General features: G+C 38.4%; 4 protein-coding genes and 1 long non-coding RNA gene across 8 annotated transcripts in view; 3 read left to right on the top strand and 2 right to left on the bottom strand.

The window, feature by feature from the left end:
- Positions 1-23,203: 23,203 nt before the first annotated feature.
- On the bottom strand, positions 23,204-47,038 carry LOC122020673 (truncated transcription factor CAULIFLOWER A-like). Its single transcript, XM_042578681.1, has 8 exons — positions 46,854-47,038; positions 25,576-25,654; positions 24,334-24,398; positions 24,122-24,221; positions 23,985-24,026; positions 23,804-23,845; positions 23,576-23,694; positions 23,204-23,454 (listed from the first exon to the last, which is right to left on the bottom strand). Exons 1-8 carry the CDS (start codon positions 47,036-47,038, stop codon positions 23,343-23,345), a joined length of 744 nt encoding a protein of 247 aa, XP_042434615.1. The 3' UTR covers positions 23,204-23,342.
- Positions 47,039-65,126: 18,088 nt separating this feature from the next.
- Positions 65,127-66,889, top strand: LOC122018631. The gene is made up of 3 exons (XM_042576001.1): positions 65,127-65,671; positions 65,759-66,097; positions 66,293-66,889. Exons 1-3 carry the CDS (start codon positions 65,345-65,347, stop codon positions 66,809-66,811), a joined length of 1,185 nt encoding a protein of 394 aa, XP_042431935.1. The 5' UTR covers positions 65,127-65,344; the 3' UTR covers positions 66,812-66,889.
- Positions 66,890-68,762: 1,873 nt separating this feature from the next.
- On the top strand, positions 68,763-69,844 carry LOC122019142 (expansin-A3-like). The gene is made up of 2 exons (XM_042576641.1): positions 68,763-68,898; positions 69,216-69,844. The coding sequence occupies exons 1-2, from the start codon at positions 68,763-68,765 to the stop codon at positions 69,842-69,844; spliced, it is 765 nt and encodes a 254-aa protein (XP_042432575.1).
- A 17,642-nt stretch (positions 69,845-87,486) lies between these two features.
- On the bottom strand, positions 87,487-91,334 carry LOC122020199. 3 transcript variants are annotated; one of them, XR_006122152.1, is made up of 6 exons: positions 90,810-91,334; positions 89,478-90,701; positions 89,138-89,207; positions 88,957-89,064; positions 88,762-88,864; positions 87,487-87,722 (listed from the first exon to the last, which is right to left on the bottom strand). It is a non-coding gene; the product is annotated as an uncharacterized LOC122020199 (long non-coding RNA). The 3 variants fall into 3 exon arrangements; XR_006122151.1 differs by having other exon boundaries at positions 88,778-88,864; XR_006122153.1 differs by having other exon boundaries at positions 88,782-88,864.
- A 51,265-nt stretch (positions 91,335-142,599) lies between these two features.
- The window catches only part of LOC122020761 (SNAP25 homologous protein SNAP33-like), a 4,551-nt gene continuing 2,971 nt past the window's right edge, over positions 142,600-144,179 (top strand). The window contains exon 1 of one of the 2 annotated variants that reach the window (XM_042578783.1): positions 142,600-142,839. The gene's annotated coding sequence lies outside the window, so the exon portion shown is untranslated. Of the gene's footprint in view, positions 142,911-144,179 lie in introns of both variants that reach the window. The other variant, XM_042578784.1, reaches the window with a different exon arrangement.

The raw sequence follows: 144,179 nt of genomic DNA, 5'->3' as shown, positions 1-144,179 counted from the left end.
CGACAACAATGACAAGGCCGATGGAACTCCAGAAGGCAAGACGTGAAGGATGGGGAGGCATCCGAGGGACGCAAGGCTGATGGAGGAGGCTAGAAGGCTAGGTCTAGGTTGGTCGGGCGAGAATGAGTGTTGAGTGAATGTACCCGAGGTAAAATCCTAGAATTAGGGTTTACTGTAGCGTTACTGTAGCAGTACTGTAGCAGTCGATTGGTGACTGTAGCAGTCAACTGGTGCACTGTAGATAGCCGTTGAGAGAGCCGTTGGGCTGACACCAGTCGACTGGTGCAAGGACCAGTCGACTGGTAACGGGCAAATCAGCTTACTGATTTGTTCCAAGCTCTATAAGAAGGAGCTTGGGATGACCGGCCAAGGTGACGAAATTAGACTTGGTTAAAGCCTAATTTGTAGTCACCAAAGTGCTCAAGGATCTCTCATGTCCAAGTGATCTTGGTTGGAGTTGTGGTGAGGTTTCTCCACCCACAAGGAGGTTGAGCTAGCCGAAGTTTGCCGAGGACTAATCCACCTACGGATTGAGGGATCGTCCACCTTACGGACACGCCGTGGAGTAGGAGCAAGTTATCTCCGAACCACGTAAACACCTTGTGTTAGGGTTTGTGTTTGGTTTGTTGTCTTCTTCTTTCTTGTTTTAGGTTAACTTTCGTATTTGTTAGTTTGTTTTTGTATTCTGCTGTGCACTAACATTATAGGAAGTAAAGTTTTGGGTGAGACGCTATTCACCCCCCCCTCTAGCGGACGTCAAGGTCCTAACAAGTGGTATCAGAGTGAGGTCGCTTTTCTACGGACTAACCGCCAAGAGAGCAAGAAGCTAGAGGAAGAAGAAGATGGAGTCCGAAGGACCGCTCGGATGGGATATCCGAATTCCACCTCCGTATGACAAAGAAAACTTCAATTATTGGAGGAAGCGGTTGGAGACATGGTTCCAAATGGATTGGAATCAATGGGTTGTCTTGAGTGACCCATTTGAAGCTCCTACGGACAAGAAGGGTAAACACCTCCGACCTCGGCATTGGACCGAAGAGCAACGAGAGCAATCGGAGGCGGACAAGGAGGTAACGAGAATTTTGCATAATTTACTACCTTCTAATATCATTGTGAGTGTAGGTGAATGCACAAGTGCATGTGATCTTTGAAAAAAGATCATTGCCTATCATGAAGACCCGTCACAATTCCAAGGAGTAGAGGAGTCCAAGGAGAAGGGTTCATTGGTCCAAGAAGAGAATGACCAATCCGATGTTGACATAAGGTCAACATCCGAGGAGGAGAAGGAAGATGAGGAGGTATCATCCACATCTTCAAGGGAGGAAGAAGTGGAATCATCGACATCTTCAAGTGAAGAGGAAGAAGAGCAATCCAAGGAAGAGGAGATCTTGGAAGCTCAACCCTCCACCTCAACTACCAAGAAGAGCACAAAGGACCACATCAAATGCTTTGAGTGTGGTAAGATGGGGCACTACAAGAGTAGGTGTCCTTCACTCAAGAAGGTAAAGGAGGTAAACCCTAAACTCACTAAAGTTAATTTAGAAACTAATGTGAGTTGTAGGAAGAAGAAGAAGGAGGAGAAGAAGCACATTAGGTGCTTTACATGTGGTGAGTGGGGTCACTACCACACGAAGTGCCCAAGGAGAGGAGAGCTCAAGAAATTGGTGCACTTGAAGAAGTGGGAGAAGAAGAGAGCTTCAAGGGTAAGGGAGGTAAACCCTAACTTGAATGCTAGTTCAAATTTAAATCGTTATAATGCTATTTATCATGAAAATAGAATGCATGATAAATCTAAGGATAAATATATCCCTCCTCATGCTAGATTTATCACACCTAAGGCTAGGAAGGTAAATAATAATTTAGGCAATAACTCTAAGGATTATAGATATATGCCTAGATATAGAAATACTCATAGGGGTCAAGAAAAATCCAAGTCTATGGATTCAATGACGGAAAACCAAGTCTTGAGGTCAAGACTTGATAATTTAGAAAGAACCCTAGCAAGAATGGAAAATATTCTTAGGGGTCAAAATGAGCATAACCTAGGAAAAGCTAGACAAGAGCCATCCAATGGCTATATAGGTTTGGGATACAAACCTAAAGCCAAGAAGGATGTGACTTCCTTTCATAGGGTTCCATATAGTTATGGGACCAACCCTAGGTTTAGTGGTCAAGCTAAAAGTACAAGGGAAGTTGTCCCTAAGAGTACTTTTGCAAAGACCAATGTGACTAAGACTTCTAAGAAGTCTAATAATGTCACAAAGAAGGTCACAAGGGAGGTCATCCCTAGAGTTGACTTAGTAAAGGTGACTAAGGCTCCAAAAAGGCTAAACAAAGTCACAAATAAGGTTACAAGGGGAGTTAGCCCTAGAAGTTTCCTAGTGGAAGTGACCAAGGTTTCTAAGAAGCCTAAAAAGGTCCTTAGGAAGGTATCTATGGAAGTCATCCCTAGTGAGTACCTAGAGTATCCAAGGAGCACCAATAGGTTTTGGGTTCCTAGGAGCATATTATCTACACCCTAGATAGGTTAGAGAGTGTCAACTCCAATTGGAAAGGTAGTTAACCCAACCTTTGTAAAGTTGACACTTGAGAGCATTTTCAAGGTTATTGTTAACCTTTGAAAAAGAAAAAGGTTATTGGGTTACTCTTTGAAAGAGTAATATATGTGTCAAAATTTGAGGAGTTAAATATAATTTAAATTGACACACTAGAGAGAAGCAAAAGTAATGCCAAATTTGGAATTCGACATTTTCTTATGGAATTAAGGGAAATGCAAACCTTAATCCAAATTGTCACTCTTGGAAAGAGTAACATGTGCCAAATCTTAAGGAATTATGTTTGAATTAAATTGGCACAATGTGGAAAAACATAAGAAATACCAAATTGGGGGTTTGGTATCTTCTTAGGGTAATTAAAGGAAAATCTAGGTCCTAATGTAAGATGTTTACTCTTTGGAAGAGTAAAATGTGTCAAACTTTGAGGTTTTGAACTTAATTTAAATTGACACATTTAGAAAAGGATAAGAAATGCCAAGTTGGAGTTTTGACATTTTCTTAGAAGGTTAAAGGCGAATCTAAGTTTTAATTTGATTTCATTTACTCTTGGAAAGAGTAAAATATGCCATACTTTGAGGAATTTGTTTAACTTAAAATGGCACAAATTTAGAAAGAAATTAAAGAAATGTCAAGTTGGGGTTTGACATTTTCTTGATAAAATTAGGCAATCTAGGGTTAAATTTTGAGTTAGCTAGGGTTAAGAATACTTAGATAGGTAATCTAGGTAAATTTTATTTATGCTAACTTGCCATGATTGTTTGCCCATCATATGTAATGACATCATATTTAGCATTCACATTTTATTATGAAAAATATAAAAATATCATGTCATGTCATACATACATCATGTAGCTATAACATGCTTTGCTTTTGAAAATTGTTTATTTTGATGTATGTCATTAATCATCATGCAGTATGTCAATTTCCTTGTGATTAAGGACAAAAGGCATTTATTATGTATGGAAGTGTTCCAACAAGAGGGATCATATCAAGTGACATCCTAGATGGATGATCATGATTTTTACAATGCCTAGATAGAGATGCATGATCCCTTAGTTTAGGGCAAGACCAAATATACATCTCACAAAGAACTATAAGGTAACTTGTATGTGTTTTAATACACGTTAGATACATGTGAGATGTTAAGATGGTGAACAAAACTCAAGATATTGATCTAGTGCATCTTGTTGAGTTTTAGGTTCATCAAAACACATAGTTATGTGTCTTCCAATCATTGGGAAAGCTAATGTACAAGTTATGTGCATTGAGCCCAAAGAACGTGGTTGGATATTGGTTTTGAAAATGATTTCAAAATACTTTTGAAAAACCTTTGTGAAGACTATCTTTTGATAGTAATCATCATTGAAAAGTTAGACACAAATTAGGAGAAAACATTGAAGTTTTCAAGAGTTTTCAAATTTGTGTCAATCTTTGAAAATAGAAAGTATTTTCATAGAAAACTATTTTTCCCTGATAAAGTATACCCTAAATAATGTCTACATGAGTTTTCATGATGAAAACAAGTATGAATTGGTTAAGAAAAACTAGAGTGAAGTTTCGGTTGAAGTTTAGTTTCATTATTGAACTTTGAACCTCAAAACTTCAAGTTTTGGTTTTCCTAATTATTTAAGAACCCCAAGTCATTGTTGGTGCAATGATAGAAGTTTGACCATATTTTTAGAGGGAGTTACTATTTGAAAACATAAAATTTTTTTCCAAGACCAAAAGGAGGTCAAGTGTTAAGGTAGCACATGACATTGGTAGGAGAGGTGTTACCAAGGATAAGGGAGAGTCATCCAAGGTCAATAAAAAGGAATATGCTAGGGTAGCATATAATTATAACAAGGATGAGGTGTCCAAGATTAAGGACAAGAAGAAATTAATCAAAGACTGTTAGGACCAAAAGTAGCTAGAGGGGGGGGGGGTGAATAGCTCGTCGCGTGCTCGTTGCTCGGCGTTGCTTGTTTCTTCAAAGATACGCAGAGGAAAATACAGAAACAAATCACACAACGCTAACACGGTTGGTTTACTTGGTATCCACCTCACAAGAGGTGACTAGTCCAAGGATCCACACCACGCACGCACCCTCCACTATGAAAACACTCCTTTTCGGTAACTACCGAGGGCGGAGAAGCCCTACAAGACTCTCAGTACAAGAAGAAAGGAAAGGGAAACAAAATACAAGCTTACAAGCTTACAATGAGTACAAAACCCTAACCCTAGCTTCTCTTCTTGCCTTTGATCCGCCTCTTGACTTGGAAAGCTTCCAAGATCCTTCAAGAACTGGCGATTTGATCTTTGAGAGCGCTGTGGGAGAGTTGGCGAGAGCTCTGGAGTGAATCGGAGAAGTTGTTTCGCAGCCATCGAACGCCTGCAGCTATAAACGACGCCAACGGTCGGATCCCGATCGATTCGAATGTTCCCAATCGATCGGGGAGGCTTTGGATCGATCCACGGATCGATCCAGAGCGCCTGTATAAGCGCTGGATCGATCCACGGATCGATCCGGCCATTCGAAGCCGCGTCCCAATCGATCCACCGATCGATTGGGACCTCTGGATCGATCCGAGCTTCTCATTCGATTCAGATCGATCTCGATCGATCGACAACTGCCGGATCGATCCATCGATCGATCCAAGCACTTGGTTTTGTCCAAAACCAAGTCCTAAACCTCCCAAACCAACATCCGGTCAACCTTGACTGTTGGTATGTCATGCCTAGCATCTAGTCACTCCCTTGACTGCTAGGACTCCCTTACCAAGTGTCCGGTCAATCCTTTGACCCACTTGGACTTTTCTATGCAAGTATCCGGTCAATCCCTTTGACCTACTTGGACTTTCTTTCATGCCAAGTATCCAACAATCCTTTGACCTACTTGGACTTCCCAACACCGGATGTCCGATCATCCTTGATCCATCTGGTTTTTCCTGCCCGGCTTCACTCACGGGACTTTCACCTAGCTTCACTCACTAGGGTTTTCCATCCGCCAGCTTCACTCACTAGGACTTTCACCGGCTTCACTCACCGGGTTTTCCATCCGCCTAGCTTCACTCACTAGGACTTTCACCCCTTCACTCACCGGGTTTTCCATCCGCCTAGCTTCACTCACTAGGACTTTCACCTGGCTTCACTCACCAGGATTTTCACCTGGCTTCACTCACCAGGATTTCCATCTGCCTAGCTTCACTCACTAGGACTTCCATCTGCCTAGCTTCACTCACTAGGACTTTCACTTTGCCTAACATCCCAGTTAGGACTTCCCAGTCAAGTATCCAGTCAACCTTGACCTACTTGACTTTTCTTCAATCAATATCTTATTGTCAAACATCTAAACCCAAACCAAGACTCAGCTTGGTTACCCAGGTCAACCTTGACCTGAGGGATATTGCACCAACAATCTCCCCCTTTTTGATGTTTGACAATACCACAATAACACTTACAATCCCATATGTAAGTTAGGCTAATCCCATAGCCTCCTTCTTCATGCCACTAGGTAATGAAAGCATAAATTAAGCTCTTCATTCTCCTCCTAAGAGGGCAAACTCCCTCTAGGTAATGAAAGCCTAACTTACTCCCTTTCATGAGTCCTTTCATTCTCCCCCTATGACCTTCCCATAGGTAATGAAGGACTAAGCTTAACCATACATTCTCCCCCTATTGGCACACATCAACCCATCGTTGGACACACATCAACGTATGCTCCAATTCTGGGCACACTTCAACAAATCCATTTGTTGAAGACTCTCCCCCTGAAGAGTTGCTCATCGTTGTTCACAACATCACTCGTTGTGATCAACACGATAATGAAGGTCCCATACCCTTCATTTATCCTTAACGTCTCCCTCAATGTAGACAACTACCCAACCTTGAGCATTATCTACCACTTGAGTGTCCACTTGAAATAATGAGGATATCCACTCCCCATTTCTCCCCATTTCAAGTTTAAATGCTCAACCTTGAGCAAGTTCACAACAGAAGGTTAACCACCTTCCAAGGTTCATGAAAAATAATTTTCATGTCTTTAAAGAGTCCCTCCCCCTAAAGACATGGTGGTAACTTCTGTCATTGCACCAACAATGACTTGGAATCCCTAAAACATTAGGAAACCCAAATTTGGAAGTTTTGAGGTTCAAATATTCAAAATTTGAAACAATCTCAACCTAAACTTCTACTTAGTCTTCGTTAACCAATCCATCCTTGTTTTCAACATGAAAACACCCTTTGTATGTATACAAATGTATTTAAGGGGTTTGGAATGGTTACCTAGACTCGAAGAGGTTCAAAGATGCTGAAATCAGGCCTTCCCAGCCAAAATCAGCAACTTGGATCGATTGAAGTTGGGTTCCAATCGATTGAACCTTTCTGAATCGATCCACGGATCGATTCAGACTCCCTGGATCGATCGGCTGATCGATCCAGCGAGCTTCTGCTCGCGGGAATTACCGTTTGAATCGATCCATGAATCGATTCATGGAACTCCAGTCGATCCATGGATCGATCGGAGCTCTGATAGTTGCTGAAATTCCATTTCAGTCAACTTCAGGAACCCCTAGAAAATTCTACAAAAATTCAAAAATTATGAAATTTCGTGTAGACATTATTTAGGGCATACTTAATCATGGAAAAATAGTTTTCTATGAAAATACATCATATTTTCAAAGATTGATACAAACTTAAAAACTTGCAAAAACTTTAGTGTTTTTCTTCAAGTTTGTGTCTAACTATTCAATGGTGATTACTATCAAAAGATAGCCTTCACCAAGGTTTTCCAAAACCATTTTAAAAACATTTTCAAAACCAATATCCCATCATGTTCCTTGGGCATAATGCACATGACTTGTACATTAGCTTTCCCAATGATGGGAAAACACATAACTATGTGTTTTGATGAACTTAAAACTCAAAAGAATGCACTAAAACAACATCTTGAGTTTTGTTCATCATCCTAACATCTCACTTGTATCTAATGTGCACTGAAACACATACAAGTCATCTTATAGGTCTTTGTGAGATGTAAGATTTTGGTTTTGCCCTATTCTAGGGATCATGCATATCTATCTAGGCATTTTGAGAGGTAGACATCCACAAAGGATGTTACTTGTTGATTTACTTGTTAAACAAATGTCACTTGTTTATTCCACTTGTTGTAAACAAATGCCACTTGTTTAACTAATGCCATATGTCCTTAATTTTTAAGGAAATAAACATAATGCATGATAATGTTATGGCATACATCAAAATAAAATGGCTTTCAAAAGAAAGATTCCTATAACTACATGATGTATGTATGGCATGACATGGTATTTTTGTATTTTTCATGATAAGTCATGAATGCAAAATACAAATAAGATAAAATATGATGTCATGGCATATTATGAGCAAGCAATCATGGCATGGTTTAGCATAAATAAAATATACCTAGATTACCTATCTAAGTATCATTAATCTTAGCTAATCCTAAAACTTAAACCCTAGATTGCCCAAAATGCTTCAAGAAAGTGCCAAAACCTAAGTTTGCATTTCTTATTCCCTTGATTAATTTATGCCAATTAAAATAAACATGTCCTCAAATGTTGGCATATTTCATTTTTCCTCAAGAGTAGCACTTTTAAATTTAAGGCCCGGATTGCCTTAAATTGCCTAAGAACATACCAAAAACCCAACTTGATAGTTCTTATGAATTTTCCAATATGTGCCATTTAAGATTAAAATCAATTCTTCCACCATTAGGCACATTTTACTTTTTCAAGGAGTAATCAATAATTCCATTTCATTTTCACAAGGTTAACAAAAACCTTGAAAATGCTCCTTGAGTGTCAATTTCCTCAAAGTTGGGTTAACTACCCTTCTAATCGGAGTTGACACTCTCTAACCCATCTATGGGGTAGAGAAGATGCTCCTAGGAACCCAACACCTATTGGTGCTCCTTGGATGCTCTAGGTACTCACTAGGGATAACTTCCCTAGATACCTTCCTAGTGACCTTGTTGGGCTTCTTAGAAGCCTTGGACACATTTTCTAGGTCAAACCTAGGGATAGCCTCCCTTGTGACCTTGTTTGTGACTTTCTTAGACTTCTTAGAAGTCTTAGTCACATTTGTTGCAAAAATACTCTTAGGGATGACTTCCCTAGTATTTTTGGCTTGACCACTAGACCTAGGGTTTGTTCCATAACTATATGGAACTCTATGGTAAGAGGGCACATCCTTCTTAGCCTTTGGTTTGTATCCCAAACCTCTATGGCCATTGGATGGCTTTTGTACCCCTAAACCTAGGTTATGCTCATTTTGCCCTAATAGGATATTTTCCATCTTTTTTAGGGTCTTTTCCATTTTATCAAGCCTTGATCTCAAGACTTGATTTTCTATCACTAAGTCCTTAGTTTTTGGTTTTTCATTTGATCCATGAGCATTTTTGTTTCTAGGCTTGTATCTTACATCCTTAGGGTTATTGCCTAGGTTTTTACCTACATTCCTAGCCTTAGGGATAGTAGTTTTGGCATGTAGGGCCACATGCTTTTCCTTAAAGCCCTCATGCTTCCTATTCTTATGGTAAATCGCATTAAAATGATAAAAATTTGACCTAGCATGCTTTTTACCATTTTGCAAGGAAATAGGCTCAACGAAAGTTACCTTCCTTTTTACCTTGGAGGCTCCCCCTTGACTAGTGCCTCCTTGAGCCTTGACCACTTTCTTCCCCTTGGGGCATTGACTTCGATAATGCCCTTTTTGTTGACACAAGAAGCACACAATGTGCTCCTTGCTCTTCTTTGTCCCGGGGGTGGTCACCTTGGGCTTCTCCTTGCCCTTTTGTGCCACTTGGCCCTTCTTCTTGGCCAAGTTGGGACACTTGCTCTTATAGTGCCCATGTTCCCTACACTCAAAACATATTATATGATTTTTATTATTAATTGAAATATTTATACCTTTGCTTGTAGGGGTGGCATCTTTTTCTTTGGATCCGGAGGTAGAAGCTTCCTCTTGATCGGACCTTGATTCTCCTCCATTTGATTTTTCTTGACTTGTGGAGGTAGAAGCTTCTTCCTCCTCTTCTTCTCTTGACCCGGATGTAGAAGCTTCTTCTTCTTCTTGATCCGGTGTCACCAAGGATTGCTCCCCCTCAATCCTAGAGGTGGAGGCTTCATCATCTTGAATATGAAACAAGGAGTATGCTCCCTCCTTGTTCCCTTCGTTGCATTCCCTTGAGGATGAAGCTTCTTGGATTTCTTCTTCGGAGGTTGAGCATCTCTCAACCTCGGAGTCCTCCTCTTGGTCTTGCTCCAAAGAGTCACCCTCTCTGGATTCTTCATGATCTTGTACAGTGGAGGGGATCTCTTCATGAAGCTTGGCCAATTTGCTCCATAGCTCCTTTGCATCTTCAAACTCTCCAATTTTGCAAAGGATGGTGCTTGGCAATAAATTGACCAAAAGCTTGGTCACTTTGTCATTTGCCTCGCACCTTTGGACTTGCTCCGGGCTCCATTTGCTTTTCTTTAGAACTTTGCCCTTTGAATTTCTTGGAGCCTTGAAGCCTTCCATTAGAGCAAACCATTGCTCTATCTCCATCATAAGAAAATTTTCGATTCTTGATTTCCAAGAATCGAAGCTTGTGGATGTGTACAGTGGAGCCACCCTTGTGTCAAATCCAAGCCCATCTTGGAATTGCATCTTGAAGTTGAGCTTGATAGAGTCTTGAACTTGAAGAATTTGCTCCAACTTCTTCACCCTCTAGCTTTTCTTGATATGCTTGACCCTTCCGGCGATGATTCCGGTGAAGAGCGGCCTCGCTCTGATACCACTTGTTAGGACCAAAAGTAGCTAGAGGGGGGGTGAATAGCTCGTCGCTCGCTCGTTGCTCGACGTTGCTTGTTTCTTCTAAGATGTGCAGCGGAAAATACAGAAACAAATCATACAACGCTAACACGGTTGGTTTACTTGGTATCCACCTCACAAGAGGTGACTAGTCCAAGGATCCACACCACGCACACACCCTCCACTATGATAACACTCCTTTTCGGTAACTACCGAGGGCAGAGAAGCCCTACAAGACTCTCAGTACAAGAAGAAAGGAAAGGGAAACAAAATATAAGCACAAAGCTTACAATGAGTACAGAAAACCCTAACCCTAGCTTCTCTTCTTGCCTTTGATCCGCCTCTTGACTTGGAAAGCTTCCAAGATCCTTCAAGAACTGGCGATCTGATCTTTGAGAGCGCTGTGGGAGAGTTGGCGAGAGCTCTGGAGTGAATCGGAGAAGTTGTTTCGCAGCCATCGAACGCCTGCAGCTATAAACGACGCCAACGGTCGGATCCCGATCGATTCGAATGTTCCCAATCGATCGGGGAGGCTTTGGATCGATCCACGGATCGATCCAGAGCGCCTCTGTGCTCTGGAAACGCACCTGGATCGATCCACGGATCGATCCAGCGCTTATCGCGCGAAGCAGCCGCGTCCCAATCGATCCACTGATCGATTGGGACCTCTGGATCGATCCACGGATTGATCCAGAAGCTCTCTGTTCACTGGGACAGGTCTGGATCGATCCACTGATCGATCTAGAGCCTGGATCGATCCACTGATCGATCCAGCACTTGGTTTTTGTCCAAAACCAAGTCCTAAACCTCCCAAACCAACATCCGGTCAACCTTGACCTGTTGGTATGTCATGCCTAGCATCTAGTCACTCCCTTGACCTGCTAGGACTCCCTTACCAAGTGTCCGGTCAATCCCTTTGACCCACTTGGACTTTTCTATGTGCCAAGTATCCGGTCAATCCCTTTGACCTACTTGGACTTTTCTTTCATGCCAAGTATCCAGTCAATCCTTTGACCTACTTGGACTTCCCAACACCAGATGTCCGATCATCCTTGATCCATCTGGATTTTCCCTTGCCTGGCTTCACTCACCAGGACTTTCACCTAGCTTCACTCACTAGGGTTTTCCATCTGCCTAGCTTCACTCACTAGGACTTTCACCTGGCTTCACTCACCAGGGTTTTCCATCTGCCTAGCTTCACTCACTAGGACTTTCACCTGACTTCACTCACCAGGGTTTTCCATCTGCCTAGCTTCACTCACTAGGACTTTCACCTGGCTTCACTCACCAGGATTTTCACCTGGCTTCACTCACCAGGATTTTCATCTGCCTAGCTTCACTCACTAGGACTTCCATCTGCCTAGCTTCACTCACTAGGACTTTCACTTTGCCTAACATCCCAGTTAGGACTTCCCAGTCAAGTATCCAGTCAACCTTGACCTACTTGACTTTTCTTCAATCAATATCTTATTGTCAAACATCTAAACCCAAACCAAGACTCAGCTTGGTTACCCAGGTCAACCTTGACCTGAGGGATATTGCACCAACAAAGACAAGGTGTCTAAGGTTAAGAATGTGAGTTTAGTAGTCCAAGTGTCATTCGAGGTGCATCGAAGTGGCCTAGCCATAGTGGATGAGTCACCAAGGGAGGTGACTAAGGTTAAGATTCCTAAGGATAGGAAGAGCTTTTGGGACCCATGATATATGGGTTATCAAATGTGCCAAGTGGTTAGGAGACAGACTTAAGTCTCTAACCTAGTGGGTTGGCACAATTGGGATGTGTTTCATGCATGAAAATATGACATTAGGGGTCATATTGCATAAAAATTAGTTTTTGATGTATAGATGTCATATAAACCCATGCTAGGGAAGTATTGTGATTTAGTATGGGCAGATACATCAAGAGGAAGCCAAAATTAGGACTTTAGGTCAATGTTCAATTGAACTATTTAGCTAGTTTTGAATTTTGTGTCAATCTTGGGATCTGTAATAAATATATTTTTATATATATTTTTCCCAAGTAGACAAGGGTACAATAGACCTCTCCACAAAATTTGGGGATTTTTGGAGGTCTAGGGAATTTCTGGTGCATTTCTGAATTTGGCCTGAAAAGGCTAATTTTTGCAGAAATAGGGTGTCAGTCGACTGGTAACAGTGTTTTTGAGCACAGAATGTCTCTGTAAGCTCATTTTTTTGATACCAGTCGACTGGTGATGATACCAGTCGACTGGTAACAATAGATTTCGACCACAGAATGCTTCTGTAAGGTTCTGTCGAAGGGGGTAGTCGACTGGTACCTAGTTCAGTCGACTGATACCAGCCTAAAAATGTTTTTTAACGTTGTTCTTGACCGTGTCTAACTCGTTTAAATGTATGAGATCCATGGGGATAAATACATGAGTTTAGGGTCAATTTGGATGACATGTTTTCAACAATTGGGATATTGTTGGAGCTCTTTTTGATGTATGGCAAAGGGGGAGAAGTCTAGGTTTAAGTGGGAAACCTATACACCTTTGCAAGAAATCCTAACTCGAGGGAGAGCTTAGGTGAAGGGGGAGCGATTGTTTAGGCAAAGGGGGAGAAGTTTACCTTTGCGGGAAATCCTAGCTCAAGGGGGAGCTTAGGTGAAGGGGGAGCCTAGAGATTTAAGTTCCATTATTTATGCATGACTTGATTTGCATATTTATTTGCATATGTATTGCATTTATGTTTCCCTAACTTAAACAGGTTGCCAAACATCAAAAAGGGGGAGATTGTTGGAGCAATCTAGGTGCCCTAAGTTTTGATGTTTGGGCAAAGGTTTAAGTTAGGTTTATTGTTGTATTTGATATGCATTGTGAGTGTGCAGGATACAGGTACAACAAGGAAAGTCCAAGGGTGAGTCTTGGCGGTGAAAGTCCAAGCATGTAGTCTTGGCAACGTAAGTTCAAGTGTGATCTTGGCAAAGGAGGAAAGTCCAAGGATGCGTCTTGGCGGTGTAAGTCCAAGCATGTAGTCTTGGCAACGTAAGTCCAAGTGTGACTTGGCAATGGATGAAGTCCCGGAGGCGCGATCTCTTGGCAAAGGAAGACCCGACAACAATGACAAGGCCGATGGAAGCTCCATAAGGCAAGACGTGAAGGATGGGGAGACATCCGAGGGACGCAAGGCTGATGGAGGAGGCTAGAAGGCTAGGTCTAGGTTGGTCGGGCGAGAACGAGTGTTAAGTGAATGTACCCGAGGTAAAATCCTAGAATTAGGGTTTACTGTAGCAGTACTGTAGTGTTACTATTGCGTTACTGTAGCGGTACTGTAGCGTCACTCGACTGGTGCAAGGACCAGTCGACTGGTAACGGGCAAATCAGCTTACTGATTTGTTCCAAGCTCTATAAGAAGGAGCTTGGGATGGCCGGCCAAGGTGACGAAATTAGACTTGGTTAAAGCCTAATTAGTAGTCACCAAAGTGCTCAAGGATCTCTCGTGTCCAAGTGATCTTGGTTGGAGTTGTGGTGAGGTTTCTCCACCCACAAGGAGGTTGAGCTAGCCGAAGTTTGCCGAGGACTAATCCACCTACGGATTGAGGGATCGTCCACCTTACGGACACGCCGTGGAGTAGGAGCAAGTTATCTCCGAACTACGTAAACACCTTGTGTTAGGGTTTGTGTTTGGTTTGTTGTCTTCTTCTTTCTTGTTTTAGGTTAACTTTCGTATTTGTTAGTTTGTTTTTGTATTCTGCTGTGCACTAACATTATAGGAAGTAAAGTTTTGGGTGAGACGCTATTCACCCCCCTCTAGCGGACGTCAAGGTCCTAACATTATTGAATCCAGAAGCGTCCGGGCGGCTCATCAAATGGACGACGGAGTTAAGTGAATTTGACATCCAATACCAGCCCCGCTCGGTAATCAAAGCGCAATCCTTGGCCGATTTTGTGACTGAGGTGCAGAGGCCGGAGCCGGAAGCTATGTGGAGAGTATATGTGGATGGGTCGTCCACTCGGCTCGGAAGCGGGATTGGAATATTGCTCTCCCCTCGAGAAGAAAAGATGCACGTATCCGTCCGGCTGGATTATAAAGCTACCAACAATGAAGCAGACAATGAGGCCCTCATAGACGGCTTGCAGGCAGCTCGGCATGTTGGCGCCGGTCGAGTAATACTTCATTCGGATTCGCAGTTGGCCGCGCAGCAGCTCTCTGGCACTTTTGAAATTAACAGCGCCCGGCTCAAGCTCTATGCTGAAGCGTTTGAGAAACTTAAAGCCAATTTTAGAGAAGTTATTGTCCAGAAGATACCCAGAGCAGAAAATCAAGCAGCCGATGAGTTAGCCAAACTCGCGAGCTCAATAACGCCGGTCGCCATTCAGCAGCCAATTGAAAAAGTACTGTTGGTGGCGGGCCTCACGTTTCCAAGCGACTGGCGGACACCCATCATAGAGTTCCTCCGCTCGGGCGCCACACCATCCAATGAGAATGAAGCCCAGCTGCTAAGGAGGAGAGTCGGTCGGTTCACACTCATCGAAGATCAACTTTACAAAAAGGCTTTCTCACGCCCGCTGTTGAAATGCGTGAGCTCGGAGAACTCGACTTACATCCTCCAAGAAGTACATCAAGGATCGTGCGGAGGGCATCCGGGCGGACGATCACTAGCTAAGAAGATCCTGTTAGCTGGATACTTTTGGCCGACTTTACAAGCGGACGCCGCTCGGACCGTGTCGACATGCCTTTCGTGCCAGAAGTACCATAACTTCTACCACCGACCGGCAGAGGAAATGAAGGCCGCCACTGTGTCTTGCCCGTTCGACCAATGGGGAATGGATATTGTGGGTCCGTTTCCTATGACAACCGGACAACGAAAATTTCTATTAGTGGCAGTTGATTATTTTTCCAAGTGGGTGGAGGCCGAGCCGCTAGCCAAGATCACCGAGCAGATGGTCAAGAAATTTATTTGGCAGAACATCATCTGTCGGTTCGGCATCCCCCGTCGACTTATCTCCGATAATGGGCGGCAATTCACAGGAAAGTTGCTCGAAGATTGGTGCCAAAGCTATGACATCGAGCAACACTTCACGTCCGTGGCCTATCCCCAAAGTAACGGTCAAGCCGAGGTAGCCAATCGGGAAATTCTTCGCATTCTGCGCGCTCGGCTCGATCACTTGGGAGGAAGTTGGGTAGATGAAGTGCCGAGCATCTTATGGGCCATCCGAACGACTCCAAAGGAAGGGACGGGCGTCACGCCTTTTCACTTGGTGTATGGCGGCGAAGCGGTCATTCCTGTTGAAGTCGGCGTCGAGTCCGCTCGGATCCAAAATTACTATGAGGACAACGCCGGGCGGAGGAACATGGAGCTGGATTTGGTCCAAGAAGAAATAGCCAAGGCGTCCGTTCGGCTGATGGCGTACCGGCAGCGGATGAAGCAAAACTACAACCGCCGCGTAATCCCCAGATCATTCCAGGTCGGCGATCTTGTCTGGAAGAAAGTCAAGCCGGTCGGCGACGTTGGCAAGCTAGAGGCACCGTGGGCGGGCCCCTTCAAGGTTATTGAAAAGCTTCGCTCGGGCGCTTATTATTTGGAGGATGAAGACGGACGTCAACTGGACCGGCCGTGGAGCGCGAATCATCTCCAGCCTTATCGGGCTGGGTGAAAGGTGCACTAATGTAACTTATTTTTGCATATATGTTGGTCGCCCGTACCCTTGTAATGCATGAAGCAAAATTAATTCAAAGGATGGCCAATGGGTTTGCCGAGCGGCTGTATTGAAGTTAGCCTTAAAAAAGGCCGTCGAGCTCCGACGTTAAATATCAAGAGACGAGCCGGCGTCTATAAACGTCCGAGCGGAAGACCGTCGAGCTCCGACGTTAAATATCGAGGCGCAAGCGTCCGAGAAGTCCGCCGCCAAGACCGTCGACCGACTCTACGTTAAATATGCACGAATGTAACTCATTTTTGTGTATATGCTAGTCGCCCGTGTCCTTGTAATGCAGGAAGCGAAATTAATTCAAAGGATGGCCAAGGGTTCCGCCGATCGGCAGTATCGAAGTTAGCCATAAAGACCGTCGAGCTCCGACGTTAAATATCGAGAGACGAGCCGGCGTCTATAAACGTCCGAGCGGAAGACCGTCGAGCTCCGACGTTAAATATCGAGAGACGAGCCGGCGTCTATAAACGTCCGGGCGGAAGACCGTCGAGCTCCGACGGTAAATACCGAGAGACGAGCCGGCGTCTATAAACGTCCGAGCGGAAGACCGTCGAGCTCCGACGTTAAATATCGAGAGACGAGCCGGCGTTTATAAACCCTCCGAGCGGAAGACCGTCGAGCTCCGACGTTAAATATCGAGAGACGAGCCGGCGTCTATAAACGTCCGAGCGGAAGACCGTCGAGCTCCGACGTTAAATATCGAGAGACGAGCCGGCGTCTATAAACGTCCGAGCGACGGCTCGCTTAACGAAAATATGTGAAAAACCCTATGAGGTAAGGTGCAAAGCAATAGATGGTTAATAGGAATTAAAGATGTGAGCACATGAATGAGTGACGTTCGCGCGCCGAGCGGCTGCGCAGTTGCATGGCGAAAGACTTTTTGAAGACAATCGGCTTGAGTCCATGTTAAAGTATGAAGCTGAGCGAAGGAGTTTTAAAGAACACTTTAGACATGATGAGAGGAAAATTTCTTGCCAAAACAAAAGTTGAAGGAACGGAAAAGATAATCTATTTATGCCGAGCACTGGGCAAACCAAAAAAGTTACAGCAAAAAATAAGTTTGGCCGAACGGCAAGGGTACAAAAAAGTTGATGAAAAACACTCCTTACGCGTCAAAATCAAAAAGGGCATCAGGGATAGCGCCCATCACGGTAGCCAGATCCTCTGGGGGGATGGTCAGCTCGGCGGGAAGGTGGCCTTTGGTCTTCAGGTGATCCACAGCCGCCTTGATCGCCTCTTCAAAGGTGAGGGAGATCTTGTCAGTAAATTTCTCCCCAAAGGCATCCGAGCGGATGAATGTCTTCCTCACTTCCTCAGAGCGAGCCGACTCCCCCTCCTGATACTCTTTGAGCGCGGCCTGGGAAGCATCGTTGGCAGCATGGAGAGCCTTTAAGTCTTCATCAAATTTCAACAGATCGGCCGAGCGGCCCTCCTTCTCGGTGGTCAGAAGGGCATCCAGATCCTTGATACGTTGCTCTAGCCCTCTGATCTCCACCTTCATTCGGTCCATGTCGTCGATGGCCTTGCGCTTCCGAGTAGTCGCCGTCTGGATTTCTTTATCCCGTTTTTTGACCACAGCTTCAAGCCGAGCAACCTCGGCCACCAGATCGGAAGCGCGTTTCCGTTCGGCTTCTAAGAGCTTTTTGCTCTTCTCTAGAGCAGCCGTGGATTGCCCTTGGTTCACCTCCGAGAGCTTGAGTTTTTTCATTTCTTCCTCCAACTCGGCCAGTCGATTGCTGACCGCAATCTGCTCTACCCAACTCTGCGAACGAAGGCAGTTAAGCTAAAAGCTAAAAACTAAAACAAAAAATATCAGTAAAGCAGAAAGGCATACCCCGGTCGCCTGCTGCAGGTTACTGTCCCCTAGCTGACTGGGGGACATAAGCGCGACGCGTACGCGCGCGTCCTCCCAAACTTTGGCGAGCGGACCGGTGAGGGTGATCTGGTGTTCGGGAGCCGATGGCCGATCGGCGGCCAGTAGATATTCCTCCGATGGAAATCTTAGTACGGTTTTAATCACCCTCGGGCCGCTCGAATCATCTTGAGATGCAGCAGCCGGGCCAGAAGACTCGCCGATCGGACCCGGGTGGTCGCCCAGTCGCCTAAGTCGACGTAAAGTTCGAGAGGTGGAAGGTTGAGCCTCAACGATGGTCGGCGGCAAGTTAAGTTGAGTTGGAGTATGCTCTGAGGAAACCGCCTCAAAAATCGCAGGAGCATCAGCACTCCGTTCGGAAAGCTGCTCCCTTTGTGAAGGCTGTGGAGCAGCTTGCTCTAGCCGACGGCGCTTTCGAGTCACCAAAGGTGTCTCGTCGGCCGAACGGCCTTCCTCCTCGCCCTGGGCGGATGTTGTGATATTGATCGCGACCTCGTCAGTGAAGGCACGGGCAGCCGATGCCTCGGGAGCAACTTGAGTTCCCTCGCTCCCTTCAGTTGCAGAGCCGGTCGGAACCAAACCCCGTTCGGCAACCTCTTTGTCCTTTACCGCCTCAATATTGGCGGCTTTCAACTTGAGCTTTTCGGTTGCCTTAGCACGCCACATAACTTCAGCTGCAGAAACAGAGAACAAATCAGTTAGCACAAAAGAAAAAGGGGGGATAAGAATTGCTTACTCATGCTACAAGGCAGGTCGGCTTGGATGGGAGACAAGCCAAATATGTACATTAATCCAGGAAGGAGTAACTTGTCGATATCGTAACGTTGGCCGACCAGCTGGTTCGCCGCATGAAGATACGCTGGATGGCTCTTGAATTTGCCGAGTCCCGGTTGAGTCGGCACCGCCGTCTACCACTTCGTTCGGAAGGCCGGCCGCTCGGGTAGACGCATAAAAAAGAAATGCTCCTTCCAATGCTTATTGGAGCTCGGCATGTTCGTAAATAGGACGAAACCCGACCTAGATTGAAATATGAAGGTCCCCCACTCGGATTGTTTTGGGTAGAAGAAATAGTGGAAGATTTGGGGGTCCAAGGGGATATCATTCAACTTGAAAAGGACTATCACCCCGCTCAGCAACCTAATTGAGTTCGGGACTAATTTGTCGAGCGGGACGCGAAAGTGGTTGCATATTTTGATGATGAATGGATGTGGAGGAAAGCGCAGCCCGGCCAAAAATTGATCACGGAAGAAGCAAATGGTGCCAGGCGGCGGATCATTGGGCCGATCGGAAGGAGTGGCTACAACTATTTCGTGGTCGGCTGGAATTTCGTATGTTCGAATGAGACGCAGTGCGTCTTCTTCATCGAATCGGCTCTCCATAGTCGTGTACCAGAGACCAGGAGCGCCGATGGTAGGCGTAGAGGTACTCGCCATGGTCGAAACAGAAACGATAATCGACAGAAAAACTAAAAGAAAATGCCGACAGAATGCAAAAGGAAGCAATACAAGAGGCGGGTAGCTGGAAAGGAAGGCTTACGGGTACAAGGAAGATCGAGGAAAGGAGGAAGATGGCGAGCGCACCAAACAGGCGGTGAATAAGGATCGCCGGAGCAGAAAGAGCAGCGTGAAGACGAAGGAGGATGAAGCAACAGTGCGGCGGAAAATGAGTCGGGGGCTTTATATTGCCGCCCGGGAGCAACCTCCACCGTCCGATCCAGGTCGTAAAAAATGAGGCCATCATCCAGTTGTCCATTTCAAACGGCGGCTGTCCCATCGGAAGTGACGCCACCGCCATACGCTGACAAACGCACGATCGCCACGTGTCAGCAGAATACTGGTTGCATTTAATGAGCGCCCCTTACCTTACGCAGCACATGTGAGGGGCAGTAGGGGAGAGAATTGGGCATGGATTCCAAAAGAATACAAGGCACGGACAAGATACCGCCGAACGGAGGAGCATTCCTAAACCTGGCCGAGCGGACTGATGTGGCGGTCGGTACTCAGTCAGATCGGCAGTCCAGTCAGTCGGACTTTGCCTCCTTCGACTAGACTTGAAGGGGAGGCAAGTGATCCGGCGGTTAGAACAGGGGACCCCCATTCTGTGGGGTCAATGCCACGCTGGAGTCAAAAGACCAAGTGGTCGACCGGAGAAGGAGGGGCCAGCCTCCCGACCGACCCCTGCAGACCGACCGGTGAATAGCCAAGGCAATAGGTGCCCCCACTGAAGTCGTAGTTCCGACGCTCAATGGAACAGTAGCAGGGAGCCGAGCGGAAGCCCTAAGAGAAGGTGACATACTGCTAACAGTCCCTGCATAGTACCCTACCGAAAATATCCCCACCAGATCGATGCATACGGCAGACCGGCGAGAGGGGAATTCCGTCCGGCTGGCGCATAAAATGAGGGCCGTCCGGACGTCACTCCTCGTCCGGACGGACGTACCGGCCTGTGGGGTAGGGAAGGGCAAGGACATCTTCTGACAGCTGTCAAGTCCTATGGCTAGGCCATACTCTAAGTCTGACAGCTAAGTGTTCTATTGTCCCATCGAAGACGTGCTTGGACTGTAGCAGTATGGCGTCAAGTAAGTTTTCTGACAAACACATACCGAGGTATGAGCTGCAGACACGTAGGCGCCTCAGTGGATGTGCAGGAGCTCTTTCACCGCTCTATATAAAGAGCCTCATACTTCGCCGAAAGTACGCGTTCAAGACCTTTGGAGCTACTTTTTCCACCACCTGCTTACCTGACTTGAGCGTCGGAGGGTCGCCGCCGGGAACCCCTTCCCGGCCCAACTTCTGTGCAGGTCCGCCGGAGCATCGTGCCACCAGTCGAAGATCCACGTCAGCAGTCGGAGAGCGCCCCGTGCCCAGCATCCGTTGATTCAGCATTCAGATAGGATCAACCACCATGAGATATGGAGGTCAAATCTTGACTAGTAGCTGAGTATCTGCTCTTCCTCATGCACTATATATTCAGCTTCGTGTTGACTTGGGGATGAACTGGGAGAGGTTGGGGGACGAACGAATCATCTTTTGCCACTATCTATATTTAAATAAATTTTCTCCTATTTTATCATTAGTAATCAAGTCTTATTTGATCTCTAATCCTTGATTAATAGTTACATTTGTTATAGTTTTATATCACCTATTTAAAATATTTATTAATCGTGTAAGTATATATTTATACCTTTTTAAATTTGACCCTCATATTTTTTTTAATAAATGTAATTCTAACTTTCTCTAATATTAATATTTCTTATTATCATATTCATCCTCCTCGTATATGTATATATCCACATTAGCATTCTCTTTTTATAACTTTTATCCTTCGTTGGTCTACTTCATGAGTCATAGCGCAACGACATTCAGTATAATTTACACACGAATAGAAGTTATAAATAGAAACAACTTTAACAAGAAGGGGATTTTATTATTTATTTATTTATTTATTATTATTATTTTTAATGATGGTGCAATTAAAAGTGGGGTTGGGGGCCGGGTGAACGTGCATGCCATGAAATTGTGGTTAGATGTATATATTTAGCGTTTTATAACTGCACGTCTAAAGGTTTAATTTAATTTTAGCCTTAATTTTGTGGGTACAGCTTGCAGTATCAGACCCCACGAATTGGAATATGAACATCGATCAATAATAAAAATATAAAAATTGTAGTGCATTATTGGGACAAAAAAAAACAAAATAAATTCATGGTGGATGAATCATCACTTGTTGTCGTGCATATTTGAAGACGAATAAATGACACTTTTTATTAAGAGAATTAACACAATGCTCCAAATAACTAGCACATTATATTGTCGGCAAACAAAATGGTCATGTTCTTGTTGACAAATGAACACTTAGCTAGACACTTGATTGAACTTATCGAGATTAGTAGAGTGCTCGTAACTAGATGACTATTCATTTAGTCAAATAAGCTAATTATTCAAAATTTTCGTTAGCTATGTTTTGCCTACTTGTCCTTCTTAATTAAAGGGCTCTCTATGTATCACTCATATTACTTGTCAATCAAAAGAATTTATTTTAAAATAAAATAATAGAGGAATAAATGCTTAAAAGTCAATTTGAGGATTTGTCATCATCCAAAAAGTTCTTCTCTTATGCTTGACTTAAAATGAGGAGTGCTGTCACCGCTACTTGCCCATGTTCTGTTTCCTCGCATTTTTTTTCCCTAATTCGGATTTATTTATGGTTTTCTTAGACAATGATAATTTAATCGTAGATATTGGAGCAATTGGGTGAGTATGGAATTTGGTATAATAACACGCGATACATTTATAGAAAACTTTTAGCCCAAGATCCATGGTACAGTGGTAAGATGGTAAGATGCTTGGTGGATACTCAAATGCACATACCCTATTTTGAAAGAAATATGGTGGCAAGTGACATGAAGTATGATACCCAAGTGAGGTCAGGTGGCCTCCACCTAGTGGAGCGATCGTGTTTGCGGCTCACGGTTGTAGTACCCAAGTAGAGTATGATGGCCTACAACGATGGGTTGAGTGTGGAGGTCGACTGTCGGTGGTCTTCAATGCAATCATTTATCGGATTTATTCTGATAGCTAGTGGAAAATTTTCGTGAGATTGAATCAATGTCTTTTAAAATTAATCAATTCGAACTATTAAAAACCTGGATTATTAGGAAATTATTTTTTACCCCCAAACACATGTAACAGAGTAATTTGATCTATAGAAAATATCGTTATAATAAAAGTTATAATAGTTAAGGAATCATTATAGCACAGTATAGTAGGGAGGTCATAAGCATCTATGTCATAAAATTGATTTCCGATGGAATGACAAAGTAGGTAACCTAAAACTAAAAAAATCCCTTTGAAAATCGTATATGATACGATTCAAGTAAAAACACAAATGTTAATTTCAACCGACACGGAATAAAAGTTCAAAACTTCTTAGCTTAACCATTTGATTTACTCCAACCCAAAGATACTAAGAGGGATGCTTGTGCATGTGGAAGCTTAGATTATGATATTCTAACAAGAGAAATATGGGAAAATACAAAATAATTTTATTTAGTGAAACGCATTCACTGAAAAAAAAATTGATAGAGACTACAATTTTATTTTAAACAAATACAATCTAGAGTTAGGGAACCGAAGAATCCCTTGCCACCCTACTTATACACAATTCAAACTACTAACACATGGCTCATATCCATGGAAGTCAAGAAAAGGATTTGAGAATGCATATCTGATTATATGATTGCAACATTATTCATTACAGATACACTGGTACAACAGCAACAACTAATCCAAAATTTACTTATAGGATCTAGACTTGCATGAAGAGAACATGGATGGAAGTTGCTCTTTTGTCGTTGTTGCCGTAGCCGTTGCCCTTTCCCCGTTGCCATCGTCATAATATATATCACAGTATTTCCTCAAGGATGATTTGGAGCTAGCTATTCAAATGGTTGAGCATCCAGGGAGGCAATATGCTGCCATTGATCCGAGCCTGGACCTCTACAGCTTCTACCTCCCCTCCTATGGTTGCCCTTCCTTGGTAGCACCTGCCTCATCAAACAAAATTATGAAAATGATCATGGTCCGACACAGTATATCTTCCTATTTTAATTCCATGAGTATTGTAAATAATAACAATGTAAAGTTCATATAGTTGAAGATGCATACCCAATATTCAAGGTATGGTTAGCATCAGCCAACAAAAAGGGTGGAGAGGAGGAACTTGTTTGGGCTTGTTCCCAGTGTGCCTGTTGGGTGAGAGCCTTGGCCTTCTGCTTCTCTAGGATCTTGTTTAAATTAAATAAGATTTAATCTCCATGGTGTTCATAATCTATTAATGTTGTTTAAGGAGTAGAAGAATTGCATTCACTTGGGCAAAAAGGGTCACAAACTCACTTGCTTCTCCAAACTCTTGTTTTGCTCCTGTAGTGCCTTCTCCTGTAAATAAAAAAGCGATGGTTATGCACATGCATGAAGTATTATTATTAACCTAAATTTAAGCATTTTAGGCTCTTGAAGGTTCATGACAATCTTCTATTTATATATACATATATATATTGATAAAAGAATTTTTTACCTTCCTCTGAAGCTCAGTGATAGAGCCAAACACCACTTGGTTCTGCACCATATAAAGAAAATCATGGTCGATACAACTTCAGAATGTCTTGCTTAACCAACCTTTGTTTTAGCACGGGAAAAGGTCGTGTGGTTAACCTTTCTTGACCGGATATGTTTCAAAGAATTGTCTAGCTGATTTTCTAGCTGTTGGAGTTCTTTATGGCTCAAGGAATCGAGTTGCTCCCCCATTAGATGCCTGAAGCAATTATTGTTAGCAGGGTATCACTAGGTATGCCAAATTATGGAAAAACCTTAGCTCCGATCATATGTTCTGATGAAAAATCTAGATGTAACTATAACGGATCTACCTTTGGCTTTTACTTAAAACCTCAATCTTGGCCTTAAGTTTGCCATATTCTTGATGCCAGTTTCCCTGTATGGTCCTCATGAGAACATTAGCATATGAATGATTCAGACTTCCATGCTGAATATTTCACATAGAAGAACAAATATAGGAATTTCATGTAAACTAACACCATCGAGAACTTCAAACAGACATGATCATAGCAACAACAAATAATAACAACCAAGTCTTATCCTACTAGGTGAGAGACAAGATCATAGTAGAAAAGTAATCATAGGTAGTATTTTTATCTCCAATAATCAAATTATGATTTGAAAGGAAAATAAAAATCACATCAAATAGAAGAGACTTTTTTCCATTCGAGGAAATATATTTGTGATTTGGAAGACTTCATGTAACCATGGCCTGTCCTCATCAATGATAATATGTTTGGGAAAATTAGGATTTTATGAAGAAAAGGCTCGGATCACTTTAGGTTTAAGGGTTATATTTGAGGAAAAAACTTTTCTTTATATTTTTTTTTAACAATAAAGAAACTCGTGTGAAGTAGTTAGGCATGCAACTGTGTAAGTTCATTACAAGAGTTTTAAGGTTTCTGATCTATTATTATCAAAGAGATTGTTATTGTTTTGAGATGACTTCAATATATCATCAATTCATATCTTTGTTTTGTCTGCCCAAGTGATTTTTTCCTCTGGTGAGAGGATTCCCCAAGGCCTTTTTGTCCTTAGCTTTTTAGGAGAAAAATCTAAGCAACTACTTTTTTCCTAGTTACTTGTGAGGTAAGGGTGTTTGACTCATTGGAGTTTTCGATCTCTAGTAAGAAGCAATGATGAGGTGAGACCAGCCAAAGAGCATGAACCTCTTTAACTTAATAGGAGTGAAAAAGGCTTCAACAAAGTATCAAGTGTTTTCACTCAACTAAACTTTAACATGCCCACTGTAATGTCTGTGAGAAGTATAATGGAGAGAAACTAGGCAGAGGAGCATCACTGATTCAGATACTGAAGCCAATTTATGATCTAAAATATAAGCTTAAAATTGTTGCTTAATGTGGGAATTTGGAGAATGACAAAAGATCAGTATTCTGTGAAATTGCGTAGCATGAATTTAATCTAGTAAGATATAGTTGGGGTCCTAAATTCAAGATTAAAGAAAGACAGTAAATTCATGTATATGTATATAAGAACAGTTGCAAGTGTACCAAATTCTATATGATGAATGGGAAACAAGTGTTCTTACTGACCTGGCATTCAAGTTCGGATGACGTGAGTGCCTTTTCTGCATAGCAGTATTGTTCATAACGTTCAAGAATCTTTTCCATACTGCACAAGATAAGAAAAAAGAAAAAAAAAATTAGCAAATCATAACAGAATTAGCACTTATGTAATTAGGTTGTCCAAATTATAGGAGTGTGTTTCAAATTCCTAGAACTTATTCAAAATAAGATTTTCAAATTATCATTTCAATTAATCACCGGTAAAATTGACAAACAAATAACGGGAGATGTGCATTCTTCCTCATAAAATAATAAAATTATACAACAACAATAATAACAAGTCTTTATGTCACTAAGTGGAGTATGCTATATAGACTCTCATACGTCATTATGCTCGATTTCCTACTATATCCTCATCTATATTTAAATAAATTTTATCCTTCTTTATCATTGTGAATCAAGTCTTTTTTAGTCTCCCTCTTCCTCTATTAATGTGTATATTTGTCAAGATTTCACATCGTATAACTAGGAAATTTATTGGATACCTAGCACATGTTCATACAATCTTAAATATGTCTCTGATTTTTCTCAATAGGTGCAACCTTGATTTTTTCTCCAATGTTCTCATTTTTATCTTGTCCATCCTCTTATATTCATGCATCCACCTTAACATACTACTCTCATTTTTTACTCATGTACTCGCTTCATAGTCTAACATTCATATAACGTAGTAAGTCTAGTCACAATTTTATAAAACTTCTATTTAAACTTTAAAGGTACCTTACGATAACAAACTACACGCAACTCTCCTCCATTTTGACCATCTTACTTATATCCTATATAATACATCTCTATCAACTCCTCCATCCTTCTACAAAAACTCCTAGATACTTAAAGCTCTCTGATACCGTCGGTACCAACCCATACCAAGTCAGTAGGATGCACCTGCGTAGCTCAATCCCGAGCTAATCACGTCAGCATGCTTAGCCAATCTGCTGAATTGTCGAAGGGGTTGCGGTCGATTGCCCGAGCACAAAAGACCTAGCACCCGAATACTCGAGCACCTGAGCACCTAAGACTTAGATGCCGAAATGCCTTAGTTGTCGAGTGTCTGAGTGGTCACATGCCTAAGCATCCGAGTGGTCGTGCGCTCGAGTGGCCGAGTGAGTTAGGTTCTTGAGCACCCTAGTAGGTTGCTTTCCTGAGTGCTTGAGTGGGTTGTGTTCCCAAGCGCCAGAGTGGGTTGCGTTTTCGAGTGCACAAGTGGGTTGTGTTTTCGAGTGCTCGAATGGGTTGCGTTTTGGAACGCCCGAGTGAATTGTACTCTTGAGCATGCCTGAACACTGAGAACCTAAGGGTCTTTACAAAGGCCTTAGATTGTATGGTTAGGTGATAGTTGCATCTATTATGCAACAATTGCGTCAATTACAAAGGGATGAGCCCTTCAGTACAAATGAAAGAGGTGAATCCTTTGAAAAAAGGTGGGATAATTTGTTACTGTTCTCCCTCCTATATAAGGTAATGATGTCAACATTGAGAGGTACATTATTCCCGCTCTCTCGCCTATTAGTTACTCTCTTTTATGAAGTTTGACTTGAACGTTGGAGGAATTTTACCGAGGTCCACCTTGGCCCTCTTCTAACTCTCTTTTTTTGAGTGCAGGACAACAACAACCCGATAGTTACCTCTTTCTCGCTAACAACTCGTGGTTCTACAAGTGTCGTTGACCTATCCAAACTCTATGCCCATCATCAACCTATCCCAATCCTAGTCGGATCATTTCGACACAATCTGTGGGAAGTCTGAGCTAAGACGCCAAGATGGGAGATAGCTAAAGAAGCCATAAAGGAAGAGGATCTGTTGTCGAAAGAAGGGGTCCCATTTCATTATCAGAATCGGCCGCCCCTTCATAATAGATTGCCTGAATCGGCTAGTGTCAGCCATTGTAAAAGAGATCCTCTGATGGCAGTTTTTTCATGGTTCCTTCATTCTTAGGAGAATCAAGAGGGACTTCGGTTCATTAAGAGGAGTAGTCTAGGGAATCAATAGCTTGGGAACTATTTCGGGAGATTTTTGGGAGAAAACAAGCCGAGTGCTCATATATAAAAAGGAAAAATCAATCCATCGGGATACTCCTTTTACTAAAGACATCATAACAAAGGAACTATCGAGTCAATTCAACCTCTACAAATTGCAGATCCTCATTGGTGTCTTTTCTCAGGGGTTTGTAGAGGGGGAATTCTTCAGGTCCCTAGTAAAGAAATCTCCTCTTGATTATGATGATATGTTCAGGCGAGCTGAGAAGTACATCTACTTGGAAGAAGCGTAAAGAGCGAGAAGAGCTAATGTCACTACACCATCTAGAGAAAGTAAAGTGCTCACCCCACCATCTCATCAGAGGCTACCTAAATGACTTTCCAACTATGCCTTGCTTAGGACTAGGAAAAAGATCATCTAGATGCTAGAGGAAAGCCAATGAGTAATGTAGGTTGCAAGGAATGCTCGTAGAGTGGCATTATGACCTTTTTGTACCTTGCACCAAGCGTATGACTATTGTATAGAGATGTGTCATGGCTGACTGAGAAGATCCACTGAATCCTTCGAAAAAACTTGCAGGACCCCTCCTAGAGTTAGTAAGCCAACCTTAAAGCAAGAGGCCATGTCCCATGGATAATAAAGGCAAGATACTAACTCGAGATGGTGATGTGGATAGGTTTGGTCATAAGATAGGAGAGCCCGAGCAGGGAAGATTGAGAACTTACAAACAATCTGGATGGATCGATCCTCCCCACCAAAGGGCTATAAATATGATCTCGAGAGGAATGATAGATGGGGACTCCAATCGGGCTTGGAAAACTCATGCCAGAAGGCTAGACAGTTATGAGACAGTTTTTGGGCGAGCTCGAGCAAAAGAGCTTACCATCAATTTTGGACTAGCTAGTCTAGAAGGGGTCGCAATGCCTTGATGATGCACTAGTGGTTTGAACTGTCATAGCCAACTATGATGTAGCTCAGGTATTCATGGATTTAGGAAGTTCCATAAATATCCTCTTTAAGGATGTCGTTGATCGCATGCAGATGAGCTGCATCCCATATCGACATCTCTGTTTGGTTTCGCAGGGTATAAAGTTAAGCCAATGGGACAGATAAGCTTGACTCTCTCCTTGTGTGAAGAGCCATTAAGGAAGACTTGGATGACTATGTTCACTATAATGGAGGCAATCTCGTGTACAATGTGACGATAAGTGCCTTTAAAGCGGTCATCTCTCCATCCATCAAAATATCAAGTTTCCAATAGGGGAGTAGGTTGGGGAAGTATGAGGGGACTAGTCAACGACAAGAAGATGTTATGTGGAGATGGTATGCTTGGGAGTGAAAAAAGTTGGGGCGGCAAAAGGTTCCAAAGTGTAGATTTTACAAGAGGCTCCTTTAGCACAAGCAATGACCGAGTAGCAAGAGGTGCCAATTGTCCCAGGTCAATCGAAGAAGACCACTCTTGTGGCGGTTGACCTTCCGAAGGGAGTGAAGCAAGAGTTGAAAAGTTATCTTACTCAAAACTGATATATTTTTGCTTGGTAGACTTGAGAGGTAAAGGGAGTATCACAACATATCATGGAACACAAACTTAATATCCTCCTCGGAACTAAGCTTGTGAAACAGAAGAAGAGAACATTACTTTCCGCTATATCATCGATTTTATTACTCTTTTTTTTCTCTCTGAGTTAGAATAAAACATCAGAGGGGCATCGTCGGGTAACTTTTGGCTAGCCCTCTGATGCATATCAACATATGTAGGTCTAATTGTATCACGAAACAAACTTCATCAGCAACCTTAAATGAGGCGATGGATTTCTACCACATCACTCTTAGTTATAAGTAACTCGGTATCTCCTAGTTTAATAAATATTTTACTATATATAATATTGTTAAACTTAAATTTCATTATTCTATATTTAAAATCATAATTTAGAAAAATAAATAACCTTTACAAATAAGAATATTTATTTTTTCATGGAACAAGATTGTACACCTATAAATGTAAATTTGAAGTTAGTTTTATAAGAGAAAACTAAGCATGTGGGGATGCCATATTAAAGTGGAGAAATTATTTGGTTTATTGGTCTTGTAGGCCCCTCCTATCTTCAAATAAATGGTTATTTCTACATTTACATCTTTTATATCTGTATATTTGTGTCAAATTCTAATTACAATTTAGCACTCAACAAAAGAATTAATGAAATTCAATTTTGAATATTATATATTCTCAATACTCCAAATAAAGTTCTAATTACCATTTATAAATTAATTTCATAATGTTTTGAAAACAATTATAGGGTTTATTTTCATCATTTATGAAGCACTAAAAATGAAAGGGAAGACAATAATAAAATTATTACTAGGTGACCTAGTGGTTAAGAGTTTGAGTCCCGCAAATAATCTCTTGTAATACAGGGTAAGATACAATAAATGAGTTCCCAGAACCCTGTATTAGCAAGAATTTTGTGCATAGTGTTGCCCTTAATAAACACTAAAAATATTTAAATGAATAAACTATATCTTTGATTTACATTGGTACTTGAGTAGCTATGTATAATTAGGTCACTATAAGAAAACTAGTTAATAGCAACGGTATTAGCGTCACTAAATTAGTTACTGAACATTATTTCAGTTGCTAATTAGTTATAGAATTATAATTTTATCACTAATTAGCAATTAGAATAATTTTTGGTTGTTAATTCAATGACACGATTATAATTCTGTTGCTATTAACGAAAATAATAATTAACTTATTTATTTAGCAATGGAAATCAATGATGAAAATTAATTCTATCTCTAAATCAAGGATGAAAATGAATTCCATTGCTAAATCAACGACGAAATTAAATATCTATCGCTAAATCAGTGAAAGAATTAAATTTGTGTCGTTAATTTAGCGACGAATATTTAATTATGTCTCTAATTTAACAATATAAATTAATTTCATCACTAGAATAATGATGAAATTAAATATTAGTGGTAGAAATTACTAATTTAGAATCATATTAGGGTTTCTCGATTTTTTCTCTCTTCTCACTCTCTCGATCCTCTCCCTCTGATCAATCACCAATCTCCAGCGTCCAACGCAATCTCTTCTCCGATATGCGAGTAAACATCTCTCCTCTCCTCTGCATGTTGTGGTTCCAAGGCCAACTGCAACCTCACATTATACTCGCTAGGTGGGCCAGGCCCTCGCCCTGTGCTCACGACGCCAGCTGCAAGCTCAACCCTAACCTCTCACCCTTGGTCGGCTGCAAGCTAAGCCCTGATCGTGCGATTGAGAAGGCGTGGACGACCGGACAGTCATGGACGGTCGGACAACCGTGGGCAGTTAGACAGCCATGGGTAGCCGGACAATCGTGGGTAGCTGGACAGCCATGAATGGTTGGGCAGCTGTGGGTAGAAGCTACCTTTAGCTTCATACTACAAGGAAACAAATTACTTGCTTATTAATTTAATGACAAACAATTGTAGTATTCAGATACAATCTAATATTTTTATTCTATTGGTGGTGGATCACAATCAGGATTGCTTCTTATCTTGTGCTTAAGGATGTTTGGTAGAATGACTATGGACTACGGAATGCTTCCAAGTCAAGTAAACTTTAGCTACCAAAAATCTAAGAAAAGTGTCAGATGATACAAACTCTTGCTAAAGTCTTCAAGGACAATTCTTTATCTCTTCATTAGGATCTCATTTTAATTTGATGTATTATTAACTTTGACTTGATGAACACTTGTGCTGAAAAGAGTTAAGGTGTTAAGAATTCTGTGAGGGTGATTATGAAATGTATCTGTGGAGATGAGTGGAAACTGAGTAGTAGCTTTCTCACATGGAAAACAATTCAGTGATGGTCCTAAAGCTTGAGAAATTGGATAAAGTGGCATAGGAATTTCATTCATGAAAAACTTTTGTACCTGTCCCTGGGTTTTCACTTGTACTGATTGAACAAGTAAATGATGAAGGCATCTTTTAGGAAAGCAATAAATAATTTTTAATTAAAGATAGTGAAGGATATCTTCTATTCTGAGTGAGTTCTGAGATCATGGCTCGGTGTGAACTTTATGATGTGCATATAATCTATAATTACCCATATGAATTTTAGAGGAACTCCTAGGCTTGCTTCTAAAGTAATTGGTAGAATTTGTTATTGAGTTGCTTCATGGAACAACTCCAATATCAAAAGCATTGTATCAGATGCAACTAAGAGAGTTAGAAAAACTGAAGGTTCAACTATAGAAATCACTTGATAAAAGTTTTATCCATCTTAGTGTTTCTCAAATATATAGCTGTGTTGATCCTTTTGGTTAAAAAGAAGGATACAATTTTGAGGCTTTATATTGGCTATGTTGGTGTAGGAAGTACCAGACGATCAAACCTAAGTTTTGATTATGTCAAAGGGTTCAAAAGTTAAGATGTCTTGTTATCTAACAAATATGAATGAGTTTGTAGGAAAGTCTTAAGTGTTCTTAGGCAAAAGTCCTAATGGATTCTAGGCAAGTGGAAAATCCTAGGGGGAGGTAACCCTAGGTTCTAGAGGGTGGTAACCCTAGGTTATGGAAAGTCCTAGCTGCGGTTAGGCAATGAAGTCCTGGTCTGGATGATTGGGCGAAGTCTTGGTGGATCAAACACTTTGGGCGAAATCCTAGAGTAGGCGACTCTAGGTGAAAATCCTTATCGTCGCAAATCAGGTGGAAGTCTGGACGGATCGTGGAGCGGACGTTCAGAATGAAGTCCTAGAGTCTCAGACACTGAGCAAATGTCCGGACGGTTTGGAGGACCGGTCTGGCAAAAGGTAATTTCTCCTGAGAGGAGTTGGTGAAGACGCGTTCCCTGATGTGGGAACTGTAAGCGTCGGTTCGACCTAGGATTTTCGAGAAATCCGAAAGGACTGAATAGTCCGGAGATTATCAAAAGTTAAATTTCATATTATTTGCTATTATTCTAACTCTATTTTGCAGGACGACTAACATTTTTGCAAGGTCATATTTGGCCTTGTTCGGTCAACCGAACGTCCAAGTCAGTCGATCGAACAGTGGATAGGCTCTGAATCAGTTAGACTGGGTTGATTAGACCAGATAAGGTAGCGAGGAAAGTGGGATTGGTCGACCGAATGGTGGGATTAGTCAACCAAACGAAGACTTATCCAAGCAACAACATCTGGACAGGAAACCGGGCATGTTCAGTAGGTTCGGTCGACTGAACACATGGATCGATCGATCGATTAGTGTCGAGTCAAAGGCTGATCCCGAGATCAGTGGATTTGGATCAGGTCTAGCTCGACTATAAAATGGGGCTCGACTAGTAGCTTCGACACATTTATTCACAACGAATTCAAAGGCTGCTTCGACAATCGACGATCAACTACTTATTCTTTGCTGTCGGTAAATCTTGTTTTAATTATTATACTTGTACTAGTTTTTGTAAAGTGTTTCTGAACTGATAGTGGATTGCCTAACGAAAGTGATCGACGATCGCGGGTCTTGGAGTATGAGTCGTCACAGGCTTCGAACTAAGTAATTCAAAGTGTTAGCTTTGTTTGCTTTTAGTTTCTGTCTTTATTCCGCTGTGTTTTATCTGAGATTATTTTAAATGAACATAAAAACCCACGAGTGCTATTCACCCCCCTCTAGTACGCATCGATCCTATAATTGGTATCAGATCGGGGCCACTCTGAATTAGTACAACTACAATTCGAGCATTTCTTCATTGCTTTTTTGTCCGTTTTTTCAAAAAATATATTCTTACGCCTTTTTTCCGTTTTTAAATTTTTATTATAAGTTATAATTGGTCTAATAATCTCTCCTGACAAATTTTTTGATTCGTCAAATTTTTTCTCAAAATTGGTGCAACACCATTCAAGCCAGTTTTTTGCTTTATTTTCCTACTGCACTACTAATTCAAGACTAAGTCTTGGAATAAGTGTCATTGTTTTGGTCTTTGCAAGATCCTTTTTTTTATAGCTCACCAAAAAGGCCATAGCACCTCTCGTCAACCTCTTTTCTCCGGTGAAGACTTTGGATACTAGAAAAGCCAGATGGAGTACCACCTCAAAACACAAGTGGAAATGTGGATAATCATCCAGACGGGATTTACATATCCCACCGAAGATGGAGCCATCTTCTCCTACGACAAATGGGACGTACCAAACCCGCAAGAAGATTGAAGTTGATGTAAAGGCAACACAAACTCTTCAATGTGGCCTAACTAAAGAAGAGTTGAATCGGGTCGACCCCTTCAACAATACAAAGGAGTTGTAGGAAAAATTGATCGAGTTGCACGAGGGCACTTCCAACACTAAGGCAAGTAAACGAGACTTAATTTTAAATAAATTATACAATATTAAAATGCAGGATGGTGAGTTGGCAAGCCAACTCCACGCTCGGATCCAAGACCTATTCAACAGTCTCTACGTAATTGGTCAGAAGGTGGAAAATCACTATATCATAAGGTATGCCCTTAACGCATTTCCAAGGAACACTTTGTGGGCATCCATGGTGAATGTTTACAAAGTTTCTAAGAATCTGTCTCAAATTAGGTAAGATGAATTATTTTTAAAATTTGAATTGCATGAACAGACTAATGCACTTCTGCCCGAGAAAAGTATTACATTGATTGTAAGTACAAGCAAGACAAAGGAGACTAGGAAGAAGTACCAGATTGAACCCAAGTTCAAAGACAAATCGGACTCAGAAGAAGACAACGAAATTACCGCCGAATTGTCAACCTAGTTTGAAAACTATACAAAAAGAAGAAGGGATTCACTAAAAGAGATATCAAAAAGGTGATCCAGTCAAAAACAACACAACTAAACCCAAAGACCAAGCTTGACGTAACCTGCTATGGCTGCAGCAAAAAGGGACACATCAAAGCAAACTATCCAAATCAGAAGGAAACAAAGAAGCAAAGGAAGAAGAAATCACTACAAGTGATGTAGGATGAATCTTCATCAAAAGACTCCGACAATGATCTCGAACAAACAAACTTCCTCGCTCTTCTGTCCCGAGAGCAAGTCGTTGAGTCCGAAACCAAGAGCGAAATGAAATCGAGTTTGAGAGAAGCCACGAATCCATATTCATTTTTGAAGGACTTAACCACATTGTAAGTTCTTCTCAAATAGATAAGTTACATAACCTAGTAAATTATCTAATGCGTAAGCTAGCTAAATCCAACGTTCGGGTCAAGTCACTCCAAAAGGAGGTAACAATCCTTAAGGAAATGACTAACCCAAGCTCCGTGACTGAATCTGTTCAGATTGAAACTTCAACTCAAGTCCAACAACTTGAGGAAGAAAGTTCTAGCCTGAAAAGTCTAGTCAATGAACTTAGGGACTTGTTGGAATGATTCACTTTGGGTTCCAAGAACCTTGACCTAATTCTTGGAAAACAAAGAGTCATATACAATTGATTCGGACTTGAACATAAGGCTAAATATAAATTCAAATCTTATTTGTCTCCTGTTAATCGAACAAATAGCAAAATGGTCCAAGCATTGGTCCCCAAGACTAACTTGGTTAAGGATATGATCTAGGGGAAGCCAATAGAAAGATCATCTTTATTATTAAATAAATTTGTTTGATATTTGATTTACTGCTTTCCTTATACGTGCTTAGATTATGATAGAAAAGGACCTATGCTTGATCGACACTTAGCTTGTTTAGTTAGACTAAAGATTCTCATAAAGAAAGTTAAATATTTACTTTTTAAAAAGACTTTGTCTAGAAGTGGTTGTTGTTCCAATATCCAAGAAGGTCTAGTGTCTCGCCACAGTCTCGAAATCAATTATTAAAATGAATATTTAATCGACTAACTATTAAACTTTGATCTAACTCAAATGTAAATCAATCCTTAAATATTAATCTAAATTAAAGATTAAAATTAACTATCTCACAAAACCCATAAGATTCCCTGATTGATAATATAGAAAAGTGTGAGATGAATTTAGATTAAAATAAAAAATTAGTAAAATCAAAACTAACTAAATTAAATCTAACCTAAATCAAAATTAAATCTAACTTAAATTAAATTTAAACTAAACTAAATTAAATCTAACCTAAATCAAAATTAAATCTAACTTATATTAAATCTAACTCAAATCCAACGTAAATTAAATCTAACCTAAATCAAAATTAAATCTAACTTAAATTAAATCTAAACTAAACTAAGGTGGCGTTTCATTTAGAGGTTTGGGAATGAGGGAATGGATTCATTCCCGAACCTTGTATTTGGTTAATGGGAATGGAATCAAGATTTTGGAATGAAATCCAAAAACTTGGGTATGGATGAAACTCACCCCCTCCCTTGGGTTTTGATGGAATTAGAATAAGAATTAAGTTTTGGACGAAAATACCCTTAATATATTTATTCAAATTTTCTTTCATTTCACTCTCTCTTCTTGTTCTCTCTTATCATACTTTCTCTCTCCTCATTCTATCATCACATTTTCTCTCTCAACATACTTTCTCTCTCCTCATTCTCTCTCATCACACACTCTCTTTCATTATTTTCTCTCTCTTCATTCTCTCTTCATTTTTTCATCATACTTTCTCTCTCATCATTTTTTTTTCTCTTCAATCTCTCTTACCATACTCTCTTTCCATATTTGATCTCATCACACTCTTTCTCTTCATTCTCTTCCATCACACTCTCTCCTCATTCTCTCTCATCACACATTCTCTACCATTTTCTCTCTGTATTCTCTCTCATCACACACTCTCTCTCCTTATTTTCTCTCTCTTCATTCTCTCCTCATTTTTTTCATCATACTTTCTCTCTCATCATACTTTCTCTCTCGTTAATCTCTCTTACCATACTCTCTCTCCATATTTTCTCTCATCGTACTTTCTCTCTCTTCATTGTCTTCCATCACACACTCTCTCCTCATTTTCTCTCACCATACTTTCCCTCTCTTCATTTTTTCCCATCACACTTTCTCTCTCATCACATTTTCTCATCATACTTTCTCTCCTCAATCTCTCATTTTCTCTCATCACAATTTCTCTCTCTTCATTTTTCCATCACTCTTTCTCTCTCAACACACTTTCTCTCTCATCATATTTTTTCTCTTCTCAATCTCTCCTATCACACTCTCTCTCCTCATTTTTTCTCATCATACTTTCCCTCTCTTCTTTTTTCCCATCATATTTTTTCTCTCATCATATTTTCTCTCTTATTATATGTTTCTCTCACATTCAACTTTCTCTTCCATCTAATTTTTTTTTTATTTTCCTCTAAGGGTAAAAAAAAATTTATGTTCATTCAGATTGAAAATATTCAACTAATCAAACATTATTTTTAAGAATGATACCCAAGCTCATACCCATTCTCATTCCGCAATACTATGATACTCATTCCCATTCCGATTCCTAGGAGAGAAACAAATGTCACCTAAACTAAATTAAATCAAATCGAATTAACATTAAAACTTAAATTTAATCAATCTAATTAAACACAATTAACTATCTCATAATCACCCATAGGTATAATATGATTGATAACCTAGACTGAGTGAGATGAAAAATTAAGGGATTGAATCCAATCAATCTATCTGATAATCTGTGAAAAATGGATCCAAATCAAATACTTGATGTGTAGGAACATAATGATTTGGACCAATGAATGTTAGATAGTGGATGCTCTAGACACATAATTGGAGACCGATTGAAGTTCACCAAGCTAAAATTCAAAAACCTAGGGTCAGTTGCATTCGATAATGATGGAAAATTTAAGGTAATCGGAACAGATAATATCGAACTGAGTTCCGATTTTGTTATTCGAAAAGTTCTATTAATTGATAAGTTTAATTTTAACTTACTTAACATAAGTCAACTGTGTGATTCTGGATACTTATTAACGTTTTCTAACTCTGAGTGCTTAATTAAAAATATCAAAAATCCTGAAATTATACTTAGGAAAATTAGGAAAAATAATATTTACACAATTAACCTACCAACCTCCTCACTCAAGTATTTTTTGACACAACATGAGGGAACTAAATTATGATACAGAAGATTGTGTCACACTTATATTAGACTCATTTAAAAAAGGAGTCTACCTAAATTAAAAAATTTAGAAAATATAATTTGTAATGCTTGCCAACAAGGTAAACAAACTAAGTCAACCCATAAACTAACAAACCTAAATCGAACCAATTTCAATACTTGATCTCCTACACTTAGACCTATTTGATTCATACGGAGCCAAATCACTAAGTAGAAACTAATACTGTTTAGTTATAATTGATGATTACTCAAGATTTGTTTGGGTAAAATTTCTAAAATCCAAAGAAGAAACTTATGAAACCTTTAATAATTTTTGTAAATTAATAGAAAATGAAAAAGATACCAAAATTAAAAGAATTAGAAGTGACCATGGAGGGGAATTCAAAAATCATAAGTTTACTAAATTTTGTAAAACTAATGGATATAATCATGAGTTTTCATGCACTAAAACTTCTCAACAAAATGGACTAGTAGAATGAAAAAATAAAACGCTACAAGAAGCTGCTAGAACCATGTTAAATGAATATAGTCTAAGTAACCAATTTTGGGCTGAAGCAATAAACACAACATGTTATATTTAAAATAGAATGTTAATTAATAAATTTTACAATAAACCCCCTTATGAAATATATTGCAATAAAATACTCAATCTAAATTATCTAAAAGTTTTTTGATGTAAAGTACACATATTAAACACCAAAGATTATTTAGGTAAATTTACATCTAAATCTTTAACTGACATCTTCTTAGGGTATTTAACAACGAGTAGAGCTTATAGAGTTTATAACAAAATTACCCTAAAAGTTGAAAAAACAACCAATGTGATTTTTGATGAAGAAAACAACCTACCTGACTTAATCAAAGAAAATAATTAAATTTTAAGAAATACAGAAGATGATGAAATTAGACTTGAACCAAGTGAATCACAAGAACCAATTGTTAACCCTAACATAAGACTTTTAGAATAAGTTCCAATCACCCATCTGATCAAATTTTGGATGATCCAACCTTAGAAGTTCAAACTTGATCATCATATAGAAACCTAAGTCAAATAGTTCTAATTTCTAAAATTAAACCCAGAACTATGGAAGAAGCCCTATATGACCCAGACTAGATAATTGCAATGTAAAAGGAACTAGCTCAATTTGAAAGAAACCAAGTCTAGAAACTTATACCTAAACTCATAAGTAAATCCATAATTGACACTATGTGGGTATTTAGAAATAAACTAGATGATAAAGGTGAAATAGTAAGAAATAAGGCTAGACTAGTAGCAAAGACGTTTGGCCAAGTAGAAGGGTTAGATTATGATGAAACTTATGCACCCGTAGTCAGACTTGAATCCATTAGGATGCTGCTAGCCTAAATAACACATAAAGGATTCAAGTTATATCAAATGGATGTGAAGTCCGTATTTCTAAATGGGTTCATCAAAGAAGAAGTCTATGTAAATCAACCCTCAGGATTTGAAGACTTAGACCACCTAAACCATGTTTTTAGATTAAAGAAAGCTTTATATAGACTAAAACAAGCACCTAGGGCCTGGTATGAATACCTATCAACACACATAATATCTAAGGGGTTTAACCAAGGCCAAATATACCAAACCTTATTCGTCAACATCTTAGAAGAAGATATTTTTATCGTTCAAATTTATGTAGATGACATAATATTTGGTTCAACAAATACAAAATTTTTAAAAGAATTTATCAAATTAATGGAAAATAAATTTGAAATGAGCCTAGTAGGAGAACTTAACTTTTTTTTAGGTTTACAAATAAAATAAACAAAAGAAGGAATTCATATTTTTCAAACCAAATATGCTAAGGAATTAATTAAAAAATTTGGAATGAAAAATTCTAAAAATGTTAATACTCTTATGGCAACTAATGTTAAAATTGATTCTGACTCAGATGACAAATCAATAGACTTAAAATATTATAGAAGTGTAATAGGAAATGTACTTTACTTAACTGCAAGTCGACTTTATATTTTATTTACAGTAGGTATGTGTGCTAGGTACCAATCCTCTGCAAAAGAATTACACTTAACAAATATAAAAAGAATACTTAGATACATTAAAGGAACCCTAAGTATAGGACTTTGGTACTCTAGGACTAGCATATTTGACTTAGTTGGATACTCTGAGTCGGACTATGCTGGGTGTAAACTAGATAGAAAAAGTACAAGTGAAAGCTGTCAACTTCTAGGTCAGTGCCTAGTGAGCTGGTTCAATAGAAAGTAACATTGTGTTGCCTTATCTACTACTGAACCAGAGTACATAGCTATGGGGAATGTGCATCTAAACTATTATGGATAATGCACACTTTAAGAGATTATCAATTAGAATACAAAAATACAAAAATGTTAATTGATAACATAAGCTCAATCAATTTAACCCAAAATCCAATACACCATTCAAGGACTGAACACATAGAGGTTAAGCATCACTTTGTAAGGAACCGTGTAGCTAGGGGAGATATTGTACTTGACTATATTGAGTCCAAGTCCAACCTAGCAGGTATTTTCATAAAACCATTACTTGAACTTGAGTTCAGTACACTTAGAAGACAATTAGATATGTACTTAGTAGAATATATTCTAAAACTGCCAAAATCATTTCTTTTATAGTGGTACTTTTTCAAAAGTTATGATTTTTTTAAAATTATGTTCTCTTTTCAAAATCAGCTTGGTTTTAAAATTCTAAGATAAATTATTTTATTTTCATAAAAATTCCCAATTTTACTAGTATTTTCAAAAGACTGGGCTTAGCCTAGATCTTTACCCCCTAGAAAGCATGCACCTATAGGTTTCAGCTAGAGTATCTCACAAGCACACTAGGAATACCTTGCTTGTGTATGAAAAATACTTAGAATGGAGTGAGATGCATAGGATGCTGTCTGGACTTCAAAATGCTTATATTTGTGCATCAACATAAGTCTGGGCTATAAACACAAACTCAAATTGATCAAGTTAAGTTATCCTTTTTAGCCAATTAACTGGATTAAAAGTCACTTTCTTCCCTTCGGTTATACTCAAATTTTGCTTCAGGAAGGATTACGCTTCACCTTGGAGGACGATAACTTCAACGTCTAAGATGACCTAGACGAATTCGAAGATGATTTGGAGGAGGAATTTGACCTAGAAGAATTTGATGAGTATGTCTTAGAAGAAGAGGATGATGACAATGAAGAATCCAATTTTGAAAGTGGCGAGTTTGTTGAACCATTGTTGATACTTTTATGTAGGATATGGATCTTAGTGAGATACACATTTAATGAAGATGAACTATGTTCTCGTGGAGCTTTAACATCTAATTTCTGCCCTCAGAGCGTAGTATAGACGGTGAACGCATGATATCTCTGGCGTAATGGTCAGAGGTCTATTTTCAAGAATTGACGACCTGCGGTTTATCCCACCATGCGTCTGACGCCTGTGTACCTGCATGTACCTCCCTCCATATCTGTGGGGCTGGCACCAGGGAGACTATTAATGTAGCGGATCTACATTTTAACATCTGATTTCTCTAACTATGAGGTTGATGCAACTAGTTTAAACTGCACAAATTCACTTTCTTGTCTTTTTTTGAGTATGCCAATCTGAGATGGCTAAAATCAATATTCAAGATCAAGATTCTGATGAACATTTTGAGGAACCTTTAGATGATTTTACTCCTTCTGTTTGACAGACACTCCTTACCAAACCTTCTATGAGAAGCTACCTAACCAGGTAAATGATAAGATAGCAACAAAAGAGGCTAATGTCAAGCATCCTGTTTTTCTATCAAATTCTGTCGATGGTTCATGTAAGGGTTGCAATGGGGCTCATCACCTCTCCTGATAAAAGGATTCCTAAAAAAAATTATAGATCCACTATATTAACGACCTTCTTAGTACCAGTCTCACGGATATAGAGAGAGGTATATGTAAGTATACAGGCATCAGACGTATGGTGGGATAAATCCCAAGTCGTCAATTTCTGAGAATCGACTCCTGACTATTATGCCAGAGATGTCATGCGCCCACTGTCTATGCTACGCCTTGAGGACGATAAAAACATTCCTAAATCTCCTAAAGGAATAAGACGCCATCTGGAATTGAAATAATTAATGTGATAAACTCTGAAGGCCATTACAAGCTTTTGTGTCCTCAAGTTTAATTGAGGGGCCATTCTCAAGAACCTCAGATCCTTGAAACTTGCGAAATTGGTGGAGACCATAATAATGAACATTTGTCTTGTTTGTGTTTCTTTCATGCGGGTGTGAATGCAAAAGAAAATAATAGTTTAATAGCCCTTCCAAATCATTCAACTTATCATAATGCAAGATCCTGCAGCTCACAACGCTTACCTGTTAGAATGCCAATTGCTGAGGATCTTGAACTTGATAATGTTATATACATCAAGCTTGTAGTGAGGGAGTCTCATTGGATCCAGCTGATTTACTAGTAGAAGTATAGCCATTGTTAGTAGATTTTAATGATTTGGTACAAGATGATTTTTCTCCTAGGCTACCATCTGACACTACTCTAAACTCGAGGATAAATATTTTTTCAACCTAGGAGCAGGAGAATCCGAGCATATTTTTACTATTTTTAGTAATTTTTAAATTTTTTATATTTAAGGTATTTTTGATAATTTTCATTTAATTTTGTTTTGATATTTAGAGTATTTTTAATAATTTTATTGTTTATATTTTTAGATTTTGAGCCTATTTAAGATTTTTAATATATTGAGTTCGTTAATAATTTTTTTTTGTCATAATTTTTTTCCTTTCTTTATGTATTAGGGTTCGAAGTTAATATAAACAATTATCTGGGTTGATGTAAAAGAAGGTTTTGATTAATAATATGTTTTGGTAGTGACGTTATTTTTCTATTTTTAGGTATTTCTCTTCGAATCAATAGGTTATAGAAGATTGCTTCTGGTATTCATGTGTGAATCAAAAAATTCAATAGCCCGCAAAATAATTACTATTCCGTCCAGCGTTAAATGACTAGCTTTATTAATTGTATATTAGATAATAATATTTTTTTTACATAGGATGATATGATTGATCGAGTTGTACATGCGTCTTAGCCTGCTATAAAGGGAGACGAGTTACAGACTCTATGCTATAAATGATATATATTATAAGTTTGTCGGTGGAAAGAAAAATAACTCCCTCTATGACCTTGACTCTTAGGCAAAGTTGTATATGATCATGTAATAACTCTTAGGCTCAGGGTCGTTCCAACTCTTCAACTACTCAAGTGCAAATGTTAATACTAGAAAATCAAGAATTGAGGAATCAGATCACAACATTAGAGAAGTCTTGAATTAATGAGCAATCAATTAAAGATCGGGGTCAATATAATAGTAGAGTGACAAATGTAAGAATTAGTATCTCGGTTTCCATTAATGAGTTCTACTATTTTTCCAACGTCTCATGATTTTGACTCATAGGAGACTTAAGACCTGAACATTATTGATAAATAGCTTATAATAACAACATTTCTTCTGAGGTGTGTAGACTTTCAACTTTGTTTTTTTATTTGTCACTCATAAAACATGTAAAATGGTTATGTTAATTTTGATACCATATACATCTTTCTAATTGTATTACATCTTTTTAGGAATAATATAGAAATGCCAACACTTGAAAACCTGGATTCTATCACACCATCAGTAGATATACAAACTCTCATTAAGATATATTTTTTTAAAATATGTTAAACTTGTATTTATCAATTTGTATATTTTTTTGATAAGTAGTTTTAGCCTTGTGTAATCCATGTTATCCAACTAATATGTAGGTTAGTGTTAAACCTATCGCATTGTTTTTGTTTAACTGAATTTGAATCATGCATGTGCTTGTTTTTGTTATATTTATCCTATTAAACTTGTTGCAAGATGGAATGGTGAGAAGAAAGAAGTCAAAGAAGTGATCAGTGTATTTGTTTTTTAACCGAATATGATGTAATGAGACTAGAATCATTTTATTTTTTTTATGGATAAGTGTATTTGAATGTTATTTTTTGTTGAATGCAAGTTGAATATTGTGGATGCTGAATGTTGCAGATGTTGGATGTTAGTTTGCTTTGTTGAATGTTGAATGAATGTGCTTGTGATAAATAATATTGAATGTTGTGATTAATATATTATATGATTTGAATTAATTTGAAGGTGATTTATGCTAAAATTTTTGTTAAAATTAACGATGAAAATTCGTCGCTAATTTAGCGACGGCATTTTGAGTTCCGTTGTTAAATTTACTAACAAAAATTTATTTGCCTCTAAATTAGTGATATAAATTTATTTCTGTAGTTAATTTAGCGAATTAATTTCCGTCTCTCAATCAACGAATGGAGTTTTATTTCCTTTGCTAACTTTAGTGATAATATTTTAATTTTCGTCGCTAAATTTAGCAATGTAATTCAAAATAGTGACATTGAAACCGACCGATTGATTGATTAGCTAACATTGACTATCATCGAAGCATGAGTTGGTGATCCACTGGTACACAGTTGCATTTTGTTATATGTATGCACTGACATCACTAGTGGATTAGGGCGAGTTGCATCATGTTCGAGCTGAGTGGTATAAGATGCTGTTGTATTTAGTTGATGAACAACTTTACAATGCGCATTATATATCATGATTAATATATTCCTATTCAGTTTTTCCTATTAATTTTCTTGCTTTGTTTCCTGCTTCAAGCAAAGTTTTACAGGTCAATCTATTTATAATTCGAACAAGATCATGGCTAACTCAAACTCATCGACCTTTGTGGCAAGATGTCTTGTGAAATATAAACATATAGTGTTGATTTTTATAGGCCGTACGCTAAACATCGAGTATACATAAGACAAGAATATTAATATATCCACGTTCCTCTCTCAAGTTTACCTATTATCTTACCAAATACTTATCATTCTAGAGAAATAAAAAACGTAGCGGTGAAGTAACAAATGTGTACGGAATCCATTTGTGCTTTAATTCTCTGTGCACTTGTTACGGGAAATTATACTGTATAGTGCCTATGTTAACAGCTACTAACTACTGTGCCTCTTGTATTCAATAGCTGTAAAGCTTTGAATTTGGGATGAAATAATATGTTATAACCAAGTACCTTTCATAACTTTGATTAATCTAATGGTAATTAAAATTTGGAATTTAAAGCTTGAGATGTTCATCCCTTCAAAGGACTACTTTCTAAATGTCCACGATCGACGTACTAATTATCCCACAGTAAATTGTGAACTACATATAGGCTACTTAGCTTCAATAATAATGATATATTTTCTTAGGCCTCATAACTACAACTCTATCTATTCACCCTGACTTCAGAAGTAGACTAGTGTTTTGTTTCTACAGATGTCATATGATTGTTATTAAGAAGATAATTGTTATTATATCTGAATTATTTGTCTAATGATTAAATTGCTTGCAAATATTGCATTGAAAATTTTCCCTTTTCTAAATGTTACATGAACTTTTTTAGTGAAAAGACCACTCATGTTGCTTTCTTTTTAGCGTTATGGCTTTGTTGTCACTCAAACATTATTTAGTTCACCGTACTAGAGAAATTTATATTTTATTTTAGTAAGTAAAGTTATTTAGGAATTAATTAATTATATGTAAAATTAGAAGATTTGAGTCATAGTTAGACCTTTAAAAAGGACATCAATTGAATCATCTTTTGCTTAGTAATAATATTTTAATCTTTGAGTTCCTTTCTTGTTTAATTATCTTTTACATAGAAATATTTTAATTTTGGAATCATGAGATTTACTGTCTGTGAGAGATTATTCACTCTGGTGGTGCATCATTATAGTGTTGTCCAATTCTTGTGATATGCTTTATGCTTATCTTGTTATGTTAGGCTCTAACTATGTAGCATATTTGTTTTAAATGACAATTTCATTGGATATATATCTCTTTGATGAAGTGATAATCAATCTCTATATTTTGGTTTTCTCATGGAATACTAGATTGGAGGTTATAATTAAGCATGGTAATTCTAATTTATTTCCTAATAATCTTCTCTACCTATATATATTATTAATAAATATAAATATACCAAGTAGGCTACAAATGTTAACAAAAGCTACAATTCATCAGAATCATTGTTATAATGTTTTTGTGTCTGACAATTATTTCAAGTTGCCCATTTTAAAAGTTAAATTTATGATCAAGCTTACCAACCTAAGCTAAAAACAGATAACAAAGCCAACAAACCTGAATTGTCCTAAGAACAACCATAAAATGAATCTAATATTAATTATTAAGAACTCTTGAATTATGAACTAATATTGATTAGTCGTTGTAAAAGATTATATAAACAAGAGAAATCTCAGACTAAGGTCAACGAGGTTGCAGATACTAAATCAGAGAATTATGTAAGGAGAGAACAAAGGATTAAAGACAGATTCTAAATTAATATTTCTTTGACAAAAGACAAATGAGAAAGACACTAGGCCCGTTGCGACTTTTATAGTACGATATTGAGTAAAGACGATGCCTTCCTTTTGAGAATTAAAGATTGCTTATTGATAATAATAATAAATAATCAAAGTACTTATAATTCAGAGGAAAACATTTAGATTATAAAATTGAGAGTATTTAGCAAATGAGATAATGATATTATTTGAAAGCTTCGCTGATCATTTCAGCGAGAAACGCAATCTTGAAGTCGAATGGATTATAAACTTCAGGTACTAAGTTTGTTGAACCCAGCTCATCTAATGCAGGATGAATAAAGAGAAAAAACAAATTAAGATGATTAGATTATCATCCAGGAAAAGGAGAAACATGGAACGATTTGCTTCCGACGCCGTAAGGTGAAGAAGAAGTGTCAAAATGAACGGGAAAGATCGGCGAGAAGCAATTTCAAATTTTGTGGTTGCTTGCACCTTGGAAATGGTTAACTTTCACATCTGCAAATTAATTAACCTAAAAAGTGAAATTCATGAAAGCCACTAAAACCCTAGATTTAACTCGATGACAAAGAACCTTTTCTTGTCTGGTATCAATATGCATTCTTAACTACATCCCTGATCATGCATCTCCTTTTGGCTAGAAGTTAAAACTCCGAATAGGAGAAGCATCCAGCCCCCAGATCAGGGAAAAAAAACTCTTTTGGTATTTCAAACATAAAGAAGCGGCAGGAAAAAGCCAGCCGGAAAGCTCAATTTTTATTTCGTAGATGAAACAGCACAAATGAGAGTGAAATAACAAGTCAAAACGAAAGAAACCGAAGCAGCGAATGGAGGAACACGACGCGACGCACCTGGAGTCGGTGGAGTATTCGTAGAGCCTGCCTTTGGAGGAGAAGACGATGACCGCGACCTCCGCGTCGCAGAGGACGGAGATCTCGTGCGCCTTCTTGAGCAGCCCGGAGCGTCGCTTGGAGAAGGTCACTTGCCGGCTGATCTTATTCTCGATCCGCTTCAGCTGCACCCTTCCCCTTCCCATCCCGTCCCCCTCCCCTCGTCTCTCCTTCCTTTCTTCTACTCGGCCACCGCGGAAGTCGATCAGGAGCCAGAAGAAGAGCGGAGCGACCGACGGCGGCGTCGTCGAGTGGAGGAGAGGGAGAGGCATCGGTGGTTTTATAGAAACCAGGGCGGTAATGGATTCGAGGACGACCGCGTTGTCGAGCGGTGATTGGTGGGGACCGGAGGAGACATCGTACGGGTCGAACGAGGTTTTTGAAGATTTATTTAAATGGGCACGCTAATCACTTTCTGCTGTCGCTGTCTCGTCTCATTAAATTAATTAATATTACTTTTTTTTAACAAATATTATTTATTTATTCATACGCCATTCGGGTTTACGGTTAATTCGATCCTACCTGTACAGGCATTGCCCCAACCTCTCACAATGAGGTGGTGGGGCTCACACTTAAGTAGTGGGTCCCACCACCTCATTGTGAGAGGTTGGGACAGTGCCTGTATAGGTAGGGTGAAATTTACCCGGGTTTACCTACGCTTCTCTCCCCCGTGGGCCGTGGGGGAATTTCTATTTATCACCCTGTAATTTAGGTTATTACTCCTTAGTGAGCTCGACATTGAATTACTTTACAATTAACTGCTTTAATTGTGGTAAAAAATAATAGTTTTGTTAACAAGTGTAACATGCATGTTGAAGAAAGTACAAAGCCTTGAAGCACTTCTGAATTCGTTATGTTTTTATAAGCATCATCCTTTGTGTGGACATGAGCTATAGACCCGCCTTTAGCTCCAAATCGCGATAAAAATAAATGTCTTTACATGTGAAACAACTCACGAGTTGCGCGGTAGACAAATAGATTTTTGATAAAAGTTTGATAGATATTATTGTTCTTCTACATGATTGTATTAATTTCTTACTTTATCGCATCAAGAAGTGTTAGTTCAAATATGGTAAGCCAACAAGGAAGGGATAAATAGAAAAATGATAGTCTAAACTATCAAGTTGTAAAAAAATAGCTAGCTAAAAAAATGACACGATGAAATATAAATTGATTCAGCTCGTAATTGAGACCCCTCAATATTATTGAAGTGTTTTCTATCAAATTTTGAGTTGATTCACTAATTACTACTTAGTGAAGTGACTACATTAACTCTATTAGTTATGAATCATTGAGAAATAGAAAATTTGTTTGTTTTAAGATGTGAATCTACGCACACACCGCTAAATAAATCTAACTCACAAGTTGACCCCATAATAGTGGAGGATAGATTTTTAATTTCTTTTTCATGATATGTAATTTTTGCATGATTATAACTAGTTAATGATGTATTAATTATCATTACTTTGCCAATCTCTCTCTCTCTCTCCCTCTCTCATGTTTGAACTTAAATATGCAAGCATGAAAGGATGGAAAGGTGAGATGATGAAATGTGTAGGGGAAGAACAAGATTTGGATAAGATTGGTTGTCCATAAATATATTCTCATTGTGGAACTGATCATGTTTTTATGGCCCTCGTAGCTCGATTCCGTCTAAAAGCACGGCATGGACAAAACACAATTCTGACACTTCAGTATTCGCTGTTGCAACTTGTGTTTAATTATGTTTTTTTGCATATAACCTATAGGGAAGCAGATTCTCAGAGGAAAACTCTCTCTCAGTGTATCTTCTCCTACCATAAGATCAGAAGCAATTGTAAGGCATTCACTGTTTGAATCTCAATTAGGATCGATGTAGTGTAGGATATTTCCTTTCAATGAGATAAAAATCTAGGACGTTGACAGCCGGGTAGATAGCCATTTGCATTTCTGAATTTACCTTAATGGCATATGAAAAACTTCCGTGGACTGACCAGTCGATTAATTGATTGTAAAAATTGGATACTTAGATTTAAAAAAAAAATAAAAATTTGTCAAATGATCATTGAAAAAAATTGAGTAACGAAGCTCCAGTAAAATGTTTAGGCATTAGGTTTGATTGCTAAATTCTAGCTCTAGGTAGAATCGAGTCCAAAAAGTTGAGCTAAAGACTGATACATGGAATCAAGCCCACATATCACCCTCTCATCCAATAGGTTGGAGCTCCCGTAAGTCCAGTGAGCTCACAGTTGAAGGCCAAGTTCATTCTGCATGTAGCAAACTAAGTTTCCTTTGGTTTGATGGTCAATGGCGGAGCTCGTCCGAGTAATTTATCCGGGTTAATCCCTCACAGTGGCCTATCAACGTCGACATTGACACCATCGCCCTCGGACTGCATTTTCATTTTTTTTTCTTTTTCCATGATAAATTTGATCGTATCTTTTTCTAAACTCCCTCGGGCCCTCTGGCCCTCAGGCTACCGTCAAGGTAGGTTTGAATGTGGCTTTGACATTGTTGATGGTCCTCTTTTTTGCACTTGGACCTCTCCTCCCCTTCCTTCCTTATTGCTCGTTCGGCTGCCTCCCGATAAAACCTACAACCCTGCATGTAACGTTAGCGGCTCTAGCGTGACTCTGACAGTCAAGTCAACATTGAGCTATAAATCTGATCAAATCCAATTAGCTTGCTGGAAATCTGATCCTTCTATTTGAGTGTTCGGTAGACCGATCCAGACGTTCAGTAGACCGATCAAGGCCGAATCTAACCTTGCAAAAAGTGTTAGTTTCCTACAAAACAGAGTTAGACAAATAACAAATAATAGTAAAGCAATACATGACTTTTGATAGCCTTCGGATTGTCTGACACTTTGAGTTCTGCTGAAACTCTAGGTCGAACCAATGCCTACTGTTTCCTCAAGGAGAACGTGACATCACCTACTCCTCTCAGGAGAAGTTACCTATTGTCAGACCGGTCTTCCAGACCGACTGGACTTTTGCTTAGTGTCCGAGACTTCAGGTCTTCATGTTGGACATCCGCTCCACGACTCATCCATACTTTCACCTGGTTCGCGACCACCAAGATTTTCACTTAGAGTTCCCGACTCTAGGATTTCCTCCAAAGTGCTCGACCCTCCAAGACTTTGCCTTGCCTAACCGCAGTTAGGACTTTCTATCACCTAGGATTACCACCCCTCAGACCTAGGGTTACCTCCCCCTAGGGGTTTCCACCTGCCTAGAATCCACTAGGACTTTTGTTTAAGAACACTTAAGACTTTCCTACAAGCTTATTCAGACTTGTTAGATAACAATACATCTTAACTTTGTGTCAGAGTGTATACTAAAAGTCTAGCTTTTGTAAACATTTATTTATTGAAATAAAAGAATCACATTGGTCAATATCTGCATTTATTTGTTAAATGTAATTGTTCAATTAATTTATATAGTAGATAACATGGAGTGTGGTGTTACACTCAGAAGATCATGTTATCGGTTCTCTATAAATTATAAACAAGTTGCTCACGATTAAGATGGAAAGGAACAAACCATCAGAATAGTCGTAGTGTAATTAAGTATTAGTTTATCTTAACTAATAAATTACACTGATACACTTTAAGTGTATTGAGTAGGACCATTTAGGTAAGTTCTTTTTTACTGACTTAGTAAAAGAACTAAACCTTAGTTATTATGGAAGTACGTGCTCTTAATCCTAATATAATAACAAGCACATATATTTAATATTTATTTCTTTTGATTTATCAAAGGGTGAGGTTTACCTCGATAAATCAATATGGCCGATAAGTTGGGAAATGATATTACTTATAGTGTGTGTTGTTGATTATAGAAGGAATCTGTGTCCTAGTTATCTAGGTTGAGAATGTCCCCAAAAGGATCTCATAAGGATTGTCATGTTAAACACTGCAGGTGGACCTAGTCCGACATGACAATAAAGTTGAGTGACACTACTCTTGGAGCTAGATATTAATTAAGTGAGTTGTCAGTAACTTACTTAATTAGTGGGCATTCATAATCTTAAACACAGGGAGACTAACACACTCATAATAAGAAGGAGCCCATAATGTAATTTGGGATTGGTGCGGTAGTGCGGTAATAACTCTCTAGTGAAATGAGTTATTATCGATGAACTTGAGTTGTGTGTTCAAGGCGAGCACGGGATACTCAAGCTAATCAGAAGGCCAAAATCAATTTCTTTTCTAGGTCCCTGTCGTAGCCTCATTATAGCCTCAAGTCCATCCAAATGTAAGGTTCTTCTTGGTGTCCAAGAAGGGGGCCGGACCATTGCTTGGTGACCAAGCTTGTAGGGGCTGGCCAAGATTAATTCAAATAGGAGGGGTGTTTTGAATTTTTTAAATCTTCTCTTTGTAGAAAACTATAAGTTTTAAAAGAGAGATTTTAATTTTTAAAACTTTTCTTATTTGAATTAGGTCACATGTTTTAATAGAGAGTTTTAAAAGTTTTAAAACTTTCCTTTTTTAACCATCCTCATGGTTTAAGAAAAAAAGGGAGATAAGTTTTAAAATTAAAATTTTCTATCATCATGTTAAAAAAGGAAATTTTATAAGAGAGTTTTTAAATTTTAAAACATGGTTTTAATTTTTAGAAACTTTCCTTTTTTAACTCCTACTTTAGGAAAGAGAGCTTGTAAAATTTTATAAGAATTTTTCTTGTAAAATTTTATATAAAAATTATTTATTTCTTTCTCTTGTGGGGGCCGACCAACCTTGCTTGGTGCCCAAGCAAGGTGGCTGGCCATATTAAAATAATAAAATCATCATCCAATTAATTTTGGTGATTGATTCAATCAAGAGGAAAGAAAAGGAAAAATAAAAGGGAAAAGGAAAAACTCTTGGATGATTTTATTTTTTGTAAAAAGTTTTTCCTTATTTGCCTTGGGCAAGTAATATAAAAGAAGGGGTAAGGGAGCTTCATGAGATACAACTTTTATTCTTTTGCTTGGGTGATCTCTTGGTTGTCGGTCCTCTCCTTTCTCCCTTTCCCTTTGCTCTCTTTTTCTTGGTGGTGGTGCTGGCTGAATTCTAGAGGAAGAGGAAGGACTCTTTTGGGTGGTGTTAATCTTGGAGGATCGTCGCCCACACGACGTCCAAGGCGAGGCGAGGAATACGGCAGAAGATCTTGAGGTCATTAGCTTACAAAGAGAAGGTATAATTAGCAATTGTTTTCCGCATAATGCTAGTTTTTCTCTTTATAAGAATTCTAAATACAAGAGGCAATTAGATCTAGTTTATCAAATTTGTTTTTTGATTTTGTGTTTTCTTCTTTTTCGAATTTGTGATTCAATTGTTCTTTTCGGTTAACCTAGAGTTATTTAAGGAAATAAATATTAGCTTTCCTTAAAAGGCTTTGCCTAGGTGGTGATGGTTGCTCCCATATCCAAGAAGGCCATGTACCTCGCCATGCAGTCCTGGAAGCCAATTTTGGAAATTAATATTTATGGAATTAATAATCTAGGTAGATTTGAATCAATAGTGTTAAGTTCCGCTTGCGATTCAAATCTAAACCATTAAGAACAGATAAGTTAAATTTGGAATCAATGATGTTAAGTTCCGTCTGCGATTCCTAATTTAACTTCTAAAGAACACAATAGGTTATTTAAGGAAAGGTTTGACACTTATACAAAAAATTTTGTACAGTGGAACCGATACGTTTTCTTAAGATTAACCAACACTTTGAACATTTTTTCATAATAAAAACTTAAGTTTAATCGTCTGGTGCTTCCTGCACCAACAATCACATCAAATCACAACAATTATTTGTCACATCGAATATTCTTCTATGCAAGCATGCGACACGTGTTAGTGTACTACAGGACACATTAATGAGGGATGAGAGGCAATAAGCAAGCTTATGATGAAAAGTTGTCCTTGACATGCTTTATTAATGGTTGGTGATTTGCTCGATTTCCAAGGAGTCAAGATGATGCCAACTTAATCCAAGTAAATTTTATCAGTGAATGTCCAACCGGAGGTATTTCATCAGACTAAGTCGCTTGATGATGCTGGATTAACCGACCGGACATCAGGGATATCATAGGTAAGAATGGTTAAGTATAATATTTGTTCTAGCGATCGGGGGTACAACACAAAAATGCTCGATCAGAGGATAAGAGGCTCAGACAGATATCAGGGTATAGTCAATCGGACTGACAACCTCCTTCGACTAGACTTGAAGGGGAGGCTTGTGATACGGTGTTTAAGGTGGGCCCCTTTGAGGGGGTTAAAATCTAGGAGGCCGGTTAGCGTGGAAATCAAAGTCAAAATCAAGGGGTGGTCAACATCATTTAGAACAAGAGAAGGTCTAGACGGACCTCCAGGTCGAACGAACCGTGAGTGTTAAACCAAAGGCTCACTTGAGCGAGCCCTCCGGTCGGGTTGAACTCCAAATTTGATATCGCAATCAACAATGAAGTACGATGGAGTATGAAGTCAACTATCAATTATCCTGACCAAGTGCCCCAGCCGATCAGACGTATGGCTCGATCGAACATATTAGACATCTGGTTATGAATAGTTCAAGTAAAGAAGCCGAGTCGCGAGCTGCACTCAAACATTGATCGGGTATTCACTACAAGAAAACAATAAAATAGCGACGAAATATTAGTGATGAAATAGTCGTTTGTAGCAAAAATAGACTATTAGCGGCGGAACACAATTTTGTCGCAAATAATAATATTAAAAAATTATATTTTTTTTGCAAGGTCATTATATTTGCGACGAATTTAGCATTCTCGCCGCTAAAATTTTAGTATTAGCAGCGAATTATGTTAAGCGTCGTTAATATGTAATTATGTGGATTCGTTAATAAATAAGGATTAGCGACGAATCAGAAATTTCGTCGCTAAAGCTTTATATTAGCGACGAAATTCTATAATTCGTCGTTAATTTGTATTATTAGCGGCAAAATCTCAAATCGGAATATTCGTTGTTAATATATTAATGGCGGATTTTCTATTTTCGTCGCTAATATTAAGAATTAGCAGCAAATCATATAGTTTCGTCGCTAATCCTGCCCTTATTTCCCCCCGAATTGGCATTTCCCCAAATTCGCCACGATCTCTTCTTCTCCTCCGCGTCGCGATCCTCTTCTTCTACTCTGCGCGCTCTCTTCTCCTCCGTGCTCTCTTCTTCTCCGTCCGCTCGCTGCTTCTTCTCCGTGTGCGCTCTCTTCTTCTCCTCCGATGCTGCCACGATAAGGTTTTAGGGTTTGGGTGTGCGATCTCTTCTTCTCCTCCGACGTCGCCGTGAATCTTCTTTGTTTGATGAATCCTCCTTCTTTCCTGCTCCGGCTCCGATGACTTCTGTTCTGACCCAGCTCAGGTTTTCCTCCTCTGCTTCTTTCCCGCTCTGAGAAAAGGTACTGCCAAAATATCAATTTTTTGTCTCCATTTAATTGCATTTATATGATCTTGTTAGCAGTTATATGATCTTGTTATTCATTTTACCGAAATTATCTTGCTCTTAAATTTTGAATCAAAGATAATGAATATCTCTTAAGTACTTATAATAAATGCTATAAGAGTACATATCAAGCATCAAAATAACTTCAACATGCTATAAGAGTACATATCAAGCATTTTATAAAATTTCATTTTAGCTATAGGTGCATGCTGCAATGTGCAAGGATTAGTAATTCTCTTCATATTTATTGTTTCATTTTTATTGTTTGTGTTATTAATGATAATTTCAACATGATCTCTCATACTCTCCCTCAAAACTCTCCACTAAAGTAAACTGAGTCTCAATCTCTAAAGTATCTATCACAAATTCATGTTTCGAGTTGAGATATGTATTTATTTTGAAGAACAAGAGATATGTACTTATTTTGTCTCGATGGATCATGTTTAACCAAATTACTCTTGAACTTCTTTTGGAAGCTATGTAGTTGATAATTTTTTTAGTTATTTTGATGTCATTAATTAATTTAAGTTATTTAATATAAGTTGCTTATTAATTTCATTGAAACTTATCATCAAACTTATTTATAAGAGTTATTTATTAAATAATATGATTTTTTTATATGTTTAATCAGGTTTTATAAATATGGATAAAAGTTGGATAATGCTTGAGAATCGGATTAGCCCTGAATATATAAATGGGTTAAATAAGTTTTTAAAGGTGGCAGAGAATTATATGATAAATTTAAATTTATCTAATATTCATTGTCCATGTCGAATGTGTGGTAATTTATTTAAATATGAGTTGGATTATGTTCGAGGACATCTTTATAGATGGGGGATTTGACAAATTATACAAAGTCTGGAATTTTCATGGTGAAGCTTCTACATCATCTGTTATAAATATTGTTAATGAAGAGGGACTTGATTGTGATTTTGAAGAAGATGATTTTCAAGACATGTTTACTGATTTAAGAAATGCAGAAAATATCAATACCATTGGGCCTCAATTAGATGATATTAATGAAAACATGAATGCAGAAGATATTAAAGGAAGTTATAGCTCAATGTTTGAAGAAGCACAAAAAAAGTTGTATCACACTTGTACTAATTTTTCTATATTCAGTTTTTTGGTTAAGTTAATGCATGTGAAGGTGTTAAATGGATGGAGCAATAAATCTTTTGATATGTTACTTCAGTTATTGCAAGAGGCATTTCCCAAACCGAATGTGATTCCAAACTCTCATTATGAAGCAAAGAAAATGTTAAAAGAGTTAGGATTGACATATGAGAAGATACATGCATATAAGAATGATTGTATATTATATTGGGGTGAGCATGAGAATAAGGATACATGTCCGGTGTGCAAGGAGCCTAGCCACAAGTATGATGGGATGAATAATAAAAAGAATGCTCAAAAAATTCTTCGATATTTTCCTTTAAAGCCCAGACTTAAGCGGTTGTTTATTACAAAACATACAGCAAAAGATATGAGATGACATAAAGAAAAACAGGTTGAAACAGATAGTGTATTAAGGCATCCAGAGATAGTGAATCATGGAAAGAATTTGACACATCACATGAAATATTTGTAGTGATCCACGAAATATTCGCTTAGGGTTGGCTACAGACGATTTTAATCCATTTGGAAATATGTCAAATGCTTATAGTATGTGGCCTGTTATACCTGTCAATTATAATTTATCACCATGGAAAATGATGAAGTCATCATATTTGATTATGTCTCTTTTAGTTCCTGAGCCTAAATCACCTGGGAAAGAGATAGATGTATACTTACGACCTTTGATCAACGAACTAAAGGAGCTATGGGATGATGGGGTGGAAGCATATGATGCATCGACTGAACAAGTATTTCGATTGCATGCTGCTGTGATGTGGACTATTCATGACTTTCCAGCATATAGAACAATATCTGGATGGAGCACAAAGGGTTATAAAGCATGTCCAGTATGTGCAGTTGAAACTAAATCTCAAAGATTACGGAGTAAAATATGATATACATGCCACTGTCGATTCTTGAATGTACAACACCCATGGCGTAAAAATAAGAATTTCAATGGAAAAGTTGAACAAGAAGGACCACCATGAAGATTTAGTGGTTATGAGATTTTAACACAATTAGATACATTACCCCAGGTGACATTTAGTAAGCATCCTACATTAAGTACAAAATGGCAACGATATTTGGATGATACAAATTGGGTAAAGAAGTCTATATTTTTTTGAGTTAAAGTATTGGCCAGATTTAAAGTTGAGACACAATTTAGATGTGATGCACATTGAAAAAAACATTTGTGATGCTTTGGTTGACACATTATTTAATATAGATGGAAAGTCAAAGGATACATTTAAAGCAAGGTTAGACTTGCAAGATATGGGATTAGAAGTGAATTGCATTTAAAGAAAGTTGGAGACAAATTCAGTAAACCATATGCAAGTTACATGTTGACATTGGACGAAAGACGTGCATTTTGTCAAGTTTTAAAATCCGTGAAGTTTTTTGATCGATATGCTGCTAATATATCTAGAAATGTGAACGTAGATGATGGAAAGTTACATGGACTAAAATCACATGATTGCCATGTCTTGTTCAAAGAATACTTCCAGCTGATGTACATAAATTCTTCCCAAAAGATATATGTGGCACACTAATTGAGTTATGTAAATTTTTCAAAAAGATAACTGCAAGATCTTTACACATAGCAGATTTATATAAAATTGAGGAGGAAATAGTCTTCATATTGTGTAAGATGGACAGAATATTTCCAGTATTTTTTAATATTATGGTTTATTTGGTAGTTCATTTACCCCGTGAAGCCATGTTAGCTGGACATGTTTTGTCATGATGGATGTATCCCTTTGAACGATATTTAGGTAGATTAAAAAAATATATTTAGATTAAAGCAAGACTTGAAGGATCTATTGCAGAGGGGTATATTATAAATGTGGCATTGACTTTTAGTTCTTTATATACGAGTCAAATTGAGACAAGATTTAGTTGGCTAGAACGAAACAAAGATGTTCAACCAGTAGCATGCAATTTAAGTGTTTTCTCACAACAAGCAAGAGTGTTTGGCAACCAACATAATCTGAAATTACCTTTGGCTTTGTATAAGAAAGCACATTGGTATATTCTCAATAATTGTAAAGAAGTTGCTGAATATAGAAAGTAAGTTTTTACATTATGTAATTTTATTGTTTATATTTCATTATAAAATTATAAATTAAATATTTATTTATGCAGTGAACATCTACAACTTCTGTCATATAAAGTTCATTCAAATCAACTTCTCCAATATCATGAGAGAGATTTTCTGTTGGGACCGATATGCCTGCTAGAGAGGGGTGAATAGCGTTTCATTGCGCGCTCGTCGGTTTGCGTCATCTTGATGATGATATGCAGAGGAAATGAACTACAAGACTCACACAACGCTAACAAGTAGATTTACTTGGTATCCACCTTAAGAAGAGGTGACTAATCCAAGGATCCACACACCGACTCACTCCTCTACTATGAAACACTCCTTCTCGGTCGTAGCCGGAGGCAGAGAAGCCTCGTACAAACTCACACAACAACACAACCAAAAATACAAGAAGAGAGTACAAGATACAAATGAAAACACTACTTCTTCTTGCTTACTTGTTGCTTTTTGTTGCCTCTTAAACCTTGAGAGAATACTCCCAAGAGCCTTTAAGAACTGGCAAGAATCTCTGGAGAAATCGTTGTGAAAGTCGGAGAGAAATCACAGGAGAAGAAAGCAAAGTTCTGCGGAGAAAATGCTCCGCCCAAGCTTTAAACAGTGCTCCCAATCGATCCAATTCATTCTCAATCGATTGCCACATCAGCACCGCTCCATCCCAACCGTCCATTGTTCGTTTCCTGCGCAACGGTCACTTCCCAATCGATCGACCGATCGATTGGGACTGTCTGAATCGATCGGACGATCGATTCAGAGCCTTTCTGTGCTCTTGTGATCGCGCGAGAGCTTCTGCTGCCCAATCGATCGACCGATCGATCGACATTTCCAAATCGATTGGTCGATCGATTGGGAAAGCGTCTGTGCTCACGATTTCACATCCCAATCGATCGACCGATCGATTGGGCCTTCCCATAATCGCAGCACACTCCAATCGATCAACTGATCGATTGGACCCTGGTTCAATCGATCGTCCGATCGATTGACCAGCCTGGACTTGACTCAAACTCAAGTCCAAAATCTCCAACCCAACTCCTGGTCAAACGTAACCTGTTGGGTCTCCATGCCTAGTATTTGGCCACACCCGACTAACCTCGAACTAGCCTTCTAGCCTCCTCCATCAGCCTTGTGTCCCTCGAATATCTCCTATCATTCACGCCTTGCCTTCAGGAGCTTCCTTCGGCCTCATCCGAGTTGTCGAGTTCTCCTTGTCAAGTCACACTAGGATTTACCTTGCCAAGACCACATGCTTGGACTTACACCCTTTGCCAAGATCACACTTGGACTTTCCAATTGCCTGGCTCCTCACCAGGACTTTCTCCTTTGTCAAGATCACACTTGGACTTTCCAATTGCCTGGCTCCTCACTAGGACTTTCTCCTTTGCCAAGATCACACTTGGACTTTTCAACTGCCTGGCTCCTCACCAGGACTTTCTCTTTTGCCAAGATCACACTTGGACTTTTCAACTGCCTGGCTCCTTATCAGGACTTTCTAATTGTCTGGCTCCTCACCAGGACTTTCTGCTGCCTAGATCCTCACTAAGACTTTCCAAATGCCTAACATCCAGTTAGGACTTTCCCAGTCAAGTCTCCTGTCACCCTTGACCTACTTGACTTTTATTCTCATCAACCTGGTCAACCCTTTGACCATATCCATGATCAACCTGTCAACCCTTTGACCATCTCCATAACTAGACGATTGCTCCAACAATCTCCTTACATTGTCAAATATCAAAACTCAAATCCTGACTCAAGCTTGACTCAACTCAAGCTTAATCAAACTGGTCAACCTTGACCTAGGAAAATTGTCCCAACATTTTCCACAATGGTTTAGGGAAAGAATGATAAAGTTAAAGAATTTAACAAATTCAGAAATCACAAACAAGTTGTATTATTTAGCAATTGGACCTGATGTTGAAGTTCAACTCTATGACGCCTGCATTGTAAATGGTATTCGATATCATACAAGGTCCCGTGATTCTCGTAGAACTACTCAGAATAGTGGGGTTAGCGTACCATCATCTGATGATAGTGCCAATTTGGATTTTTTTTGGAGTGTTGAAGGATGTCGTTCAACTATTTTACTCTTTCAAGTATAAAGTACAATTATTCTGGTGTGAATGGTTACAATGTAATCCAAAAAAAAATCAATGGTTGAAGAGTTTGGTCTCTTATATATTGACACTTCTAAAACATGGTACACTGATGACCCATTCATTTTGGCCAACCAAACAAATCAAGTTTACTATTTAAATGATATAAAGCGTGGAGGTCATTGGAAGGTAGTACAAAAGGTTCAACATCTAGAAATATACGAAGTAATTGAAATTGATGAAGCATCTAAAGAAATTGAATCCGGAAATAATTTCAATATTGAGACTAACTAAGATATTTCTTTTAATAAAGCAACTTCAGTAGTTGGTGACGACTTAGAAATAACCCAACTTTGTAGATTAGATGTTGAGGATCAACATATAAATATGTCAAATGTACAAGTTGAGCCGACTAGGGATGCTCAAAGTTTTCTTAATGATGAAGATGAAGATATTGAAATTGATAGTGAAGCAGATGATCAAATATCTCTTTCAGATGATGATAGTGATTAATTTTTATTTACATAGTATGTATGTTTTTCTTTATTTTTAATTCATTTATATAAGATAAAGTTTCATTATTAGTAGATACATATATATGTTGATGGATATTTGTTTGTTGATTTATACATGATGATTATGTGACAGTCATGCTGCCCGAGAGGATTGAGCATCTACCAGTTATGCAGACACCGTCTGATGATAGTTCTTCTAGTGATTAGTTGTTTTATATTTAAATTACACAATTTTTATTTTGGTATTTAATTTGTTAATTGTTAACACTTTTGCATCTACAGGCCTACCGCTACGTAGGGAGACATGTGGCACACATTCTGATCGGTTGCGATGCCAGCTCTCTGCCCAGGGTAGATTACCTATTACTTTTTGTCAGAGCGATGGACATCCAATTGACCCAAACGCAACTTCATTTATGACCGAGTTAGGTCTCTCGATAAAGAAGTTTGCTCCCTTACAAGTTAAGAGCTGGAAGCATGTTCCTGCTGATAACAAAAGGATGATATATGATCGATTATCAGTAAGTACAAGTAATTCAACATATTTATAACCACTTCTTTATTACTAACCATATGCGAAATAAATTTATTTTTTTTCAAGCTGCTTTTGATATCAATTTTTAGGAGGGTGCATCGTCAGTCATAAAAGAGACTGACCGATTAATGAGTTCACGGTATAGAGATAATAGAACCAAAATGCATAACCATTATAAGAAGCTATCACACATTTCTCCTGCTGAGCACCAACAACATATTCCGATCGAGTTTTGTGAGACTCAAGATGATTGGGACTATATGTGTGCTTTGTTTGAATCTGAGGCATTTTAGGTAACTATATAAAAATTTAATTATTTGTTCTATAACTATTATTTTATTTATACAAAATTTTGTGTTGTAGAAACGATCTACCATAAATGCTGAAAATCAAGGGAAACTCCCATATAACCATTGTGGAGGTTCTAAATCATTCATTCAATATAGTTACGATGGCGTAAGTGCTACTTTTATAGTTTTCATATATTGTTTGTTGATTAAAAATTAACAAATTATTTTTTTCCTAGACCGATCAGTTACAAAGAAAAGATTATATTATTATTTTTAATGAAACTCATTATAGCTCGTCAAAAGGGTGGATTGATGAGATGACCAAAACTGCATATGTATGTTATGCCCTTATTTAATGAATATGTTCTTAACTATGTATAATTATGTTTTTATGATATTTTTAACATGTTTATTTTTTTTTAGGATGATATGGTGAGACTACGTGATGAGTGTATTCAAACACAAAATTCAAAAGAGGCAATCAATGTAGTCGAAATTACAGATACAGTTTGTGATCAGGTCCACAATACTCATTCTTACTACCATACTAAAATTTTTGTTCACATAAAATTTATTCACATACTAAAACTGCAGATACAGTTTGAGACATCAATGTTTGTGCTTTTCTCTTTGATTTTTTTCAAGGGTGCTTAATAATGTATTAGTTATGTGTCTTGCCTTCTTTCCATCTTGTGTGTTATCTTTTCTTTCTTTGCAAATGTACACTGACTTTTATAATATCTCTTTTCCTTGCATCCAAAATATAGTATATGATCTTTCTTTTTAGTCATATCTTTAGATGTTAAGGCCTCAATATTTGAGTGGGTTAATTCAGAATGTTGTTATGCATTGAAGAGGTAAAGGTTTTCACCTGTGGGCATCACTCAATGTTGAATTGCTTTTCTATTAAGATTTTGAGGAAACATCATATATGACATGTTGAATCTATTTGTTACTCTCTTCTAGGATTTTCACAATTACTAATTATTAAACAGTCATGTGCTATTTTTAAATATGTTGAAACTTGTATTAGGTACTCGGTACTCGTTCGGGATACATTAGAGGACTTGGAAGTGGGACAAAGCCAGTTAGGCCCACTTCTTCAGATGCCACCTCCTCAATTAGATTAACTAACACCGCATTACGTGAAAAACTTAATCCACTCAAGAAGAGTTAGCAAACACCCAAGATGAGTTAGCATCAATGGAATCAAGACAAGATGAGTTAGCATCAATGAAATCAAGATAAGATATGTTTGAATAAATTCTTAACCAATTGGCACCTGGAGCATTAGATTCCTTGATCCATGATTCATCTTCGGTTTCACCTCCTCCTCCTCATTCTTAGACTTTGATGTTGTGGATTTTTGGATATGAACATGATGTTGCGAAGTTTATTTCTTGTAGACTATGATGTTGTGGATTTCTAGATGTGAACTTGATGTTTTGAACTTGTTACTTGTTTGTACTTTATTTGGATTGTTACTTGTGTACTTTATTTGTTGTGTTACTTGATGTTAGACATTGATGTTGAGTACTTGCATCTCTTGTTTGTGAATGTTACTAGATTTGTGAACTTATACTTTGATGAAGTATGAGTTGTTTGTGAGTTTATTTGTGAATTTGTTGTTAGAGTTAGTATTTGTATAAGTTTGTGAATATTGTTGTTAGAGTTATGATTATTGTGAATATTGTTGTTAGAGTTGTGATGATTGTATAAGTTTATAAATGTGTATAAATTTTTTTAAAACATTTTTTTTTAAAAAAACAAAGGTTAGCGACGAAATATCCAAAATCGTCGCTAACAACTCGAACATATCGAACCTTATCGTAAACGTTTGCGGCGAAGTGAAACGGGTTTAGCGACGAGTCGGTTTGTTAGCGACGAAATTTTAAAAATCGTTGCTAACTTGTTAGCGACGAAAAGGTTCAAATTCGTCGCTAATAACTTAAACATATCAATACTTATCGCAGACGTTTGCGGTGAAATGAAATGTGTTTGTGACACATTACGATGGCATTAGCGACGAAATAAGGAAAATCGTAGCTAACTTGTTGGCGACGAAATATTTGGATTCGTCGCAAACAAATTTCTTAGCGACGAGTAATTTTCATTTGTCGCTAAAAGATTAGCATCGATTAAAATTCTTTAGCGAGGATTTAATCATGTCGTTAATTTATTAGCGACGAAACATAAAAAAAAAAATCATCGCTAATAATTGTTTACGACAAGCTTATAACGACGATTCTAGTAACGAAAAGTTATCGTTGTAAATATTGGTTAGCGACGAAATATTTCATCGCTAAATATCAATTTTCTTGTAGTGATTCCTCAGAAGTTACAGCCAGTCAAACTATATCAATAATTCAATCAGTTGGTCAAAGTATTCTATGGTGGACCCCATAGCTCAACAAGCTATTACACTTTTTTGGTCTTTTGTGCCATAGAAGACAGGGGATATCTTGTAGGTAAATTGTACTTTAGAAGCTTCCAACCTATCCTATCACAAGGATTTGAAGGCTCAATTTAGGAAAAGTGTCATGGTCACTTTATAGTCCACCTTTTTTTTGGAAATGCTTCATAATTCATGCATAGTAGGGATGTAAATGAACCAAGCCACTCACGAGCTATTCGAAACTCGATTCGATAAAAGCTCGTTTGAGCTCGTTTAATGAGGCTCGTTAAAATAAACAAACCAAGCTCAAGCTTCGTAATATTCGGCTCTTTAGCTCGTGAACACGTTCGTTAATCTCATTAAGTAACTTTTAAATAAAAATAATAATAATTTCGATATTGAATTTATAAATTTTATACTCTATTTATGAAAAATATAGACAAATATATTAAATTTATTTATTAGAATAAAATTATAAATTTTAATAATAATATTATAATTTTATCTAAATATATAATTTAGTTTTTAATGAATATTTAAATTTATGATTTATATTTATTAAGCTCGTTTAGACTCGATAAAAGTTCGAATAAGCTCGTGAGCTAGGAATATATTTGTTAAATAAAACTCGAGCTCGGCTCGATTATAAACGAGCCAAGCTCGGCTCGGCTCGATTATAAACATTCAAGGGTTCGGCTCGGCTTGGCTCGATTGCATCCCTAATGCATAGACACAACAGTGACATTATAAAAGAATGTCTTCACCCACAGGCGGAGGTATGTGATGATATATTTTTCTGCACGCACATTACTACTATTTCTTCACTATTCATTTTCAAAATTCGATTACTGACTTGAACGTCGGAGGGTCAATGTCAGAGACCTCTTCTCTAACCCGACACTAACATTTTTTGTGACACGCAGGACAGCGAGCAGTCTCCATTTGGTCAACGTTAGAGCGGAGTGCCCAACTAGCCAACTTCTCAGTTTTCGAACAAGATCATATCTCAACCGTTGAAAAAAATTTGTTTCATTCTGACAGCTAGAACTGCCGACGGTTGTGAACCGTCGGTGGTTCTAATGGTCCAAAACAAAATAAAAATGAACCACCAATGGACGGTTTTTAAAGGGGCTGAACTGGAACCGACCTAACACCCCGCCGGACCAGTTCAAGTTTTTTAACTGGAACTGGGTCAACGGGTACCCGACCCTTGAGCCGGTTTTGGGTCTGAGGCAGGCCCGACCTGGGGTTGGGCCTAATTCCATCCGATTTGATCGACTATTTTGGATGACAAGAGAAATTTTCCTTTCTCAATCTTTCCTAGTAATTATATGCTCCTGTGCAATTAATTGGGATGACTATAAGCCAACGGTTGTTGTGGGCGATTTTTAGAGAGGCTAAACCGAAACCTGCATGGTACTTTGTCAGGTCGAGTCAAATTTTTAAATCGAAACTGGGTCAATGGACATCCGACCCATTGACCCAGTTTCGGGTATGAGCCAGATCTGATTTGGACTCCACCTGAGGTCGGGTCTAATTCCATCCTATCTGATCGATTAATTTGGATGACAATAGAAATTTTTCTTTCTAGGTCGTTCCTAACAATTTCATACTCTTGTGCAATTAAGTGGGAAGACTGACGACTATGAGTGTTTAATTGCCGAATTAATTATGGAATGATAAAAACAATAATTAATTAAATTTTTTAGACAGAATAAATAAAGCAAACTTTTAGGAACAGAATGAAAACTTCTCTTAAATTTATTCCCTCGTTCGTCCTGCCGTAAAAGAAGGAGGAGACCTCTAAAACCATGGTCGACCCTTCCACGTCCATTTCCCTTCTTACTCTTCTCTCCCTCTCATTGCCAAAAGAGGAAGCACGAAGAAGAAGAAGAAGAGCTTCGATTGAGCAAGTGATGGCTTCGCCCGCTTCTCTCTAGTTCCCTTGATCAGCGAATCACTTTCTTTTGATCGATCGATTTGGAATTAATCGTACCTGATGAGAAAGCTGTGTCCTAATTTCGACCGGGAGGATGGCCTGGACACAGTCCTGGAGGTCCCCATCCCGGAGGAGATGTTCGGGAACGTGCAGGGCACCGGTGGATCTCGGTGGCAGAACATGAGTACCTGGCTCAAGGCCCAGGCCTTCGACAAGGTCTCCGCCGCCGCCGATGCTGCTGCCGCTGCCTCCGCCGTTCCTCACCTCTTCGCCGGCGGGGCCAACGTCGCCCTTCAGCTGCTCCTCAACGTCGTCGGCTCCCCCCTTATCCCCTGCCCCGTCCCTGTCGACCGCGCCTTTAGCCGCTCCATCCGCGACACCTCCATCGTAAGCAAAACTCCATCTTTTCAGGTTATCAACTAATTCATCTTATGATTTCTGTGATTTGGGGGGTTAAATTTGATTGGGTGAAAGCAAGCGTCGACGGCGAAGTACATCATCACGCAGTACATCGCGGCGACGGGAGGACAGGCGGCGCTAACATCTGTGAACAGCATGTACGCGGTGGGTAAGGTTCGGATGACGGCGTCGGAGTTCCACATCGGTGACCAGAGCGTGGCGGCGAAGGGCAACGGCGAGATCGGCGGCTACGTGCTGTGGCAAAAGAGCCCCGAGGTGTGGTACTTCGAGCTCATCATGGCCGGATCCAAGATGAGCGCTGGCAGCGATGGCCAGATCGCCTGGCGCCAGTCCGCCTCCGAGCAGTCGCGCCCCTTCCGCGGCCCGCCGCGTCCCCTTCGTCGAACATTCCAGGTCCGATCGCCGAAATATATCATTTTACTCCTCCAATAGTTTTACTTCTTTTGATTTTAAACCAGACGTACTAAAATAAAAAAATAGGCAAAAATTTATAAACTATAAATGGTGGTAAAATGTGAAATATTATAAATAGTAGGGGAGAAATGCAAAATGAGATTTTACGATGTTAAAAATTGGAGAGCAAAGCAGGGATTGGATCCTCGCGCGACGGCGAATCTCTTCTCCGACGCTGTGTGCATTGGCGAGAAGATCATCAACGGCGAGGAGTGCTTCATCCTGAAGCTGGAGACGAACGCGGCGAACCTGAAGGCCCGGAGCTCCGCCACCTTCGACATCATCCACCACAAGATTTGGGGGTACTTCAGCCAGCGCACGGGCCTGCTGATGCAGCTAGAGGACACCCACCTGCTCCGCATGAAGGCCGGACGGCGCGGCGAGAGCATCTTCTGGGAGACCAGCATGGAGTCGGTGATCGAGGACTACCGCTACGTCAACGGCGTCAACATCTCCCACGGCGGCCAAACCGCCGTCACGCTCTTCCGCTACGGCGAGGGCTCCGTCAACCACAAGAGAAAGATGGAGGAGTCGTGGACCATCGAGGAGATCGACTTCAATCTCTCCGGCCTCTCCAACGATTGCTTCCTCCCGCCGGCCAACCTCAAGAGGGAGCAGGACGGCGTCGACGGCCATGCCCATATTGCAGGATGATCATTATATATTTTCTTTTTTTATTTATTTATTTATTTTATTTTTATTTATTTATTTATTTTTAATCTAGTCAGTGAATTGGGGATTTTAAGACTTAAATAGACTTTTTAATTAAATGAATTATGATTTTTTTATTGTATTTCTCCTCTTCGTTTATTTGCTTGGAATTCAATGAAATAATGTTAATTGTTTATTTTTAAAATTAAATGCTTTAAGTAAGTATTTCACTTTATAAAAAAAAATAATAGGGTAGGTATCATCCAATTTGATCTTATCCTACTGAAATTTTCATCATCCATTGGTTGTGTATTCTATTTGAAAGAAAAATTTTTATGAATTGAACCATGAATACTTGAGTGACAAATAGACATCCTCATCTTATAGAAATTAACACTTGCTTAGTATCTACAAGATGAAAAAATTTAAATAATAAATAAAATAAAATAAATAATTTTGAACATATATTTAATTTATTAATATTCATGAAAAATAGTATGTAAAATAAGCACATGTAAACCCTTAACCTTAAACACATGTAGGTTCATATCTACCATCCCTTGTCAAATTTATAATTAGACAAACAATTTCTTTAAATAAACAAATAAATACATTTAAAAATATAAAAATTTTAAACAACCAAATAAATGGAATTGATAATGTTTAAACCAAGTAAACTCAAGCTAAATTTAAAGCACAAGCTCATATAAAAAAATCCAAATCCAAATTTAATAATCATTTTAAGAATTTGATTCATTTATCAAATAAATTTAAATAAAATTAAACTTCGCTCAAGCTTTTTATAGCCCTAGGCCTAGACCACTATATTTCCTTAAATAATTAAAAAAAATATATAAATTAAAATAATTTTATTTCCTTTTTCAATTCGATTCTTCGAAATTCTCTTATTCCATTTCCTTTTTGACAAAATGAATTAATTTAATTACCAAAAAATTCAAATATTCACATTAATGAAATGAGGGAAGGTTCATTAATGAAAAGGGAAGAGAGGGGAAGGAAGAGAAAGCGAGGAGAAGTAAAGTATTTAATTTTTTATTTGAGAGGGAGGGAAGGTTCATTAGTATTACTTTATTTGGGAGGAAAGAAAAGGGAATGAAGGTTAAATAGATAAAATTATAAAAATATCCTTAGTTTTTAAATTAGAAAATTTTCATAATATTAATATTTATTTTATAAATATAAATTAGATATTTTTAATAATAAAATTAACTTTTTATATTATCATTTAAATTAGTTATTTTTTAATAAAAAATAATCTTTTTTACTATTCATAACAAAATAATGAATTATCGATAATCAAGTATTTAAATGATAAATAATAAAAAATAATAATTTTAGAAATCTTATTAAATAAAAAAATTTAAAAATTAACATTGATAATGAGAATTCCTACTATTTAAAAATGTATTAAATTTTGATGACAAAATTAAAAAATAATAGATATTCTCTTAAATTTTGATTGTAAAAATGATTTCTTCCTTCAAACATGTCGGAGATCTGGCAACAAGCGAGCTATGAAGAATGCGAGGAAATTGGACTCCGACGACATAACAAAATTAGAAATTAGAAAATTTCTTAAACTATTTAGAACAAGGATAAAATTAGAATAATTTTTTTTTTATTTTTCCTTCCCCTTCCTTACATTCCAATTCGGGGTGTAAGAAAATCTCTCTTTTCATGAGTAACTAGGTTAAAACTTACCCTTCCTTACCTTTCCTTCCCTTCTCTCACTCCGTCCCAAATAAGATTCAAAATTTCCCTTCCCTTTATTTCCCCTTCCCTCACCTCCTCCCAAACATACCCTTATATATATATCTTTAATCAATATTAAGGAGAATTAATGTGACCTTTAGGTCCATTATAAATATATTGCTTCATGTGTTTTTTTAAGCAATTTCTTTGAATTGATTAACATTAAGAAATAGAAGAAGCGATGGATATAGTGAATCTAGTGACGTTTCTTATATTGTTAACTGCATCGGCGACAATGATGGTAGGAGCTCAAAGCCAATGGGCCTATGATGCCCATGCTACCTTCTATGGAGATATGTCGGGTGGCGAAACTATGAGTAAGTTTTCAATTTTTTTTCTTAGATAAAATTATATTTCATCATTTACATTTCTAAACCTTGATCTTTAACATTGTATTACTTTTAATTCTTGTAAAAAAAATCTTGACTATAATTTTGAGTATGCATATTATATGGAACATAAAACTTATGATCGGTATTTTCAAGGTTTTAAAAAAGTTCCGGAGGATGCAAATGAAAGAATTATGTAAATATTATATTTTAAAGGGGTAATGTGAAATTAATGATACTCGGCCTTTTTGAGATTGATCAATTAATTAAATATCATTTTTGCCGCATGGCTGTGCACGTGACAGAGGGTGCGTGCGGGTACGGAGACCTAAACCAGCAGGGGTACGGTCTGAAGACGGCGGCGCTGAGCACGGCGCTGTTCAGCGACGGCGCGGCCTGCGGCGCGTGCTACGAGATCGAGTGCGTGGACTCGCCGAAGTGGTGCGCCCCGGGGCGCAGGGTCTCCATCACCGCCACCAACTTCTGCCCGCCCAACCCCGCTCTGCCCAACGACAACGGCGGGTGGTGCAACCCCCCGCGCAAGCACTTCGACCTCTCCATGCCCATGTTCGTGGAGATCACCAAGGACTACCACGCCGGCATCGTCCCAGTACGCTACCGCCGTGTCCCCTGCTTCAAGATCGGCGGCATCCGGTTCGAGCTGGGTGGGAACCCTAACTTCCTGATGGTGCTCGTGTTCAACGTCGGCGGCGCCGGCGACGTGAGTTCTCTAGAGGTGAAGGGGTCGCGGACGGGGTGGATGGGGATGGTGAGGAACTGGGGCCAGAAATGGGATCTGCCCGGCCAGCCGCAGCTCGTTGGCCAGGCCCTCTCATTCCGCGTCACTCTCAGCGACCGGAGGTCGGTGGTTTCCGACGACGTCGCGCCGGCGCAGTGGCAGTTCGGACAGACCGTCGAGGGCAAGCAGTTCTGATTCACATATCACATTGGTGTTAATGAATAATTGATGATTGATTAATTGTTAGCTAGAGTCTTATTACTAGCTTAATTAAGGGATAATAAATGATTTTGCTTTTTAAATTCCTATAATATTATCACTTTTAATATAATAAGAACTTTGGAGCTTCCATTGTGACGTGACTCCGGTGAAGGAATCCTTTCTGTAACGGAGCGAGCTTCTTCGTTTAATTATGAGGAAGTGAGTTCGTGTTCATGCAGCCGTTTCTTTGTTATTTTTTTGAAAAAAAAAATTATTAAATATTTTTATTTCTAATTTAAAATATAAAAATATAAAAAAACAATTTGTGATTATTAATTTATGAATTTAAATTTTATTTTTGATTAATAATTTATAAATTTAAATTTTATTAAAATTTAATTATATATAATTGTAGAATAGAAAGGTGAGAGAAATATATATAATAAAAAGTATGGAGTCTATACAAAAGTTGTTGAGAGATTTTTTAGTATTTGAACGTGGTGTAGATGTGGCAACGAAGGAATTGATGAAGAGGTTCCACAACTGTAGATGCTCAAATTTTACCATGCACTAATTAAGAGCATCCACACTACACGATACCCTCAAGAAGCTCCTTTAATGTCATGTCAACATAATGTTAAAAGTAAATCCCTTCATTTTTCTCCGCTATAAAAAACACAAATCTTTTAACAACTTTTTCCTGAGGGTCCCACATTTTCATTAAATATATTTCTTATATCTCCTTTTTATTTTAAGTTATATAATTAAATTTTTATAGAATTTAAATCCATAAATATCTAATAATCGAAATAACATTAATAATTAAAAAAAACATAAATATTACCATATATCAAATAAAAAATATAACATTATCACAATTAATAATTTTTTTTACTGATTACAGCCATAGCGTACCCAAATATATTCAACCAAGTCGGCTCGAAGTTGATGCAATTGATTATCGCTTAGCTCGCAATTTCTCCGGATATATTCTTGGAATTCTTAGGTGGGGCCTTGAAATATTTGTGATGAAGGATCTCCTTCATCATCCGACCAATTGACTACTGCATCACCCTCATTCTCAATAATCATGTTGTGTAAAATAATACATATATACATAATATCCTTCAAATTATCCTTGTACCAAAAATCGTACTAGATCTCTTATCATTGTCTATCGAGATTGGAGCACTCTAAATACCTGCTCGACATCCTTTCTCACGGCCTCCTATCGTTTCTTAAATATTTTTCTCTTGGGATCCTGAGGGCATAGAAAGCTCTGACAAAAGTAGCTCATTCTGGATAGATCCCATCGGTCGGATAATATCCTTTTGTATATTGTGTATTGTTAATCGTAAAATTAACCTCGAGACGTTGTTGAATAAAAGTGATTCGTTAAGCACGTTGATACCATTACGCGACCTTATAATCCCCAAAAAGATATGCCATATCCACAAGTCTGTAGATGCGACTGCTTCAAGCACAATGGTTGGAACGCCATGACTCCCCTAGTAAATTAGTATTTCCAAGCGACGGGACAATTTTTCCATTACCAATGCATACAATCAAGACTACCTAATATGTCAGGGAAGTCGTGTCTATGTTCATGCATTTCAAGCAAATATTGAATATCAACAGCATTAGGTCTTCTTAAATATTAAGCCCCGAACACTTCAATTATGCATCGACAGAAGTTGAATAAGCATTGGATACATTTGTTTAAGCAATCTGTAGGTACTCATCATAATGATCAGCAGAGACTCCATATATCAATTGACGGATAACCACCGTACATTTCTGAAGTGGCGATAAGTCTTTTTTTCCCGTCGCATCGACTTTAGATTGAAAATATTTTAAATGATTTTTCAAGGCATCGACTATATGAAGGAATTGTTGATGCAATCATGCCCTGGATGTTTTCAATGTGTTGACAACTATTTAAGTTTAGGTTAATACGTTTGGATCTAACGTGTGTTGCAAGTTTTGCAGGAAAAAGTCCAAGAAGGTCGAGTACTGGAGTCTTGGCAGGAAAAATCCTTGTAGGTCAGAAGACCGGGTGTAAGGCAAGAGAAGTCCAAGAAGGTCGAGGACCGGAGTCTTGGCAAGAAAGTCCAGGGATGCGTTCATCTGGCATGAGGTATTAGTTGGGAAACCAGCAATCAATCGATTGGTAAATCGATTGAGGTGCATAACTATGGAACAGAATACTGTTGAATCGATCAGCCGATCGATTGGAGGAAACCAATCGATCGACCGATCGATTGATATCCTCTGCTCGAGAGCACAGAGGGAACTTGGATCGATCAGCCGATCGATTAGAGGAATCCAATCGATCAGCCGATCGATTCACATGCTTTCTGCGCAAGAACACAGTGCGAACCTGGATCGATTAGCCGATCGATTGGAGATAACCAATCGATCGGCCAATCAATTCACAAGGTTTCTGCACGAAGGAGCAGTGCGATTTTGAATCGATCAGCCGATCAATTGGAGGTAACCAATTGATCGACCGATCGATTTAATCCACTTCTGTACATAAGAAATATACGGCTGAATCGATCCAGTGTTGGCCCAATCGATCGTAACGGCGCTCAACGACTATATTTGAATCGATTAGAGATGTGCTCAATCGATCGACGACGACGATCACGTGAGAAACTGGTACTTTTGAAGACGAATAAAAAGGGGAGATGTACTGTAGCGAAATACACACTTGAATATGTTGGACCCCATGGTAGTTTTGATGTGATCAACCAAGTTGGTTAGGTCCTGCTTTGTGTTTGATCCCTGTGTCTAAGTGTGCAGGAGCTTTGGAGCGCGGGAAGTCGAGCGGAAGACGCAGCTAGCGAGAAGGACGACACAGGAAGGGAGCCGACGGACTCGGTGCGTCCGAAGGACGAGAGAGCTGTGGAAGAGTACTTCGGTGAGCATGAAGAACGTGCGCGGCGTTCGAGGGACGTTAAGCCAGGACGGAAGGCTGCTCGAGGAGAAGCCGGAAATTGGGTTCGGGTGAGCCCTATTTTGGTTGGCCAGAATCACCCAAAAGAATGGAGCGTCGGAAGTTGAAGAAAGCAAGCAGGAATTTGAGCTGCTAGCTTGGAGGCACCTCCATCAGGCTTGGAGGCGCTGTTGGGACCTTGACGTCCGCTAGAGGGGGTGAATAGCGGCTCACCCAAATCGATCACTTCCTATAATGTTAGTGCACAGCGGAAATACAAAAATAACTACTAACAAGAGAAAACAAACCTAACACGTTAATTTAACGTGGTTCGGAGATAAAGCTCCTACTCCACGGCTGTCCGTAAGGTGGACGATCCCGATCCGTCGGTGGATGACTCCCCGGAAAACCTCCGGCTAGCTCAAGCTCCTTGTCGGTGGAGAAACCTCGCCACAAACACTTGAATACAAGCACACCGATCACACGAGGGCTTGAGAGACTCTAATAGGCTTTAACCAAGTCTATTTCGTCAACTTCAACCAAGCTTCCAATGCTTGGTTATATAGGCCACGGGTTAGAAAACCCCGCCTACCAGTTAACTGCCAAAACATGCAGTCGACTGCCCTTCATGGAAATTCGACCGTTGTAGCCCAACGGCTTGATACCAACCCTCTGTTCGCTACCAGTCGACTGCACCAGTCGACTGATGAAACCACCAGTCGACTGCTACAGTAAACCCTAATTTGGGATTTTGTCCCGAGTACATCCACTCAGCACTCGTTCTCGCCCGACCAACCTAGACCTAGCCTTCTAGCCTCCTCCATCAGCCTTGCGTCCCTCGGATGCCTCCCCATCCTTCACGTCTTGCCTTCTGGAGCTTCCATTGGCCTTGTCATTGTTGTCGGGTCTTCCTTTGCCAAGATGTCGCGCCTTCGGGACTTCATCCATTGCCAAGTCACACTTGGACTTACGTTGCCAAGACTACATGCTTGGACTTTCCTCCTTTGCCAAGATCACACTTGGACTTACGTTGCCAAGACTACATGCTTGGACTTACATTGCCAAGACTCACCCTTGGACTTTCCTTGTTGTACCTGTATCCTGCACACTTACAATGCATATCAAATACAACAATAAATCTAACATAAACCTTTGCTCAAACATCAAAACCTAGGGTACCCAGATTGCTCCAACAGGCGCCTCCAGCTTAAAGGCGCCTTCAGGCTTGTTGAAGGCGCCTTCAACAAGTCAAACTGACTGTTTCGAGCTGCGGATAAAGTTTTATCTGCTCACCCGTTGGAGGCGCCTTGGACCCCTATTGGAGGCGCCTTGGACCTTCGAGATCAGATTTCCAGAGGCTATTTAAAGGCCCCTGGAGCTAGAAATTCATAACAACTTAAGCAATCAATACTGTAAGTAATTCCTAAGCAACTAGTGAGCTTCCAAAAGTGTAAAAGGCTTCTCCGCCTTCAGAGAAGGAGATTTTTGTTAATGCACTTTTCATCGCCCTGGATTAACAACCCTCTTGGTTGTAACCAGGTTATTTTCTGTCTCCTTAATTTAGTTTCTATTATTTTACTGCTGCTTTTATTTTTGAGTTGAAATCCGAGGAGGGTATAGTTTTAATTTTTTAGGAGCAATTCACCCCCCTCTTGCCGGCCTCCGCTGCACCTACAATTGGTATCAGAGCCTGATCACCTCAGAAGGACTAACCGCCAATTGAAGCACTACAATCAAGACGATGGCCGGAGCGAACATCCATCCCCTGAAGTTCGACGGAGACTTCGCCACATGGAAGCGTAAAATGGAGGTATTTTTTAAAATTGAATTTGACATTCTTTTAATAATGAAATATGGCTATGCAGTTCCAAAAGATAAGGAGGAAAACACCTGGATGAAAAAGGAGCAAGCAGATTTCGTCGCCAACGGAAAGGCTGAGTTCCACCTACTCAGCGTTCTGTCGCCTCAGGAGGTAAATCGGATCGGAAGCTACGACTCCGCGAAAGATCTCTGGGAAAAATTCTTGGAGCTTCACGAAGGTACCTCCGAAGCAAAGCTAGCAAGGCGTGACATCCTCCGGACCCAGTTGCCGAACCTCCGGATGAACCAAGGCGAGAAGGTAGCGCAACTCTAAGCGAGGATCAAAGAGATGATAACTCAACTCAACAACCTTGGAGAAGAAGTAACGAACCGGGACTCGATCCGGTACGCGCTCAACTCTTTCCCGAGAACTCCCGATTGGGCCTACTTAGTAGATGCGTACTACATCTCTAAGGACTTCGAGGTAAGTACTTTAGAATAATTGTTTTCTACTTTTGAACTTCACGAATCTCGAGTTGCAGAGCCCAATGGAGTGGAGAAGATAAGTCAGAACATTGCCTTAAAGGCAAAAATAAACGGTTCTGACTCAGAAGCCTTAGTCGACGAATCCGAAGCGGCACTACTAGTAAAACGCTTCAATAAATTTTTTAATACTAATAAGTTTAGATCGCAGAGGCATCAACGAAAGAAAAGGACGATTCGTTGCTACAAATGCAACGAAGAAGGGCATATCAAGGAGGACTGCCCAAAATTGAAGAGCAAACAGAAGGATAAGGAAAGGAGCAAGAATCTAGCTCGACCCAACCTAAAGGCCACGTGGGATGATTCGTCGTCCTTCGAATCAGAAGTCGAAGAATTCTCAGGAATAGCACTGATGGCCAACCATCAGCTAGAAGAAACATCTAGCTCAGAGAAGAGCATCGATGAAGGGGGAGGAACATCAGAAGAAGAAAGCAGCAGTGAAGGGGGAGCGTCACCAGATCAGGTAAGTAAGGTACGCAATCTAACCCCGACTCAGTCTTTTAAATTTATCAAGTCTCTGTCCAAAGAATTAGATCAATTAGAAAAAGAAAATACTGAATTGAAATTGATCCTTGCAAAAGCATGCCCAGTAGAAAAGTATGATAATTTAAAGTTAGAAAATGAAAAATTAAAAGTTGAAATTGAGAAATTGAAATATATGATGCATGCTTAAATAAATTTTCTAAATCAAAATTAAGAATTTATAGAAAATTAAATTAGTACATTAGAAAACACCAGGGTCAACTTAGAAAAGTGCCCAAAAATCATGTACCCACTAAGTTTTTGACCAACCCTGTAGGAAGGAACCTTTATTAGGTTCTAAAATCTTTGCTAGTTTAAACTTCTCTTTTAAGTTAAAAGCTTATAGTGAGAAAATTAAACATTGAAATTCTTTATGGAAGCTTTGTCTAAGGAAGTGGTTGTTGCTCCAATAACAAGAAGGCCTAGTGCTTCGCCACCACCTGGAAGCTAAAATATTGAAAGAAAATATTTAATTAACTTTATGAAAAAGCATTAAACAAGAATTAAATAATTCTTTGAAAGTTTTTCAAATATTTTTGAGAAATTCTAAAAAATCGATTTTGACTTAGAAATTATTGTGAAAAAGTCATAGATTTTTTTCTCTTAGAATTTTCTTTAAATCTTAGTTATTTTACTAAGAATTATTTTTAAAAAAATAATTTTTCCTTGAAAATTTTTTGGAAAAAACCTCATTCTTACTTAGATTTTTTTTTTTGAAAAATTCAATTTTCTGAGATACCATTTTTATTAAATAGAAATTTTATCTAAAGTTCAAAATTTTTTCTAAAATATTTTTTGAGTTCTCACCCCATTTTTGCTGTGATCAAAGGGGGAGAGAAAGGTTACAAGTTATGGAGATAGGGACAAGTTAAGGGGGAGTTAGAAAGTTTAAAATTTTAATATTTTTTAGTTTAAAATTTTTATATTTTTCTAAAATGTATTGCAATTTTATTTATTGCAAAACTTATGTTTAACATGCTAGTTTAGTAATTTTTCTTTAAAATTATTTTTTTTGTCTGTTTTTAACCCTAACTTGAACTTGGGTTGATGCACATCAAAAAGGGGGAGATTGTTGGACCCTGTGGTAGTTTTGATGTGATCAACCAAGTTGGTTAGGTACTGCTTTGTGTTTGATCCCTGTGTCTAAGTGTGCAGGAGCTTTGGAGCGCAGGAAGTCGAGCGGAAGACGCAACTAGCGAGAAGGACGACACGGGAAGGGAGCCGACGGGCTCAGTGCGTCCGAAGGACGAGAGAGCTGCGGAAGAGTACTCCGGTGGGCGTGAAGAACGTGGGCGGCGTTCGAGGGACGTTAAGCCAGGACGGAAGGCTGCTCGAGGAGAAGGCTGGAAATTGGGTTTGGGTGAGCCCTATTTCAGTTGGCCGAAATCACCCAAAAGAACGGAGCGTCCGAAGCTGAAGAAAGCAAGCTGGAATTTGAGCTGCCAGCTTGGAGGTGCCTCCATCAGGCTTGGAGGCGCCTCCAGCTTGAAGGCACCTTCAGGCTTGTTGAAGGCGCCTTTAGGCTTGTTGAAGGCACCTTCAACAGGTCAAACTGATCGTTTCGAGCTGCGGATAAAGTTTTATCCGCTCACCCCTTGGAGGCGCCTTGGACCCCTATTGGAGGCGCCTTGGACCTTCGAGATCAGATTTCCAGAGGCTATTTAAAGGCCTCTGGAGCTAGGAATTCATAACAACTTAAGCAATCAATACTGTAAGCAATTCCTAAGCAACTAGTGAGCTTCCAAAAGTGTAAAAGGCTTCTCCGCCTTCAGAGAAGGAGATTTTTGTTAGTGCGCTTTTCATCGCCCTGGATTAACAACCCTCTTGGTTGTAACCAGGTTAAATTCTATTTCTGATTTATTTTCTGTCTCCTTAATTTAGTTGCTATTATTTTACTGTTGCTTTTATTTTTGAGTTGAAATCCGAGGAGGGTATAGTTTTAATTTTTCAGGAGCAATTCACCCCCTCTTGCCGGCCTCCGCTGCACCTACAGAATACTTATTGTGCTAAGCAAAAAGAGAGCTCTCCAAGTGATTTCAAAGCAAAAGATTTTGGGTCTCTTCCTCCTAAGCCTAGATCTCATCTTGTAAGAGGAAGAGGCAACCTTGTAAAGGTTTCTCCACCTTCGTTTGTGATAATGAGAAGGAGAAGTTCATATTGGAACTTGATAGTGTGGGTATGTGCCTTGGATTAGTTACCTCAAGGAGGTGGAGACCAAATAAACCAAGGAGTTAGCATTGTTTTCTTGTTTTTCTTGTCTTTCATTTCTCTCTATTTGCTTTCGCTAACAAGTTGTAGGTGAAAAATCGAAGAAAGACTATTCACCCCCCTCTAACCATACGCAAAGGTCCTATCAATTGATATCAGAGCTAGGTTCTCATCGAAAGAACTCATTGTCAATCGAATCATCAAGATGACATTTCAAGAGGGATATAACTCCGCTCGACCACCTTTCTTTGATGGCAACGATTTCGCATATTGGAAAGGTAGGATGGAATATTATTTGATGAATGATATTGAAAATTGGTTTAGTGTTGTGGATGGATTTGAAAAACCAAAAGACGAATTGGGAGCACCCCTTCCAACCAAGGATTGGACAAAAGAGATGGCAAAGAAGGTCTAAGCAAATGTAAAAGCCACAACAGCCTTACAATGTGGACTTTCAAAGGAGCAATTAAGCAAAGTAGGACCATTCAACTCCACCAAAGAGCTTTGAGAAAAGATCATTGAATTAAATGAGGGATCAAGCGAATCTAGGAGAGCCAAGAGAGATCTTTTGTTGGGGCAACTCCAAACCTTCACCATGAAGACCAATGCAACCGTGAGTCAAATGCATGGAAGATTCAAGGAGATAGTAAATAGACTCCATGTAATAGGTGAGAAAATTGACAATAGGGATCTAGTAAGATATGCCCTTCAATCTTTTCCTAGAACCACTTTATGGGCATCAATGGTTGATGCGTATAAGGTATCTAGAGATCTCTCCTTGGTTAAGCTTGATGAATTGTTTTGCGAGTTTGAACTTCATGAACAAGCTAATGTGGTTTCAAAAGAGAAAGGTATGACTCTTATTGTAGAAAAGAAGGAAAAGAAAAAGAAGAAAGAAAAGAATGTGGAATCCTTATCATCCGAATCCGAGCAAGAATCATCAGATAGTGATGATGAAATGTCGGTAAGTGAAGTGGCACATTATATCAAGAAGATGATGGGAAGATCAAGGAAATTCACGAGAAAGGATGTAAAGAAAATGTTTCAACCTTCAAAAGGTAAAAGTAGTCAAAGTTCAAGTTTTAACACTAATGCCATTTGTTATGGATGTAACAAGAAAGGACACATCAAGCCAAATTGTTCGGAATTGAGGAAGAAAGAGGAAAAGGAGAAGAAGAAGGAAGCTATGGTGGCTCAAGCTACTTGGGATACACCAAACGTTGACTCATCGGATGAGGATGAATTATGTCATGTGATCTGACATATGGCATTTATGACATTTGAAGATAACAAATAAGAGTCAAGTCAAGAGGAAGGGTTAAGTGAAGAGGATTCATCAAGTGAGAAGGAGTCAAGTGATGAATCATCATCAAGTGATGATGAGGTAAAAGAATCTCCCAAAGTAGAATTTCTTTACAAAACAATTGCTCATCTCAAGAATGCTTTTGCTAAGTCACAATCTAGAGTGAAGACCTTGAAGGGAAAACTTAGGATCATTAGAAATTATGCATGCATGTCTAGTGAGTCAAAAATGCTCAAAGAAGAAAATGAAAAATTGAAGGATGATGTGATTGAATTAAGAGCATGTTTAGAGAAATTCACAAATGGATCCAACTATCTAGATATGATTATTAGAGATCAAAGAGTCGTTTACAACAAAGCCGAAATAGGATATAGACCTAAAGAAAAAGGAAGTTGCATATATGTCTTTAATAAATGGTACTAGAAATAATGCACTTAGAAACAAAGTCAAGAAAAATCTTAAAGGCAAGGTAAAACAAGCTTGGGTGCCTAAGAAATATTTGAATGACATTTCCGAATCAAGTGCATGGATACCAAAGAATTATGTGTTTTATATTGTTTAGGTAGAAGAGAAGAAGGATGCAAGTATGTGGATTGTGGATAGCGGTTGCTCAAGACACATGACCGGTGATGTGAGCAAGTTCTCCACAATAAATTATATAAAGAAAAGAACGGTATCATTTGGGAATAGTGGGAAGCTCAAGATTATAGGTAAATGTACAATTGAGGTATTACCCATAATTATCATTCATAAAGTCTTATTGGTTAAAAATATGGGGTTTAATTTGCTTAGTGTTAGCCAATTATGTGATGCCGGATATAATGTAGAGTTTCACCCCAATAATTGTTTAGTTAAGCACAAAAATCTTGAAAATGTTGTGTTGAAAGGATTTAGAAAAGCAAATCTTTATTATATTGATCTTTCATATGCTTCTAACCCCTCTATTAAGTGTTTGATATCAAAAGAAGAGGAAGGATGACTATGGCATAGAAGACTTGGACATATCAATATGAGGAACATAGCCAAGGTAGCTAAGATGGAGCTAGTAAAGGGACTACCAAAGATCAATTACATCAAGGACAAATTGTGCGATGCATGCCAAGAGGGTAAGCAATCAAGGTCATCACACAAAGGTAAAACCTTAACTAGCACTTCATTACCATTAGAATTATTGTATTTGGATCTTTTTGATTGTCATAGAACACCTTCCTTGGTAGGTAACAAATATTGTTTGGTGATAGTAGATGATTACTCTATATATACTTGGGTTTACTTCTTGAAACATAAGGAGAAAACTTTAGAAACAATTATAGGGTTTACCAAGAGGGTAGAAAATGAAAAGAACCTTAAAATTGATAGAATTAGGAGTGATCATGGTGGAGAGCTCGAGAATTTGAACTTTTCTAAGTTTTGTTTAGAAAATGGCTATAAGCATGAATTCTCTTGTCCAAGAACACCTCAACAAAATGGTGTAGTGGAGAGGAAGAATCGAGCTTTACAAGAGGCGGCTAGAACCATGCTCAATGCATATTCCTTACTGAGCTATTTGTGGGCCGAAGCCGTTAATACCGCTTGTTACATTCCAAATCATGTCTTGATTCATAAGTTTTTAGGGAAAACACCTTTTGAACTATGAAATGGCAAAATCCCTACAATTCACTATTTTAAAGTCTTTGGTTGTAAGGTTTATATTCTTAATACTAAAGATGACTTAGGAAAATTTGATGCCAAGTTCAATGAGAGAATTCTAGTTGGATACTCATCTACTAATAGAGGATATAGAGTATACAACAAAAGGACTCAAACGGTTGAGGAATCATCCAATGTTGAGTTTGATGAATCTACTAGTACTTACCCTAGGAAATCCCCTATTGATAAGGATATAAGTGAACAAAATCAAGACGTTACTCAAGAAATACAAAATCTACATTTAGAGGGTATTGATCAATGGGGAGGAAGAGATGGCTCGGATGATGAAAGAAACAATATAGACAATGATCCTCCCAAAGATGATGATTCCATAACTTTGAGGACCGTAAGGCATCATCAAGATCATCCTATTGATCAAATATTTGGAGACGTGACCCAAGGGGTAAGGACTGTTGGTTGCTACTCGGAAAACCTAATGGTTCCACTGTACAAAAATTTTGTACAAAGGTCTGAACCTTTTCCTAGCTACCATGTGTTCTTTTAAATTAAACTTGGATCGCTTGCGGAACTTAACACGTTTGATCCTAAGTTTAATTTATTTGTTCTTTTAGGTTTAGACTTGGATCTCCTGCGGAACTTAACATGTTCGATCCAAATCACGTAGGTCACGAAGATAATTAAATATCTATTTCCAAAATCGACTTCCAGTACTGCATGGCGAGGCACTTGGCCTTCTTGGATATGAGAGCAACCACCACCGACTAAACAAAGCCTTTTAAGGAAATTAAATATTTAACCTTCCCATAGTAACCCTAGGTTAACCGCTAAGAACAATCAAATCACAAGGAAAAGAAAAAAATAAAAGAACACAACTTCGAAAACTAATTCGAAAAACTAGAATCACATGCTTTTTGTATTTGGTATTTTTACAAAGAAACAAAACTAACATGATGCGGAAAACAATTATTAGTTATACCTTTCTTTGTGAATAATGACCTCTTGATCTTCTACCGTATTCCTCTTCTAATCTCGGACGTTGTGTGAGCAACGATCTTCCGAGACGAGAACCACCTAGCACCTTCTTCTTCTTCCTTCAAGTTTCGGCCAAGCACAAAACCTCCAAAGGATGAAGAACTTTTTCCACCAACTAAGCTCCAAGGGATGCAAGCTTTTTCTCCTTCTTCTCCAAGCTAAGATCCGGCCACCACTTGATCTCCAAGAAAGATGAGAGGTTCGGCCACACCAAGGAGAAGAAAGACTTTGAAGAAGCCGGCCACACCAAGGAAGAAAAGAGGGAGAAAATAGAATAGAGGTTGTATCTCATGAAGGCACCCAAACCCCCTCTTTTATAATCCTTAGCCTTGGCAAATAAGGAAAATTTAATAAAACATTCCTTAATTCTTTTTCCATTGAAAAGGAAAATTTTAATTAATTAAAATTAAAATCCTTTTCATAATGCATATGGCCGGTCACATCAAACAAGCAAACTAGGAGAATTTTTCACTAGAAAAATTAAAGCTTCTTAATTTACTTCCGGAAAAATTTTAAAATAAAATTTCTCTTTAATAATCCCTTCATGGTTGATGCTATAAAAGGAAATTTCTATAATTTTAAAATTTATCTTTTCAACATGTGGATGATTTATAAATAAGGAAAGTTTTTACCAAAATTAAAATCAACATTTTAATCTACAAATAAGGAAAGAGATTTAACTCCTCTCTTAATCTTTTGTAGAATCTTATAAAAGGAAATATTTTAATTTTTAAACTCTCTTTTAAATCATGTATTCCACATAAGAAAAAATTTAAAATTAAAATTCCTTTTCTATTTTTAATGGCCGACCACACATAGGTTGAACCCATGCTTGGGCCGGCCACAATCAATCCCATCTAAACATGGTTTGGTCGGCCCTTGCTTGGGCTCCAAGCAAAGCTTGGCCGACCCCCTTTAGGTGGGTGTGAAGGTGGGTATAGTACTCTATAATTAAGAGGCTACGATAGGGACCGAGAGGAGGAATTGATTTTGGTCTCCTGATAAAATTAAGCATCCCGTGTTCGTCCCGAACACACAACTTAATTTTATCAATAATAATTCATTCCACTAGAGAACTATTATTGAACTACCGCACCAATCCCAAATTACATTTTTGGGCTCCTTCTTATTATGAGTGTGTTAGTCTCCCTGTGTTTAAGATAATGAATGTCCACTAATTAAATGAGTTACTGACAACTCACTTAATTAATATCTTAGTCCAAGAATAGTACCACTCAACCTTATCATCATGTCGGACTAAGTCCACCTATAGGGTTTAACATGACAATCCTTATGAGCTCCTCTTGGGGACATTCTCAACCTAGATTTCTAGGACACAGTTTTCTTTTATAATCAACAATACACACTATAAGTGATATCATTTCTCAACTTATCGAGCTTATTGATTTATCAAACTAAATCTCACACATTGATAAATTAAAGAAATAAATATCAAATATATGTGCTTGTTATTATATTAGGATTAAGAGCACACACTTCCATAATAACTGAGGTCTTTGTTCCTTTATAAAGTCAGTATAAAAGAAACAACTTCTAATGGTCCTACTCAATACACTCTAAGTGTACTAGTGTAATTATATAGTTAAGATAAACTAATACCTAATTATACTACGACCTTCCAATGGTTTGTTCCTTTCCATCTTGGTCGTGAGCTACTGTTTATAATTTATAAGGTACTGATAACATTATCTTCTGTATGTGACACCACATACTATGTTATTTACAATATAAATTAATTGAACAACTACAAATAAATATAGATAATTTGACCAAATGTGATTCTTTATTCAAAATAAATGTCTACAAAAGCTTAGACTTTCAGTATACACTCTAACAATCTCTCACTTATACTAATGACTAAGTTATCATATCTGCTGCCATACATCTAATTCTCATCCCCTCCACATGCCGATTGAAAGCTTTTGCTGGAAGGGCCTTAGTGAAAGGATCTGCCAGGTTATCTGCTGATGCAATCTTGGCGATGACAATTTCTCCTCGCTTCACGATATCTCGTATCAGGTGGTACTTGCGCTCTATATGTTTACTTGTCTTATGGGCTCGTGGTTCATTCGAGTTTGCAACTGCACCGCTATTATCACAATAAATTTTGATGATTTTGGGCAAACCAGGAATCACATCTAAGCCCATTAGAAAGTTCCTGAGTCATACTGCTTCTTTAGCTGCCTTAGAGGCTGCTACATACTCAGCTTCCATGGTTGAGTCTGAAACGCATTTCTGCTTAACACTCCTCCATGCAATGGCTCCACCTCCTAAAGTAAACACATAGCCTGACGTAGACTTACTGTTGTCCCTATCCGATTGGAAATTTGAATCCGTGTAACCTACAGGGAGCAAATCGTCTGCTTGGTAAACTAGCATATAATCTCTAGTCCTTCTTAGGTACTTTAATATATGCTTTATCACAGTCCAATATCCTTATCCAGGGTTACTCTGATATCTGCTAACCATGCCCACGGCAAAATAGATATCAGGTCTCGTACATAGCATTGCATACATAAGGCTTCCTACAGCCGAAGCATAAGGAACTCCTTTCATGTCCTCTATCTCCTTTGATGTCTTTGGAGACATCTCTTTAGATAGAGCTACTCCATGCCTAAAAGGTAAGAAACCTTTCTTGGAATTCTGCATGCTAAAACGAGCAAAAATTGTATCTATATATGAAGCTTGGGACAGACACAACATTCTTTTCTTGCGATCCCTTATAACTTTGATCCCAAGAATGTGTGCACAATCTCCTAAGTCCTTCATATCAAATTGTTTGGACAACCATACCCTTATGTCCGATAATACTTTGACATTGTTGCCAATTAACAAAATATCATCTACATATAGTACAAGAAATACCACCATGTTTCCGTTACACTTCTTGTATACACAAGACTCATTCGGACACTGAATAAATCCATATGACTGGATTACTTCATTAAACCGGATGTTCCAAGACCTTGAAGCTTGCTTCAGTCCATAAATGGACCGATTGAGCTTGCACACTAGATGCTCTTTGCCTTTTTCAATGAACCCTTCTGGTTGCTTCATATGGATGTTTTCTTCAAGACTTCCATTAAGGAAAGCTGTCTTGACATCCATTTGCCAAATCTCATAATCCATATAAGCGGCAATGGATAAGAGTATCCGGATAGACTTAAGCATGACTACCGGTGAAAAAGTCTCCTCATAATCGATTCCCTCTTTCTGAGTGTACCCTTTCGCAACAAGCCTTGCTTTGAAGGTTTCTACCTTCCCGTCTGTCCCTCTTTTCCTTTTGTAGATCCACTTGCATCCAACGGCTTTTACACCATCAGGTGGTTCTACAAGCTCATATACTCTATTTCATAATTCATTGCCTTTTGACAAGATACTGCATCTATATCTTGGAGTGTTTCGTCATATGTTCGGGGATCAGGTTCATGTTTACCCGGGATCAAGTTCGAAGACTCTCCCAAAAACATGAATCTCTCAGGTCCCCTCACAACTCTCCCACTACGACGAGGCACCGTCTGTGGTTGTGTATCATGTGTGACATGTGTTGCAGTCTCTTGTGGTACTTCATCTTGTACTGTTGGTACTAAAGTAGACGTGTTCTCTCTAAGTTCTTCTAAAACAATTTTGCTACTGGGCTTGTGATCCATTATATAGTCTTCTTCTAAAAACTGGGTATTGGTGCTAACAATGACCTTCTGGTCTTTAGGACTATAAAATAAACCACCTTTCGTTCCTCTGCGATAACCCACAAACACGCGAACTTCTGTATGAGATTCTAACTTATCAGCATCTGGTTTCAGCACATGTGCTGGACTACCCCAAATCCGAATATGTCTTAGACTGGGCTTTCGCCCATTCCACAATTCTGTGGGAGTAGAAGATATTGATTTATAAGGTACTAAGTTCATAATGTGCGCTGCCGTTTCCAGAGCGTATCCCCAAAACGAATTTGGTAATTCTGAATAACTCATCATCGATCTAACCATCTCCATAAGAGTCCTATTCCTTCGTTCTGCCACACCATTCTGTTGGGGTGTACCAGGTGCGGACAATTGGAATTGAATCCCGACCTCTGATAAGTAATTCCTAAACTCTCCTAAGAGGTATTCGCCACCACGATCAGACCGTAGTGTCTTGATACTTTTACCTAGTCGTTTCTCCACATCAGCCTTGTACTCTTTGAACTTATCAAAGCACTCGGACTTGTGGCGCATTAGGTAAATGTATCCGTATCTTGAATAATCGTCTATAAAAGAGACAAAATATTCAAAACCACCTCTCGCCTGGATAGACATAGGACCACACAAATCAGAATGAACCAATTCTAACGCTTTTTTGGCTCTATACCCCTTAGCCTTAAAAGGCCTCTTGGTCATTTTACCTTCCAAGCAAGATTCACAAGTTGGAAAATTTTCCAACTCTAATGAACCCAATAGTCCATCGGCTACAAGCCTTTGAATCCTACTTAAGTTAATATGACCAAGCCTTAGATGCCAAAAATACGCTTGGTTCATTTCTGAAGGTTGTTTTCTCTTATTAGAGTTAGAAGATGTGTTATAAATTTCCATATTTTACTTTGTGGGAGAAATTGGATTTAAAGTATATAAATTTCCAACTAATGCACCAGAATAGATAATCACTTTATTTCTCTTTATAACTACATTGTTATTAAAGGAAACAGAATATCCATCCAAATACAGTTTAGAAACTGAAATTAAATTCTTTCTAAAACTGGGTACATAAAGACAATTTCTAAAAACCAATTTTTTATTCCTATCAAAAGATAAGTAGACGTCTTCCACTGCAACAGTCGCCACCTTAGTAGCATTGCCCATGTAGACAGTTATTTCTCCTTCATATAGTCGTCGGGTTTCCTGGAACCCCTGCAAAGAATTACAGACATGATCAGTGGCTCCCGTATCTACACACCAGGTGCTGGTAGATAACACCGCTAAACATGTTTCAACAACTAGAGCATGAGATATACCTTTGTTGTTTTGATTCCTACGAGGGCAGTCCGCCTTCCAATGCCCTGACTGCTTGCAGATGAAGCACTTGCCCTTCGGCTTCTTCACTCCAGCTTTAGGTCCTGTACTCTGAGATTTATTCACCTTCTTTGCTGAGCTAACTTGTTTCTTTTTCTTCTTTCCTTTCGGTTTATAAGTAGAACCATTTTCAGCATAGTGAATCTGAGAATTGTGATGAAACAAACCTCACTACAAGAAAAAAGCTAATAGACAACGCTTTTAAAGCGTTGTCTTTGTGCCTGAAAGAGCGTTGTTAAAAGCACTGTTATTAAAAGTCTGCTGAACGACAACGCTTTTAAAGCGTTGTCGTTTGTAGCAAAGACAACGCTTTTGCAACGCTTTAAAAGCGTTGTGTATTTTTTTGCAAAAACATCTTTATTGCAACGCTTTAAAAGCGTTGTTGTTTTTGGCAAAGATAACACTTGTGCAACGCTTTAAAAGCGTTGTCTTTTAAAAAAAAAAAATTTAAATCTATTTACAAAATCATTTTTTTATATTTACAAAACTATTAATTTTCTTTTACCATGTACAGATTCAAATTTAACATATAAAATAGCATTAATTAGCTCAGCTAATGATTTCAAACTCGTACCAAACAATAGAATTCAACTACAAAGTATTAGTATTTACAGGAGAATTCAACTATACACAAAGACTAAATATTTCTGTTTCAAGTAATTACTGGCATTCAAGTTTAAAACAAAAAAAGCACAAAATAGCTAGCCGGTCTCGAAGACAATGATCTGCATGTTTACTTCTACTAGATATATTGATCAAAATGGATTGACGGCTTGAGACTGGGACAAAACACCTACCACTGTGTATCTGTCACAGAAAACAATACCATCAGTATTATGCAAAAGAAATTTTCGATGATAATAACTAAAAATAAAGGTCACAGTTCACACCATACAATAATTTACAAAGCCATGTGTTCTTAGATAATTGCATAGAAAAATTAAACATTCCAACTCACTGGCCAACACCCAAACATGCAGAAGTACTAATTAAAGAGAATTCATTAGTAGTGATCACTATTGAAAGCATCTCCATAATGATCATTTCCTCCATGAACAATGACATCTTGTCCTGAAATTTCATTGAAGCATGCAAATCATGCAAGTTGGTTTGCTCATTAGTGGCCAGAAAAAGGGTTATGGTATCAGAACTTAGTTGGCGTGGGCATTTCTTGTAAGAACTTGATGTTCTTGGCACCTTCATACTTGCTGAGAATAGTCAGAAACGATGTGACTTAAAGAAATTATTCCATTGTAATGTAGCAATCTATATAGAACAGAATCCAATCTGACAAAAATAAAGCTTGTGGTTCAGAGTTGATTATTCGTTATGTTTGGTTTGTGAAATGGATGTTAGAGTACTAATTCTTATGGAATTGCACGTGGCTTCCAGTTTCTAAGAGATACTTGTTGTTCCTTCTCATTGTAGGAAGAAAGTTGTCGGTCAGCCGGGCTAACGAACATTAGACGAGTTCCTACAAATAGTACTTCATTTCTTGTGTATTTTGTTTCATGAACAACAACACTGTTGGAATATTCAAAAAGGTTTCATCTTTAATACTGAACAGAAACCCTAATTTGGTGTCTAACATGATTGAAAAAGATTGGAAAATAACCTTTCAAACTTTGCATAAAGTTGGTGGAACTAGTTTTTCCTCCCTTTGAATGTTGCAGAGAGCCTTTATCAGTGTTAGGCAATGCTAGTGACTTTATCATTCATAAAGCAAGTTATAAAAGTCTAATCAACATGCATAAACTCATATTCCTAAACTCATCTGATGTTTTTGGGCCATCAAGAAGGTAATGAACTTACATAAACTTTAGCTAAAACAAGGTAATGAACTTACATAAGTTTGAACGCACCTACTCATAAATATAATCTTATATACATTCTGCCAACTCCGATCGCACCTCATCAATTTCTTCTCGAGAATACTCCGCTTTTGTGAACTGTGACATTAATGAAAAAAAATCAACATTGACTTTGCAAATTTTAAATAGTTTATTTCAAATAATTTGAGACATAAGAAAGAAAATATTACTATAGATCGTAGTGAATCTCTCTCGATAATTTCAACTTCTTCAACAATTTGGTAAATAAATCGTATCACATAATAACCACATTGTTTGACATCTTGTTGTCAAGGAGCCTATGGTAATTAGAGACAAATTATTAATGATAAACATACACATTAAAATATATGTTATAAAAATTACACATACCTTTACTACTAACCACATAGCCTTTTTTCTACCTTTCGTTCCCTTGTTTGAATTAAACAATCTCAAGGCCCTTCATACATTAATGATTTTTTATATATGAGTTTTGTATTAACGTAAATGCTTAATAAAAAAGAAATATGAATTCACATTTCCACTATATATTTCCAATCCTCATCATGAATGCGGTGCCTTAGAGAATCCAACAAATAAATAACTTCATTATAAGGGTCAATGACAGTGAGAATCCAATGGAAACTATGCACAAACACATAATTAGTGCATATAATTCAGTAAATTTTTGAAAGACAACAATGGAAAGTGATGTTTTATTTTTACTTACCCGATGTTACATGGCACCAATACTAGTGTTCATGTGATTTGGTTAGGTGCTGAGAATTTTAACTCTGGCAATGGATGAGAGAAAAAACACAGAACACCAGCTTGCTTGGAAAAAACTGAAAATGGAATTGACCTGCATTTCTTTTTATTAAAATAAAAGTCAAATACAATGAGAAATGCAAATATATTTATCATTCCTCCAACAATAATAAATAGCAGAAGCAAAAGTCTTTTAGCTTGAGAACTAATCTTAAAAACTATGGAAAAAAAACAAATGTAGAAGGGCATTGTACCAAACGAGATACCCGTTGTGTTTGGCTTTGATCAAATCATGCTCCACTATTGTGGTTTTTGAATGGCAATAAAATTTTCAGATATTATCCTTGGTGTTTTAAGTTACCTCCAAAACCCAAGTGTTAATTGATTGACAAACTAATTTGTAAATCAGTTTTCATTTTCATTCTGGGAGGGCTTGAAAATTAAGGACACAATATGGGAAAATTTATGATGGGGATGTAATTTGGTATAAAATAAATAGTGTGCGATTTGATCAAAAGATTAAATACAAAGGGTGTGATTTGGTAAAATGACTGATATTGGATGGCTTTCAATGGTAAGTTCTACAGCAAATGTGCGATGTAAACAACAATATCATATCATACGACATTTACAATCCAAGAAACTCAATAGAGGTAGAAATAGGCCTTGGAAGCTGGTAAAGACTGACGAAGTAATTTCTGAACAAACAAATAAATAACTAGGAATAAGCTTACCTCAACACAATAATTATTTCATTTAGGAAAACAATGTCTACAAATAACAAGAGTATGATTTGTTCAGTGAAATGATGCAACTCAAACCTTTAGCTGATTTTGATTTCCTTTATCTTTTATTTTATAAAGACTAGAACAGGCAGAACGATGAGCATACACTAGTTTGCACTAAAGGGAGCATCACCAGGCTTTCGATTTAAAGTTTTGATGGTTTGGGGAAGATATCAGGTGTGCCGAAGTGCAGTCATTGTCTTCCTCAACCTCAAGACAGAATCAAGAACGAAAAACAAAAAAGCAAAGAAAGAGGGAAAAAAAAAAGGAAAACGCAAGCAAAAAGGGGGGAGTTGTTCGGCTGCTCTCTTTGTCAAGTAAGGGCTCCTCTCAAGAAGATGAACAGGACAAAGCACAGATTTATATGCTGAAACCCAAAGTACTTCACTCCAAAACCAACCCTGCAGCCATGGAAACCACGAAAGCAAAGATCTTGAAACTTTCCCAACCAAGTTATTTAAGACGACGAAAACAACCAACTAATCAAGGAATCATAATAGAAATCAAACCTGGTATATCGCATCGAGTCCGTCCTCTTCGACCCCTCCCACTTCAGTGGAACGTAAGGAGCGCAGGATATGAAGGAGGAGGTGGCGGAGAGGGCGAAGAGAAAGAAGGTGAGCCCACCGACGACGCAGGAGCCAGAGATGCTTCGCTGGTTCGAAGCTGCAAAGTTTCCGGCACCGTGCAAGAATAGATCGAGATCGCCAGACGACATAAATCATGAATCCAAACCTCTAACTTAACTCGTCGGCGTTCGCGGTCGCCGCCCGCCCCTCCCTCAACCTCTCTTCGCTTTCTCGATCTGGTCGCCACTAAAACCCCGAAGCGAAGGAAATGAGGATAAAAGGGGACGAACAAGACGGCGTCAGGCGCATTAATAATAACGAACGGAAACGATCAAAAACGAGAGGAGTTGGAAGGAGAGGGCGTGAGAGGAGGAGTTGGATGGAGAAGGCCAGCGTGCGATGAGGAGTTGGGAGAAGGGTTCGGGATCAAAAACGATCGGAAGATAAGGAGTTGGATGGAGAAGGGCCGGCGTGAAACTAGGGGTTTTCTACTCCTTACTTGATCCAACGATTTGGATTAATTTAGATTTAGACGAGAACTTAACTATAGACAACACTTTTTAAAAAACGTTGTCGTAGACACTAAAGAAAAAGCTATTAGACAACGCTTTTTACGAAGCGTTGTCTTTGACCCATAAAAATCACTAATAGACAACGATTTTTAGAAAAGCGTTGTCTATTAATCAGAAAATAATGAAATAGACAACGCTTTTCACTAAAAGCGTTGTTTAAAAAAAATAGACAACGCTTTTTAAAAAAAGCGTTGTCGATTAAGTGTTGTAGAATCCCAATTTTCTTGTAGTGCCTTCTGCTGCCTGAAGTTCTGTTAGTAGTTCCGCCAATGAATATACCCTTTTATTCATATTATAATTCAGGCGGAATTGCTCAAAACTTCTAGGTAGTGTTTGGAGGATCATATCGATCTGGGTTTCCCTATCAATTTCTCCTCCAAGGATTTGTATTTCGTTTAGATAAGCCATCATCTTTAGGATATGATCCCTCACAGGAGTACCCTCTTGCATGGTGGTCGTCATTAGTTTTCTTATGGCTTCTTACCTAGAGGCCCGATCCTGGTGACCAAAGAGTTCCTTGAGATTGTTCATAATATCATAAGCTGTTGGTAAATCTTGATGCTGATGTTGCAATACATTTGACATTGAAGCCAAAATGTAACACCGCGTCATCTCATATGCTTTTACCCATTTCTTATGATACTCAATCTCCTCTTGGGTAGATTCACCATTGGGTGCATCAGGGCAAGGCTCAGTCAGTACAAACTTATAGCTTTCAACAGTAAGAACAATGTCCAGGTTCCTTTTCTAATCTATATAGTTAGGATCAGTAAGTCTATTCTCTTTTAGTATGATGACCAGTGGATTGAAAGTCATCATAAGAATCACAAATAACTTTTGGTCAGAACTCTAAATTTAGAATAATATTGATTCCTCAAACAATACTATTTTAAATTAACCAACACCTCAAAACACCGTAAATTTTGTATGCCACGATAGTGTGGACATATACAAATTCAACATTTGTAAAAGGAGGGTGTAACCCATTAATTTTATTATCTTGTCAACCTAACTTTTTGACAAATAAAATTAATAGTTGGTTTCCTTTGGTCTCACGAATAATAGCAGTGACTCCGATGGGGAAGATACTATTAGACGTGTCTAAGTGTATACCATTACTTGACACTAAGTCTATTAATAAGATTGTGCCCCTTCCGATGGGGAAGATCACATGCTCTTAATTAATTTCCTATAGTCATCCAAAATGGAAGTTTGAGCTAGTGATCCACAAACAAACTCATCCGATATGGAGGAAGGCACTCAGAGCCAACGCGCAAGCTTGTTTGCATCACTTACAAACCAGTAATGGAGACCGTGGAATTTATTTAAAATCCCTCTCCCACTTAGTTATTTAAAGTGAGGAATTTTGACTATGCTAGCCTACTTAACATGCATACTAATAAGCACACACAACACAGCATAAAAGCAATAAATAGAAAAACTAATTTTCAACTATTATGACTTTTATCTATTGTTGTCCTCCGTGTGTTGCCATCCCTAGCTGCTGTCATTTTTGGCCACCACCACTGGGTCTAGTTGTCGCATCCATCTTGCTCCTTGTTCCGCTACGCCTCTGGTTCTCAAAAGGTTCCACGCCTTGCAAGACTCGATCCGCGACATAAATGAAATTTTACATTTTTTGATCCTATATTCCTCGAAGGAATGTACTGTTGGTTGCTACTCAGAAAACCTAATGGTTCCTCTGTAAAAAAATTTTGTACAAGATCTGAACCTTTCCTAGCTACCATGTGTTCTTTTAAATTAAACTTGGATCGCCTGCGGAACTTAACACGTTTGATCCCAAGTTTAGCTTATATATTCTTTTAGGTTTAGATTTGGATCTCTGGAACTTAACACGTTCAATCCAAATCACCTAGGTCACAAAGTTGATTAAATATTAATTTCCAAATTTGGCTTCCAGGACTGCATGGCGAAGCACATGACCTTCTTGGATATGGGAGCAACCACCACCGCCTAGACAAAGCCTCTTAAGGAAAGTTAATATTTAATTTCCTTGAATGACTCTAGGTTAACCAAAAAGAATAATCGAAGCACAAGTTTGAAAAGAAAACAAAAGAACACAACATCAAAAACTAATTCGAAATCTAGAATCACATGCCTCTTGTATTTGGTATTTTTACAAAAAAATAAAACTAGTATAATGCAGAAAATAATTACTAGTTATACCTTTCTTTGTGAACTTTCAATGACCTCTTGATCTTCTACCGTATTCCTCTTCTAACCTCGGATATTGTGTGGGCAATGATCTTCCGAGATGAGAACCACCAAGGCACCTTCTTCTTCCTTCCTTCAAGTTTCGGCCAAGTAAAAACTTCCAAAGGATGAAGAGCTTTTTCCACCAACCAAGCTCCAAGGGATGCAAGAAACAAGCCTCCTTTCTCTCTTTTTCTCCAAGCTAGATCCGGCCACTTCTATGTCTCCAAGAGGTGATGAAGTCTCGGCCACAAGAATGAGAAGCGAGAAGTGGAAGGGGAAACTCTAGGGGTCGGCCACACCTAGGAAGAAAAGAGAGGAAGAAAAAGAATAGAGTCGTTCACCATGAAGGCACCTCTACCCCCTCTTTTATAATCCTTGGTCTTGGCAAATAAGGAAATTTAAATAAAAATTTCCTTAATTCCTTTGCCATGAAAAAGAAAAATTATTTTAATTAAAACAATTTTCTTTTTTCAATTGCAATGGTCGGCCACCTCTTTCCTCAAAACAAGGAGAGTTTTAATTAAAATAAAAATTAAAACTTCCTAATTTGTTTCCAGAAATTTATAAAAATTTCTCCAATAATTTTAATCCCTTCATGTTTGGTTAATAAAAAGGAAATTTTATAAATTAAAATCTTTCTTTTAAACATGTGGATAATTTTCAAAAAGGAAAGTTATCTCTAAAAATTAAAGTCTCCTTTCAATCTACAAATAAGGAAAGATATTAAATCTTTTCTTAATCTTTTGTAGAAACTAATAAAAGAGAATTTTTAATTTTTTAAACTTTCTTTTAAATCATGAACATGATTAAAAGAAAAGTTTTTACCAAAATTAAAATCAACCTTTTAATCTACAAATAAGGAAAGAGATTTAGCTCTTCTCTTAATCTTTTATAGAATCTTATAAAAGGAAAGATTTAAATTTTAAACTCTCTTTTAAATCATGTTATCCACATAAGAAAAATTTTAAAATTAAAATTCCTTTTTATTTTAATAGGGCCAGCCACTTAAGCTTGAGTTCAAGCTAGGGCCGACCACATGAATTCACCCATGAACCAAGCCATGGCCGGCCCTAGCTTGGTCTCCAAGCTAGCTTGGCCGGCCCCTATAGGATGGGTAAGAAGGTGGGTATAGGTGGGTATAGTACTCTATAATTAAGAGGCTACAATAGGGACCGAGAGGAGGAATTGGTTTTGGTCTCTCGATAAAATTAAGCATCCCGTGTTCACTCCAAACACACAACTTAATTTTATCAATAATAATTCATTCCACTAGAGAACTATTATTGAACTACCGCACCAATCCCAAATTACATTTTTGGGCTCCTTATTATGAGTGTGTTAGTCTCCCTGTGTTTAAGATGTCGAATGTCCACTAATTAAGTGAGTTACTGACAACTCATTTAATTAATATCTTAGTCCAAGAGTAGTACCACTCAACCTTATCGTCATGTCGGACTAAGTCCACCTGCAGGGTTTAACATGACAATCCTTATGAGCTCCTCTTGGGGACATTCTCAACCTAGATTTCTAGAACACAATTTCCTTCTATAATCAACAACACACACTATAAGTGATATCATTTCCCAACTTATCGGGCTTATTGATTTATCGAACTAAATCTCACCCATTGATAAATTAAAGAAATAAATATCAAATATATGTGCTTGTTATTATATTAGGATTAAGAGCACACACTTCCATAATAACTGAGGTCTTTGTTCCTTTATAAAGTCAGTATAAAAGAAACAATCTCTAATGGTCCTGCTCAATACACTCTAAGTGTACTAGTGTAATTATATAGTTAGGATAAACTAATACCTAATTACACTACGACCTTCCAATGATTTGTTCGTTTCCATCTTGGTCGTGAGCTACTGTTTATAATTTATAAGGTACTGATAACATGATTCTCTGTGTATGACACCACACACCATGTTATCTACAATATAAATTAATTGAACAACTACATTTATCATAAATGTAGACATTTGACCAATGTGATTCTTATTTCTAGATAAATGTTTATACCAAAAGCTAGGCTTTTAGTATACATCCTAATAATCTCACACTTATACTAAAAGACTAAGCTGTCATATCTGCTGCCATACATCTGATTCTCAACCCTTCAATATGCCCATCAAAAGGTCTTGCTTTAAGGGCCTTGGTGAAAAGATCTATAGGTCATCATCTGATGCAATCTAGGCGGCAACAACTTCTCCTCGTTTATATGATTTCTCGTATTGGGTGGTACTTACACTCTATTGTGTTTACTTGCCTTATAGACTCATGATTTCTTCGAGTTTGCTACTGCACCACTATTATTACAATAAATTGTAATAATCTTTGGACAAACCAGAAATCATATCTAAGTCTATCTTGAGGTTATTGAGTCATTCAACTTTTATGACTACCTCAGAGGCTTGCCATATACTCAGCTTCTATGGTGGAGTCCAGAAAAACACCTATGCTTATCACTCTTCCATAGTTATGACTTTACCTCCTAAAGTAAACACAAAACCCCGAGGTTGACTTACTATTGTCCCTATCCGTGTAACCCACAGGGTCCAAATTAACTGCCTTGTAAGCTAGTATATAATCTTTAGTGCCTCTAAGGTACTTCAATATATGCTTTATTGCAGTCTAATGTCCTTGTCTAGGGTTACTTTGATATCTGCTAACTATGCCCTTGGCAAAACAGATTTCTGATCTCGTGCATAGCATACATTAGGCTTCCGACAGCCGAAGCATAAAGAACTGCCTTCATTTCCTCTATCTACTTTGATGTCTACGGAGACATCTCTTTAGATAAAGTTATTCCATGCTAAAAAGGTAAGAAACCTTTCTTGGAATTTTGCATGCTTAAAACGAGCAAGGATTTTTTTTTTTGAAGCTTGGGATAAGTAAAATATTCTTTTCTTGCGATCCTTTATTACTTTGATCCCAAGAATATATACATTCTCCCAAGTCCTTCATATCGAATTGTTTGGACAACCATACCCTTACTTCTGACAACATTTTGATATTGCTTCCAACTACCAAAAATGTTATCTACGTATAGTACAAGAAATACCACCACGTTTCCATCACACCTTTTGTATACACACGACTTATCTGGTTACTAAATAAATCCATAGGTATGGATTACTTTGATAAACTAGATGTTCCAAGACCTTGAAGCTTTGCCTTAGTCCACAGACTGATTGAGCTTGCACACAAGATGCTCTTTGCCCTTTGCAATGAACCCTTCTGGTTGCTTTATATGGATGCTTTCTTCAAGACTTCCATTAAGGAATGCTGTCTTGACATCCACTTGCCAAATAGATAAAAGAATCTGAATAGACTTAAGCATGGCTACCAGTGAAAAAGTTTCCTTTTTCATCAAGCCTTGCTTTGAAAGTTTCCACCTTCCTGTCTATCCATCTTTTCCTATTGTAGACCTATTTTTACCCAATGGCTTTTATACCATCTGGTGGTTCTACAAGCTTCCAGATTTTATTAGAATTCTAATTCTGTATTCATTGCTCTTTGCCAAGATGCTGCATCTTTATCTTGGAGTGCTTCTTCGTATGTCCGGGATCAGACTCATGTTCATTTGGGATCAAGTCCAAAAGACTCTCCCAAAATATGAATCTCTTAGGTTGTTTGATAACCCTCCCACTACGATTAGACACTGTCTATAATTGTGTATCAATTGTGATACGTGTTGCAGTTTCTTGTGATATTTCATCTTGTACAGTTGGTACTAGATTAGACATGTCCTTTATAATTTCTTTTAAGAATAAATTTACTTATAGACTTGTGGTTTATTATATAGTCCCCTTCTAAAAATCAGTCATTGATGCTAACAATGACCTTCTGATTTTTAAGACTATAAACCTACTTTCGTTTCTCTAGGATAACCCACAAACAAGTGAATTCCTATCCAACTTATCATTCTCTCTCTTCAGCATATGTGCTGGACTACCCGAATCCGAATATACTTCAAAATAGGCTTACGCCTATTCAGCAATTCTATATGAGTAGAGAGTTCTGACTTTGGAAGGTACTATGTTCACTTTCTTTTTCAGAGTATATCCTTAAAACAAACTTGGTAATTTTTTGAATAACTCATCATTAATCTAATTATTTCCATAAGAGTCATATACCTTCTTTCTACTACACCATTCTGTTGGGGTGTACCAGATGCAGTTAGTTGGGATTGAATCCCTACTTTTGATAAGTAACTCCTAAATTGTCCCAAGAGGTACTTGCCACTATGATCTTACCATAGTGACTTGATACTTTTATTTTAACGTTTCTCCACATCAGTCTTGTACTCTTTGAACTAATCAAAGCACTTAGTCTTGCGGCACATTAAGTAAATGTATTTGTATCTTGAATAGTTATCTATAAAATAGACGAAATATTTGATACTACCTCTTGTCTGGATAGTCATAGGATCACACAAATCAGAATGAACCAATTTCAACATATCTTTGGCTCTATACCCCTTAGACTTAAAAGCTTCTTGGTTATTTTTCCTTCCAAGTAAGACTCGCAGGTTGGAAAGATTTCCACTACTAATGAACCCAAAAGTTCATCAGCTACCAATGAATCCTACTCAAGTTAATATAACCTAGCCTTAGATGCCAAAGATATAATTGGTTCATTTCCGAAGGTTGCTTTCTCTTAAAGTTAGAAGATGTGTTACTAATTTTCATTTGTTGCATCGTGGGAGTTATTGGATTTATAAATTGCCAACCAACGTACCGGAATAGATAACTTCTCTCTTTTTCTTAACAACTTTCAAAGAGGTAGAATATCAAGTTCTTTGAATAGTTTAGAAACTGAAAACTAGTTCTTTCTAAACTTGGTACGTAAAGACAATTACTTAAAATCCATATTTTATTCTTATTAAAGGATAAACATCTCCCACTGCAACAGCTACCACTTTTACAGCAGTGCCCATGTGGACGGTGTTTTTATTTTCATTTAGTTGTCGGGTTTCCTGAAACCCTGCAATGAATTGCAGACATGATTAATGACATCTGTATCTACACTCCAGGTTCTAGTAGATAACACCACTAAACATGTTTCAACTAATGAATTAAATACACCTATATTGTTCTTAGTTCTAAGAAGACAGTTTACCTTAATGTCCAAGTCCTATTTCCAATCATTACAATTGGGACTACTAAGTCTTTTCTATAGTATAACAACTAGGGAATTGACAAACATTTTAAATCCTAAGAATCACAAAAATATTTGGTCAAGATCAATTCCTTAAAATCCCCATGAATTTTGTATGCCACGATAGCGTGAACGTATACAAAATCAAAGAGGAGATTTTATCCATTAAATTTATTATCTCGTCAACTTTACTTTATGACGAATAAAATTAATAGTTGATTTGTCTTTGATCAAATATTTGGTCAAAACTTTTGAATTTAAAATAACATTGATTCCTCAAACAATATTATTTAAATTCACCAACAGCTCAAACACCGTGAATTTTGCATGCCACGATAGTGTGGACGTATACAAAATTTAAACATTTGTACGAGGAGGGTTTTACCCATTAATTATCTTGTTAATAAATCTTTATCCAAAATAAAATTACCTCAAACACCGTGAATTTTGTATGCCACGATAGTGTGGACGTATACAAAATCAAACATTTGTAAGAGGAGTTTTAAATTTTATTATCTTGTCAACCTATTTATTTGACAAATTAATAGTTGGTTTTCTTCGGTCACACAAATAATAGTAGTGACTCCGATGGGGAGGATACTATTAGACGTGCCTATGTGTATATCATTACTTGTGTAACGACTCACCTTCTACTGGCTAAGCTGTAAGGCCGGATCGTCACATTATACTATTGCTAACTATTCTTAATGTGCGGAAAACTTATCTGATTTAAGAATTTTGCTAACTAACACAATTTTTTTATTCTGTTAATTGCTATTCGATCTGGAATTCATGTTTAAACTACATCTTGAATACTGTTCCTATGCTAAGGGAGATAATCTAGGCTTCCCATATGATCAAGAGCTGAGATGAGGGGTTTCCAGCTGTTATCAGGCCTTCCAATCGATCGGTGGATCGATTGGAGTCGTTTGATCGATCCACTGATCGATTCAGCGTGCTACTGTGCACGGACGAGATTCTGGATTGATCGGCTGATCGATCCATCCTGACTAATCGATCCCTTGATCGATTCAGCGCGCTACTGTGCGCAGGGTAATATTCTGGATCGATCGACTGATCGATCCAGACTTGTTGATCGATCCGGTGATCGATTCCAGGGCATTCTGTTTGCGACAGAACGCGCCCGGATCGATTGGCGGATCGATCCCGGAGCTTACTGTTCGCGGTACAAGCTCCTCAATCGATCAACTGATCGACTGAAGACCCCCAATCGATCGGCTGATCGATCGGGGTTTCTGATTTCGTATCAGGAGTATGATTTCAGCACTGTTTCGTGCCAAATTCACACACATGAGTTCTAATATGGCTATAAACATACCAAAAACAATTAACTGACATTCTAAGCATGGCATAGTGCATAATTCACTAGTTCAGGGCTTTCAAACATACTAAAGTGCGGAATGATAAAATGCTAGAAAGTTCTAATGCTTAAAACAAAACTCGCTAGATCCCTAAGATCTTTATTCCAAGTTCCTGCCCACACACATCTTTGTAGCATTGTCCTCCAGCCTCCGCTAATCCATCCTTCCTTTACCTTTATCTACAGTATAAGGAAAAGAAATATCTGTAAGCTCGAGAGCTTAGTAAGAAACCATCTACCTCACAAAACATGCATACGATGTAATTTATGCTTTGAAAAACATGATCTTTGAAACGTGTGCTGAACATGCTAAAACATGGCATTCTAGCATACAAAACATAGGAACCAAAACTGATTATGGCTATAACTGAAATGTCAATAAGCAAAGACTAAAGTGAAACATACTGAGCTAAACTAAAGTTGAGCTAGAACTAATTTTTAGAATGTAATCACCTAACTGATTGTGAATTTGAAAGCTATTATCATACTAGATGAAAATACATAATCATACTGTTGATGGGCCCGGCGACTGTACTTGCTATGCGCGCATCTCTAACTAGACCCGAGGTTGCAAGTCCCGAATTTAGTAGAATTACTAGGTTATCTAAACCTAGGGACGACTATGGGAGCCCAACCCAATGGACATCTAGTCCAATACAGTGCCACTGCTGAAAATAAAATACTGGTTATAACTGAATTTTTCTTATCTTGCTATTTCTAGGTTATCTGAACTTAGAGCTAGGTTGTCTGAACCTAGAGGCGACTGTGGGAGCCCACCCATTGGACCGTAGTCCCATATAAGCTGTAATAAACTGCATACACTAAATAAATGCCTCTATTGCATTTAGCTAAGCTATTAAAGCGTCTAAGTTGCCCTTTTCCCTGCGCTGAACATATTCTCGAACACTTGGTATGCGCTATTGCGCAACCTATTGTTGGGTTCTTCGGGCCGCGAAAACCGCTTTTCGCATCGCGGAAACCCCGAATCACCCAAAGCCATAGATCCGTGCAAGGAAAACCGAATGAAATACAAGTACGAGTTTCAAAACTTTAGATCTACTCCTAGATCTATGTGTTGAGAAGTATACCTTGAAGCGTGCCCTTTCGCGTTCCTGCTCGTCCAAGGAATTGCCGGATCTCTAGACCGTCAAGCGTCGGTCCTCTAGAAGTATCCACACGGACACGTAGGTGGAGAAAACCTCACACAAAGGTGTGCTAGCACCTTGGTAAGATTCGGCCAAGCAAGGAGGAGAGGGAGAGGGAGAGCTTGAGGAAGAAGAAGGAAGAAGATACTCACTTGAATGAAAAATGAATTCTCATTCAAACCAAAAGTGGCCGGCCACATTTCCCAAATGTAACCCCCTCATTAATGCATTAAGTTGTCATCAAAGAGGGAATGTAACCTCCATGAGGTGGCACTCACTAGTAACTCCCATGAGGTGGCAACCATGATGATGTGGTGCATCATCATTGGTCCACATCAATGCCAACTCACCAATGAGGTGGCATAAAGTCAAGTCAAACTTGACTTTTAATCTTCCTCTCAAGTCAAGTCAAACTTGACCAAATCTCTTCCATGGTTGATCGAATCCAACCATTTGATTCAAGCTAACTTAATATAATGAATCTAATTCATTTAATTAAATTGATTCAATGAGTCAAAATCTAAATTAGACTCATTGAACACATGAATCAACTTGAGTCGAACTCAAGTTAGCCCAATTAGGATTACTCTTAATCCAATTTGATTCATCAAATGAATTTAATCCTCTTGGTTCATCATATGAACCTAATCTCCATCTAATTGTCCTAAGTGTGTGACCCTATAGGTTCTTGTAACGTTGGCAATGCCCTAAACCCATTTAGGAGCATAAGTAATGAGCGGTATCTAGCAACACATCATTACTACCTAAGTTACAAGAATGTCGAGATCCAACATCACCTTGTGACTACTAATTGTGACTCCTCACAATATATGACAAGTGTCCTTCTATCCTAGACATCTAGATTGATCAATGTGAGGCATAGACCGTGTCATCCTCTGACCAATCTAAATCTTGAACTCCAAGTAGACTCACTAAATCAAATGAGCTCAATATCCTATATTGACTCATTTGGGCATGGCCATGCACTTCGTGGTCTCACTCTATCAAGAATACCGATGTCTCTCCCGTCAAATAGGAGGGATAGATCCCATCTACATTACTCACATCCCTCTGCATAATTTGTTATATACCCAGTAATCGCCTTTATAGTCCACCCAGTTACGGGTGACGTTTGACGAAACCAAAGTACATAACTCCTTATGTAGGGATCTATGGTGACTTCAGGTCAAAGGACTAGTTGTCATACTAATAGCCACATGAGAAAGTATATGACACTCATATAACGATCCATGATACTTTCTCATGGCGGGTCATTCAGTATACATTCTCTAATGTATACCCATGTGCCAACTTGATATCTCTATATCCATGACTTGTGAGATCAAGTCATCGAGTTGACCTACATGCTAGTCTTATTGCATTAACATTGTCCCTGAATGTTAATACTCGACTAGGAATGATTAAGAGTAGTGTTCCCTATATCATCTCACTATCGGTTCAACTAACCGATTGATATAGGTGAGAACCATCTACTCAAGGACATTATTATACTTAGTTTATTTGGCACAAATACAAGTAAGTATAATAACCAAAATCCAAATGCCTTTATTTATTTAGAATATGATACAATAAGTCCAAAATACAATCATCTAATGATTGGCTCTAGCTAACAATCTCCCACTAGCACTAGTGCCAATCAGTGTAGGCTCTAAGCCCAAATGACCTAGTGTGACCATCATGCTTCTTCTGTGCCAAAACCTTGGTCAAGGGATCTGCGATGTTAGCCTCTGTAGGTACTCTGTAAATCTTCACATCTCCTCTCTCGATGATCTCTTGAATGAGATGGAAGCGTCGTAGTATGTGTTTGGTCCGCTGGTGTGAGCGAGGTTCCTTTGCCTGTGCTATAGCTCCATTGTTGTCACAATAGAGCTCAATGGGGTCAGCAATGCTAGGAACCACCCCAAGTTCAGTGATGAACTTGCGGATCCAAACTGCCTCCTTTGCTGCCTCTGATGCAGCAATGTACTCGGCTTCTGTTGTAGAATCAGCTACTGTATCCTGCTTCAAACTCTTCCAGCTGACAGCACCACCATTAATGCAAAATACGAATCCCGACTGCGATCTATAGTCATCCTGGTCGGTCTGGAAGCTAGCGTCTCTGTAACCCTTTACAGCTAGCTCATCATTGCCTCCATATATCAAGAAATATTCTTTAGTCCTTCTTAAGTACTTAAGAATATTCTTGACCGCTATCCAGTGACTTTCACCTGGATCTGACTGGTATCTGCTCGTCATGCTCAAAGCATACGAGACATCAGGTCGAGTACATAGCATGGCGTACATGATCGATCCTATGGCTGAGGCATAAGGGATCTGATCCATGCGGTCTCTCTCCTCTCTAGAAGAGGGACCTTGAGTCTTCGAAAGACTCACGCCATGTGACATCGGCAGAAATCCCTTCTTGGAGTTCTGCATGGCAAACCGTAGGAGTACCTTGTCAATGTATGTACTCTGACTTAGGCCAAGCAATCTCTTAGATCTATCTCTATAGATCTGTATCCCTAGAATGCGGGATGCCTCACCTAAGTCCTTCATTGAGAAGCAACTCCCTAGCCAGGTCTTGACAGACTGAAGCATAGGGATGTCCTTCCCAATGAGTAGTATGTCATCCACATACAATATGAGGAAGACAACTATATCCCCTACAACCTTCTTGTAGACACAAGGTTCATCTTCATTCTTGATGAAACCAAACTGTTTGATTGCATCATCGAATCAAAGATTCCAGCTCAGAAGCTTGCTTTAGTCCATAAATGGACCTATGCGACTTGCATACTCTACTAGTATCTGTGGATCTACAAAACTCTCGGGTTGTGTCATGTACATATCCTCAAGCAGGTCCATTCAGAAGCGTGGTTTTGACATCCATCTGCCATATCTCATAGTCATGGTAGGTTGCAATAGCAAGCATGATCCGAATGGACTTAAACATCGCTCTTGGGAAAAGGTTTCATCATAGTCAATACCATGAATCTGCTTGAAACCTTTAGCTACCAAGCGACCCTTATAGATAAGTCCATCCATGTCGGTCTTTCTCTTAAAGACCCACTTGCACCCAATGGGTTTTACTCCTTGGTGGATCGACCAAAGTCCATACTTGGTTGGTGTACATGGATTCCATTTCGGATCTCATGGCCTCTAGCCATTTCTGAAATCTGGTCTCATCACAGCTTCACGATAGGTGGTAGGCTCATCCTCTATGAGCACAATGTCATCATGGTCAGACAAGAGAAATGAGTATCTCTCGGGTTGACGACGTACCCTATCGGACCTGCGAAGAGGTATGTCTACTTGGCTGGTTGTTGTTCCTTAACTCCTTGTGGAACATCATCCACAACACTTTGTGGTTCGGTTCAACTTCCATCGAGGCTTGAGTGCTAGTATTCGCATCTTGAACTTCTTCAAGATCGAGCGTGCTCCCACTAGTCTTTCTAGAAACAAAGTCCCTTTCTAGAAAGACCCCATCTTGCCACAACTACCTTGTCTGTGGGAATGTAGAAGTAATATCCCTTAGTTTCCTTGGGATATCCGATGAAATAGCACTTGTCGGATTTGGGTCCTAATTTGTCTGAGACTTGACGTCGTACGTAAGCCTCACAACCCCAAATCCTCATGAAAGACACCTGGGCATCTCTCCCAGTCTATATCCTATATGGTGTCTTTATCACGGCCTTGGATGGAACTCGGTTGAGAATGAAAGCTGCCGTGTCTAGAGCATAGCCCCAAAGGTATGTCGGAAGATCTGTGTGACTCATCATAGATCGTACCATATCTAATAGGGTACGATTCCTCCTTTTGGATACACCATTCCACTGTGGTGTTCCAGGAGGAGTGAGTTGGGATAGAATCCCACACTCAGCTAGATAGTCACGGAACTCATGGCTAAGGTATTCTCCACCTCAATCTGATCGAAGTATCTTAATACTCTTGCCAAGCTGGTTCTGTACTTCATTCTTGAATTCTTTGAACTTTTCAAAGGATTCAGACTTATGTGTCATCAAGTACACATAACCATATCTACTGAAATCATCAGTAAATTTGATGAAGTACCTATAACCACCTCTAGCAGCAACATTGAAAGGGCCACATACATCACTATGTATGAGTCCTAACAAATTAGTTGCTCTCTCGCTGTGCCCACTAAAGGGAGTCTTGGTCATCTTGCCTCGTAGGCATGACTCGCATATCTCATATGATTTAAAATCAAATGAGTCCAGCAAACCATCCTTATGGAGCTGGGATAAGCGCTTGTCATTTATATGACCTAAGCGACAGTGCCAGAGATAGGTGTGGTTCATATCGTTCGATTTGAACCTCTTGGTACTAACGTTATAGATAGAGCTCTCAAGGTCTAGAATATAGAGTCCGTTCATCAGAGGTACACTACAATAGAACATATCGTTTAAATAGACAGAACAACATTTGTTCTTTATTATAAACGAGAATCCTTTCTTGTCCAAACAAGAAACTGATATAATGTTCTTAGTCAAGGCAGGCACATAACAACAATCATCTAATTCTAGTACAAGCCTAGAGGGAAGAGATAGATGATAAGTTTCTACAGCAATAGCAGCAACTCGTGCTCCATTGCCTACTCGTAGGTCTATCTCGCCCTTTGTCAATGCTCTGCTATTTCTCAGTGCTTGTACATTAGTACAAATGTGCGAAGCACATCCAGTATCTAATACCCATGACGAAGAAATAGAGAGGTTGACTTCTATAACATTTATACCTGAAGTAGAAATCTTATTTCTATTCTTGTTAAGATCTTCCAAGTATCCTGTGAAGTTCCTCTTCCAGTGCCCTGCTTGTCCTTGATATAGTTGACGAAGATGTTCAACCATATCGTAAGCACACATCAACTCATGTTGCTTCTGAAGCTCAGAGTTCATGGTTGCGAGTATTAGACAGGACACATCTAATGCGTCATCTTGATGCTTCTTGTAAGCATCCCGGTCAGCTCGCGTGGCAGTGGCAGGAGGAGCCTCCGGAATGGGCTGCTCCAGAACGTACAGTTTACGTTCCTGAGTGAGAACTATTCTCAGGTTCCTGTACCAGTCCAGGAAATTTGCTCCGTTGAGCTTGTCCTTCTTAAGGACAGAACGCAGGGAGAAAGAGTTCGTATTCGACGTCATGGTTATCTACAACAGAAAATTTGCAGAAATAAATATCATATTCTTTTAAAATCATTTAATTAGGCCTTTAATTAAATGATGCTCCCACTGAATTCTATAATTCTTGTGGGACAAGATCCACATCATACTAACCCTTGAGTTAGCTTTGGCTAATACGCCCAAGGCTTAGTATGATCGGTAGATAACGATTACCAATTACATCTCTATGCAACTCTTGTTTATAAAATCAATATCCGCATTTATATTAAAACTCGAGTTAGCTTTGGCTAATACGCCCGAGAGTTAATATAGATGTGATTTTGACCTATCTTTTCCAACCGTTGGAAGAATGCCTATAGTTGACTCGATCTAACCGAGCAACTAGGAATACTCAATCTAATTGAGTTTGTATTTACCCATGCGTTGATAGGCGGGACCAAGATTGTCCCTCCGTACCCTACCAAGATAATATGTATTGCTCTGCTTTGGCAGATTCAACAATACATGTGATCGAGGTAGTGATAGGTATCACGGCACGGTTAGGCATTTAGAGTTGGTTCGATCGAGATCTAATCTAATCGAAAAGGATGCATCTTGTGCACGACTTAGATCTAATCTAATCGCAAGGGTGCATCATGTGCACGACTTAGATCTAATCTAATCGTAAGGCACTAATTAATTAATTACTTATTAAACATGCATCATATACATAAGCAATTAACTAATTAATCTATTTGTGATTTAGTCATGACCCCACTATGATCTTCTCAAGCCAATGAGAAGATCGAATGGTCAACCTAGGGTCAACAGCTTCTCCAAGCTCCTCCCTTTGACCACCTTGTGTTGCTCGTGCCTGCCTCGGAACTCCGTCTCGTGTGGACCCTCCACCGCTCCAATTTGTACATTACAATTTGAAACTCGAGTTACATTCAAGTCTAAATCTAATTTACAACCAGAATATATGAGAAAGGCACGACGCGCAGGTCGCGGAAAAATAAAAACATACAACACGCGCAAACACATAACGGCACGCAGGCCGTATTATGAATTACAACACAATCCAATCATATTGAGTTTTTGGGCCATGACTATCACAAATTAATATATAATTCAAAATTATATATTTTCATAATTTTCTATAATTTTAAAAATTAATTTTTACAATTTTTACGTGTAAAATTTCCCGGCGGTCCCGTTTAGCGGTTTCGGGCGCAATCGCGGAACGGATCCCCTTGCGGGGCCAGGGGCAGCGCCCCTACCCGCGATCTAACCATCGCGAGGGTTCCTTTGCGATCCAACAGCGCCTAAACTCACTGTACCAAAATGATTTGGGTCGAGACATTTCCGTTTCGGAAAAATCTTCCCGGCAGGCTCGTTTTTAGTGATTTTGGGTGCAATCGCGGAGCAAATCCCCTTGCGGGGTTAGGGGCAGTACCCCTACCCACGATCTAACCATCGTGAGTTTCTCCTTTACGATCTAATGGCACCCAAGCCCGCTGTCCCAAACGGATTTGGGGCAAAACGAAGTCGTTTAAGGAAAAACTTCCCGGTAGCCGAAGCCTACAAGTGCCGAGATACTTGTACTTCGCTTCTACGGAAAAATTACCCATAAAAACATAAAAAACTAAATTTTACAGAAAATCACAGAAGGTTTAGTTTTCATAAAACCAAAATATTAAACTCGTACAAGCCTTGCACGTGGCTCTGATACCACTGTTGGGTTCTTCGGGCCGCGAAAATCGCTTTTCGCATCGCGGAAACCCCGAATCACCCAAAGCCGTAGATCCGTGCAAGGAAAACCGAATGAAATACAAGTACGAGTTTCAAAACTTTAGATCTACTCCTAGATCTATGTGTTGAGAAGTATACCTTGAAGCGTGCCCTTTCGCGTTCCCGCTCGTCCAAGGAATTGCCGGATCTCTAGACCGTCAAGCGTCGGTCCTCTAGAAGTATCCACACGGACACGTAGGTGGAGAAAACCTCACACAAAGGTGTGCTAGCACCTTGGTAAGATTCGGCCAAGCAAGGAGGAGAGGGAGAGGGAGAGCTTGAGGAAGAAGAAGGAAGAAGATACTCGAATGAAAAATGAAGTCTCATTCAAACCAAAAGTGGCCGGCCACATTTCCCAAATGTAACCCCCTCATTAATGCATTAAGTTGTCATCAAAGAGGGAATGTAACCTCCATGAGGTGGCACTCACTAGTAACTCCCATGAGGTGGCAACCATGATGATGTGGTGCATCATCATTGGTCCACATCAATGCCAACTCACCAATGAGGTGGCATAAAGTCAAGTCAAACTTGACTTTTAATCTTCCTCTCAAGTCAAGTCAAACTTGACCAAATCTCTTCCATGGTTGATCGAATCCAACCATTTGATTCAAGCCAACTTAATATAATGAATCTAATTCATTTAATTAAATTGATTCAATGAGTCAAAATCTAAATTAGACTCATTGAACACATGAATCAACTTGAGTCGAACTCAAGTTAGCCCAATTAGGATTACTCTTAATCCAATTTGATTCATCAAATGAATCTAATCCTCTTGGTTCATCATATGAACCTAATCTCCATCTAATTGTCCTAAGTGTGTGACCCTATAGGTTCTTGTAACGTTGGCAATGTCCTAAACCCATTTAGGAGCATAAGTAATGAGCGGTATCTAGCAACACATCATTACTACCCAAGTTACAAGAATGTCGAGATCCAACATCACCTTGTGACTACTAATTGTGACTCCTCACAATATATGACAAGTGTCCTTCTATCCTAGACATCTAGATTGATCAATGTGAGGCATAGACCGTGTCATCCTCTGACCAATCTAAATCTTGAACTCCAAGTAGACTCACTAAATCAAATGAGCTCAATATCCTATATTGACTCATTTGGGCATGGTCATGCACTTCGTGGTCTCACTCTATCAAGAATACCGATGTCTCTCCCGTCATATAGGAGGGATAGATCCCATCTACATCACTCACATCCCTCTGTATAATTTGTTATATACCCAGTAATCGCCTTTATAGTCCACCCAGTTACGGGTGACGTTTGACGAAACCAAAGTACATAACTCCTTATGTAGGGATCTATGGTGACTTCAGGTCTAAGGACTAGTAGTCATACTAATAGCCACATGAGAAAGTATATGACACTCATATAACGATCCATGATACTTTCTCATGACGGGTCATTCAGTATACATTCTCTAATGTATACCCATGTGTCAACTTGATATCTCTATATCCATGACTTGTGAGATCAAGTCATCGAGTTGACCTACATGCTAGTCTTATTGCATTAACATTGTCCCTGAATGTTAATACTCGACTAGGAATGATTAAGAGTAGTGTTCCCTATATCATCTCACTATCGGTTCAACTAACCGATTGATATAGGTGAGAACCGTCTACTCAAGGACATTATTATACTTAGTTTATTTGGTACAAATACAAATAAGTATAATAACCAAAATCCAAATGCCTTTATTTATTTAGAATATGATACAATAAGTCCAAAATACAATCATCTAATGATTGGCTCTAGGGCTCTAGCTAACACCTATGTGTCACAAATTCATATGCTACTAAACTAAAGTATGAAATCACACGAGAACTACTTATACTGCAGGTGAGGGGTTTCTTACCTCCTGCGCTAGATTTCTTATGATTTTAGTCGCTAGTTTTCTGGTGGAGACGATTCCCTCGACGATCCTCTTGCGTCTACATGCTCTTCTCGCGGAGAGGAACGCCCTCGTGTCGGAGTCGTTGCCGGACGGTGCCCTTACGTCTCTAGGAGTGAAACCCTAGGTCTCTCGGGGCCTTGGTGTGCCGTGAGGTGAGGAAGAGGAGGGGGCGGCGTGAGGGTTTGAGGAAGAGTTGCCGAAACATGAAAAACTCCATCCCCACTTAAGTTTCCTATTTATATTAAGTAGTTAATTTGCCAACTTAAATATAAATATAATTGGTTCCCTCTTCTTTCAGCACGGCCCTGCTGGGTTCACTTGGTTACTAGAGTCCACCATAAGTCATAGAGTTTGCTAGGTCTCGGGTTCAATTCCCGCTTAAGCTATTTTACGTTTCTATTTATTTTTGCTACTTCCGTTACTCTAAAAATTCTGTAAAAATATCCTAAAATTTCAGAAAAAACTAGGATATTTATAAAAGGCTTTTGAGAATTTTCGGGCGTTACAATCCCCCATACCTTATAAAAAGTTCATCCTCGAACTTAGAATAACTCTGGGTACTTCTGTCTCATACTAGCTTCTGTCTCCCAAGTTGCCTCTTCTGCTGTGTGATTTTGCCAAAGGACTTTTACTAATGGTACTTCCTTGTTCCGTAATTTCTTAACTGCTCGGTCCATTATCTAAATAGGCCGACTATCATAGCTGAGGTCTTCGCGGACTTGTACCGATTGGGGCTCAATCACCTGGGTGGCATCTGGGATATGCTTCTTTAGCATAGAGACATGAAATACATTATGGATAGCTGACATCTCCTGGGGTAGCTCTAGTTCATATGCTACTTTGCCAACTCTCCTAGTGATAAGGTATGGTCCCACATATCTGGGACTTAATTTGTCCTTCTTCCCAAAACGCATTACTCCCTTCATGGGAGCCACTCTGAGGAATAACGTATCCCCAACTGAAAACTCTAAGGGTCTGCGCCGTGTATCAGCATAGCTTTTCTGGCGACTCTGAGCTATCTCTATCCTCTGGCGGATCTGCTACTAGATCTATCTGAAGCTCTAGTTCTTTCTGTTCACCTCGCTCATGCCAACAGATTGGAGATCTACACCTCCGCCCGTAAAGAGCCTCGTAGGGTGCCATACCGATAGTGGCCTGATAGCTGTTGTTGTATGCAAATTCTGCTAAACTCATATATTTGCACCAACTTCCCTTGAAGTCTAGGGCACATGCTCGGAGCATATATTCGAGTACCTGATTTACTCGCTCCGTCTGACCATCTGTCTGAGGATGGAAAGCTGTGCTGAATTTTAACTTCGTGCCCAATGCTGACTGTACACACTCCCAGAAGTGTGATGTGAATCGACTGTCTCTGTCTGAAATAATGGTTCGTGGGACTCCATGTAGTCTAACGATCTCCTTGAGATACAACTGAGCTAGCTGTTCCATGGGGTAGGATATCCTGATAGCTAAGAAGTGGGCTGATTTAGTCAGTCTGTCAACTATTACCCAGATGGCATCATAACCATCCGTGGTTCTGGGTAGTCCCACTATGAAGTCTATGGAAATATCTTCCCACTTCCATTCTGGAATCTGAATAGGCTGCAAAACTCCTCCTGGTATCTGATGTTCTGCCTTGACCCTCTGACAGGTCAGACAGGTGCTAACATATCTAGCGATGTCTCTCTTCATCCCAGGCCACCAAAAACGTTTTCTTAAGTCTTGATACATTTTGGTAGAACCAGGATGCATCGCATAAGGAGTCCTGTGTGCCTCTTCTAGGATCTTTCTTCGTAGTTCCTCCTGATCTGGAACACAAAGTCTGTCACCAAAGTACAATACCCCAATATTGGACATTCTGAACTCTCCACTTTCTGATTCTGCTAACCCTTGCTTGATTTTCTGAATTTCAGGGTCCTGCTCCTGAGCTATCTGGATGTCACCAAACAAGGTGGATTCTAACGTCATAGTAGAGAGCTGTCCCACTATAAGTTCGAGACTGAAATCCGTGATCTCTTTTTGTAGGGGCGGTGACATGGCTGCTAGGGATAGTAAGGTGGTGCTGGACTTCCTGCTAAGTGCATCTGCCACCTTATTTGCTTTTCCTGGATGGTAGAGGATATCTATATCGTAGTCCTTGACCAGTTCGAGCCACCTGCGCTGTCGCATATTCAGATCCTTTTGAGTGAAGAAGTACTTCAGACTTTGATGATCTGTATACACTCTAAACTGAGCTCCATACAAGTAATGTCTCCAAATTTTGAGGGGGAACACAACTGCTGCAAGCTCAAGATCATGAGTAGGATAGTTCCTCTCATAGTCTTTGAGTTGTTTGGAGGCGTAGGCGATCACCTTACCTTCTTGCATCAGTACTGCTCCTAGTCCCAATTTAGAGGCATCACTATAAATATCAAAGCTGTCTGTGTTTTTTGGTAGAGCCAGAATGGGTGCACTGGTCAATCTCCTTTTTAACTCGTTGAAGCTATTCTCACAGTCCTCTGTCCATTGAAATTTTCTGTTCTTTCTGATAAGAGCTGTCAGTGGGGAGGCTATCCTGGAGAAGTCCTCTATAAATTTTCGGTAATAACCTGCTAATCCCAGAAAGCTTCTGATTTCACTGGCGTTCTTGGGTCTTTTCCAGTTACTCACAGCTTCTATCTTACTGGGGTCTACCATAACGCCATCCTTAGAGATGATGTGACCCAAAAAGGCTACCTGATCTAGCCAGAATTCACACTTTATAAACTTGGCATACAGCTGATTCTACTGAAGAGTCTACAATACTATCTTCAGGTGCTCTGCGTGTTCTTCCTGAGTTCTGGAATAGATAAGAATATCATCGATGAACACGATAACAAACCTATCTAAGTATTCTCTGAATACCCTGTTCATGAGGTCCATGAAAGTAGCTGGAGCATTCGTCACACCAAAGGGCATGACTACGAACTCATAGTGTCCGTATCTGGTCCTGAAAGTCATCTTGGGTATATCACCTTCTTTGACTTTAACCTGGTGATATCCCGATCTGAGATCTATCTTAGAGAACACTGCTGCTCCCTTTAGCTGATCAAACAGGTCATCTATTCTGGGAAGAGGATACCTGTTCTTAATCGTGACTTGGTTTAGTGCTCTGTAATCTATACACAAGCGCATGCTCCCGTCCTTCTTCTTCACGAATAATACAGGCGCTCCCCAGGGTGAGTGACTAGGACGTATGAAGCCCTTGTCAAGCAGCTCCTGTAATTGCTCATGAAGTTCTTTCAGTTCGGCCGGAGCCATGCGATAGGGTGCTTTGGAGATGGGATTTGTACCGGGAATGAGTTCTATCTCAAATTATATCTCCCTGTCTGGTGCTAAGCCTGGTAACTCTTCAGGGAAGACTGTTGGGTAGTCACATACAACTCGAACCCCTTCTAGCTTTTGGTCCTTGTCCTGACTGGTATTGACTACATGCGCTAAAAATCCCGTACATCCTGAATCTAGCAATTTCTGTTCTTTCAAAGCTGAGAGAAATTTCTTAGCTCTTCTCTTTGATTCTCCGTTGTACTCAAATTGTACTCCTACTTCAGGTTGGAATATAACTTTCTGTTTACGACACTCTATGGAGGCACCGTACTTCGTCAGAAAGTCCATTCCCAAGATAACGTCGTAGTCGACCATATCTAATATTATCAGATCACCAAAAAGCTCTCTATCTACTATGATGATCGGCACTGCTCGGAGCCAGTGCGTGGACGCCATAATCTCTCCCGAAGGTAGCGTCGTCAAAAATTGGCTACTGAGTACCTCTGGAGGTATTACCAACTTTTTGGTGAATGCCCTGGATATATATGAATGGGTTGCCCCAGTATCGAATAAGACAGTTGTACTTTGCTGAAAAATACCGATCTGACCTGTAACAACTGTCGAGGCATTTGCTACAGCTTCTCTTGTCAGTGAGTAGATCCTTGCATTTATCATGACTGAGGGGGCTTCTAGTCTGCCTTGGCTGATGTGTGGACCATCTAAAGCAGCCTGCATCTGGTGTAACTGTGCTGGCTTGACCTCGTACTGGATCGGCTGTGGTGGAGGAAAGCTGGTCTTGTTTGGGCATTGTTTAGCCATATGCCCTTCCTGGCCACATTCAAAGCATCCTCGTGTGCCCTTGCGACAAACTCCTGGGTGAAATTTTTCACAAGTAGAACACTTGGGATAGCTGGGCTGCTTATTAGCTGGTCCTCCTTTTGGGTAATTCCCTGGTTTGCGCTTGTTGCTGGAGTTCCCTTTCCAGTTAGAGCCATGGGAGCTGTGGCCCTGGTGTTTCTGAGTACCTGAGCCTCCCTGACCTTTGGACTCTGAGAGGACTTGCTTCTGCTGTTTGATATTGTTCTGGTAGTGCTCGGTGGTCAAAGCACTGCTTACTAGTTCTTCAGTGGTTTGCGGCCTATGGACGCCACTGGTCACGTTCATTGCTATTTCCGGTCTTAGCATCTTGAGCATCAACCGGACTCGTTCTTTTTCAGTGCTGACTAACTCAGGGCATAGACGAGCCAATCTGTTGAATTTCTTCATGGATTCCTCCATTGAAAGGTTGCCCTGGCGAAATTTAGTGAACTCATCGTAGTGGCGGTTTGTAACCCGCATGTGAAAGAACTCTTCAAAGAATTCTCTCTCGAAGTCAGCCCATGTCATCTGGTTCACTGGGCGCTTCGCTTTAATTCTCTCCCACCACATACGTGCGTCCCCTGACAGGCAGAAAGAGGCGCATTTCACTTTCTCATGCTTTGGCCAGTCCAGAAGCTCCATCGTACTTTCCAGTGTTTTGAACCAGGCTTGAGCATCCCATGGTTCACTGGTGCCTGAGAAATTCTCTGGCTTAATTTTCTGCCACTGGATCAGATAAGCTTCCCTCCTTGCCCCTGCTGCTGGGGCTACTGGTGCTGTAGGTTGGACTGGTAGAACCGCTATTACTGCTAGGGTTGCCAGGTTAGGTTCCGGATTGACAGTGGGAGTGTTCTGCTGACTAGCCCTTAAGGTGGCTATCTCCTGCTGTTGTTTAGCTAGCTGCTTCTGTAACTGAGCCACTACTGCGGTAAGGTCTGGGGGAGGCACTGAGCTGCCTGCCTCATGCTGGGGCTCAGTAGCTGGTGTCTTTCTAGCTGGGCGTCCTCGTACCATTTTCTAAAGAGATAGATGACATACATGACTAAGGCAATCATGTTTATATAACTACTACTACTATCATGTTAGGTACTATCATCAATTAACATGCTACAGTATCTATAAACATGAAAGAAAGAACATAATAAAGTGAGAGACGTTTCTTACTTGGAAGCTGCAGGTTCAATGCTGATGTGTGTGTAGGAAGTATGGAATTTTTGCTCTGATACCACTCTGTAACGACCCACCTTCTACTGGCTAAGCTGTAAGGCCGGATCGTCACATTATACTATTGCTAACTATTCTTAATGTGCGGAAAACTGATCTGATTTAAGAATTTTGCTAACTAACACAATTTTTTATTCTGTTAATTGCTATTCGATCTGGAATTCATGTTTAAACTACATCTTGAATACTGTTCCTATGCTAAGGGAGATAATCTAGGCTTCCCATATGATCAAGAGCTGAGATGAGGGGTTTCCAGCTATTATCAGGCCTTCCAATCGATCGGTGGATCGATTGGAGTCGTTTGATCGATCCACTAATCGATTCAGCGTGCTACTATGCACGGACGAGATTCTTGATTGATCGGCTGATCGATCCATCCTGACTAATCGATCTCTTGATCGATTCAGCGCGCTACTATGCGCGGGGTGATATTCTGGATCGATCAACTGATCGATCCAGACTTGTTGATCGATCCGGTGATCGATTCCAGGGCATTCTGTTTATGACAGAACGCGCCCAGATCGATTGGCGGATCGATCTCGGAGCTTACTGTTCACGGTACAAGCTCCTCAATCGATCAACTGATCGACTGAAGACCCCCAATCGATCGGCTGATCGATCAGGGTTTCTGATTTCGTATCAGGAGTCTGATTTCAGCACTGTTTCGTGCCAAATTCACACACATGAGTTCTAATATGGCTATAAACATACCAAAAACAATTAACTGACATTCTAAGCATGGCATAGTGCATAATTCACTAGTTCAGGGCTTTCAAACATACTAAAGTGCGGAATGATAAAATGCTAGAAAGTTCTAATGCTTAAAACAAAACTCGCTAGATCCCTAAGATCTTTATTCCAAGTTCCTGCCCACACACATCTTTGTAGCATTGTCCTCCAGCCTCCGCTAATCCATCCTTCCTTTACCTTTATCTACAGTATAAGGAAAAGAAGTATCTGTAAGCTCGAGAGCTTAGTAAGAAACCATCTACCTCACAAAACATGCATACGATGCAATTTATGCTTTAAAAAACATGATCTTTGAAACGTGTGCTGAACATGCTAAAACATGGCATTCTAGCATACAAAACATAGGAACCAAAACTGATTATGGCTATAACTGAAATGTCAATAAGCAAAAACTAAAGTGAAACATACTGAGCTAAACTAAAGTTGAGCTAGAACTAATTTTTAAAATGTAATCACCTAACTGATTGTGAATTTGAAAGCTATTATCATACTAGATGAAAATACATAATCATACTGTTGATGGGCCCGGCGACTGTACTTGCTATGCGCGCATCTCTAACTAGACCCGAGGTTGCAAGTCCCGAATTTAGTAGAATTACTAGGTTATCTAAACCTAGGGACGACTATGGGAGTCCAACCCAATGGACATCTAGTCCAGTATAGTGCCACTGCTGAAAATAAAATACTGGTTATAACTGAATTTTTCTTATCTTGCTATTTCTAGGTTATCTGAACCTAGAGCTAGGTTGTCTGAATCTAGAGGCGACTGTGGGAGCCTATCCATTGGACCGTAGTCCCATATAAGCTGTAATAAACTGCATACACTAAATAAATGCCTCTATTGCATTTAGCTAAGCTATTAAAGCGTCTAAGTTGCCCTTTTCCCTGCGCTGAACATATTCTCGAACACTTGGTGTGCGCTATTGCGCAACCTATGTGTCACAAATTCATATGCTACTAAACTAAAGTATGAAATCACACGAGAACTACTTATATTGCAGGTGAGGGGTTTCTTACCTCCTGCGCTAGATTTCTTACGATTCTAGTCGCTAGTTTTCTGGTGGAGACGATTCCCTCGACGATCCTCTTGTGTCTACGTGCTCTTCTCGCGGAGAGGAATGCCCTCGTGTCGGAGTTGTTGCCGGATGGTGCCCTTACGTCTCTAGGAGTGAAACCCTAGGTCTCTCGGGGCCTTGGTGTGCCGTGAGGTGAGGAAGAGGAGGGGGTGACGTGAGGGTTTGAGGAAGAGTTGCCGAAACATGAAAAACTCCATCCCCACTTAAGTTTCCTATTTATATTAAGTAGTTAATTTGCCAACTTAAATATAAATATAATTGGTTCCCTCTTCTTTCAGCACGGCCCTGCTGGGTTCACTTGGTTACTAGAGTCCACCATAAGTCGTAGAGTTTGCTAGGTCTCGGGTTCAATTCCCGCTTAAGGTATTTTACGTTTCTATTTATTTTTGCTACTTCCACTATTCTAAAAATTCTGTAAAAATATCCTAAAATTGCAGAAAAATACTAGGATATTTATAAAAGGCTTTTGAGAATTTTCAGGCGTTACAACTTGACATTATGTCCATTAATAAGATTGTGCCCCTTCCGATGGGGAAGAACACACGCTCTTAATTAACTTCCTATAGTCATCCAAAATGGAAGTTTAATCTAGTGATCCACAAACAACACTACAACAAAAACTGCAAACGACAACACCCCTACGACAACAGTTTTAAGAAAAAGCGTTGCGTATTTGCTCAAAGACAACGGTTTTTGCCAAAACCGTTGTCTTTGAACTCCCCTTTAAATATAAAAGACAACGGTTTTGGCAAAATTGTTGTCATTGAGGAATATTTTTTTAAAACGACAACACTTTTTACAACGGTTTTATAAACCGTTGTCTTTATCCGCGTTTTTAGCGGCTACGACAACAGTTTTGAAAAAAACCGTTGTAATTTAATTTGGTCATTTTCCCCCCCTCGCTGTTTTCCTTTCCCTCGCTGTTTTCTTTTTGGTGCCGTGTTTTCCTTCGCGCTCCCGACCCTAAGGCAATTTTCTTTCCCTCTCCTCATCCAATCTCTTCACGCCTCCCCTAGATCTTCCTCCACGACGGTGTGCTCCTCTCGTTCCTTGGTGAGCGGGTTTCTGAGTTCGACGAGGCCCTTTGACCTTCCATTGCTGCTTCTTTCGCTCGTGGAACCTTTTGATCGGACGAGGTGTATTTCTTCGGCAAAGGTTGCACTCCTAGTCCGTCGATTCATAACCTAGGTCTTGTCTTCTTTGGATTTGTGCTAGAGCCATAGTCAAGGTAGATTCATAACCTAGGTCTTGTCTTCGTTCATAAATGTTGTCTCAAAATTAAAACCTACTTTTGATTCCACTAAGCTTGTATCTGCAAGCTCAACATTCTCTTTTCTTCTTATTTTTAGCCTTTTGATTTGTTTCATCATGCCATTTGCCTGCTCATATGTCAAAGTTTGTGGTGTTTGATCTCTGAAGGTGTTGGTTTTAAGCATCGATTTCTGTTTGTTATTCACTTTTATTGGTCGAAATAGTGTGTTCGGATAGGTTTTCTAGGTCTTGCACGGCTTGCGACTCGATGGATGGAGATGGAATTTGGGGGAACAGATAATTGGTAGAAGGGAAATGAAGAAAGTCCTTCCTTTTTGTTTTGATTACTGATTGAAGTTTATAGTTGTTTCGCATATTGCCCGTTTGATTGTTCTTCCCATTTCCATGAGCTTCTTGGCTTTTTGTTCTGTTCCATGTGAACGGAGTTGGTTTCTTGTGGTAATTGCTCAATGCACTTTTAATTTTGTTTCCTTTGACTCTTTAGACATATGTTGACACTTTTGTACGTTCATGCTCATTTTTAGGTTTTTTTTCTTATCTACTGCAAGTTTATGTTTTTTACATCCTTTACAACTGCACATTGAATTATAGCTTGTTCTCTTATTGAATTTCATAATCTGAAGTTCATTATTTTTTCCTCATTATTTTAATAATTAATTAATGTCATCTTTATTATTTATGCTCATTTAATTTTCTGCCGGAATATTTTTTTTTTTAAAAAATTAGATTAGATCAAGACACATGTATTTTTTAACATAAACGCAAACATTAGATTAGATCAAGAGTTGAGATAATAACATGACCAAATAAGTTGAGAGGCATTGTAACAACTAGGGTGAGGGTTTGTTAGCCAATAATCTTTCCAATTGATCCTCTTGTATATATGTACACCCAAGATTTGTTAATATCACCATTTATTTATTAACTAGTTCTCACAAAATCACACAACACATTTCTGTCTGGTTGGTTTATGTCGTGTATTACTCTATTACTTTGAATGTTTTATTATAGTATTTGGTACTTGAGATTGTGTTTTGAACTTGTTGTATGATGTATAGTTTTTTGAAGGTAGGTTTTGACGCGTTTCGGGCTGATAGTTATAAAAAATGGACAAAGATTGGATGTCAAAGAATAGGTTATCACATGAATATGAGGTTGGGGTAGAGTCTTTCTTGCAATTTGCATTACGAAATGCTACTGATCCGAATGAAATACCTTGCCCATGTTCAAGATGTGGTAATCTGCAGAAGAGAAATGTTGACATTATAAGGGCACATTTGTGTTGTAATGGTATAGATTTAACATACCATAAATGGATTTGGCATGGTGAAAAGACTGAATACAATAACTCAATGAAAGATGAACAGAAATCTTTTGGCGAGGAACCTATTGATATGGTACATGCTGCATTTGATAGTTATGCAGAGAATCCAAACCAATTTCATAAGCTACTTGAAGATGCTGATAAACCTTTATATCCGGGGTGTGCCAAATTTACAAAGTTATCTGCACTTGTGAAATTGTATAACTTGAAGGCAAAATATAGTTGGAGTGACAAAAGTTACACAGATTTACTAAGTTTGTTTGGAGAAATGCTTCCTGATGATAATGAATTGCCTTCATCATTGTATGATGCAAAGAAAAGCTTATGTGCATTAGGGATGCATTATGTGAAAATTCATGCTTGCCCTAATGATTGTATCTTATACCAGAAGGAGCATGAGAATTTGACTAATTGTCCTGTATGTGGGATGTCTAGGTGGAAGTTAGGTAAAAAAGGTACGATAAATGGAGTTCCTGCAAAGGTCCTTTGGTACTTCCCGCCTATTCCAAGATTTCAAAGATTATTTCGGAACAAGGAGATATGTAAGGATTTAACTTGGCATGCTGATAAAAGAGTACTTAACGGTTACTTGCGTCATCCGGCTGATGCGCCCGCTTGGAAAGTAGTGGATCACAAGTGACCAGATTTTGCTGCTGAACCTAGAAATCTTAGATTGGCCTTATCAGCAGACGGGATCAATCCCCATAGTTTGATGAGTTCTGCATATAGTTGTTGGCCAGTTGTGATGATCACTTACAACCTTCCTCCATGGTTGTGTATGAAGAGAAAATTTATGATGCTGACTTTGTTGATTTCAGGTCCCAAACAACCGGGAAATGATATCGACATTTACTTAGCACCTTTGATCGATGACTTAAAAAGATTATGGGATATAGGTGTTGATGCATATGATGGATGTCAAGAAGAGAATTTCTTACTTAGGGCTGTCTTACTATGGACAATCAATGATTTTCCTGCATATGGGAACATGTCAGGTTGTGTTGTAAAAGGATATTGTGCATGTCCTATTTGTGGTGAAGAAACATATTCGACAAGATTGAAGCATAGTAGAAAAATGAGTTATACAGGCCATAGAAGATTTCTTCCTACAAATCATCCTTATCGAAGGCAAAAAAAAGCATTTAATGGGAACCCAGAGCTTAACTCCGCACCGAAACCATTAACTGGGCATGAAATTTTGGATCGAGTTGAAAGAATTAATTATCGTTCAGGAAAAACAAATGGGAAGTTTCAGTTAAAGCAAGGTGAAACTGTTTCATGCTGGAAAAAGAAATCTATATTCTTTGAACTTGATTATTGGAAACATCTACATGTTCGGCATGTTCTTGATGTAATGCATATTGAAAAAAATGTATGTGAAAGTCTGATCGGTATTTTGCTTGACATTCCTGGAAAATCAAAGGATGGAGTAGCTGCAAGACTAGACCTTGTGGAGATGAATTTGAGGATTGATTTGGCACCAAAGATGGGGGAGAAGAGAACCTTTTTGCCAGCGGCTTGTTATACACTAAGTAAGGATGAGAAAAGAAAACTTTGCAAATCTTTGTTTGGAATAAAGGTCCCCACAGGATATTCATCCAATGTTAAAAATCTGGTGTCGATGAAAGACTTGAAACTTATTGGCCTTAAGTCACATGACTATCACACTTTGATGCAACAATTACTTTCAGTCGCCATCCGTGATGTCTTGCCTAAACATGTTAGAGATACTATCACTCGATTTTGTGGCTTCTTCAACGTGCTATGTAATAAAGTGATAGATGTCTCGAAGTTGAATGATTTGCAAAGAGAGATTGTGACAGTGTTGTGTTTGCTTGAAAAATATTTTCCCCCATCTTTTTTTGATATAATGATTCATTTAACCGTTCATCTTGTACGGGAGGTCAAATTGTGTGGACCGGTTTGGTATAGGCAAATGTACCCATTTGAAAGATTCATGAAGATCTTGAAAGGGTATGTGCGAAATCACAATCGTCCTGAAGGGTGTATAGCCGAATGTTATATTGCTGAAGAGGTTGTGGAATTTTGCTCGGATTACATGTCTAGTGTGCATACAATTGGGATCCCATCAAGGTATCAGCAAGTACAACTTACTAGGCCTCTATCTAGCTCAATATTACACTCAACTTGTCATGATGAGTTGCATCAAGCACATCGTTATGTCTTGGAAAATGATGTTGACGTTGATCCTTATATCGAGTAATTCTCTTACTTATTTATATTTATTGCACTGTTCTTACGTTCTACTAATTAACTTATTAGTATTCCATTAGTTAACTTATCCCTAATCTGTTCATTAGGGAGCACATGGAATTTTTGAACTCAAGCTTTCCTCATAAAGCCAAATCCAAAAAGTGGCTACAAGATGAGCATAACCGGACGTTTATTGGGTGGTTACGTGATCGTGTGAGAGCAGTTGGCAATTCCAGCTCTCAAATATCAGAAAGATTGAAGTGGATAGCGCGTGGACCTAGCAATCAAGTGTTGAAGTACTCTAGTTATTTGATTGATGGAGTTACGTATCATACAAAAGAGCGCGATGATATACGAGCTGTTCAAAACTTCGGAGTAAGTTTAGTTGCACAGACAATGCAAGTTGCTAGTGCGAAGGACAAAAATCCAATTGTGTCGGACATGACTTTCTATGGAGTTATTCAAGAAATTTGGGAACTCGATTATCACAATTTTCAAGTTCCGATGTTTAAATGTAATTGGGTTGAGAATAATACTTGTATTAAAGTTGATGACCTTGGTTTCACGTTGGTAAACCTCAACAGAATTGGGTTTAAATCTGACTCTTTTATCTTAGGGAGTCAAGCAAAGCAGATATTCTACATTGAAGATCCTCAAGATCCTGCATGACATGTTGTACTTGCCACTCCTACTAGGGATCACATGGAATACATAAATGGTGATGAGTTGGAAAATGCTACAATCCACTATCCAAGTTTCACAGGAGGGTTTATATCAATGGAATCAATGGGCGTTGACGCCATAGATGAAAATGAACCATCATGCGTTCGTGAAGACTGTGATGGGACATGGATTGACAATAATTAAGTGTAATCTATTGTTTAACATGTGTGTAAATTTTATTTGTTGATCTATTTTGTTAACATATTTATTCTTATTGTAATATAACTATCATTTGTCTTCATTCTCGCTTTATTTTCTCTATAATTTAAATGCCTAACAGGTTGCTGCCTTTTGCAGGAAATAGGGTTCTCATCAGAATTTGGATGTGGACAATATGGCCGCTAATGCAAAGAGATTACTGAGGATTCAGAAGGCTAAAGAAAGTTCTTCATATTCTGCCACTAACAATAGTTGTGAGGGTCAAACTTCAATGAAATCTACAGAAATGGAGTCAACTAGAACATCGAGGGGGCGTACACGTTTGGATAGGCTTGTTAGGCTAAGGGTCCAAGGAATTAAAAAGGATGTTAGCTTCAATAAAATTGGACAGCCAGTTGGAGAATTTGCGGGTGAAATGCAAAGCTACATTGGCGTTCTCGTTCGAGAAAAGATCTCAATAACTTACAAATCATGGAAGCAGGTGCCAAATGATGTTAAAGAGTTAATATGGGAATCGGTGAATGTAAGTTAGAATGCTTTGAGAACTTAAATGAGCAGTAGGCTGTGGTTATGCTATATTTAACGTTCTTGTTAAATTTTTTATGTGTTTTTACAGCTGATGTACAATATTGACCCAACTTGGAGGAAAGGATGTTTAAATTCAGCAAATAATAAATGGCGTCAATATAAATCTTTTCTCACTCAAAAGTTTGTTTTCAGCAAGCTAGATAAACCTGATGAGTTGAAAGATCCCCCGATTGGCTATGGTATTTCACAAGAGGATTGGAGTTCCTTTGTAATAACTCGCATGTCTCCCGACTTCAGGGTAAGATTCATAATTGATTTTAATTTTTAGAAGATAGTCCTAATGGTCCTTAACTGATGTTCTACAATAGGATCTTTATTTAACATAGTGTGATTCATTTATTCGCTGTCAGTTTTAAAATTTCAAGTTCTCCACCCTCTGAAAAAACCCATACTAGGGGGTTTTTATCTTACGCAAATCTACTCAATGCTAGGGTTCATACTTTTACTCCTTTATGAAATCTTTACTTTTGTGATAACATAAAGTCGAAGAAACAAGCAATATGTTTTTGATAATGGCTTAGATAACATTATCTCTCTTTTATTTGCTTTGTTTCTTAATAGAAGAGAGAAGTATTGTTATAACAATACTTCTAACAGATAACATTAATTGTTTCCTTGTGTAATTCTAAGGGTAAGGGTTCTCTAACTGTTTGTTTCCTTGAACCTTCCATAGATTGCTATTTTTTCTCTACACCACAGACAATTTGCATTAAAGTTCACATATATATATTTTGAATGTTGATAGTGAACTTAATTGATTTTAATTTTTAAGAAGAGAGTAAGTGATGAACAAAAGAATAGAAGAAGGCAGAACGTATACCCTCATCGGTTGTCCTGTAAAGGATATGCACGTTTCGCTGACGAAATTGTGAGTATGTTGAAGTTGGTGGTTTATTTTTGAATCTGATTTTGTAGGAACAGGGCATGATTCATTTTTTTTGTAGGCATCTGATTTATGTAATGATGATGATATAAATCGAGCTATTGTTTGGAAGAGAGGACGAGCCAATAAGGAGGGTGAATTTGAAGGCGATGATCTCAAAATTACAGCAAAAAAGATTGTATGTGATACATGAAAAAAACTATTTTTTATTGATTAATTTTGTTGTTAGTAACTATTTTGTTTGTCTGGGCATGTTAGGATGATTATGTTCAACAAAAAAAGGAGGGGAAGCTGCGGTTTGAAGGGGCTAGGAAAGATATCCTCACAAACACACTAGATTCTGAAGAACATGCTGGACGTGTTAGGGGGATTGGAGGTCATATTACTCCAACAATCTATTTTAATGTTTCCAAAATCTGGAATACTCCTCTGCAGGATGGTGACTTAATCCTTCATCATTAAAAGGAGTTATTAGATGCAAAGAAGCTAATCTCATAACAAAGTGCACAGATAGTAGAACAAGATACACGCATACAGAAACTTGAAGAAATGTTCAAAAAGGGTGGATGCAACTTTGAGTTTGAGGAGAAAGGTAGTTGCTCGGTGAAGTTGCCTACCACGAGTGAGGATAAGATCAAACCAGAGAAGAGTAAAATTTTGAATGATGAGGACATGCAAGTTTTAAGCAAGACTGAGTTTTTGCAGGTATATATGTATTTAATTGTGGATACTTAATATTATTTTCAATAATGAGTCCATCAACGTGTGACATGATTGATTGTCTTCTAGGGTATGCCAGTTGCACTGTCATTGGAATCAAAGTCCAATATTGTGGCCTATGGTACAGTTATTCATGCCAATGGGGATGGAAAATTACTTCAAGGTGTCCCGTTACCCATGAATTGCATGCGCGTCTCGATTGATGAGGTTGTGGAGAATTCAACAAGGTTGCCCTTTCCCATTCCAAATGAATGTGACACCATTGGTGGCGCAATTGGGACCCATGTTGCTTGGCCTGCACGTTGGGTAGTGATGAAAAATGAGGTAACTTTCTGACTCATTCGGCCACCACATTGTGAGTACAAATTTAATTCTTCAGTGGGAATTTTTGAGGAATCGTTTCAGCAACAACAAATTTCCAGCTTCTGATTTGGTTACATGTATGGTTTTCTGATTTTTTACTCATTTGCTTGGCATAGTTGTTTAGCTGGATTTTTCCAACCAAACCTTCTTAGATTTTGATTGAAGGTTGTACGTATTTGTTGGATAAAATTTAGTAATACAAGATATATAAGAGCTAGCACACACATGTAATCTATACATTGAGGTTACATGCATGAACAAGAACATTGATGGTTTTTGAAACCCAATTAAAGGGTTGTTCAGAAAGATGCTGAACATAAGAGATAAAACTTTCTACTAACATATTTACATTTGCAATTTGTAGAAGCCTCAAAGGAAGAAAAGTGTTGCAAAAAGAAGTAATCCTGTCTTGCTATCAAATGTGCCACGGTCCTTACATTTATTGTACTGTTACTCTATGCGTGTTTTGGACAACCCCGAAAAAACTATATCAATTGTTTTTTATCATGATTTCTTTGACCATGAGTATGAACTGCTAGTGAACATTGAAGACATCACACCTATTTATGAGTTGGAGCCAATATCTGCTAATTGTCTGGTTGCTTACATGTGGTAAGTTTTCACATCACTCATTTTTTTCATTTTATTTGTATTAACAGGCTAACATTTTTTTGCTTGAATGGAAGGTTTCTCTTCAAAAAGATGAAAAAAGAAAACAAGGTCGATTAGTTCAGATTTGTGGATCCACAAACACTTCCAGTAATGCCATATGTATCCAAACTTGACAAAAATGAAAAGACTGAATACTTGAATAACTGGGCAAGTGTGTTGGCTGATAGGCTGAGTGGTGCAACAAAAAATGATCCTTGGTCTTGGCAAATAAGAAAATTTAAATAAAAATTTTGACTTTTATTTATTGCTGTCATGCATACTAACAAGTATACACAGCACAGCATAAAAAGCAATAAATAGAAAAACTAATTTTCAACTATTATGACTTTTATCTATTGCTGTCATCCGTGTGTCACCAACCCTAGCTGCTGCCATCTTTGGCCACCGCCACCGGGTCTAGTTGTCGCATCCATCTTGCTCCTTGTTCCGCTGCGCCTCTGGTCCTCAAAAGGTTCCACGCCTTGCAAGATTCGATCCGTGACATAAATAGAATTTTACATTTTTCGATCCTATATTCCTTGAAGGAATGTACATGTAAACTACATCGAACATAAAATAAAATTTACATCCATCGATCCTATATTCCATAAAAGGAATGTACATGTAACTAGATCAAAAAATAAATTCCTAATAAAACTAAATACAGCTCCTGCTGTATTTTATAATACAATCATGCACACACAATAAAATGCCTTTGACATGTCCAAGGGTCCAATCACACACACAATATCTATAAGCCATAATGGTTGGATCCTGCATCCACAAAGTTACCACATCCTACTATTATCCTGCCTAAATTATGTATGACATGTGCATAATTAAACTAATACCAAATACACAGAGGCAAAACCCTAGCTCTGATACCAATTGTTGGTTGCTACTCGGAAAACCTAATGGTTCCTCTGTACAAAAATTTTGTACAAGATCTGAACCTTTCCTAGCTACCATGTGTTCTTTTAAATTAAACTTGGATCGCCTGCGGAACTTAACACATTTGATCCCAAGTTTAACTTATATATTCTTTTAGGTTTAGATTTGGATCTCCTGCGGAACTTAACACGTTCAATCCAAATCACCTAGGTCACAAAGTTGATTAAATATTAGTTTCTAAATTTGGCTTCCAGGACTGCATGGCGAGGCACATGGCCTTCTTGGATATGGGAGCAACCACCACCGCCTAGACAAAGCCTCTTAAGGAAAGTTAATATTTAATTTCCTTGAATGACTCTAGGTTAACCAAAAAGAATAATCGAAGCACAAGTTCGAAAAGAAAACAAAAGAACACAACATCGAAAACTAATTCGAAATCTAGAATCACATGCCTCTTGTATTTGGTATTTTTACAAAGAAATAAAACTAGTATGATGCGGAAAATAATTACTAGTTATACTTTTCTTTGTGAACTTTCAATGACCTCTTGATCTTCTACCGTATTCCTCTTCTAACCTCGGACATTGTGTGGGTAATGATCTTCCGAGATAAGAACCACCAAGGCACCTTCTTCTTCCTTCCTTCAAGTTTCGGCCAAGCAAAAACTTCCAAAGGATGAAGAGCTCTTTCCACCAACCAAGCTCCAAGGGATGCAAGAAACAAGCCTCCTTTCTCTCCTTTTCTCCAAGCTAGATCCGACCACTTCTATGTCTCCAAGAGGTGATGAAGTCTCGGCCACAAGAAGGAGAAGAGAGAAGTGGAAAGGAAAACTCTAGGGGCCGGCCACACCTAGGAAGAAAAGAGAGGAAGAAAAAGAATAGAGTCGTTCACCATGAAGGCACCTCTACCCCATCTTTTATAATCCTTGGTCTTGGCAAAGAAGGAAATTTAAATAAAAATTTCCTTAATTCCTTTGCCATGAAAAAGAAAAATTATTTTAATTAAAACAATTTTCTTTTTTCAATTGCAATGGTCGGCCACCTCTTTCCTCAAAACAAGGAGAGTTTTAATTAAAACAAAAATTAAAACTTCCTAATTTGTTTCCAGAAATTTATAAAAATTTCTCTAATAATTTTAATACCTTCATGATTGGTTAATAAAAAGGAAATTTTATAAATTAAAATTTTTCTTTTAAACATGTGGATAATTTTCAAAAAGAAAAGTTATCTCTAAAAATTAAAGTTTCCTTTCAATCTACAAATAAGGAAAGATATTAAATCTTTTCTTAATCTTTTGTAGAAATTAATAAAAGAGAATTTTTAATTTTTTAAACTTTCTTTTAAATCATGAACATGATTAAAAGGAAAGTTTTTACCAAAATTAAAATCAACCTTTTAATCTACAAATAAGCAAATAGATTTAGCTCTTCTCTTAATCTTTTGTAGAATCTTATAAAAGGAAAGATTTAAATTTTAAACTCTCTTTTAAATCATGTTATCCACATGAGAAAAATTTTAAAATTAAAATTCCTTTTTTATTTTAATAGGGCCGGCCACCTAAGCTTGAGTTCAAGCTAGGGCCGACCACATGAATTAACCCATGAACCAAGCCATGGCCGGTCCTAGATTGGTCTCCAAGCTAGCTTGGCCGACCCCTATAGGATGGGTAAGAAGGTGGTATAGGTGGGTATAGTACTCTATAATTAAGAGGCTACGATAGGGACCGAGAGGAGGAATTGGTTTTGGTCTCCAGATAAAATTAAGCATCCCGTGTTCGCCTCGAACACACAACTTAATTTTATCAATAATAATTCATTCCACTAGAGAATTATTATTGAACTACCGCACCAATCTCAAATTATATTTTTGGGCTCCTTCTTATTATGAGTGTATTAGTCTCCTTGAGTTTAAGATGTCAAATGCCCACTAATTAAGTGAGTTACTGACAACTCATTTAATTAATATCTTAGTCCAAAAGTAGTACCACTCAACCTTATCGTCATGTCGGACTAAGTCCACCTGCAGGGTTTAACATGACAATCCTTATGAGCTCCTCTTGGAGACATTCTCAACCTAGATTACTAGGACACAGTTTCCTTCTATAATCAACAACACACACTATAAGTGATATCATTTCCCAACTTATCGGGCTTATTGATTTATCGAACTAAATCTCACCCATTGATAAATTAAAGAAATAAATATCAAATATATGTACTTGTTATTATATTATGATTAAGAGCACACACTTCCATAATAACTGAGGTCTTTGTTCCTTTCTAAAGTCAGTATAAAAGAAACAACCTCTAATGGTCTTACTCAATACACTCTAAGTGTACTAGTGTAATTATATAGTTAAGATAAACTAATACCTAATTACACTACGACCTTCCAATGGTTTGTTCCTTTCCATCTTGGTCGTGAGCTACTGTTTATAATTTATAAGGTACTGATAACATGATCCTCTGTGTGTGACACCACACACCATGTTATCTACAATATAAATTCATTGAACAACTATATTTATCATAAATGTAGACATTTGACCAATGTGATTCTTATTTCTAGATAAATTTTTATACCAAAAGCTAGGCTTTTAGTATACATCCTAACATGTACATGTATCTAGATCAAAAATAAAATCCTAATAAAACTAAATACAGCTCCTGCTGTATTTTATAATACAATCATGCACACACAATAAAATGCCTTTGACATGTCCAAGGGTCCAATCACACACATAATAACTATAAGTCATAATAGTTGGATCCTGCATCCACAAAGTTAGCACATCCTACTATTATCCTGCCTAAATTATGTATGACATGTGCATAATTAAACTAATACCAAATACACAAAGGCAAAACCCTAGCTCTGATACCAATTGTTGGTTGCTACTCGGAAAACCTAATGGTTCCACTGTACAAAAATTTTGTACAAAGGTCTGAAACTTTTCCTAGCTACCATGTGTTCTTTTAAATTAAACTTGGATCGCCTGCGGAACTTAACACGTTTGATCCTAAGTTTAATTTATTTGTTCTTTTAGGTTTAGACTTGGATCTCCTGCGGAACTTAACACGTTCGATCCAAATCACCTAGGTCACGAAGACAATTAAATATCTATTTCCAAAATCAGCTTCCAGTACTGCATGGTGAGGCACTTGGCCTTCTTGGATATGGGAGCAACCACCAACAACTAGACAAGCCTTTTAAGGAAATTAAATATTTAACCTTCCCATAGTAACCCTAGTTTAACCGCTAAGAACAATCAAATTACAAGGAAAAGAAAAAAATAATAGAACACAACTTCGAAAACTAATTCGAAAAACTAGAATCACATGCCTCTTGTATTTGGTAAATTTACAAAGAAACAAAACTAACATGATGCGGAAAACAATTATTAGTTATACCTTTCTTTGTGAATAATGACCTCTTGATCTTCTACCATATTCCTCTTCTAATCTCGAACGTTGTGTGGGCAACGATCTTCCGAGACGAGAACCACCTAGCACCTTCTTCTTCTTCCTTCAAGTTTAGGCCAAGCATAAAACCTCCAAAGGATGAAGAACTTTTTCCACCAACCAAGCTCCAAGGGATGCAAGCTTTTTCTCCTTCTTCGCCAAGCTAAGATCCGACCACCACTTGATCTCCAAGAAAGATGAGAGGTTCGGCCACACCAAGGAGAAGAAAGACTTTGAAGATGCCGACCACACCAAGGAAGAAAAGAGGGAGAAAATAGAATAGAGGTTGTGTCTCATGAAGGCACCCAAACCCCCTCTTTTATAATCCTAGCCTTGGCAAATAAGGAAAATTTAATAAAACCTTCCTTAATTCTTTTGCCATTGAAAAGGAAAATTTTAATTAATTAAAATTAAAATCCTTTTCTTAATGCATATGGCCGGCCACATCAAACAAGCAAACTAGGAAAAATTTTCGCTAGAAAAATTAAAGCTTCCTAATTTGCTTCCAGAAAAATTTTAAAATAAAATTTCTCTTTAATAATCCCTTCATGGTTGATGCTATAAAAGGAAATTTCTATAATTTTAAAATTTATCTTTTCAACATGTGGATGATTTATAAATAAGGAAAGTTTTTACCAAAATTAAAATCAACCTTTTAATCTATAAATAAGGAAAGAGATTTAACTCCTCTCTTAATCTTTTGTAGAATCTTATAAAAGGAAATATTTTAATTTTTAAACTCTCTTTTAAATCATGTTTTCCACATAATAAAAAATTTAAAATTAAAATTCCTTTTCTATTTTTAATGGCCGACCACACATAGGTTGAACCCATGCTTGGGCCGGCCACAATCAATCCCATCTAAACATGGTTTGGCCGGCCCTTGCTTGGGCTCCAAGCAAAGCTTGGCCGACCTTCTTTAGGTGGGTGTGAAGGTGGGTATAGTACTCTATAATTAAGAGGCTACAATAGGGACCGAGAGGAGGAATTGATTTTGGTCTCCTGATAAAATTAAGCATCCCGTGTTCGCCCCGAACACACAACTTAATTTTATCAATAATAATTCATTCCACTAGAGAACTATTATTGAACTACTGCACCAATCCCAAATTACATTTTTGGGCTCCTTCTTATTATGAGTGTGTTAGTCTCCCTGTGTTTAAGATAATGAATGTCCACTAATTAAATGAGTTACTGACAACTCACTTAATTAATATCTTAGTCCAAAAATAGTACCACTCAACCTTATCATCATGTCGGACTAAGTCTACCTGCAGGGTTTAACATGACAATCCTTATGAGTTTCTCTTGGGGACATTCTCAACCTAGATTTCTAGGACACAGTTTCCTTTTATAATCAACAACACACACTATAAGTGATATCATTTCTCAACTTATCGGGCTTATTGATTTATCGAACTAAATCTCACCCATTGATAAATTAAAGAAATAAATATCAAATATATGTGCTTGTTATTATATTAGGATTAAGAGCACACACTTCCATAATAACTGAGGTCTTTGTTCCTTTATAAAGTCAGTATAAAAGAAACAACCTCTAATGGTCCTACTCAATACACTCTAAGTGTACTAGTGTAATTATATAGTTAAGATAAACTAATACCTAATTACACTACGACCTTCCAATGGTTTTTTCCTTTCCATCTTAGTCGTGAGCTACTGTTTATAATTTATAAGGTATTGATAACATTATCTTCTGTATGTGACACCCCATACTATGTTATCTACAATATAAATTAATTAAACAACTACAAATAAATGTAGATAATTTGACCAAATGTGATTCTTTATTCAAAATAAATGTCTACAAAAGCTTATGCTTTCAGTATACACTTTAACAATACAAAATCTACATTTAGGGGGTATTGATCAATGGGGAGGAAGAGATGGCTCGGATGATGAAAGAAACAATATAGACAATGATCCTCCCAAAGATGATGATTCCATAACTTTGAGGGTCGTAAGGCATCATCAAGATCATCCTATTGATCAAATAGTTTGAGACGTGACCCAAGGGGTAAGGACTAGATCCTACTTTAGATATCATACTAGTCAAATCACTCTAATATCACAATTTGAACCAAAATCAATTGATGAAGCTTTAATTGATATGGATTGGATTCTAGCAATGCAAGAAGAGTTGAATCAATTTGAAAGAAGTGATGTATGGGAATTGGTTCCAAGACCAAATGATAGTACAATTGTTATAATAAAATGGGTGTTTAGAAACAAACTGGATGATCAAGGAAAAGTCACTAGAAATAAATCCAGGTTAGTAGCTAGGGACTTCAATCAAGTTGAAGGACTTGACTATGATGAAACTTATGCCCCGGTTGCTCGATTAGAGTCCATTCGGATACTATTAGGATATGTCGCTTATATGAGTTTTAAACTTTATCAAATGGATGTAAAATCGGCATTCCTAAATGAGTTAATTAAGGAGGAAGTGTATGTGGAACAACCACTCGGATTTGAAGACATAAATTATCCAAATCATATTTATAAACTTAAGAAAGCGTTGTATGAGTTAAAACAAGCTCCCGGGGCATGGTATGAAAGACTCTCATCCTTCTTAATCTCCAAAGATTTTAGAAGAGGAACAATTGACCCACCCAATTTTTAAAGCCTAAGGATGGAGACATTTTTGTTGCATAAGTTTATGTTGATGATGTTATTTTTGGTTCAACAAATAATGAACTTCTTCAAGACTTCATTAAACATATGGAAAGTGAGTTTGAGATGAGTATAGTTAGAGAGCTAAGTTTCTTCTTAGGGTTGCAAGTCAGACAAACCAATGAAGGAACTCATGTCTATCAAACAAAATTTGCTAAGGAACTTATCAAGAAATTTGGTTTGGAAAATGCTAAGGTAGTATCTACTCCTATGGGAACTAATACCAAAATAGATAGTGATCAAGAAGGAAAATTAGTAGACCCAAAGTAATATAGAAGTATGATTGGTAGTTTGTTATACCTAACCACTAGTAGACCGGATATCCTCTTTGCGGTAGGTATGTGTGCAAGATACCAATCATGTGCCAAGGAATCTCATTTAGTAGTGGTAAAGAGAATTTTGAGATACATCAAGAGTACCCTTAATGTAGGTCTTTGGTACCCTAGAACTCAAAATTTTGATTTAATTAGGTATACCGATTCTAATTATGCGGGTTGCAAATTAGATAGAAAGAGTACTAGCGGTGGATGTCAATTTCTTGGACCTTCCTTTGTAAGTTGGAGTAGTAGAAAACAACCTTGTGTGACATTGTCCACAACCGAAGCCGAGTATGTGGCCATGAGTAGTTGTGTAGCTCAATTACTTTGGATGATGCATACTTTAGAAGATTATGAGCTTCACTATTCCAAAGTTAAGGTGTTGTGTGATAATGTTAGCACCATCAACTTAACCAAAAATCCGGTGCACCACTCTAGGACAAAGTACATTGAAGTGAAACATCATTTCATTAGAGATCATGTGGCAAGAGGAGGCATTGTACTAAATTATGTTGATTCTAAGTCAAATCTTGCCGACATATTTACCAAACCACTACCCGAAGCGGAATTTATCTCACTTAGGAGAGAACTTGGTATGTGTTTCGTAGAATAGTGAGTATAGCATTACATGATCCCATATCACATTAAGAATTTATCTCATTACATCTCACATTAGACCTAAGAAGCCTTGCTTATGTATTTCTTCAATTAGACATTATGTGAGATGATTAGGATGATGCTTTTGGTTCAACATGTTAGTCATTATACATTACTTTGAGCCAACATGACATCTAGTAACATTAATCCTACATTACTTTGAGTCAATCATAGGGAAAGCAAGTGTACACATCATGTGCACTTAGCCCTACGATTATGATTGAAAATTTTAATTTAAAATACATATAAACCTTATTTTTGAAACCCTTGTTGAAGTTTGTCTTTGGATGAGAGTTATCATTGAATAATTAGATACAAACTTACCAAAATATTAAAGTTTTCGACAACTTTCAATTTTGTGTAAATCTTCGCTAATAAGAGTCCATTTTTGTCAAATTTTATTTTTCCTTGATAATATGAGACATATATAGTGTCTACACAAAATTTCATGATTTTTAGAGTAGTGTACAATTATTTGTGTATTTCCAAAACTTAGATCTGAAAGTGTTTAGAAATGTAGTAATATCAGAATTCCCAATCGATCAGTTAATCGATTGGGAAGCTCACATTTCACCATAGAGGGCAGTTGAATCGATCAATGAATCGATTCAGCATGTTTCGATCGATCGATGGATCGATTGAGATGCATTTTCGATTTTCACAGAGGGCATCTGAATCAATCAATGGATCAATTCAGCGCGTTTGAATCGATCGATGGATCGATTGAGATGCGTTTCCGACATTTCGCAGAGACTTCGTAAATCGATCAACCGATTGATTCACTTGCTCTCAATCGATCGGTCGATCGATTGGGTATTTAAAATCCAACTTAAATCACTGTTGACCTAAGTCCACCCTCACTTTCTCTCGTTTTCCTTTCGACTCAATCCGTGCCCTAGCCTGGGTGATTCTCCCAGCGAATCTCCCGCCTGCATCGGCCGTTCTCTCCGATGGTCCTCTCCTTCAAAGGGTGTTCTTCCGTCTCTCTCCCACTTCCGCTCCTCCTGTCTCGACGACCGGGGCCGCTTCTTCTTCCTCGTCTCTGCGTCGCACACAAAATGCAGCCTCCGAACCCTAGGTAACATCTTCACTCTTTTCTCATTGGCTCTTGCTTCTAAACCTAGATTGCTAATCTACCTGTGTGTTGTTGTGTGGCACATTGCATTTCACTCATGCATTGCATTGTCTGCATTTTATGCCTTGTCCTTGCATTTTCTGTTGCAATGCAAATTCTCTTGTCATTGCTTGTTCCTTTTTCATTGGTTACCCTTAGGAAGAAACAGAAGGTCCGCGAGTCGGGTGAGGGTTCCTCTCGACCGCCGCCTCGCCCTCTCCCTCCCACTGATCAGCGATTTCCTAATGTTGCTATGCAGCAGGCCTTTAGCAAATATACCTTCAAACTTATAACCCATAGGTCTGTTGATCTTCAATTTTACAAGGACTCTTGCTTTGATATCTATTCCCTCTTCAAGCACTATAAACTTGAGTCAATTTTCTCTTGTGAGAGGAGTATAAATGTAAGCCTTGTATCTGAATTCTATAACAACTTGCACACTTCTGATGGTGTCAACTATCGCACTCGCGTTGCGAAGCGAAGTTTGGACTTTTCCTATGCGATCCTTCAGTCCTTTCTAGTGTGTCTACGATCCGAAAATGATTTTATTTTCTATCCCACACTTCCTGATGAGTTGTCTCCACCCTTTGAGCATATCAGCATTGCATCTATGCATCAAACCCTTTTTGGTCGTCCTCGTTCGGACGGGCCAAATGCCCAGATCACGTCTTTCTCTTCTCTTGCGTTATCGGCTGAGAACGCTGCCCTGTTTAAAGTGGTCATTAACTGTCTCTTTCCTATTGTCTCACGTGCCTTAGCCGCTCTTCGACCCTCTCACATGTTTGCATTATATGTCATACGTCATTCCCTTGACATCAACATTGCTCTGAACATATTTCATTGCATCATTTATTTTACTCAGCCGATGCGACAGATGATTCACATGCCTTTTGGTCATCTCATCACTGACTGGCTAGAGTTCATAGAGATAGATGTCTCTCGGGGACGGCAGGAGCCCATGACGGTTACCTACTCTAGGATTTCTTCACGCTCTTTCACGAAGATGGGATTAGAGGTTAGTCCAACGGGCATTCGATGGCGCGATGGGCGTGCTCTTGGTGAGGGACCCGGGGCTCGCCAAAGGGGGGTCGCACATGCACTAGTTCCTACGGCGGTTGATGCCGAGGAGGATTTTGCGGAGCCTGATTCTCCGACATTCGAGGGGTCTGTGGATACTTGTCTTGAGGAGCTGCATATGGAGATGGCTGCTCTGACCACCAAGGTTGACACGATGCAGGCGACTTTGGATACTCTGGTGGGTTTGGTGAGCTCTTGGGTGACGAGTCACCCGTCTCCGTCTGCTCCTCCTTCTGCGGCTGTTCCTGAGGATGTTGTTGCGTCTACTGATGCTCCTGCTACTACAGTTGCCCCTCCTTCTGATCCTATCGACATTTCTGATCCCATTCCTACTCCTTCGGGAGATGATACTTTTGAGTTCTTTGTATCTCTATGACATGTGATCTTGTCCGTTATGTGGATGTTTGTTGTGAAGTCCTTTTTGTGAACTTCATTTTATTTTGGATGTATGATATACTGCTTTTCTCTATTATCTTTCATTTTTCGAATCCAGATTGTTATCTTATGTCGATACTTGTCTGCTTTAGGGGGAGTACCCCTCGGGTTTATCGTGTTTGTTTAGTGCACCGATTAAGGGGGATTTTTTGTATTGATATTTGACAAAGGGGGAGAAGTAAGTTGAAGTTTATGCTTAATTAGGAAGGAAATTCATGCTTAGTCATATATGAATATGCTATTATTGCTTATGATTAAGTAAGATGAATTTTATGCGTAGTTAATAACAATATTGTTATTTACTGTAAGCTCATGCTTATTGTTATTTACTGCTTATCATCTTATTATTATGGTGTGCTGGAAATTAGCCTAAACTCAAATAGATTGTCAAACATCAAAAAATGGAGAGATTGTTGGTGCAATCATGCCCTGGATGTTTTCAATGTGTTGACAACTATTTAAGTTTAGGTTAATACGTTTGGATCTAACGTGTGCTGCAAGTTTTGCAGGAAGAAGTCCAAGAAGGTCGAGTACTGGAGTCTTGGCAGGAAAAATCCTTGCAGGTCAGAAGACCGAGTGTAAGGTAAGAGAAGTCCAAGAAGGTCGAGGATCGGAGTCTTGGCAAGAAAGTCCAGGGATGCGTTCATCTGGCACGAGGTATTAGTTGGGAAACCAGCAAGCAATCGATTGGTAAATCGATTGAGGCGCATAACTATGGAACAGAAAACTGCTGAATCGATCAGTCAATCGATTGGAGGAAACCAATCGATCGGCCGATCGATTGATATTCTCTGCGCGAGAGCACAGAAGGAACTTGGATTGATCAGCCGATCGATTGGAGGAATCCAATTGATCGATCGATCGATTCACATGCTTTTTGCGCTAGAACATAGTGCAAACCTGGATCGATCAGCGATCGATTGGAGATAGCCAATTGATCGGCCAATCGATTCACAAGGTTTCTGCATGAAGGAGCAGTGCGATTTTGAATCGATTAGTCGATTGATTGGAGGTAACCAATCGATTGAATCCACTTCTGTACCTAAGAAATATGCGGCTGAATCAATCCAGTGTCGGCCCAATTGATCGTAACGGCGCTCAACGGCTATATTTGAATCGATTGGAGATGTGCTCAATCGATCGACGACGACGATCACGTGAGAAACGACTACTTTTGAAAACGAATAAAAAGGGGAGATGTACTGTAGTGAAATACACACTTGAATACTTATTGTGCTAAGCAAAAAGAGAGCTCTCCAAGTGATTTCAAAACAAAAGATTTTGGGTCTCTTCCTCCTAAGCCTAGATAGATCTCATCTTGTAAGAGGAAGAGACAACCTTGTAAAGATTTCTCCACCTTCGTTTGTGATAACGAGAAGGAGAAGTTCATATTGGAGCTTGATAGTGTGGGCGTGTGTCTTGGATTAGTCACCTCAAGAAGGTGGAGACCAAGTAAACCAAGGAGTTAACATTGTTTTCTTGTTTTTTCTTGTCTTTCATTTCTCTCTATTTGCTTTCGCTAACAAGTTATAGGTGAAAAATCGAAGAAAAGCTATTCACCCCCCTCTAGCCATACGCAAAGGTCCTATCAGGAATGACCTTCTTTGCATTCGGAATTGATGTTGAAATGTATCATTAGGATATATTATCTCATCAGAGAAATAATTGTTAAAAAGACGAACATGCCCGACTTCACGATCCCGATTTAAATATCTTTTCCTCTGTGTTCTATCGGAAGAACTTTGAACTTTTTGACGTACCATTTGTTGTTGTTCATATAGTCGGAGCATTATTTGTATATCTATATCCTATGCATCTTCCTTTAATTGATTTATCTAGAATTCACGGAGCATAGATTGATCTGGATTTTCAATCTTCTAAAATATTTTTGTGGTTGAAAAAAATAGAGAGTTGAGAAAATAATAAGAAGAATGAAATATTAAGAATATATTTATAAAAAAATTTAAATAAAAAAATTAGTCGTTGAATAACCGTTGCAATTTCAACATTCACTAAAACGTTCACTATCCTTTGCTTTTTAAAATATTTTAATATTTTTACTTTTTAAAGAAAAACTAAAAAAAATAACGTTGAAACATGGAAGCTCAATTGTTGGACGTGTTAGGTGTGTATTATTCTTTTTATAACAATATAAAAAAATAATTAAAAAAAAATACTACAACGGGGAGCGGGGAGATGCTGTAAGACTCCCCTTCAATACTATGAAGTATCATAAATTATGAAATGAAAATTTTAGCTATTATTAGTCACATTATCGCATAGAGTGAAAGAAAAATTAGGATAATAAAATGGAGCTCAATGCTCAACATTTGACATAGTTACAAAGTTAACCTAATGGATCAATTTATTAGAATGGTTATCTACAAATACATCCACTATAAAACAGGCACCAAACAACACAACTGTTTTTGTTTGGCCTGTAACTTCTTTCTACTCTAGTCGATCTGCAAGTCTCGAAAGAATTCTTGTTCTAAAACTACTTAACTTAAAATTTTCATAGAATTTGGCAAAACACTTAGCACTCGATTGATCTAGACTCTAGTTTTTAGCAAAACCGATTCGATTCAATCTCAGTATTTGTTTTGTCAATGTTCAAGTAGGTGAATGGAGCGTGAATTCCAGAGTGTGTACCTCTCTTTCCCACAAGTGCAACAACAATTCCATCTTGAGAGTCTGAGTTTGATCTTCTCAAGTTTACCTTTGATGAAGTAGATCCATCCATTAGATTTTCGCGAAGATCTACCCCGATTGTATTCGGGGCTACGAGATAAGCCTTCCTTGCAGGAAACAAGCTTGTTGTTCAAACCAGAATGCACTTGATCATCCAACTTCACAGAGTTAGTCTTTTCATCATCAGCAGTGACAAGTGAGCCGGGGTGCTGTCCGCGGATAAGCTTTCTTCTCTTCCGATTCGAGCGGATGCTTGCCGAACCATGGGCCATTCGAAAACTTTTCAAAAAGTATAGTTTCATCTGCTCACAACAACATGGAAACAAAAGGTGTAGGCTGGTGATCGGTTTTCAGAATATATAGTAGAGTTTTATCAGTAGAAAGTATTATGGAACTCATATAAATGTGAAACCTCAGAGACTTGTATGAAACAATGAATCAGTTCCTTGAGCTCCTCCAAAAACACCTCTCTCAGTTTCTCATTGGGGTGATCTTCTTTGAACCCTTCCCTCCTCTGCCAAAGAAAATTGTAGATGATGCACATTTGGTGAGGTTCTAAGATGGACATATATTGATTGCAAATTGATAATAAAAATTAGTCTAAGGTGTCAACAAATTCACAAAATGAACAAATTTTTTATGGATGAGGAGGTGTTACTGAGCACCTCTGTTCTCTTCTTCTTGAATGGCTTCTGCTCCCTCACCTTCAGCTTCTTGATCCAGCACTTTTTGGACGAACCAGTCCTCCTTTGTTCTCCGACAGATTCACAAACACTCTCCAAACTAATTAAATCAGAAACAAACAAACAAACAAAAATGATAAAAGTTTGTCAAAAAAAAAACGATCAAATCACTAGCAAAATCTCATAAAAATCAAACCTTGCGGCGAAATCTGCTTCAGGGGAGTAGTCGTGGTCGTAGGCGTAGTCCTCCTCGCCGAAGATTGCTTCCGGCGGCGGTTGAGGCAGAGCCACCATCTCCATCGCCATCGACTTCCTCCTCTTCCCGGCGCCGCGGCCAGCCGTCTTGATCTGCCGTGACAGGGAAAGGAGGCTCTCGAAGGCGCGGACCAAGTGCATGACGCGGCCGGCGCCGAGCTCCGGCATCGACCTCCTCGCCTCCTTCATCATCCTCCGGCGCATCCGGGTGATCTCCATCTCGTCCCAACGGACCACCATCGTGTCGTCGCCGGTGCAACTCGAAGACGCCGAATTTAACGTTGAGAGCGTTTCAGGGCTGCGCAGAAAGGAAGGAGGAGATTCATCAGTTAGTTTCGGATTCAGTATATAATCCATCGCCCTCTTTCGAATTTGCCTTTTTTGGAATAATAATAATGATAATGATGATGATAATAATTACTATTTTAGAAATTTTGATGAACGTTAGGAAAAAACAATCTTTATGGCATAATTAAAAACGTATAATTTCTAAAATGATCATAAGTTTTTGTCATGAAAAATTCAACTCTGTCCTACAAATGAGAATTTGAATCTTTCTTTCATCAATAAATAATTAAATACATGTATTATTATTATTATTATTATTATTATTATTATTATTATTCAATGTGGTTTATATTTATTAACATAAATATTTATAAATTTAAATGGCACCAAATTAAAAGAAGCTTTTTATTTTTATTATTATAAAAAAACTTCTGTTAAAAAAATTAAAAATATTTCTTATATTCTAAAAATACCCTTATTATAATGCTTTTATAGTATTTTTCAAATTTATCAAATAATTATAATCAAAATAATTTTTATTATTAGTCAAAATTTCTCAAATATTAATTTAAATCATTTTAATTTGATCAAAATTTGTCTAACTTAGTTTACAAAACAGTTGACCAAATATATTAATTGGAGTTATTTTGATCAAAACTGATACAATAATATCAGATAAGAGTATTTTCATAATATATAGTGGTCTTTTGATATATATATATATATATATATATATATATATATATATATATATATATATATATATATATATATATATAATGAAAATAAAAGATGCTTTTTAATTTATTTTTTACCCATTAATGTTACTTTTTATATTTTGAGTTAAAATTATTTAAAGTTTGATTGATATATATACTTAAATTAAGAAATATATTAGGAATTAAATTGAAAATTTTGAACTTGAATGGAGAGACCTAATCAAGTAATTTTTCAAAGAGAACTTTAAACTTCTAAAATTACAAAGTATGGTGGAACCAAACTAAAGTAGTATTTTAAAAATATCTCCAAAACCTTAGCAAATGAGTAATTCTACTCCTTCCTCCATGTAATTCACTTTTAACTAAAATGTTCATTCTCTCTCTCTTTTATATCCAAGTACATGTGACTTTAGGTCCAATTAGTCCTGATAAATTTGAAAAGGACTTTCGGTCTAACTAATTCCGATAAATTCGAGAAACATAGGTGGATCTTCATAAGACACACTAGCGATATTAGTGGTTCAAACTCTGTAAATATTTAAAAATACTCAACGTGAAATTTAAATCCTAATTACATGAGAATGAGATTCATCTCTTATCACCACACCTTAAACAAAACTAAAAGGCTCAATTCCCTCCGATACTAACAAAAATGTTACTCACCAATGATTCTAATATTGCTATAGGTATGCTCCCTTCTTGGGACAGGATGATTAACCCATGCAACGAGGGATTGATTTTCTTATAGGATATATCATATATCCGTAGTACTTAGATTACTTAGAATCTACTTGTGCTTCCAAATTTATTTGATGAACTCACCCCCAAGATTAATCAGGCGTGATGGTATGAATATCTGAATTAACAACAACAACAAAATAGTATGGTTATAGCTTCGTCCAAGTATAAGATCTGGAAGTATATAGCTTATTTGGTGAGGCCTTTACTTGTTGCCCCATATTTTTTGTGATTAAAAGTATAATTCAATGAACAATAAGGGTGTAAGTGTAAAAGTAGGACTTTACTTCACCCCTCTTCGGGAAGCCTGTTTGATAGCTTGCCTTGTTGCCACCGCAGCGCCGCCCAAGGTGGTTCCTTGCTCGGCCCTTCTCTGTTATCGTCACATCGCACGCTGTTTTGATTCGTTGAAAGTTCAAACCTCCCTCCGGACGCGCTGTTTGGCGATTCCGCCTCTCGCTTTGGCACCATCGTAGCTTAATAGCGTGCGCAGCTTGCCTTCCTCAACGCGACGGGTTGACTTTTGGAATTCCGCGCAACTTTGATCCAGAAAGGTTATTTTCTTCCGATCTTCTTGTTATTCTGAAACTTTGATGCTACCTTCTTCGCTGAATCCTCAGAAAAGGTGCTTTTTTTTCCTTCTTCCTTTTGTTTCGTGATTTCTTGTCAAATCAGTAACTTTAGGCGTTTCGAGGTATTCTACGAATTCTGTGCCTATGACTTGATTTAGGATCCAGTTCTGATAGCTTGAACCCTTGGGATGGTGATTTTTTCTGTTTGATGTATTGGTTCAGCGCTTTCTTTTTAATCTTAACTTGACCTAGTTCGTTGCTGCTGATAGTTGCTTTGCATCTTTTTTTATATGCATTATGGGATTATGAGTCTGCTGGTTCGAACTGGAAGAATCTTGATCGACTCACACCCGGATTTTCTCGAGTATGATTTTGAGATCTCTTACCCATCATACCTCATGAGTTGAGGGGCGTTTATACCGATCAATTTGATTGCTTTCCACAGATAGCTGTTTGAGTCTGATCGGAGCTTTATCGTCAAGTGGCATCTCTAGGCTGCTAGTTATTGAGTATATGATCATACGATGTTGACTTTGATTCGTCTTTATTCAACAAATTGGTTGTATTGTTTTGGTCGCGTCAATGAGCCTACGAGGTGTGTCAGAGAGAATTTGATTCTCAGAACTTCTTGGTCAGATTTTTGTGTTTGGAATTCCATGATCGAAGCTATATCTACTTCATCGGTAACTACCTATCTTCATTCAACCTTCTCATACTGACCATCTTTGATTGAAATTCTTGGTTGGATTCTCAGTCTGATTTCATGGTAGGAATCTTTTGACTGGATTTTCCCAAAAACTTTTGAGACCGAGATTTTAGCAGGTTGTAAATTGTCATCACGATAGTTTTCAGGCAACGACTAGAAAAGCTATGATTTCTTCCTACCCGAAGACCATTCACTTGAGGCTAATCTGAGTTGATTATGATGTTATTATTTGTTAATATTAGAAAGACATGTGCTTAGCTATCTGATGATACTTCTTCCTGTAGTGTGTTTTCTCTCGTTGAGCATAACATCTCTACCTCTGACAATCTACATATTTGAGAATTAAGATGGTTTTGATTATTTGCCCTTTTGTTTTTAGAGGATTGTTAAGCAGTTGATGAAGTAGATAAATACAGTTTCTTCTTATCTTCTTCCTATATATTTTTTTGAAGACTCTAGATTATGTTTTTCACAGAAAGAACTACTAATTCCTATATATAGCTTCCTGTAGAATTTTCCTCCATGGTTTCTTTAATAATCTTCTTCTCCTATTTCTTGTGCTTTACACAATCAACAACCCTAGAACTCTTTCAGATTTATTAATTTCCTTTATGGA

The sequence above is a fragment of the Zingiber officinale genome, chromosome 9A (assembly GCF_018446385.1).
Source record: "Zingiber officinale cultivar Zhangliang chromosome 9A, Zo_v1.1, whole genome shotgun sequence".
Lineage (NCBI taxonomy): Eukaryota > Viridiplantae > Streptophyta > Magnoliopsida > Zingiberales > Zingiberaceae > Zingiber > Zingiber officinale.
The sequence above is the reverse complement of the archived record's forward strand: the minus strand, read 5'-3'. Positions and strand labels throughout refer to the sequence as shown.

Coding starts and splice junctions, on each gene's coding strand:
- LOC122020673 (XM_042578681.1), bottom strand. CDS start 47,038: ATGGGAAGGGGAAGGGTGCAGCTGAAGCGGATCGAGAATAAGATCAGC. Junction 25,655..46,853: donor GAATACTCCACCGACTCCAG/GTGCGTCGCGTC, acceptor TATCTTGTGCAG/TATGGAAAAGATTCTTGAAC. Junction 24,222..24,333: donor GTTTTAAGTAAAAGCCAAAG/GTAGATCCGTTA, acceptor TAATTGCTTCAG/GCATCTAATGGGGGAGCAAC.
- LOC122018631 (XM_042576001.1), top strand. CDS start 65,345: ATGAGAAAGCTGTGTCCTAATTTCGACCGGGAGGATGGCCTGGACACA. Junction 65,672..65,758: donor CCATCCGCGACACCTCCATC/GTAAGCAAAACT, acceptor ATTGGGTGAAAG/CAAGCGTCGACGGCGAAGTA. Junction 66,098..66,292: donor CCCTTCGTCGAACATTCCAG/GTCCGATCGCCG, acceptor AGAGCAAAGCAG/GGATTGGATCCTCGCGCGAC.
- LOC122019142 (XM_042576641.1), top strand. CDS start 68,763: ATGGATATAGTGAATCTAGTGACGTTTCTTATATTGTTAACTGCATCG. Junction 68,899..69,215: donor GTCGGGTGGCGAAACTATGA/GTAAGTTTTCAA, acceptor TGCACGTGACAG/AGGGTGCGTGCGGGTACGGA.